Source organism: Gobio gobio (genome assembly GCF_949357685.1).
Source record: "Gobio gobio genome assembly, chromosome: 24".
Taxonomy (NCBI): domain Eukaryota; kingdom Metazoa; phylum Chordata; class Actinopteri; order Cypriniformes; family Gobionidae; genus Gobio; species Gobio gobio.
In genome coordinates, this window is record NC_137120.1 from 8,560,775 (window position 1) to 8,704,953 (window position 144,179).

At 41.8% G+C, this 144,179-nt stretch overlaps 4 protein-coding genes and 3 long non-coding RNA genes across 17 annotated transcripts; 3 read left to right on the top strand and 4 right to left on the bottom strand.

The window, feature by feature from the left end:
- The first annotated feature begins 6,067 nt into the window (after nt 1-6,067).
- On the top strand, nt 6,068-8,283 carry LOC307120325. The gene is made up of 3 exons (XR_013815772.1): nt 6,068-6,173; nt 6,645-6,784; nt 6,881-8,283. It is a non-coding gene; the product is annotated as an uncharacterized lncRNA (long non-coding RNA).
- Nucleotides 8,284-8,660: 377 nt separating this feature from the next.
- Nucleotides 8,661-12,730, top strand: LOC307120326. Its single transcript, XR_013815773.1, has 3 exons — nt 8,661-9,266; nt 9,340-9,878; nt 10,203-12,730. It is a non-coding gene; the product is annotated as an uncharacterized lncRNA (long non-coding RNA).
- On the bottom strand, nt 11,528-45,018 carry LOC307120300 (uncharacterized protein). Its single transcript, XM_079807280.1, has 6 exons — nt 44,823-45,018; nt 41,412-41,747; nt 23,888-24,223; nt 14,431-14,490; nt 14,210-14,285; nt 11,528-14,129 (listed from the first exon to the last, which is right to left on the bottom strand). The coding sequence occupies exons 1-5, from the start codon at nt 44,887-44,889 to the stop codon at nt 14,230-14,232; spliced, it is 855 nt and encodes a 284-aa protein (XP_079663406.1). The 5' UTR covers nt 44,890-45,018; the 3' UTR covers nt 11,528-14,129; nt 14,210-14,229.
- A 1,914-nt stretch (nt 45,019-46,932) lies between these two features.
- On the top strand, nt 46,933-59,856 carry LOC307120291 (natural killer cell receptor 2B4-like). Of its 6 annotated transcripts, none has more exons than XR_013815767.1 (7): nt 46,933-47,319; nt 50,358-50,672; nt 50,854-51,150; nt 51,255-51,389; nt 51,661-51,740; nt 54,557-54,690; nt 59,599-59,856. XR_013815767.1 is itself a non-coding variant. In XM_079807260.1 (6 exons), exons 1-6 carry the CDS (start codon nt 47,271-47,273, stop codon nt 54,605-54,607), a joined length of 927 nt encoding a protein of 308 aa, XP_079663386.1. In that variant the 5' UTR covers nt 46,933-47,270; the 3' UTR covers nt 54,608-57,689. The 6 variants fall into 6 exon arrangements, 4 of the variants coding, with proteins under 4 accessions (XP_079663386.1, XP_079663387.1, XP_079663388.1 ...); XR_013815768.1 differs by having other exon boundaries at nt 46,950-47,319; nt 51,279-51,389; nt 59,599-59,850; XM_079807260.1 differs by lacking the exon at nt 59,599-59,856 and having other exon boundaries at nt 54,557-57,689.
- LOC307120327 lies at nt 50,271-62,699 on the bottom strand. The gene is made up of 3 exons (XR_013815774.1): nt 62,346-62,699; nt 62,118-62,256; nt 50,271-51,357 (listed from the first exon to the last, which is right to left on the bottom strand). It is a non-coding gene; the product is annotated as an uncharacterized lncRNA (long non-coding RNA).
- A 4,515-nt stretch (nt 62,700-67,214) lies between these two features.
- On the bottom strand, nt 67,215-88,044 carry LOC307120231 (uncharacterized protein). The gene is made up of 9 exons (XM_079807121.1): nt 87,932-88,044; nt 87,064-87,378; nt 86,645-86,980; nt 85,785-86,093; nt 85,480-85,599; nt 80,599-80,648; nt 79,816-79,917; nt 77,902-78,098; nt 67,215-67,935 (listed from the first exon to the last, which is right to left on the bottom strand). The coding sequence occupies exons 1-8, from the start codon at nt 87,975-87,977 to the stop codon at nt 77,958-77,960; spliced, it is 1,419 nt and encodes a 472-aa protein (XP_079663247.1). The 5' UTR covers nt 87,978-88,044; the 3' UTR covers nt 67,215-67,935; nt 77,902-77,957.
- Nucleotides 88,045-91,137: 3,093 nt separating this feature from the next.
- On the bottom strand, nt 91,138-100,831 carry LOC307120280 (uncharacterized protein). 6 transcript variants are annotated; one of them, XR_013815765.1, is made up of 9 exons: nt 100,688-100,831; nt 98,401-98,718; nt 97,976-98,317; nt 95,264-95,575; nt 93,400-93,519; nt 93,252-93,271; nt 92,962-93,101; nt 92,290-92,666; nt 91,138-91,935 (listed from the first exon to the last, which is right to left on the bottom strand). XR_013815765.1 is itself a non-coding variant. In XM_079807238.1 (8 exons), exons 1-7 carry the CDS (start codon nt 100,731-100,733, stop codon nt 92,982-92,984), a joined length of 1,278 nt encoding a protein of 425 aa, XP_079663364.1. In that variant the 5' UTR covers nt 100,734-100,831; the 3' UTR covers nt 91,146-91,935; nt 92,962-92,981. The 6 variants fall into 6 exon arrangements, 4 of the variants coding, with proteins under 4 accessions (XP_079663366.1, XP_079663363.1, XP_079663364.1 ...); XM_079807238.1 differs by lacking the exon at nt 92,290-92,666 and having other exon boundaries at nt 91,146-91,935; XM_079807239.1 differs by having other exon boundaries at nt 91,153-92,666.
- Between the last annotated feature and the right edge of the window lie 43,348 nt (nt 100,832-144,179).

Sequence of the window (144,179 nt, forward strand, 5' to 3'; positions counted from 1 at the left end):
AACATTCACATGCCCAACACGTCTGTGGTGTCTCATTGGAATCACTGCAGTACCCTTAACGTTGAAAAATGCCTTTCAAGGGGTACCCTGTACGTAAAAAAGTGACGACGAGGGGTCCTGACCAAGCGTCAATATGTGACGAGTGGGAGTGAGACTGTGTTGCGTCCACACACCGCTGGGAAGAGGGGAATGAGAGTGGCGAGGCTTGTAGCGTCACACACCGCCATTCTCGCCCTCTTGTGGGGAGGGGAATGAGAGCGGCGAGGCTTGTAGCGTCACACGCTGCCATTCCTGAACTCCCGACACACAGAGATATTGGAACTGCTCTTTTTTTTATATATATATATATTTTTTTTTGGGGGGGGTACCACTGGCTGTTTTTAACCCCAGTGGCGGAACAGAATTACTAATGGTTTTCCACCCGGCCCTCCTCCGGGGGAAGAACAGTTCCGAACCAAATCCGGGTCAATGGTGTTTCTGGACCGTTTCAGGGTGGACATCGTCTAGCCAAGGGCCAGCGCAATGCGCAGCTCAACCTCGGCTGAGAACTACCCTCGTGCACTAAACAGGGCGGAGGTCGCCTGCCAGTGGCACTGCCACCCCACCGATGAGGGTAGTGAGAGAGAGGAAGACTTTATACAGATTATGGCCCCATTGGTGTTCCATATTTTGGCACCAATAGTTCCACAATGCAAAAGCCTTTGAAACGCACATCGAGGAAAGGCAAGGGGCAGGCAAGGCGATTTATGCGTTGCACTATGCCTCAGCCACCCGGGAAAGCATGGCTGTCGAGTATGAATCGGATTCAGCACGAGCGCCCACTATTATAGTGGGAATCTCAGCATTATCTTCATTTTCAACACATAACAGCGGTATCCCGATGCAGTGATTGACATCTGTCCTCTGCTAGAGCCCCAAACGGAACGCTAGGTCCCTTTTTTAAGGACCAGCAATCCCATCTGTAAGCTACCAGCAGACATGTGAGACAGTGGGCGTGGCCGTGAGACGGCACACGGCGCGCTGAACACTCAAGCCCTTATGAAAAAGGCAAGACAAACAACGCGCCGACGTGGCTATGCTCTCATTAGAGGGCATAGACCACCCACAAACAATATTTAGATTTTGTCTCAACATGCATAGTCGCCGAGTGACGCGCGCTGAGCTGCCGTGGCAACCCGGGCTGTCACCCGGCAGCTAGACGGCACACGGCGCGCTGAACACTCAAACCCTCACGCGGAAGGCGAGATGACCAGCGCGTCGACGTGATCCCGTTCCCCTGAGAGAACACGGATCACCCACGACACAGTCTCAACATGTTTATGCGAGAGTGATCGTGGCCGTCAGGACAGGAAACAACCGCATTCAGAAACGCACGAGTGGAATGACGTCTTGAAAAAGACGCAGTGTCACACCCGTGTTGCTCTTTTGTGAGGAAACGCTCTTTAAACAGTGCTGAAGCACCCAGGGGAAGACCGCGGCAACACACAGGTGGTAAGTGCAGTCCTGTGTTTGCACTCACTGAAACAAACGCCCTCACCAGACCGACAGTTGCTGTGAGAACAGCAGTTTGTTATGCTGATGCAGCGGTGAACATGCGGTCGCGCTGATTGTGCCTTTTCGCCAACACAGAGCGTCCTTCTCGTTCTCTGGAGCATCTCTCTTGCAGATAGGCTTTCTTTTAGAAAAGCAGTCTTGCTTCATCAATGCCGTTCGGCTCCAAGGTGAATGACGTCAGTGCGATGCTCCCGCTTCCTGTTTATACCCGCGGGGCGGAGCACGAGATGCAAATCTTGCACGCCAATGGCCCATTGGCCTGTTCTCTAAATCTCGAAGCTGATAGGGGCTCTCTAAAGTGATCCCAATTCGTCGGTATTACCGACGTACGTCGCAGTGACCAACTGAAAGGGAACTACATTCCTTTTGAACTTGGGGTAGAGCACTTGGAAATTATAAAAAAGGATTATGCAATAGTTGGTTGTTGAACTGCAGCTACAGCACCACGAGTCTTTAGCTAAAAGAGCATAAGAAAAATGAAAATAAATAATCCATACAAAGATGAACTTTGACTGGACTTCATAACTAAATGACTATGAGTAATGACTTAAGTTGATTTTCAATATTTGATTACATTAACGATTATATTTCTATAATATTTAAGTATTATTATTATTAATATAAAACTAATATTAACTTTAGGGGGAATAAACTGAACTGTTATTGTCATTAATATGTAGTCGAGAAACTTTGCGTTCCCCCGAGAAACTTTGCGTTCCCACCCAAAGATATTTGCGTTCCCTCGCAAAAGTTTTGAGTTCCCTCGCAAAGATATTTGCGTTCCCCCGAGAAACTTTGCGTTCCCACCCAAAGATATTTGCGTTCCCTCGCAAAAGTTTTGCGTTCCCACGCAAAGATATTTGCGTTCCCTCGCAAAAGTTTTGCGTTCCCTCGCAAAGATATTTGCGTTCCCTCGCAAAGATAGATGTCCCACGGACCGTTTCAAACAGCTCAGTACGTTAACAATGGAGCGGTTAGAGTTATTTTTAACTTGGACTAGGCTATAGTGCTTAGTTCAATGAGTTCGGTGAGCTAAACGTTTTTAAAACACAATGTCTCTTTAACGTTGTCCTCAAATGAGCCTTACAATATAAATTGTTCTAAATGAGCAGGCGGCTAAGAGACAAGTCCGAAGGGATTGTCTGCAAATTGCAAAACCCGAAAAGCGGATAACCTACTACAAGTCATTAACTTCAATGTTACACACTGTGTCTCCAAAATCAGTTTACACATCAATGGTCACTTAGTTTGATAAAAACTAGTGCTGTCAAACGATTAAAATATTTAATCGCGATTAATCGCATTAATGCCATAGTTAACTCACAATTAATCACAATTAATCGCACTTTTTTTTTTATTCTAAATGTCCCTTGATTTCTTTTTGTCCCATTATTTTTTCTTATTTTAATGCTCTTATCAACATAGAAAAGTGGATCGGCTTGCTTTGTTCAAATGTTTGTTTTATTGAAAACAACATTGGCATACTGTAGTGTTCGATTTCACACCAACATTCTCACTTGAAGCAGTCATTCACACTTGGAGCAAATAATCGCTCACACAATGTAACACTGTCCATCAATAAAAGGGTGAAAAAAAATACTTTGTTGCACAAACAGCCCCTTCAACAGCCCTTTCTAAGGGATCAAAACAGGGTGATACAAAATAAAATTACAAAGTGCACATGCAAGGTAAACTAGGACTCCGCCTATAGTGCAGTTAAACCAGGGGTCGCCAACTAGCGGACTCCGGTCCAAATCCGGACCGCGAAGCCTTTTGACGTAGGCTAATGAAACAGTTAACGTTGCAATGCTCACTGTTACGTTCAGACCCAGACGCGCGGTCAAGCATGCAGGTGCGTTCACACCGGACGCGAATGACGCGACATGCACGCCGCTTAATTCGCGCCGCAGAATGTCTATTTGCGTCTTTGCATTGACTTAAATCACTCGCGCAAAACGCTTCATTCGCGTCCGGTGTGAATGCACCACCAGAGCAGAAAGCAGCGCTCAAGACAAGCACTTTTAGTTGAAGACCCCTGAGTTAAACCATGGCATAATACGTTTCTCATTTCGGCGTCTCACGCTTGCCATCCACGTCTACTCTTTTAATGGCCCAAAACAAGTGTGGGCAGCCGCAGCGTGCCTGATGTTTTGTTTCCGGTCTAGCTACATCCGGAGTGGTGTTGTAGTTTTTCTAACGTTACTAGTTGCTGCAACAGCATGTGAAAAAACTACAAAGTTTGTTAGACCAAAAAGAACGTTAATCTCGCGATAAAAAAATTGACGCCGTTAAAATAGGTTTGCGTTAACGGCGTTAATAACGCGTTTAACTGACAGCACTAATAAAAACACTTAGTTTGATAAAATTTGCTTTTGCATAATTGTTAGGATTTTTTTATTATGAAAAATATTCAGCTAACTTCACTGAAATGCACTGTAGCCTATACTGTCACCAAATTCAGTTCACACATCACGCTCTCCTGCTGGTTATACTAAAACTCTTAGTTTGGCAAGTAATAGCAATACAAATAATAAAAGTAATTGCACATAGCCATAGGCCTATTCTTTACACAAATTATGTTGGTACCCAGCTAAAATACAGTAGTTGCAACCATAATGCTTTTATATAATAATTGCTTACTGATTTTGATGGCATTACACTGTATACTGTATTAGTATATTGTAGTAGGAGAGCATTGATGTGCAAACGGAATTGTTATTGCCTATTTTTTAGTAACGCCTTTCAGGTTTTACACTTTGCAGACGGTCGCTTTTTACTTGTCTCTCATATTATAAGGCTCGTTTTGAGGGAAATTATATTGCAGCTCGTTGTCTACGTTAAAGAGGTGTCATTTGTGTTTTAACAACGTTTTTAGCTCACGAGTTATTGATCCAGGAAGTTCAAATCTGTGAATACATTGCCAACTACTGAACTCCGAACTAAGCACTGACTATATTTATTTATACTTAAGCCCAAGTTTAAAATAAAACTCTAACCGCTTCATTGTTGACATACTGAGCTGTTTGAAACACTCTGACAGCGGGACATTATTAGCAAATATCGCGAGGGAACGCAAATATCTTTGCGAGGGAACGCAAAAGATTTGTGGGAAAAAAATTCCTCCCATCCTAAATTTTTTCCACCACCACGTCCCTTTAGGGGCTCCGTAGATGATGATGTATATTTTCTTAAGAAAATTGTGGTTCAGTGTTGTATAGAAAATATTGAGAACATTTCACCAATAAAACCAAGAGATAAAGTTTCCTAATTTTTTAAGGAAATGTAAGCAATTTTGAGTCTCCAATCGAAGAACCGATTAAGCTGATGAAATTAAGGAAAATAAGGTTACCTATTTATTTTAAGAGAATTAGCTAAATTATGAAGTTTTATTTAGAGACACCATTGTTAGTTCCCAGCATGCTTTGCATATGGCTGGAAATGGAGATTTAATTTTGAAATTTAGTGTTATTTAATGTGTTTTTGAGTGAAGGGAAACATCTGTTAATGTTTAATGATCAGTTATGTTTGACTTTTGAAAGAGTTTCTGTTATGTTGAAGTTTTGACCGTTGCCATTGTGCAGAAGAGTAGAGCTTATGTTTAGGTTGTGATGTGAATATCTTCAAGTATTATTTTGAAGTATGTTGCTTTGTTCAATGAGCTATAACTTTGCTAATGCTAATACAATAACAAGTTTGTTTCTACTTATGCTGTGCAGCAATCAGTCTATTAATTGTATAATATAACTCAAAGTCAAATATAAACAGGTAATTTCCATTTACTCTAAGTTATACCCTTTTTTTATAAAGTCAACTTAAATTAAAAAAGCACATTCCATTAATAATATTAAATTCATCATGTGTTTTAGACTAAATAATTTAGGAAATTTTACTTAATCTATTCAGGTAGATTCCACAAAAAAAACTAACCGTAAAAACTACTTACATTATGTGTAATATTGTTACCACATATTTTTTAAGTAGCCTATGTAATATTTTTTACGTGTAATGAAATTGTTATTAAATTACTAAATTAATGTAATTGTATTTAGTTGTATTACTGAGGTAAAATGTGTAATTCAATTAGTTACCAATCATATTAAAAGGAAATTGCCTTGCATTGATAAAGTATAATCCAAAACACATTAATAATGGGTAACTTATAACAGTAAGCAATTACATTTCTATTGTAACCTTCCTAACACCGAATGTATGTGAGATTCAACACATTCTCTCTGTTGACTGTGTGGAATTTCTTTGAATCGCCATGAATTTAATTCCACTTCCTGTCATTCCAATTCAAATTCAACTTTCTGTGGGGCGGGTCTATTCAATTCAACCTTCTGCGAGTCAATTCAATTCAATTTCCAATTCATGAATTGAATGGAGGCCAATTCTGAAATTCTGAATTTTGCACAAGCCTGTTATGAATGAGCTTCTGTCATTACTTAATGTTGAGGAGATTCAACCAATCAGCGGCAAAGTTATTGGTGACGTCAAACAGACGCTAGGTGGCGAGCTAGAAACTTCCCGAACAGTCAGCAAGCCGAGTTAAGAGGAGAACACGCATCACGTTTTCCTATATCCTTCCAGTTTACCTCTGTGTGCGTTCATGATAAAATGTAAGTCTATTTACTTAAATGTGTTCTTTAGTATAGTTATTTGCCGTGTTACAGCTTTAATTAATGTAAATTGTCAAATTGTTCCTCTCCTTAGTGGCCTTAGCATTCACGTTGCACTGACTGCCATAAATATAACAGATACAAAGTTATTTAAGTTCTCTACGTTTATTATTTACTCTATATCATGCTAGTGATTACTTAGTGCAATGTTAATACCTCTAATGAGTGTCATGTCAATATTATTGGGCGTATTTTCCGTAATCCTGCCGATATATGATGATGACTAAGCATTACCTCAGATACACGGAGAATCCGCGATCCTTGTTATATGCGCTTCATGTGCCATCTAGCGGTTAAGATCGGTAGTGCAGTCCAAACCAGTATAATTGCATTGATTGTAGAATGACATGTATATCACTTATGTATATTGCAATTATTTATTGTAATATGTTATTCATTTGTTTATTTCAGACCACACTCATACTAATACAAGTAAAGTGAATAATCTGAATCCTGTGATGTGTTTTGATTGACACCCTGGGGCGAGCACAATCTCCTGATCAGCTTAGTAGTACAAACTCCTTTACACTTAATCATGTCTTTCTAAACAGGTTTGATTCTTCTTTTTCTGAGGAGCACAGAATCTTGTTGCAAACCACAATTATGTTTTATAATTGCTCATTTGTTTTTTGTGTTGTTTTTTTCAGAAGTCCACGCCCACTGTTGTGATTCTGCTGAGCCTGTGCTCCGATTGGTCGTCACTGTGCTGATGGGCGTGGCTGCTGCGGCTGCTGCTGTTCTTCTAATCAATGACATTAGAGCTACAAGAGCTAAAACAGAGAAAACAGAACAGATGTCATAAATATATTGTGATATATATTGGAGTTTTAATCAGTTAAGATTAAGAAATATGTGTGGTCCTATTGTTTAGGGGTTCGAAAGAAAGTTTTGCTTACCGGTGCTTTCCTCTGAATTGGATCATAAAAGGTTTATTACCCAAATCTGGTATATTGATGCCATCTGGTGGCCAAAACGATGAATATTCTTTCCATTAAAGCAGGGTTCCTCAAACTCTCCTAGAGGGCCACTGTCCCTCCAACCCTGATCAAACACACCTGAGCAAGCTAATCAAGGTATTCAGGATCACTAGAAAATCACAGGCAGGTGAGTTTGATCAGGGTCGGAGCTAAACTCTGCAGGACAGTGGCCCTCTAGGAGAGTTTGAGGAACCCTGCATTAAAGGGTTAGTTCACCCAAAAATGCAAATTAGCCCATGAATTTACTCACCCTCAAGTCATCCTAGGTGTATATGACATTCTTCTTTCAGATTATATTATATTACAGTTATATTAAAGTCCTGGCTCTTCCAAGCTTTATAATGGCAGTGACTTGTTGTGTCATATTTGAAGTCCATAAAAATGCATCTATCCATCATATAACTGCTCCACACGCCTTCTGAAGCAAAGTGATGCGTTTGTGTAAGAAAAATAACCATATTTAAAACTTTATAGAGTAAATTATCTAGCTTCCAGCAAATCACCTCCCGTATTCAACTTACGGGAAAAAGTGTAGCGCCCACTTTTATGGACTTCAAAAACAGAGCAACAGTCACTGCCATTATAATGCTTGGAAGAGCCACAGTTATATAATACAATCAACAAGAGGTTTGATGTGGGACCAAATTGATTATAAAAATATAAATACTTTTCTATATTACATAGAAAAGCAAACCACACTAGCCTATATGAGGAAAGAAATGTGATTTTCAAAAAAGAGTGGTCAAATGTATTTTTTAAAAAGGTTGAAATACTTTTCTCAATACAGTGTACGTTAGCGCCATCTGGTGGCCAAAATTATGAATATTCTTTAATACATTTTATATTTCTTTGGGAATTATATTTTTGTTAATTCATGTAATGTTGCTTTGGACATCCATTTTGCCCTGATTTGATTGTGAGCTAATGCTTTGGCCATACAGATATATGTGTCATGCCATTTAAAACAACTTAAAATTCAAACTGAAAAATGAGCATCACATACTGAACTGATAGGCTATTTGAATCATATACAAACCATTTTTAATTAAAGAGGTGTCATACTAGCAATACATAATTAATTCAGATGAGTCCCCTCATTTGATCTGCACTGTTGATGAATGAAGATGTTGGAATTGTAGCCTACTATTATTATTATTATTATTATTATTATTATTTGAATCATTATTATTGTCTAACTGCCCCAAATCTGAGGTGGGCATCTTATCCCAAGTGTCTAACTTTAACATTTCATTACTGACATAAAATTGTTATTTTGAGAATTAAAACACGTTTTCAGCATTTAAAGTTTATTTCAAAACTACACAGAGTATACAAGTACACAGTAACAAAAAAGTCTTTATTACTTGTGACAACTCACGGGGTGTAGTATTTTATTTTGTCCAGTAGGGGTCTCTGGGTTAATGTTGTGTGTGTTCTCAGACAAGAGGCTGGGATATGATGTGTTGGGACCAAAGGCTGGGAGCGTGATCTCTGCGTTCCTGGAAGCTTGGATATCCTGTTTGGCTCTCTCATCCTCTCCAGTCCAAGGCTTGATGTTTTTTTGTAACTTTGTCATTTTAATCCTTACATGTAGTTATGTCTGTCTTCTTGATTAAATACTTATTATTTAGCAAATTTGACTACGTGTATGGCCTCTCCATAGTGATGGGCAGACCGAGGCTTCGTGAAGCACAGAAACAGTTGAAGCAAATGTGCCATTTTGTTTTGAAGCTTCGAATCAATCCGACACCCGTCTCTACGGCGACACCTAGTGGTCACTTGCATGTGTTGATCTGAAATAACCTTGACAATGATCCATGTAAAAAAAAGTTTTTTAACATCTGTCTGACAAGATCTTGTTTTTTTAACCTGTAGCCTCCTCATTGTGAATAACTAGGTTTTTTTGGTCATGAAAAATGAAGATGTTGCTGGCATGCACAAATATTTTTTAGCAAGTAACTTGCATACAAATGAGGGAAAATCACTGCTATCACAAAATCTCTCTCCTCTCACAAAAACCCATGAGGTGAAGATGGATTAACTTCACTTTTAAACTGTGGAGAATTATGCCGCGTTCCAGGTAACCTGTGTTTTTCCAACCTTCTACCCGTGAAAGTGCCCTGGAACAGCAGTCAAACCCGTGACCTCGTACTAGATCGACGTACTCCCAGTTACGAGCTCTGACGTCACATAGCTGCCCTTATAGACGTGGTGTTTATGAACTCAAATCAAACGTAAGGTATTGCTCTAACGTTATTTATCCACAAATGTTATGCATTATCAGCAGCTTTTATAGTGTTAGCTAGTTTTCAGGCCATTGAGTGCAAGAATAAAGGAATACTAACACATTTTCAAATATACAAATAACGTAAAATAAAAGGTATAACAGCTTCTCTTGCCTTATAAGCCGTTTTTCTCCTCCGTTTCCCTCAAATAAGCAAGGAGTAAGCACTTTAGCAATAGAAATGATTGTAAATGAGCATAAGCCCCGTACGGTTCGCCATTCTTTGTTTACATCTAGCTACAGCTCCAGGCAGTTTGGCGTGACTTTGCCTGGAACGCTACAAAGTCGTGACTCGTGGTTTGAAGTCGTAACTCATGGGCTCAAAAACCTGCCAGGAACGCAGCATTAGGTTCATACCATAGGCCGTAAAAAAATATGGACGATGCTACTTCATTGACTTCCGCTGACCAGAGTTTAAGCTTTCGTAGGCCGCACACGGCGCTGACATCTTGGGACCGAGCCTGCGCAGTAGCGATCTCGGGACCGGAGTTGCGCAGTAGAGAACAGGAAGTAGAAGCGCGATAATCAAAAGCCCGCCCACACTCTCACAGATGCATAACAATTAATTATGTTGGTGTGAAATAAACAGTTATAGAAATGTAGAAATTAAAGCTAAAGCTCCAATCTCCCCCCCCAAAAAAGTCAGTTAGTGCCTCAGTTCACTCAGAGAAGCCGTCAATGATGATGCCCCCCCCCCCGTTTTTACAGTATCAAATAACTCACTAAAACTAAACTTATTTAAAAAACGAACACTTGAAATGAAATCATCGTGATAAAAACTGCCTACAATGACAGAAACCATCTTTAGGAAACAATTATTTGAAGTGTAATTGAATTGTTTAGTGTGTCTCGCGTCCATTCAAATACATGGAGAGGTGGGGTTTAGAAGCTATACTAGGACCAACCACCGGGGGGCGATCGAGGCGCAGAGGCTTCAGTTTCTGAGAGGAGTGCTACATGCTTGGTTCATACAGATATGTGACTGTGTGGTTTGTTCCCACCCCTTTCAATCAAACGCAGTTTCGACAGGCGCCACCTGATGAAACACTTGAAGCTTCATTTTGCCAAAGTCACGTGATATAGGTGTTTCGAATCACTGTTCGGAGAGGTGTTTCGAAACATCTGTGCTTCGGGATCTCGACAAAGTGCCGAAACGTCAGTTTCGCGTCATCCATTCCAACCTCTCCATTCATGTTGCTTCTCCTCGAGTCAAGGGGTTGTAACATACTCTTTTAGCACAATGATTATGCACTGTAAAATCCAACAGTGATTCTTGGTTTGAGTGCCATTTGGTCAGGCAAAAAAAAAACATCATGGTGATCAGTGTTCACTTTGGTTGAGCACTTCAAACATTCATATTAATATAACTTTTTCTGGATGCAGTGATGCAACACTAAATCACAGTTATTTTGTTTAAAAGGAAGAGAAGTAATAAATAGGTTGCTTTTAAAAGTTGACCTAGCTTTTTTGGTTGTCAGAAATTAAGGTAATCTTTTAAAATTAACCTATGTAATATTTCCCTTTATGTCATATAATGATTGCTTACAATTTTATTGCTAACACTTACGTCATAAACACATGTGAAACGTTCATTTGGGTTGATATAGTCCCTCTAGTTTTGTAACAATATCTTGTAGTTGATCATGCTTGAGTCGCACGCACACACACACACACACACACTCTCTCTCGAGCATTCGGCATGCAAAACACAACAATGGTAACAACAATTTTAGCTATACTAAGTCAAGAGTAAATCTAAAGTAAAAGATCAAGTACTCTCTACAGTTCTTTTTTAGTCACTAGAACTCTTGTGTAAGTGAACTATACTAACTAAGCATTTGTTAGCACAACATACTATTCCTATTTCACTTTACAGTTCTTTTAAGGCAATTAGTTTGCATACTTTTTTAAGTAAGCCTAACTAATTCGATTTTAAAGTGTGGGTAGTGTAAATCGTCATGTGGAATTTATTAAACCAATACATTTTGTTACTTATAGGTCTGATAGGTTGTGTGGTTGTTTAAAGGTATATGAATTGTTAAAAATCTTTATCTTTATCTCAAATTCAGAGACATTATATAATTTCTGCAATACAATAGCGAGTACAGAAGCACAATGAAAGTGAAAGTTCTGAGTGACTTAATCAATTTTCTAGGCTACAATATTTGAAATAACAGTAAAAAAAAAAACAGTGATTATACATGATTATTTACAATTAGACAATTACCTGAGCTTCATAATAAATAATACAGCTTGCTAGTTTCTGGTTCTGGTTCTGGCATTTACAATGTGCCATAGTTGCCTATTTCTGAAACGCAACTTAAAATGACGGTTTAACTGTAGATCATCTTGAAACGCCAATCATTATAGTATTCTTTACGGTTTTTTAAAAATTTATATAATTATTTTTCATGTTAGAGCTTTTCCCACCTCTAATGTAATACTAAAACCAACTGATTGCATAAATGTGCACCATTTTGTAATTGGAATTCACCAATCAAATTCAAACTCTTACTGAAAAGTAATTATAATCCTCCAGTCATCATTTAAAGGGATAGTTCACCCAAAAATGTAAATTGTGTCATCATTTACTCAAGTTGTGCTCTGACTAAACATGTTGTAGTTCTAGACCGGGGGTGTCAAACGGTCCGGTTCTAGACTTAATGTGAGCATGTATTTACTCATCTCACTTGCACAAGATTCAGTATTCCTCAAAATGAATGGTAAATGGACTGCATTTATATAGCGCTTTTAACAGACCCATGGCCATCCAAAGCGCTTTACATATTGCCTCACATTCACCCATTCATACACTGAAAATGCAAGGCGCCATCCAGCTCGTCGGGAGCAGCTGGGGTTAGGTGTCTTGCTCATGGACACCTCAACACTTGATCAGATGGAACTGGGGATTGAACCACCAACCTTCCGGTTTGTAGACAACCTACATGAACCACTGAGCGAAATTCAAGTGAAATTCAAACTCCGTGAAATTCAAGCTCAGAATATTACGCAAACCTGCAATAAATAAATGTATTAAATAATACAAATTTACTATATGTATTTAATCTGACTTTATTAACCAATTTTTTTGCTGCTGACCTTCGATGATCCAATTCAACCAGCAAAAACGACTTTAGTTAAACATCACATTTGTTAAAAAATTTTTATTGCTGCACCCTCTACTGTAAATTTGCATTTCTTTCAGCCTGAGGCTTTTTCATTTCACTTTTAGTGTGAAAGGGCCTTTACATACAACTTTTTTGTTGTAAAAAAACAAACAAACAATGGCAGCCCAAGTTGTAAAAAGTAATGCAAAAGTAACAATGCATTACTTTCCATAAAAAGTAACTTGGTAACGCAATTACTTTCTTTTTTTAAACGCAATTACTCAATATTGTAATGTATTACTTTTAAAATTAACTTTCCCCAACATTGAGGCAATGGTTAGCACGTAGCCGAATATATTTCTGCCTCATATTGTGATCAGAATCCACATCTAATTAGCCTGACAAGCCAGACCCACATCAAGATATTGGGTCTGGAAAATCACCATTGGCAGGGATCAATCCGAGGGGCGGGATAAACGGTTGTCTTTCAGATTCCCGCTGCACGCAATTGGATAGCGCCATGAGCGCCACAACCAACCAGAGCAAAGAAGAAGGTGAAGCCAAGCTAACGTTATTTGATAGACTTTCGCCGTATCCGGTCGGCAAAACTTCGAACACATCTTCTTTTCTTAAGAATGACTTCAGTGCCGTTCTTTGTTCTTTTCTCAAAGAAAAGCTTAACTCCAAGTCTTCCAGAGTCACGGCCAAAGCCGATTCAAAAGACCGCTGTTTGCCAGCTTTGTTTATGAGTAGCACGCAGAACCTCTGCAACTCTGCCGTGACGTGCTGTCATTATGTTAAGCCCGCCCACCGACTCTACACACGCTGTGATTGGCCTGACTAGAGTTTGGTTTTTCCAGCTCTCAGGTCTACCGAGGTTTGCTAGACTACACTCGCAGCAAAATACATTTTCTGCCGCTAGGGTGCGTCTAGATTCCTAGACTAACATCTAATCGCAATCAGAGGCTTTTTCAAACACTCTCTGGTGTCTGAAAGTGAGTTTTGAGCTTATTTATTTATACTTTATTTTTCCATGAAGGTCCCATTGAGAATAAATTAAATCTCTGACCATCGCTGACTCAAAACTCCGCCTCTGTTCATGACCACTCCTTAAGTCCCAGTTGGCCCGCTTTGGACCAAGGTATTCGGTGGGAGAAACCCCCCCGGCCGTTAGTCCCAAGGAACCCCTGATGAGGCCTGATCAAGCCCTGGAAGTGACTGGCTTTTGGCCCAACAGTGGAAATTAGGCTAATCTGAATCCTCTTTTGGAAGGAATAGTGGGAAAAATTTGAAAAATTCATGGACATTTTCAAAAAGGCTGGCTGCTTGTGTTTCCAGTGTTAGTTGAGTGTGTGGCACACTTGTGTAACCAGGTATTTTAAGTAACATGAATTGTGTTGGTTTTAATTTCACATTTAAGGTGGAAAAGTATCCTTTTTTACCCATTATTCCAGTCCAGAAGAAGCTGAATTGCATTTTTGCTGATTCATGTCAAGTAGAGAATCTTGCTGGGATCTTTTTCTAAAGCCTAAAAAAAAAAAACACACACAATTAAATGTAATTTTTTCCCCCTCTCAATATAGTACACTGCATGTTGGTAATACTTGCCTTTCTGTAGCTCCTGTTTTTCACACCAGCAGCTGCAGCAACAGCAACAGCAACAGATCGATTGATCGACCAGTTTCTTCAATTACATTATTAATGACAATTAAACAATCATCAATTAATCATTAGCATCCCTCTCAAGTCATCAAGATACTAAAGAAAGAGATTTCCACTGTAAGGGTGTTTACACTGCCAAATGCATTGAATGACTAAACGAAACTCACCAGATTCTCCCTCGTTCACAGTCTTTCTCTTCATTTCATCTCGTTCAGCAGCATACAAACCTGAAACACAAACCAACAGATGCTGGAGGATCTTTTGGGAGAAAGAAACTCCATAACAAAAAAAAGGACTATAGAAATACTTGGCATTTTAAACAGATTTTTTTTTTACAGTTTATTGCATGTAATTTTGTGAAAATGTTTTTTACTGTAATTTGATGGAATCCGTCTAGAAACTCTGCTGCCAGAGATTTACCGTTTTTTTACGGGTTTTTTTTTTACAGTGGTGTAGATATTTTTTGCATATTCTAAATTATATACTAAGCTTGTATTTCCTATAATTCAAGTAACTTGAAATATAATATGTTATGTAAAATGACTAATACTATAAATGTGCAGGTTCCTTTGATCAAATGTATTCTGTACTATAAATTTAACAGAAATTGGCTGTAAAGGTTGCTATTTTTTATGTATAAGTAGGCCTTAATTTAGAGGTTGAAGTTGTGAGTGGTTCTGTAAAAATGTAAATATGAAAACATTTGTTTTTGAATTTATGTGCTTACTGCCTTTTTATAAATTAGTTATTGTACATAGAAAAACTATATTTTAAAAGTAATTTACTGTAGATGGACAGAGCAGGTTTATAAAATAACTTTTTTTGACGGAATCCGTCTGGAAACTCTACTGCCTTTTTTACGGGATTTTTTTTTTTTTACAGTGTACATATTGTGTAAGTTTTACTAATAAAATAAATGTGTGAAAGGATTATAGGCTAAATGACGTGTCACGTTTTGATGAAGATTAGAGGAAAAGCGGATCTTTGTAAGCTCAAAGCTGCTTACATTTATTAAATCAAACAAAAGAACAAAATACAAAACTATAAAGCAAACGAAGGTGAACCAAAACAGTGTGGTAAGCCACAAACAACACAAGACAGTCAACTGAGTGGACTAAAGGACTTAACTTATTGTGATGAGTTAAAGAAATGTAAAAACATATGTTGTCATAACTTATTGATCATATACATTTTTACAGTGCTGCTGCTCACCCTCCTATTGCAGTCTTTGATCTTGAAATTAGCTGATGATAAATAAAATGAAGATCATATCTGTTGCTTTCGTTGACGTGAAATTTGCATATTGCAGGAATTGAAGATCAGATTTAAATTCGTTTTGCGAAGACGGCAAAACAAATACAAATCGAATACACTTTTTCATTTATGTGACCAAGTGTAAATGGAAGAGTTAAAATAAAATAAAATAAAATAAAATAAAAACCAGTGACCAGATGTAAGCAGGCCTTTAGACTCTTAGATCTATCAGGTCATTACTTTCAATTCAATTCACATTTATTTGTGTAGCGCTTTTCACAATACATATCTTTTCAAAGCAGCTTTACATGCATGTGTCTACATTACAATTTAGAGTTGTGTAAATTATGTATTTCAGAAATGTACGCAGTTAGCTAACAAAGCATTTGAAAACATAACCATGAACACCTGATCAGATTTTGTTTTGTTTTTCTTGCCATTACAAATTAGTTTTATAAACACACAGCAGCCTGAGAAAAAAGTTCTGTCTACTTCGAATGTTCAGTTTAACTTAAGAAAAACAAATGAGAGCAATTTATTATTTTGAGTAATCATTCTTTAACAGATTCAATGCTATTTTATGTACAATTGTGGCCTGCCACCACTCGTTTCTATACTCTGAGGAGCAAACCGTATCCCACAAAGAAGTCAGAACTCAATGGATAGCTTCAAAACAGTTATTTTTATTAAATTATTAAAAGTCTTAAGGTGGGAGTCTTAATTACTCCCATGAGGACTATAGCCATAGGAGGCTAGTCAATGCCAGCCCACACTGTAAAAAATAATTCCGCATCTTAGTTATTTCAACGTAATTTTGTAAGTTAATACAACTTGCAGTTTCTGGATTTGTTAGTTCAACTTAACATGTTACGTTTTCACGGTCTCAACTAGTCTGTAAGTTGACTTAACTAGAGTATGTGTCACCTCAACTTAAGAACATAAGTAAGTATGCTAAGTAAGTTAGTATATAAGTTCTCATTATTTATCGCGAGATCACGTGAAGCGGGAAACAGGTCTCGTTCATCCATGCAGGATCGAGTTTATCAGCAGATGATATAATCCTCCCATCATCATCATCAAATCTGGTAAGTAAATATTCGTTCATATTGGTGTAATAACTTGTAAAATGACATATATGAAGTAACCATCCATGTATTGTTTACATATCAACGTTTCTATATTAAGAAGCTATATAAGCTTAACTATTAACTATCACTTTGGACCGTTTCTAACCCAGTTTGGCCATTTATGTAGTTGATAGTTAGCAAACTATTGTTAAAATCTATAAAACTAGTCAATTATTACTTGTTTTCCTTTTATTTATCATGCAACATTATTTCATTTAGATGCCAAATAGGCACGTGGCTAGACGTTAAAATTTAATTCGGAGGATATTTCGATCCCCCAAATTTTTTATTTAACGTTATTCAAATGACACCGAATTCAGTTTTTTTTTTTTTTTTTTGAGAAATACGTGATAGGGATGAATGGCACAACGCGCGTTCATAATCACTGTCGTGTTCAAGTTCTTTCCGCCAAATCAGCGAGTCTAACATAAATCACCATACAGGCAAAGCAGCTTCGACGCGTGAGTATGATATCAACGAGCTGACAAATATAATGTAATTTAATGTGAAACTGAGTGGTGCGGCAGGATTATCACGAATCCTCCGGTGTTCAAACCGGAATGCTCCATAACTGAACAGTTGTTCAGCTGTCTAGTTTCACCGTGTTTTCCCAAAAACTATGGTGAAATGCTTACGTGTCCGTGTTTCGCCAAACTACACTGTTCCCTAAAATCATGTACTCTTATGAACGCTTCTGTGTACAAGTAGTCAAGCTTTGAGATATACGTTATAACTGCATCTTTAATGGACAATGTTGTTTAGATCCATCTGGTCCATCCTGTCACCGTTTAAACTGGCCTGTCAATCATATTAACAAATAAAATGTCTCTTACCGTGAAATAAGGTTTTGGTCATATTCACCTCAACAATTTAGGATGGATAGAAAAGTATAGCTTTTATTAATAAATTCTAATGTTGATCTATCTTAGTGCAAGTGTCTCAGACAGCCACCAAGCTAACAGTAAAAAAACTAACATTCCTCACACTCAAATGTAGTTTAATATGATCGTTTAGAGGAAATAAAACAGCTCTGTAACATTACATTTTTGATTTTATAAATACATGTCAATAAATATATATCAAGAAATTTTGTGAGACACTATTACTGTAGTTCTATTACTCTAATCTTGATTTGTGTACTCTGTTTATTAAATGTTGGTTGACATAATTTTTCTTTTCTTCATAGAATTACTTAAGGCAGTGCAGCAAGCTCGACCAATGAAGTGGAGCTGCAAGTTATGCCATTTCACAACAACCAATCAACGCATTTTCATAAGGCACTACAAGGTGAAGCACTGCCATCACGCAAGTAATTGTCCACTTCCCTGCATCTATAAAGACTGTGTGTGTTCATTTAGAACTGAGTTTGCTCTAGAAAAAACATTTGGCCAGGAACCATAAACAATCTGTCCGACTCTGTGCTGCGGCATTCACGTTGAACTGTATAATTTGTCCAGCATAATTTTTGTTGCAAATATTGAAGTTAATTTGTTAATGCAGAAGTATTCAAAGGATTAGTTCACCCAAAAATGAATATTGCCCCATGATTTTCCCCCATTTACTCACCCTCAAGTCATCCTAGGTGTATATGACAATCTTCTTTCAGACGAACACAATCAGAGTTGTATTAAAAAACACCCTGATGCTTCCGGACTTTATAATGGCAGTTAATTACAACCATCAGTTATAAGCTTAAAAAAGTAAATACATCCATCAACTGCTCCACACGGCTCTGGTGGGTTAATAAAGGCCTTCAGAAGCAAAGCGATGAGTTTTGTATAAGAAAAATATCCATATTTAATAACTAGCTTCCGGCCAAACAAACATATGGATTTGACTTAAGTCTAAAGCGCAACTTATGCGAGTAATGCGACATACTGCTGATATTTAGTCTACGCCATAACGCACTACGCTACTTCCGACGTCACAAATTGCATAAGTTTTATGTGCAAGTAGAATTAATTATGGATATTTTTCTTACACAAACGCATCGCTTTGCTTTAGAAGGCCTTTATTAACCCCCGAGCCGTGTGGAGCACTTTTATGAGCTTATAACTGTTGGTTGCAGTTCACTGCCATTATAAAGCTTGTAAGCATCAGAGTGTTTATTAATATAACTCTGATTGTGTTCGTCTGAAAGAAAAATGTCATATACCCCTAGGATGACTTATTTATTTATTTATTTATAGTTTATTTAATAGGGACAGATACAGTAAACATAGATTATCTTCATGACTTGAGTAAATCATGAGGTCATCTTCATTTTAAAGTGATCTAATCATTTAAAATATTGTAGCTTGATTGTAACTTTTTATACCCTTGCTTCATTTAGTGTACAGTACTATGAATATGCAAAATTCCTCCATTTATTCACAGTGTATAGTATTTGACTTAATTCTATCAGTTTAAAGGAATAGTTTATCCAAAAATTAATGTTCTGCCAATAATTACTCACTCTCATGTCGTTCCAAACCTGCAAGACCTTTTTCGGAACACAAATTAAGATATTTGGATTGAAATCCACAACCTTTCAGACCCTTCATAGACAGCAATGTAATTAGCAAGTTTCAAGGCCCAGAAAGGTATTATGGACATCTATAAAATAGTCTGTGTGGCATCAGTGGTTCAACCTTAACTTAATGAAGCTACAAGAATACTGTATGTGTGAAAATAAAACAAAAATATTGACTTTATTCAACCATTTCTTCTTTTCCGTGTCAGACGACGTGCGCTCACAAGAGTACCACAAAATGAAGTAGAACCCAGATGTGCTGCACCTTGTTTACAAGCAGAGGAATGTACACACATGCGTTGTGGCACTCTTGTATCTGTGTGTCAAAGACTGATATGGAAGAGCAAACATTTTTGAACAGAGTCATTATTTTTGTTTTCTTTGCGCTCAAAAATTATTCTTGTGGCTTCACAACATTACACTTGAACTACTGGTGTCACATGGACTCAATTAACGATGTCCTTAGTACCTTTATGGGCCTTGAATGTAGTAGTTCGTAGTTGGGTCAGAAAGCTCTCTGCTTTCATCAAAAATATCTTAATTTGTGTCCTGAAGAAGAACGAAGGAAAAACACTAAAACTAAATAAACACTGAAACTGGCTTCAATGAAACAGGCCTCAGATCAGTAAATCAACTTCTAACAACAGTTATAAGTAAACATTTTTTTCTTTAGGGGGAGGCATCAAATCAACGAAAGAGGGTTGCAGTACTGCAGGGGCTGCCATGGTTCATGCGTGAAAATCCATCACAATTCATAAAGATCTGTGAGGTATGTGGAAAGTAAGGAGGCACGCTGGAGGCAGTTGAGTAGTTGAAGTTAATGTATTATTTCTAAGTATGTGGATGGAGAATGTGTGAAAAATATACAAAAATATATGATTTGTTGACTTATGGTAATTAAGATTTGGTGTAATAATGTTGTGTTTAAGTCTTTGATTGTGAAAGCACATTTTGAAGTTTGTAATTTTTTTAATACAGCACACAGATTCTGAGGAACATGATCAGGGGCATGACTCTTGGAATCATCACAGTGGTGGAAGATGTGACGGATCCCATTCCCTGCAACCCCAGTGATGTGTCCCTTGTCATCGAGGAAGCAGTTGTTCTGCGAGGACTTGGTGACGTACCAAATGCGTATATGAACATAAACTACCCAAAAAACCTCAGATACACTTTTGAGGTGATTCAGAGGCTGTTGATGGACATTGGAGCCGATACCTGCAGTGGAAGAGTGCACTCCCTTAAAAATACACTGTTGAATTGAAGATGTTGTGGAGGTAAGGTGTTATGTTTTTCTACCAAGAGCCTGTGTTTGCATTTTACAGTTCTCTGCATCAATGGCCTGACATCCATTTTCATTGTTTTTTCAAGATGTTAAAGGGGTATTATTAATGTGAAAAGTGTTAGTTTACCGAAAAAAAAAGTTGAATTGAATTATAAAGGAAGATATTTTTAATGAAATCTGTGAGCTTTCTGTCCCTTCTTTGACAGTCTATGGAACTAGCACATTCAAGGTCTGCAAAGATAGTAAAAAAATATCTTAAAGTAATCCAAGTGACTCCAGTGGTTTATATATTTACATGCAACAGTGTCTGCATTCGCGTACACACAAGAAGCATGTGCTGTTATGCTCTTGTTAACATGCAATGAAACACTCACAATGCTTAATAAAACTGAGGTTAAACCACTGAAATCACTTAGATTACTTTAAGTATGTCTTTTCAGTACCTTGAATGTGCTAGTTGCGTAGGCTGTTAAAGAAGGGACAGAAAGCTCACAGATTTCATTAAACATATTTAAATTTTTCTTCCAACAAAAGAAAACCTTAAAGGGTTAGTTCACCCAAAAATGAAAATTCTGTCATTAATTACTCACCCTCATTTCGTTCGAGATCCGTAAGACCTCCGTTCATATTCGGAACACAAATGAAGATATTTTAGTGTAAAGCTGATGGCTGAGAAAGGCTTCAGATAGGCCTCCATTGGCATTCAGTACACTTATACTCCCAAGACCGATAAAAGGCACTTAAAACATCGTTACAAAGTCCATCTCACCACAGTGACTCTACAATAATCTTACGATGCGACGACAATAGTTTTTGTGCGCAAAAAAAATCAAAATAACACCTTTTATCCAACTTGTTACTGCCTTCCGTGTGTGCCTCCACGACGCATGCGAGAGAATATGACGTAGATCTGGCGTTCGGACACATGACCCAGAAGCGATTTATTTACAAGCAGAGGAAGACGCGCGTGTCTAAGCTGTTGGATTCTACATTGATCGTGCTTTAGGTCTCGGCGTAGTTCTCAAAATGGGGCTTAAGTGTGCATTTCATGGATTCCCGAACGCTGGCGCTACGTCATATTCTCGCGCATGCGTCGTGGAGGCACACACGGAAGACAGTAACAAGCTGGATAAAGGTGTTATGTTGATTTTTTTTTTTGCGCACAAAAACTATTGTCGTCGCATCGTAAGATTATTGTAGAGTCACTGTGGTGAGATGGACTTTGTAACGACATTTTAAGTGCCTTTTATCGGTCTTGGGAGTATAAGTGTACTGAATGTCAATGGAGGCCTATCTGAAGCCTTTCTCAGCCATCAGCTTTAAGGCCTGTACACACCGGGACGAATATCGCGCGCGCTTATCGCCGGCGTTTTTCGTGCCGTTTTTCGGCGCGTCTTGAGTGTTCACACCCAAGCGATTTTCACTGGCGCTGCGCCGAGTGAACGTGCACATTCAGTCGATGCGCTCCCGGTACACAAGATGGTGCTGCGGCACTTTAAGCCTCTGACACTCGCTTGTCACACAGAAGGAGAAGAGAGACAGTATTTACGTGCTTGCCAAAACCATAGACATATTATGTATATGGACAAAACCATTCACACACTTTTTGCTAACTGGCAAGCAGCATTAGCAGTTCATCTTCTTCTTTGTCTACTTACTACTTCTTCGTCGTATCAATGTGTGCTCGGCAAGACCGTTTTGTGCTCGAGCGCCACCAAGTCGTGTTTTACTGTCACTTCAGCAGCTCCAGGCACGTGAACAAAAGCGCCGATCTCATTGGTCGGACAGTTTTTTACGCGCCGCGTCAAAATAAAAAACGAACCCGAGGCGTTTTTTTAAAAATGACGCTTTTACGCCTGGCGTTTTGCGCGTCGGTGTGAACACTCACATTGGCGCCCATTGTTTAGTCCCGAGGCGTTAAACGTCGGCGATAAACGCGTGCGAAAATCGTCCCGGTGTGAACAGGCCTTTACACTAAAATATCTTCATTTGTGTTCCGAATATGAACGGAGGTCTTACGGGTGTCGAACGACATAAGGGTGAGTAATTAATGAACCCTTTAAAGGGTTATTTCACGTAAAAATGAAAATTCTGTCATTAATGACTCACCCTAATGTCGTTCCAAACCCGTAAGACCTCCGTTCATATTCGGAACACAGTTTAAGATATTTTCGATTTAGTCCGAGAGCTTTCTGTCCTTCCATTGAAAGTGTATGCACACTCTACAGTCCGTGTCCAGAAAGGTAAGAAGAAAGGTATGAAAAACATCATCAAAGTAGTCCATGTGACATCAGTGGGTTAGTTAGACTCTTTTGAAGCATCGGCAATACATTTTAGTCCAAAAATAACAAAACTACGACTTTATCCAGCATTGTCTTCTCTTCCGCGTTTGTTTGAATCCGCGTTCACGAGTCCACAGCGTCTTACGTCAGCAGCGGGATTCAATATGTCAAAATGTATTGCCGATGCTTCAAAAGAGTCTAACTAACCCACTGATGTCACATGGACTACTTTGATGATGTTTTTCATACCTTTCTTCTTACCTTTCTGGACACGGACTGTAGAGTGTGCATACACTTTCAATGGAAGGACAGAAAGCTCTCGAAAATATCTTAAACTGTGTTCTGGAGATGAACGGAGGTCTTATGGGTTTGGAACGACATTAGGGTGAGTCATTAATGACAGAATTTTAATTTTTGGGCGAACTAACCCTTTAAGCCAGTTTTTGGATGACATAAGGGTGAATAATGGTATTTGAATTTTTGTGTGAACTGACACTTAATGTTTTTTTTCACATGAATAACCTACGCATTCCATGCATTCAAATAAATGTTCACCTTTAAAACGCAATTGCAATATTATTGAATTTTATTTGACAGATTCATTATTTGTTTTATTTGAGAAAAAAAATGTCTGTAATTTATTTCTCTCATTTCTATATTCTAGTTTTTAGTTTGTATTTACAAATATTCAGAAAATTCATTTTTCTGTTTCATTCTGTTTTTTTTATTTTATTCTAATCCTTTGAATATGTTAATGTTGTCCATGTATTGATTTGTAAGGGACAATAAAATATAAAATATGTTTATATGGAAAATGTGTTTGTTTATTTATTTGGTTGAATGAGCTATTACAAGTTGAGAAAATATACCAAATTAAGTTCAATGAACAAAAAGTTTAGTACAGATAACTTGAAAATGTAAGTTTTCATATTTCAACTAAACTTTGCAAGTACAAGTTACTTGAAATAAGTTGTTGGGTCAACTATTTTACCTATATCAACTAAACTTTTTAAGTTGAAAATACTTTGTAGATTAAGTTAATAAAACTTAACTGAGTCAAAGCAAAAAGATAACTAAAAAATGTAAGTTGAGTGAACAAATTTTTTTTTACAGTGCAGCAGTTCCTCATTTAACCTGCTTTTAAACATTCATTAAATGACTCACCAGTGAGAGAAACACTGAAGATCTTTTCACTGTTGCCGCTTCTGCTGAAGATCTTTAGTTGATATTTTCCAGAGTCTGTGGTTCTGGTGTTTGTGATGGTCAGAGATCCAGTCTGATGATCCAGCTTCAGTCTGTCTCTGAATCTCTCATTACCTTCATTACACTGAACATCTGTACAGGTTTTACTCTGATTTCCATTTATTTGAGCTACGAGTATGTCATTAAAATACCATCTAATTCTGTCCTGTTTGTTTCTTTGAACACCAGTGTGTAGAGTGACTGAATGTCCCTCCATCACAAACACTAACACTTCATCTGCAGCATCACCAGACACACCTGAAGAAGAAAAGGACAGTTAATCTTTTCACTTTTGGGATAATGGGAAAATATACAACAGAAAAAAGTGCTGTGAATGTTTTTCTTCAGATCAAAAAGATTATGAAGAAAATTCTAAATATAATACATGACACATGCAAACAACCAGCATAAGAACATCACTGATTTACACAATCACATATCAGACAAACACACAACTCACATCCTGATTCTTAATGCCCCCTTTCCCTATGCATATATTTGTGCATTCATACAGCAATGTATTTTCAGAGATTTACAATGAATGCTCATTGTGAACATTAGGGCACAACAAGACTGAAGGCACACCAGAGTAAAAGGAGCTTTCCATTTTCTTCTCCTTTAAGCCTTAAACACATAACTCGGGTCTGTAGTGACCTGCGATGTCATTCACTACCCTCCTCCTCGTTCTATTTTGAAAGTTAAACATCAACCTTCTCAATATTCCTAGAAAAATAATAAAATGATAAAAGAAGGCAGCAGCTATTTACACTCAGTGAAAACAGCATATTTCCGCAGTGATAATTGCTATTTACACTAAGTGCATATAGAGATAGATGCTATTTACACCAAGTGAAAATAAAATGTTCTTAGTGATAGATGATATTGTAAAGTCGGGTTCGTTAACTTTGCGTGACACACACTCGAAAGGATAAAATAAATTACCGGAGAGACGCAGTTCATGAACAATCGTCCATTTACTCACTCTCGTGCTCATCGCTGAGAAAAACAACACCAACTTACAGTTCAGCCCATATATATAATAGTTACATAGATGCCCTATTGGCCGCTGGATCGTACGTCAACGGCTCCGCCATATTGCGGAGGGCAACTTTCCCATGACTCTCATAACATTGAGAAAAATGCCTGATTGTGCATGTGCTGCTTGGGGCTGTACAAATCGCTGCACAATTGGAAGCAGGTCTTGCACAGAGAAAAAGGGCGTCAAAATTGTACCTTTAGGGGTACAACAGCTTGTCGCTGGGGCAGTACCCTTAAAAGGACCCATTTGTACCTTTTTTACCACAAAAAGGTTCATAGTAGGACCTTAAGGTACGTATTTGTACTCTAAGGTACTAATATGCACCTTTTAGGAGTAAAACCGGTACAAATATGTCCTTTTAAGGGTACTGCCCCAGCGACAAGCTGTTGTACCCCTAAAGGTACAATTTTGACGCCCTTTTTCTCTGTGTGTGGGGAATTACCTTTCAGAAGTAAGACTGAACATTTTTGATCATTATATAATTATTATATAATTAGTAATAGTGACGTTAGTTGGCCACCGGAGTCAGTCATACTAAAATAGCTAGAGATGTCGCTTGTTAACTTAGCTGTTGAGTTGAGACATGAGTTGACATGATTTATATTTAAGCTTTATATTATATATTATAAAGTACATTTCCTGAAATCTAAATATTCATCAAAATTGTCTTAAAAACGACTTTTATGACAAGTACTCGCATCGGGTAGGCGACTGACATTGTGACTCTTAACGTTAGTTAACTAGTTGGCTAGCTAACTTTTCTCACACACTGAAGGTTTCCCAAAGACAAAGAGTTGAGGAGAGTGGGAAGTTGATGATTCCTGAACAGCTACGATTTCAGCGGTACATCTGCACTTGCCGATTTAGCCAGGATTTAGTCACTTGGAGCTCCTCTTCAATTCAATTCGAGCATTAGGTAGGGATTTCAGAAATGTAGAAATAATAAATAAAAAAATAATCTTAAAAGGGACAATATCTGTATTAAAGGAAGAGCTGCATGATTAATCATTAAAGGGATAGTTCACCCAAAAACGAAAATGTTATGTTTTTCTGCTTACCCCTAAGGCATCCAAGATGTAGGTGTCTTCGTTTCTTTAACACAAATGAAGATTTTTAACTCCAACCGTTGCTGTGTGTCACTCATATAATGCTTGTCAATGGAGACTAATTCTGTTAAGAGTAAAAAAAACATGGACAGACAACTTCAAATTAAACACCGTTGCTCGTGACGACACATTGATGTCTTAAGACACGAAACGATCGGTTTCTGAGAGAAACCGAACTGTATTTATGCAAATATATCACCTCATATCAGACGTATGTCTTCAGCTCTCCAGACTGCCATCACTTCCTGTGAGTGAGGTCAAAATTCCGGCCGGGTCATAGACATGTATACGTAGATTCCTCATTCGAGCGATCCACGTAGGCACTAATGAGGTATCTATGTATATATCTATGACCCGGCCGGAATTTTTACCTCACTCACGGGAAGTGATGGCAGTCTGGAGAGCTAAAGCGTTCGTCTGATATGATATGAGATATATATATAATTGCATAAATACCGTTCGGTTTCTCTCAGAAACCGATCGTTTCGTGTCTTAAGACATCTTAAGCCGCAGAATTTAATTTGAAGTTGTCTGTCCATGTTTTTTTACTCTAATATAATTAGACTCCATTGACAAGCATTATACAACTGGCACACAGCAACGGTTGGAGTTAAAAATCTTTATTTGTGTTCTACTGAAGAAACAAAGACACCTACATCTTGGATGCCTTAGGGGTGAGCAGATAAACATCAAATTTTCGTTTTTGGGTGAACTATCCCTTTAAAAAGAATATTAATTCAAACACCTACACTATCTTACTCTTAAATGACAATTATTCGGTTATGTCTATTAAACCTTTGACAAGTAGGATTACAGCAAAAAAATCGTGATTCCAGAATCACAAATTTCCAGAATTGGGCAGCTCTAGTTCACCCAAATATGAAACGTTGCTGGTAGTCACCATCAGGCCAAGATGTGTATATGGCCTTATTAGGGTGAATACATTAGTTACATTTACATTTATGCATTTGGCAGACGCTTTTATCCAAAGCGACTTACAGTGCCCTTATTACAGGGACAATCCCCCTGGAGCAACATGGAGTAAAGTGCCTTGCTCAAGGACACACTGGTGGTGACCGCTGGGATCGAACCAGCAACCTTCAGCATATCAGTTCCATGGTTTAACCCACTGGACCACCATCTCACATACATTAGTTAAGTGAAAGTGAAGTGACGTGTGGCCAAGTATGGTGACCCTTACTTGGAATTTGTGCTCTGCATTTAACCCATCCAAGTGCACACACACACACCGTGAACACACACCGTGAACACACACCCGGAGCAGTGGGCAGTCATATTGCTGCGGCGCCCGGGGAGCAGTTGGGGGTTCGGTGCCTTGCTCAAGGGTCACCTCAGTCGTGGTATTGAGGGTGGAGAAGAGCGCTGGTTATTCACCCCCCCCACCGACAATTCCTGCCGGACCTGAGACTCGAACACGCAACCTTCAGGTTACAAGTCCGACTCTCTAACCATTAGGCCACAACGATTATAAGCAAATTATTTTTTGGGTAAACTATTCCTTAAGAGTGGGTGTGTGTGTGTGTGTGTTTGGTTTTTAGGGAATGTGGAACCACAGGATGAGACTGTGTCGCTATCAGGGGTCCATTCTTCATACGTCGCTAACTCTAACCGGATTTGATTGTTGATGATTTGGCATGATCTTGGATTGTTTGATTCTTCGATGCTCATCCTGGACTTGCTGTCATAGCAACAGGTCCGTAAGCTTAAACCTGCTCGGGAGCAGCTTATTTCATGTGAACAGGATTAGATTGCATCTTGATACTTAAAATCTGTCCCAGCCACTGCTACTTTATTACAAGAGTTCCTTACTGAACCTAATATTTTAAAATAATAATAATCATATAAAAATGTATTTGAAAATAATGTTGTGTATAATACTAGACACAGCCACTTGATTGAGATATTTATTTGTGATGGAATAATTACTTCATAATTTTATTGGAGGTTTACACACATTGTACAATTAATCTGAGCCGTGCATTCATTTAAGTGATCACGGATATTATGGGATGGCTTGATGCAGCGCAAGAGATGCAGATCATTTGATCTTGACCCTTAAGAAACTTTAATGCTGTCATGTAACAAATCTGCTTCAAATTGAATTAAAAACTAAATGAATTGGTAATTAGCACATTGAAATAAAACTGTAAAGGGTGTACAGATACAATAAAATCGTGAATACAAATAATTGGGAATCATGTTAAAAAAAAAACAATGCACAATTAATGTATCTATTATAACTTTTATGTTGGTGTAACATTTATCCACTGAAGGCAAGTTTGCTGAACCCAAGTGAAAAAACTTAAAGGCTGGTCTGGGGCTGGAGCCCTCACTGGAGGCTGGTCTGGGGCCCGGAGCCCTCACTGGACGCTGGTCTGGGGCCCGGAGCCCTCACTGGACGCTGGTCTGGGGCCCGGAGCCCTCACTGGATGGTGGTCTGTGTCTTTGATCAATCAATTTGTCAGAGCTGAGATTGGTTCAGAAGATGTGCACATTCAGGAAACACAGTTTGGAATTGACAACCATCATTTTTCAGTCTTGTCATTAGTTGTGTCTGTCTTTCACAAACTGAGGATGCACATTGCCAAACGTGACACTACAGAGTGGCAACACAAGAAAAAAGCTCTGCAAAACAGTTCTTTTCAAAGAGTTTTAACTCTAACCCCTGGTGACCCTACAAAGAATGACTGTTTAGAGATGATTGATGGATAATATAGCCTTTTGTTATTATTATTATTATTATAATACCAATACTATAATATTATTATTGTACCAGTAACTATTTAATTTACTATTTTTATTATTGTGTGTATATTCAGCAATTGATATTGCATTGTATGTGCTATTGTTATTGTTGTTGTTATTATATTATACCACTTGCGATAGTTACGCTGTTAAATTATTGTACTATTCTCTAGTCACTATTTAACTTATTATTTTATATTATTGTCTATATTCTGTAATTGATATTTAATATTCTATTGCTATTATTATAGTATTATACAAATTATTTGCTATTATCAATATATTATTGTATTTTTTATATTATATAATTATACTATTATGTTAATAATGTATTAACATAATAGTATAATTTGTGATGAGTTAAAGAAATGTAAAAGCATTTCTTTTAAAAACACCCCCCCCACACACACACACACACACACACACACACATGGACATTTGGCTGATCTTTGATGTGATTACAGACAGCAATGCAAAGTTGATTCTACGCTAATTTGATCTAAGATATATATATTTTAAGTTATGGATTCATGTAGCAAATGAGAAACAGCAAAATCCCCTGTGTCAAATCAACACCGCCGCTCTGTGTTGGGGTAGTTACTCAAAAAAGTAATTCTATCTATCTATCTATCTATCTATCTATCTATCTATCTATCTATCTATCTATCTATCTATCTATCTATCTATCTATCTATCTATCTATCTATCTATCTATCTATCTATCTATCTTACTCTAGTAAACTATGGTAAATCATGTTAAACTATGGTAAATCATGGTAATTCATGTTAAACTATGGTAAATCATGTTAAACTATGGTAATTCATGTTAAACTATTGTAATTCATGTTAAACTATGGTAAATCATGCTAGAACATAGTAAATCATGTTAAACTATGGTAAATCATGTTAAACTATGGTAAATCATGTTAGAACATAGTAAATCATGTTAAACTATGGTAAATCATGTTGGTAAATCATGTTAGAACATAGTAAATCATGGTAAATCATATGGTAAATCATGTTAAACTATGGTTAACCATGCTAGAACAGTAAATCATGTTGAACTATGGTAAATCATGGTAAATCATGTTAAACTATGGTAAATCATGTTAGAACATAGTAAATCATGTTAAACTATGGTAAATCATGGTAAATCATGTTGGTAAATCATGTTAGAACATGGTAAATCGTATGGTAAATCATGTTAAACTATGGTAAATCATGTTAAACTATGGTTAATCATGCTAGAACATAGTAAATCATGTTAAACTATGGTAAATCATGTTAAACTATGGTAAATCATCCTAGAACATAGTAAACCATGTTAAACTATGGTTAATCATGCTAGAACATAGTAAATCATGTTAAACTATGGTTAATCATCCTAGAACATAGTAAATCATGTTAAAATCAAGCGCCAGCGTTAGTTCTGGCAGGCCACGTAGTCAAGCTCCGCTATCAGCTGATTGGGAAATTCTAACTCCGCCCCTCTTTCAGCTGATCTGTTTCAGCTGATCCTATGCTCTTAATTGGCTTCTCTCAAACAGGGCGCCTTAAGCACAGCTTCACTTCAATCTGCCTGCTTGGACGCTTCTGCTGCACGCTGCTTTGCAACCCACCTCTTCCCCAGCTCCTCCTTAAATTGCTAACTTAATCATGTCATTCTGTTGTCATTGATGCATGCTCTGTTCTAAATGGGGGATTTGCTTTGCCCTCCCAGTTAAATGGGAGGTCGTCCCCAGAATCTGCTGCTGTTCCCTGTCTTGGCTTTTCATGGAGCTCATGAAAGGATGTGGAATTTAGAACAGAGCCATACCGCCAAATCTAAATCTTTGCAAAATATGCAATTAAAAGTTTTTTACTAAATGTTTGTCTATTGTGTTTTTTGACTTTAGTGGACCTGACAGAACTATGGTTAATCATGCTAGAACATAGTAAATCATGTTAAACTATGGTAAATCATCCTAGAACATAGTAAATCATGTTAAACTATGGTAAATCATGTTAAACTATGGTAAATCATGCTAGAACGTAGTAAATCATGTTAAACTATGGTAAATCATGCTAGAACATAGTAAATCATGTTAAACTATGGTAAATCATGGTAAACTATGGTAAATCATGCTAGAACATAGTAAATCATGTTAAACTATGGTAAATCATGGTAAACTATGGTAAATCATGGTAAACTATGGTAAATCATGTTAAACTATGGTAAATCATGTTAAACTATGGTAAATCATGGTAAACTATGGTAAATCATGTTAAACTATGGTAAATCATGGTAAACTATGGTAAATCATGGTAAACTATGGTAAATCATGTTAAACTATGGTAAATCATGCTAGAACATAGTAAATCATGTTAAACTATGGTAAATCATGTTAAACTATGGTAAATCATGGTAAACTATGGTAAATCATGTTAAACTATGGTAAATCATGGTAAACTATGCTAAATCATGTAAACTATGGTAAATCATGTTAAACTATGGTAAATCATGCTAGAATATAGTAAATCATGTTAAACTATGGTAAATCATAATAAATCATGTTAAACTATGGTAAATCATGTTAGAACATAGTAAATCATGTTAAACTATGGTAAATCATGTTAGAACATAGTAAATCATGTTAAACTATGGTAAATCATGGTAAACTATGGTAAATCATGATAAATCATGTTAAACTATGGTAAATCATGTTAGAACATAGTAAATCATGTTAAACTATGGTAAATCATGGTAAACTATGGTAAATCATGTTAAACTATGGTAAATCATGGTAAACTATGCTAAATCATGTAAACTATGGTAAATCATGTTAAACTATGGTAAATCATGCTAGAATATAGTAAATCATGTTAAACTATGGTAAATCATGATAAATCATGTTAAACTATGGTAAATCATGTTAGAACATAGTAAATCATGTTAAACTATGGTAAATCATGGTAAACTATGGTAAATCATGTTAAACTATGGTAAATCATGCTAGAACATAGTAAATCATGTTAAACTATGGTAAATCATGGTAAACTATGGTAAATCATGTTAAACTATGGTAAATCATGGTAAACTATGGTAAATCATGTAAACTATGGTAAATCATGTTAAACTATGGTAAGTCATGCTAGAATATAGTAAATCATGTTAAACTATGGTAAATCATGATAAATCATGTTAAACTATGGTAAATCATGTTAGAACATAGTAAATCATGTTAAACTATGGTAAATCATGTTAGAACATAGTAAATCATGTTAAACTATGGTAAATCATGTTAGAACATAGTAAATCATGTTAAACTATGGTAAATCATGTTAAACTATGGTAAATCATGGTAAATCATGTTGGTAAATCATGTTAGAACATAGTAAATCATGGTAAATCATATGGTAAATCATGTTAAAATATGGTTAATCATGCTAGAACATAGTAAATCATGTTAAACTATGGTAAATCATGGTAAATCATGGTAAATCATGTTAAACTATGGTAAATCATGGTAAATCATGTACACGGACTAAGTATTTCAGGCACTTGTTGCGTTCACTCGACTCTTCATGACCAATCGCTTATTGTACCCCCAAGTTGTAAGTCGCTTTGGATAAAAGCGTCTGCTAAATGCATAAATGTAAATGTAAATCAAGGTAAATCATGTTAAACTATGGTAAATCATGTTATACTATGGTAAATCATACTAGAACGTGATAAATCTATCGGACTATTTATATCTATCTATCTATCTATCTATCTATCTATCTATCTATCTATCTATCTATCTATCTATCTATCTATCTATCTATCTATCTATCTATCTATCTATCTATCTATCTATCTATCTATCTATTTTCTGATAGACTGTATTGACCTCAAACACGTCAGACTTTAAACTACTTTAAACTGAAAATCTTCAAACTTTAAGCTTTTAAAACTTCTTCAAACTTTCTGGTCCGGCTTTCTCAAGCCAACTTTTTTGTCTAGTTTACTATAGTGTTTCTTCATACTGGCTGTTGCATAGGCTATTTCTTGCCAATATAAAGAGCACACTTCTCTTGTCCGCACTTCTCTTGTTTATAACTTAAAATATTTAATCAGTCGTTTTGGTCAAGCCTACAGATAAGGTATATTTTTCAAAACTGTAAAGAGTCTTTTATTTGTATACACTCATAATAGCGAAAAAACAAACAAACATTAATATAGAGAACAAATTATGTGCGCTTTCTGCCGAAACTCAGCGAAAAACTTGCCTCACAGACATAGACAAAACATGTCTATAGAAAGCTTGAAATGTGTAGATAATTTTCTGATTATGTAGGCTAATACATATGAAACCAGAGGTAGCTTTATTCGTTCCCGTCTGAGCTCATTATCATATGCGAAGCGTGGGCTGGTAATTGTCCAAGTGAACATCACGATAGTCTCCATCACCTCCATAAAACAATCGAGCAATATCTTCATCAGGTTATATTTTGCATAACTTCAGTTCATAATTCCAAAGTACAGCCTATGGGCCTTAAGATACAAAAGTAGACTATTACGATAAAAACTTGAGCAACATTTTTTTACATATAGCCTGTATTAGTTATTTTAATGGGGTTGGCTTTTTCCATGAAATAGAAATTATGTTATTATTAAATCAATTCTGATCAATTCTGCTTGTAATAGCAACTGAACACGTTGCATCTGATATTTTTCTTATTAGGTCTTTTGAGAATAAAATAAATAAAAATGAATACAATTTTCCTCAATGTTGTTTTAGATCACATAAAGCTAAAAGTAACGTTTCAAGGCCGCCCACACAGTCGAAACAAATAATGGGCCTACAAAGCATACAAATGTTTTACTCATGAACCAAAAATAGATGAGCCCCAGCTGCTTCCCTTCAGGTCTTTTGTTTTCAGACCACTCTGTGTTGGTGTGCATCAAAAACTCTCTCTACCTTTCAAAACTCTTTGGTAGGAGTTAGTTTTCAACTGCAGTGTGCAGATTTCTCTCTTTCTCATCTCTGTTACAAACATCAGTGAAAAGAGTTCAAGTTCAAATAAATCTAATCAGTTGAAAATGAGTCAGCAGTCTAAGCGTTGTGTTCCTCCATGTTCTTGCGCGATGGCAGACGTGGATACACACGATTACTGCTTTGTGTGTTTGGAGGAGGAGCATGCGGTTGCTGGATTGGAGTCAGACGAGTGTGGGCATTGCGAGCTGTTCACAGTCAAAATGCTTTGTGCTCGTCTTGGCTACTTTCAGTCCGCACCCGCACTTGAATCGTGGGGTTCCCGTATGGATTTGGGACGTTCCATACGTTTCCTCACGTGCTCCGGTGCTTCTTCAGCTCACGTGGGGGACGATTATGATCTATCACTTGGGTCTGCGAATTTCGAGCAGCCACTCTCTAAGCGTTCCTCGCACTATAGCTAATCCGTCGAGGAATTATTATAGGTGGTTACTCACACGGTGGCCAGGTTGCAGCTTGATTGGCCTTGTGAATCAGAGATCCCCAAACACAGTACGCTTGTGGATAGGTTTCTGTCCGGTGGCAGGGGGGAGAGACCACAACATCACAGTCTCTCCCTTTCTTTGAGGACCTCCATGACGAACTATCTAAGTCATGGAGTAAACCATATACTTCGCGGATTTTTGTGCCCTCAACTTTTTCGACTATCATGGGTGCGAAATCACGTGGCTATGCGGAGATACCTCAGTTTGAGGAGACGCTTGCAAGCTATCTCTCGCCTGGGTCTGCATCTTCTGCCGTTTGCAACGCCGGATCAGGAGAAACTTCATAGACTGTGTCCAGTTTGTGCTCTTCTGAGCAAGGCGGGGTGGGTATTCCCGTTATACGGGTTACTTGACTGTAGCCCTGTTCCCTGATAAAGCAGAACGTGATGGGGCTCATCTATTTATAGCCTTGTGTAGCAGGTGCGCTCCGGTGACATCACCAAGTGAGGCTATAATATCTCCGGGTCAATTACATTGACGTGTTTACACATTACAGTTGCAAGAAAAAGTATGTGAACCATGCAGAATCTGTGAAAATGTGAATAATTTTAACTAAATAAGAGAGTGTGGCGGAGGGGGCGTGGTTTTGCGAGGTCTGTAGCGGGAGAGAGAGAGCGGAGCCGAGCGGTCGGTAAGTCGGTCAAGTGCAAATGACGAACACCTGTCTCTGATTGCAGTAATTGGCATGGAGAGACCGCAAATAAGCCGCTGCCGGGAGAGAGATGAGAGAGAGAGTAGGACTGGGACTGTGCGCACGCTGCCTCCCTGAGAGAAACCGTTTGGAACCTGAGTGATCAACGTTACAAGTTTAGAGTGAATGTTTATGTGTTGATGCGCCCACGTGCGCTGCTTATGTTTGTATCTGAGAAGCTTTGCATAATGAAAGTCGCAAGTCCCAGTCACGCCGACCCCGCCTTCTTCCTTCCTGCCCAAGAGAACATCGAACCTCATTACACTGGTGCCGAAGGAAGGGGCTCGCCGACCCCGTGGCCCGCCACCATCTGGCCGTCCTCCGCCAACTGGATGGCCTGGTTCAGCGACATCGGGTGGTGGCACTGGACCCACTGCGCGGTCTTCCTTGGAAGCCGCGTGACAAATTGCTCCAGCACCACACGGTCGATGATTCCCTCGATGTCGTTTCCGTCGGCCATCAGCCACTTGCTGAAGGATGGCGCACTTCAGGTCGTCGTAGACCAGGAGATTCTGGACTGGCAGTTGGTGTGCGGCTACCTGCGCCTCTCCGGATAACAGCCGCAGGAGCCGCATTGACCAGTCCGTCTGGGGCCATCCCCGGACCTCGGCGAACCTCTCGAACAGGTCAATAAATGCCTCTGGGTCATCCTGAGGACCCATTTTGGTGAGAGGCACGGCGGCGGTCGAGTCTGTGGCGGGGGTGGGGACGGCCCGAATCTCCCGGTCCATCCAGCTCCGGAACAGCTCACGGTCTTCATGCTGGGCGCGAAGGAGAGCCTCGAAGCGTTTCTGCTGCTCCTCCCTCACGGCCAGCAGGTCTTGGTGGTGCTCCTGGTGAAGACCGGCGAGCGATTGGACGATGTCCGCAAGTGCCGTTCTTTGTGGAGTCTGCATGGCGGCGGCGATCTTCTTCCCTCCCAGGTTTCGGCACCAGTGTAATGAGGTTCGATGTTCTCTTGGGAAGGAAGGAAGAAGGCGGGGTCGGCGTGACTGGGACTTGCGACTTTTATTATGCAAAGCTTCTCAGATACAAACATAAGCAGCACACAAGGGCGCATCAACACATAAACATTCACTCTAAACTTGTAACGTTGATCACTCAGGTTCCAAATGGTTTCTCTCAGGCAGGCAGCGTGCGCACAGTCCCAGTCCTACTCTCTCTCTCTCATCTCTCTCCCGGCAGCGGCTTATATGCGGTCTCATTAAGACGGTCACCTGCCGCCACCTACTGGTGGTTAAGTTTCATGTTTAAACATTCTTTCCAACTTTTCTTATTTGTATATTCAAAAATCTTTAAAACAATCTCATAACATTATTTAATGCAGTTGTAATTTTTCAGTGTAATTTGTTTTATTTGATTGTTAACAGCTATAGTGTCTTATTATTCTAATTTTTTAAAATTTATAGATCAAATTTAAGAATATAACCTGAAAGCTGAAGTATAGTCTATATTTAATAAGATTATGGAAAAAATACCCTTTATAAAAGGTAAAAATATCAAAGATATGCAGATTTAAATATGTCAAAGCTGATTGAACATTGTTGAGAACATTGCTTCAGAATAAATTATATTTACAACACACACACACACACACACAAACACAAAAAGCAAATGTTTTAATCGGACAAGTAAATGACAGATTTACTTGTCCGAAACGACACGTGAAAAGGCTTCATGTCGAGCCCTGTGAGGCAACAAAAAAACTGGCTGGTGGTCACTGTGGCTGGTGGGTTTCTATTTTAATATACTGTAAAATATAATTTATTTCTGTGATGCAAAGCTGAATTTTCAACAGCCATTACTTAATTTATTCATCTAAGAATCCTGAAAAAAGTATCACAGGTTATAAAAAATATTGAGAAGCACAGCAGTTTCCAACATTGATAGTAAATCAGCATATAAGAATGATTTCTGAAGGATAATGTGACACTGAAGACTGGAGTAATTCAGTTTTACATCACCAAAATAAATTAGATTTTAAAGTATATTTAAATAGAAAACAATTATTTTAAATTGTAATAATATTTCACAATATTAATGTTGTGAAACAATTTACTAATTTATTACCTCCCTCTCAGTCACATACCTGACTCAAAAGCTAATTTGTTATGCAGCTCATTATGCGTACTTTTGTTTTCTCAGATGTGAATCACAGCATTATTCATGATCGTTCACGCCTCTTCGCATATGGCCTTTGTAAAGAAAAAGTGTCTTACTAAATGTAAATCAATATATTGTTTTATGTGAATGAGTAGGCTCAGTGATTCTCAGGCAACAACACCCATTAGTCAAAAGTCTTGTGGACACATATCTATTGTTTCACGAGTTCGCACTTACATATACTTTTTTAGAGAGTAATTCAATGCGTATTTGCCGTGCTGTCCGAGTAGAGGGCTTCGAGTTCGGAATTAGGCCCGAACCCAGAGTATATGTAAGTGGTTTTAGAGTTAAAAGGTGTGGCGAAGGGGTGGTGGAAGGGTTGCTGATAACTGTCAACAAACGGAGGTAGGACTGCTGCGTGTATATATACCTCTATTTGTTGATTAGCTGAGTGCTCTCCACCTATGTCAATTATCTGAACGTGCTTCTCCCGAACCTTGTTAATAAAACATCATGTGTTTTGTGGCCTTAATTCAGTGACTTGTTTTGTTTTTTCAAAAACCACGCATAAACGTTGTTCTCTCAGAAATACAAGCATGTACATACATGTTGCTCACATATTATGGTAGCTCATTTTGTGCTGAATACAGTGTAATTACACTTTTGCCATTCATATGTTTATAAGCAACTGAAAAATGCACAAATGTCAGAGCATGTCAAAACTTCTAAAAGGCCCCAAAACTGTGGCCCTTTAAAAACTTTAAAACACTGCTTCATGAAGCTTCAAAGTTTTACAATAATTCTGTTTCGCAGCATGTAACAAACTGCCAAAGTCACGTGATTTTAGTAAACGCTTTGGTTCACTGGACACTGGTGACTGTGTTTTGCATGTGTGGAGCGTCGTGGCAGGCGAGGGGGTGGCGGAGACTGAGTTTCCGGATGCTTCCATGGCCGGGGTTGGCGTTTCGTGGCGTGTTCCTGTGGGGATGTCGGCGTCTGGGGTGAGCCTGGGTTCCTGTACGGTGAGCATGGTTGATGCGGAGTTGCTACCAGGTTCGTGCATTGCGACATCCTTGGGGAATGAAGGGAATTCTGCAATTCTAGTTCTTTGAACTGTGGTTTAGGTACTTCTTATGTACCTGAAAAGTCTATGCAAAAAGTAAAAAAAATCATTTGTATCTTAAACAATAAGAAATGGGCGATCTTTCAGACAGTAAATCAATCAAGAACAATTTGGGATCCTAAAGTTAAGCCAAAGAGTCTCTTAGATGGTCATTTGAACATACAAAGTATTATATCAAAAAGTGATCAAATTCATCATCTTTTCTTGGATTCTAATTTAGATTTTCTTTGCTTATCTGAGACACGGTTTCATGTAAACTCCCCTTAGAAGTACCTGGTTTTAAACTGTATAGGAAAGATAGAGTTGGTTCTAAGGGGGTGGAGTTATGACCTTTGTGAAAACTGGTATCCAGTGTAATGAAATTGTTTGGTCAAATTGTATGGATTTGGAATGTATTGGTCTGAATCTTATTCTATCACCAAAAATGTCCTTTATATTAATTGTAATATATCGCCCTCCCTCTTCTAATAGTATTTTTTTAAATAATTTTAAACAATTATTAAAACAGTGTGATTTTAACAAAGAAATTATTTTTATGGGAGATTTTAACATTAATTGGGATGACAAAATGGCTAGAAAGAATCTTAAACAGGTACTGATCATTTTGATCTGAAGTAATTGATTATTAGTTATTTTGCTATGCATCCCATGCAATTTGGTTTCAGAACAAACTACTCAACTGGCTAACTGATGGCTAACTGTTACTTCACTGAAACAGTTAAGTCTCTCTTAGACAAAGGTGGGGTTGTTGGGGGAGTGTTTGTTGATCTCACAAAAGCTTTTGACACTGTAAACCACAAAATTCTTATGTCTAAATTATCAGGTTTTAATTTTTCTTCAGAGACTTTAAGGTGGATAGAATCATATTTGTCCAGTCGCACACAGTATGTCAGAATTCAGAATTATAAATCAGCCCCCTTAAGTACATCCACAGGTGTTCCCCAAGGATCTAATTTGGGTCCATTGCAATTTACATTGTATATTAATGATCTTCCATCCGTTTGTCCTGACACAAACATCCAAATGTATGCGGATGATACCGTTATTTATATACATGGGAGCAGTGTGTCACAAGTTGCAAATGAACTTACAAAATCATTGGTTAATGTCACCGCTTGGCTTGGTCACAAGCGAGTACAACTACTCTAACACCATTGGAGCCTCTGTATAAACAATCACTAAAATTTCTTGATTAAAAAAATCAATGAATTTTCATCATTGCTCAATACTTAAAAAGTATAATTTGCTAAGTTGGGAACCTGATCAAATATGTAGATATTTGTCTTATGTTTAAGACTATACATAGCCTGTCTTCCCTGTTAAAACAGTAAGTAAACATTAGAACAACTGCATATCGGTCCACAAGGGGTAGAGAAAGAGGGGACTGCATTATTCCTCTCAGAAAAAGTAAATTTAGTCAGTCTGTATTTTCAGTCAGAGCAGCAAGGGAATGGAACTCCATCCCATCAACAATTAGAGGTCTGGATACATATGGTTCTTTTAAATTTAATCTAAAAAAATGGTTAGTTACTAATCAGCACTGTCAACATTAGTATCTTAATATTTTGCTCCTGTCGCTATCTCTTTTTTTTAACCTCCTTTTTAACCTCTTAGTCTTTTGCACAAAATATGTTAAGACAAAAATTCCCTGATAATGTATTTTTTTCACGTGGGATCATGTATCTGTGCTTTTATTTGATATTTTTGTTTCTATTTTTGCTGTTTCTTTTTTATCTCTCTTTCATTTTTCTCTTTTGTGTGTGTTATGATGCTCTGTTCTTGTTTTTAGCTTGACTTTTTAACATTTCTGTCAAGGGCCTGCAGATGAAAAATAGTTTTTTCTGGCACATTTACATTCATGTTTATTAACTCTTTCCCCACCAAACACAGAATCTTCCATTATTTATGAGAAAACAGAATTTTCCGTGTTTCCACTGTTATACGGTAGGGGGCTCTATTACACATCTTCTGAATGAGTACAGAATCTTCTGATCAAAACACAGGCGAGGAAGACGCAAAAAAACAAGTGATCGTATGTAAGCAGATGCATATGTAAAATAACGTGATCATCAACATTAAACATCAAATAAATCAAAACTGCCTAATGTTACTGAATTAAATGTTGACCCAGGATGAGCTCTAGGACTATGCAAGCATTAGGGGTGTTGATGTACTCGATCTACTCCATCTGATTATCGCTCTGAATAAATTTTTGTGAAAATGATCAAAAACCCTGGCGGCTTCTTTTTAAAAATGCTGGCAAGGAAGGAGTTAATGTGCACAGCCCCTGTAAACAAAACAAAACAAAACAAAAAACGAGGCTTCATTACGTCATCACTGTTTCGAAACACTTCAAAATGTCAATGGGTCACCGCTAGGGGGCGATGATCTCTGTGAACCCTAAATCATGAACAGTCACTGAGAACCACTGAAGTGTCTGTGGGTTTTACCTGTGGGAGGACCTGAGTGAGGAAACAAGGAAGCACCGTATGCACTATAATGGCCTACAGCTTAAAGCCTGTGCACACCATGATGATTATCGCACGTACTTATCGCCAGAATTTTTCTAGACTTTTTTTCGGTGCCAAAACCATTCACACACATTTTGCTAACTGGCAAGCAGCATTAGCAGCTCATCGTTTTCTACTTACTTCTTCTTCGTCATTTCAATGTGTGCTTGGCACTTGAGCACTTTTGTGCTTGAGCGCCACCAAGTCGTGTTTTACTGTAACTTCAGCAGCTCCAGGCACGTGAACAAAAATGCTGATCTTATTGGTCGAACAGTTTTTAATGCTCCGCATCAAAACAGAAAAAAAAAAAACCCAAGGCGTTTTTTTTTTTAAATGACGTTTTGCGTGTCGGTGTGCACTGTCACATTGGCACCCTTTGTTTAGTCACGAGGCGTTAAACATCAGCGATAAACGTGTGCGAAAATCGTTGCGGTGTGAACAGGCCTTTAATCGACCATTGATCGACCAGTTTTTTCGATTACATTATTAATGACAATTAAACAATTATCAATTAATCATTAGCATCCCTAAGTCATCAAGATGCTTAAATAAAGACATGTAACAATACATTTTTTACACTGACAAATGCACTGAATGACACTCACCAGTGACAGAAACACTGAAGATCTTTTCACTGTTGCCGCTGCTGCTGAAGATCTTTAGTTGATATTCTCCAGAGTCTGTGGTTCTGGTGTTTGTGATGGTCAGAGATCCAGTCTGATGATCCAGCTTCAGTCTGTCTCTGAATCTCTCATTACCTTCATTACACTGAACATCTGTACAGGTTTTACTCTGATTTCCATTTATTTGAGCTACGAGTATGTCATTAAAATACCATCTAATTCTGTCCTGTTTGTTTCTTTGAACACCAGTGTGTAGAGTGACTGAATCTCCCTCCATCACAAACACTGACACTTCATCTGCAGCATCACCAGACACACCTGAAGAAGAAAAGGACAGTTAATCTTTTCACTTTTGGGATAATGGGAAAATATACAACAGAAAAAAGTGCTGTGAATGTTTTTCTACAGATCATAAAGATTATGGAGAAAATTCTAAATATAATACATGACACATGCAAACAATCAGCATAAGAACATCACTGATTTACACAATCACATATCAGACAAACACACAACTCACATCCTGATTCTTAATGCCCCCTTTCCCTATGCATATATTTGTGCATTCATACAGCGATGTATTTTCAGAGATTTACAATGAATGCTCATTGTGAACATTAGGGCACAACAAGACTGAAGGCACACCAGAGTAAAAGGAGCTTTCCATTTTCTTCTCCTTTAAGCCTTAAACACATGTATGTCATTCACATACCCTCCTCCTCGTTCTATTTTTAAAGTTAAACATCAACCTTCTTAGTATTCCTAGAAAATAATAAAATGATAAAATAATGCTTGTTTTCCCATTAATTTTTTGTAAAAATGGTATAGGGTCACTTATTATTTTATTATTCTGTAAGTGTTACTCTAATATCAGGAGAGTTTTATATTATCGCGACAGGGAGAGATCCATACGTGTTAGACCTAGATCCGGGTCACTAAAGACCTGAATATGTAAGAATGACTGGCGAAACATGCATGCATTTAAGGGTTAAACGACTACACTCTAAAAAAATGGTGCTATATGGCACTAAAAGTGGTTATTGGCTCATAATCATAGGGGAACCACTTTAAGTGCTGTATATCACCAATCTTGGTGCTTCAGTGGTTCTTCAAGGGTTCTTCAAGGGTTCGTTGTCTGAGGTGCTATATAGCACCGCTATCATATACAGAACATGTTAAGATATGGTGCTATATAGCACCAAAAGTGGTTCCCCTAGGATTACGACAACTAACCATTTTTAGTGCCATATAGCACCATTTTTTTTAGAGTGTTGATGCAACAAAAACATACTGCAGCACTTTCCTAAACATCCACATGTCACTATTCACATGGACATTTGGCTGATCTTTGATGTGATTGCAGACAGCAATGCAAAGTTGATTCTGTGACACACGTATAAATTCTCCTCCCCCTTCACATCTCGCCACAGTTTATTCATTATTATTATAATTACAACAACTGTAGTAGTGCAGTTGCATAATTCAAAATTAAAATGATCAAAGCACAAAAAATAAAGAAAATTAAACAAACTGTAATACTATACAACAAATAAACAGCAGTTAATAACTGGCAATAAATCATCGTTAATAATAACCGGTAATATAAACAAATGTGGAGGTTTTATTACAACTATTACAATATAAATAATCATCTCTAATGTTCAATAATCCTGATATGCAAGATAAATCCAGCAGTGTAGACCATCATTAATTGACAACGCTTTGAAGTGAGGAGCGAGGATATATCATTTCACTTGATATATTATTCCTCTGTCCTCACTTCTTTTCCTTGCGTCCTTCTATCGCATCCTGAAGGGGTGGAGCTAAGACACGAGAAAAGGAAACGAGGATGTCCAAATAAGAAATGAGAAGCACCCCAAATCTCTGATCAGTTGTATACATTTGTAGACGTTTTAATTAGACATTAGTATAATTAAAAGGAATAAGAGTAGTTAATAGTCTCTTATTGGCCTGTTTATCTGAGCCATCCATGGAACAAACAAAACAAGCCCTGACAATAGATAAAAGAACACTCAATATTTAATGTTATTAGATGATTAGGTAATTGCATTTGTAAGATTTTACTATCAATAAAACATTTTCAATAGATTTGTAAAAAGTGTTTTTATGCATGTTTGGCCTGGGCATTTGTTGCATTTACACTGTTCTGACCAGCAGAGGTCGCCATGGAGACGTGTGTCGGATTATTTTGAAGCTTCGTCAGAATACGGCACATTTGCTTCAACCGTGTCAGTGTTTCACAAAGCCTCGCTCTGCCCATCTCTAGTATCTGTATGCTATGCTTGTATATAAGCTAATTAATATACAGACATTAATGGTCATTATAGTTCAAACGAATCAGTCGCTAACGTGACTACCTATTAAAAGTAATTTGAGCCAATGGGACAGTTTGGGGTCCTAACAGAGATCAGATTTCGAGGAGGACATGATGATTTGTCACCACACCTGTCAATAAACACCAACTAACTACCATTGGTCCGTAGTGATTACGTAATAGATAGGCGTGGCTCTGAGGCTCCGACTTCTTTGTCATGAAAATCTAAGGTTCAGTTCTTCTTCTTCATTTCAGTGAAGAACATAGCCTATTGCGTTAAGCGTTTAGAAACTTAAGTTGTAAAATGCCGATTTTCAACGCTTGTGCAAACATATCCACGTCGTAATAATCAGTTATTTCACCACTGTATTTTTTTCTACTAGTGTATTTTGTTATTGAGATAAAAGTGCGCAGGGAAGTACCTAAGCGCCACACCTAGCAACATGGCTCCGTAAATAAGTATTCACTGCCGCTGAAAAGTTACTTCGAACATCTTACAAACGTAAAAGAACTTCGTACCTTTAGCCTGTTGTAGCCTAGTAACCTAGGCCTACCCATTACAAATACCTCAAATTTATTTATTGCTATTTTCAACCATAGGACTGAAATAAGTTTCATTTTTTTAAAAAAATTCAAAATAGCCTGTTGTTTCTATATTCAGTTTTAAATTTTGAATGTCAGAAAAAAATATCACCAATTCAAGATATGATGGCATAGTTTAAAATTATGTTTTTATACCAAGTCACTTAACTTAAGCATATTACATTTACTTTTATCATATATTTTTGCCATAACTTAGGCCTTTGTCCTTCACGGCCTGACACCGCAATTTTTGGCGTCGACGAATCCTCAGAAACCTTTACAAAATAGGCTAACTAGGTACCCTCAACATTTAAGCAAACACCTTAAGCTTCCATTTATCATAGTCTTAAAACAACAATAATTAAGAAAAAACGAATTTCCGTCGAGTATAAAGATGAGCTAGTACAGATGGAAACTGCGTTCGTCGTTCCGTTTTTATCGACTAGAAGAGAGACTATAACAAATACATGTCTTACCTTGGTCGAGTGAAAAGGACCACAGTGGAAGCAAAATCATGAAAATCTTCATTTTCAACACGTTCATTTTTGAATGCAGATTGCCTGTGAAGTAAGTGCTCGCGCTCTTCCGCGTTATAGCGATTGCTGAAAGTGAAACTAAGCAGTCCTCCTTTCGGCTGTTAGCTCCGTGACGAAGTTACGAAAAAAAACATAAGTAGGTAGGCCTATACTTACAACAACAACATGTAAATATAATGTATTGTAGGCTATTGGTGCATTTGTTGTTTTTATTGTTTTGAAGTCGAGAATGTAAATACATGGAACGCATTATGTTCTAACCATGCCAGCCTATTTAAAAAAAGTTTTTATTACATGAAATAGCTTCAAGCATTGAAGGGGGAGTATTTAAGGAAATTATGGCAACGCTGTACCACAATGGAAAATGGTCAAAAAGTAGTTTTTCTATAAATTGATGCTTTTCTTTTCTATTTAAATGCACATTTCTTTTTAGAAATTGATAGATGAATATACTTGGGACTCATGTAAACCAAGAATAAGTAGATCCCTATCATAATCCCCATAATTTGGCTCATCCTCACTCTCATCACATGCATGGGAGAGCTATAACTCTGCACTCTTCCTATTGCCCTTTCCGTAAACTATTGCTGTATTCATTTTCTGAAAAGAAATAATTTTGTTACTTATACATCAATAAATACTTTAAATAAATAAATAACTGCAATTATTTTGTTGATGCTATATGTAGCCTATAAAAAATCCCAATGAGAAAATACATTACTGCAATTCCACTGTGGAACAGCATTGCCATATGGCAACATTGATACTTTCTAAATTTACAGTAAAACTATGTTAGACAAAGTTGATTTGTGAATAAAATCATCTTATTTGCTAATGACTAAAAAAACCTTGAGAAGAGATGTTTAGAAATTAGGTTATATTTCGGGAGCACTTCAACAGGTGTCATTCATGTGAGGGTGACCGGGGGAACGGGTTTTGGAGGGACATTCAAATGTCATTTGATTTAAGAACAGCACATCATTATACCTTAAGGCCTGTCCTTTAAATTCCCATAGTGCAATTTATTGTATTTTGTTTACTGAATAACAAGGAAATTAGTAGAAATTAATTGTTGCCATATGGCAGCGCTGTACCATAGAGGGATATACATATAGCCTACATATGTATTTATTTATCCTTTAATGTCAGTGGTTCCCAACCCTGACCCTGAAGCACCCCAGCACAACGCATTTTGGATGCATCTCTAATTATGTCATATGGTGCAATATGTGGTGTGCAGAGACAATATCATTTATAATGATATAATTTGTCCTTAAACATTTTCAATTCACAGTGAAAAGAGAATTTTCTTCACAGGTTACAGTTTTCATCATTGTGTTTAAATTATTATTATATTATATATTATATTATTAAATTATGTGCCAGCACATGCTGGCTGCAATGAGCATCTTTCTTTTTGGTGGCTATTCAAAGATATCTGTGTATTCTGATGAAAAAAACCCCAAAACAATTAATAGTAAACATTGTACCATTGATTGATTCTTTTTGGAAGGTCTTATCATCTGCTGCCTTTGATGTCACAGCTCAGCCGGTTTTTCTGATGCAATCCACCAATCAGCTTTGATTTTGTTGTTGTTGTTGTTGTTGTAAAATAGAGGGATCAAATCACACAAAATCATGTGACATTTTTTTTTTTTTTTTTTGGAAAAAATAAGCATGAAGGTCCTCTCCTAACTTCACCCATCAGGGTGTAACCAGATTGTATGGAAATATACAAGTTAAATTGTTGCAGGTTCAATAATCAGGTTGTGAGATGATAACCTGTGTATATGTGTATGTTAATGATGCATTATTGGTTCGCCATGGGTGGGGTGGCATTCAAAATCAAAAAGGTTTCGGTGTATTGCACTTTATTTCCATTGATGTATGTCTTATAATACATGTAACTGCAAATCTTAATGAAAATTTGTTTCAAACATAAGTCTTAATGTACTTTATTTCACTGTGAAGCTGTTCTGTGAGATGAAGTCAGACTGAGGTTAATAAATAGCAGGCACAGAAATAAGCTCTTCACCCAACAGAGCAACCCACATTTCTGTAGAAATCAGACCACAGCAGGTTTCAGTTTGACTCAGATGCTAGTCCGGGTATACTTCAGTAAAACTTGAAATATGAGATGGTAGACATTTTTTATTTATTTTTTGCTAAACACAACAATTGAAAATCAACTCATTACAAAATCAATAAGCTAAATTTTACCATCAAATTTAACATTTATATATATTATACAACTATACATTATGTGGCGTGTTCAGAAAGCGTGTGCACTATAGGAGGGTCAAGCTCTGTCAGGGGAGGATTCACACACCAGATGAACAGTTTGGGTGTTTTGGTGAATAGTGTTGCAAGTTCAGACACTTAAAGAAAATGTTTCACGTGTTTGTTTTGTTCTGTTTGTGCTGCTGCCGTCTGATTGGTAAGTTTTAAAAGCATTTTATGGCTTAATTTCTCTCCATTACAGAGCAATAACCTACTGCTACTATTTTCAGACAATCAGACATGATTGTGCAGTCTACTTTGGATTCAGGTCTCAATTTTGTTGTATGTTTGAATGTACCTACAGAAATCAGGGAATTTTTAAATTGTTAAAAGTCATGGAAATGTATAGAAATGTTCATTAGTAATAGTAACTTCTAAGGTGAATGTAATGGAGGTTCAGAAATCCGGAGTCCCTTTAAAATGTTATTTTTGTGGGTTTAAAATATTTAATTAATGATTGTTAAATAGGACATAAAAGTACAAATCCTCTCCAGCCCTCTCTAAAAATATTTTTTTTAAAACCCTGAGAAATCACTGGGAAGCCATGAGTGAGATTCAGAAGCTTTTTTTATACATTCATATACACACATATATTATACATTATAGATAGATAGATAGATAGATAGATAGATAGATAGATAGATAGATAGGTAGGTAGGTAGGTAGGTAGGTAGGTAGGTAGGTAGGTAGGTAGATAGATAGATAGATAGATAGATAGGTAGATAGATAGATAGATAGATAGATAGATAGATAGATAGATAGATAGATAGATAGATAGATAATTCACTTGTAATTAACTTGTAACTTCACATATTTACTCTAAAGCTAATTAAACACCATAAAGATTACATTTTTATGTCACACGTTTTTTCAGGTCTCTGCTGCTTTTCTTATATTTGCATTTAAATGTAACAAAATACAGCTGATTTCAGGCTTTATAAACAACAGAAAACTTAAAGGATTAGTTCACTTTTAAATAAACTTTTGCCCCCATGTCATCCAAGATGTCCATGTCTTTCTTTCTTCAGTCGAAAAGAAATTAAGGTTTTTGAAGAAAACATTCCAGGATTTTCTCCATATAATGGACTTTAGTGGGACCCAAACGGTTCAAGGTCCAAATGAGTTTCAGTGCAGCTTCTAAGTGCTTTAAACGATACCAGACGATGAATAAGGGTCGTATCTAGCGAAAAGATCAGTCATTTAAAACATTTTTTTTTTTAAAGTTCAAGTTTTATAAGCACAAATGCTCGCCTTGCTCTGTTCTGTGATGCGCGTTCGTGACGTCACGTAATACGCAATTACGTACCGAGTCAGTGTTTACAAGTTGAATGTGCACATAAGTCAAACGCCGTTAACAAAATAAATAAGGGAGTTAAAAGGTAAAACAACGATGTTGGATGATTTTGAACTTCAAGAAGATGAGATGGAGTTTTTCGGCCTGCCATACCTTTTTGAATCGGAATACACAGAGGAAGAAATTAGGCAGATGGAAGAGACTGCTGCGGCGACACACACGGTTTGTTTGACTAGTGTGAGCGCTCCGCTCCGTTCCGTGCCCTGGCTCGGTTCGTTTTGCCGGCCCTGGCCCGCTTGGAAGCGGTGGGCCAGAGTGCGGTTTGGTTGGGCCCCGAGCGGGGTTCACCTGCAGTGTGAGCGCTAACCGTGCCAGAGCACGGAACAGCTGTGTCATTATGACGGCAAACACCAAACTATTATTACTTGGATACACTTTTCGGTTAAATCAAGTATATCTAGGTTTATAACGGTCCTGGTTCTCACCTTATTGATGAGCATGAATTGTAGTTTGTAAATAAAGGCTGCAAATTCCTCCTTAAAAGACAACTGCCTCTGTAATAGCTAATCTTCATAAGTGCAGTACAGTCATGTGAAAATCGCTGCGCGGCATAAATTATAAATCTAAGTCTTTTCTTCCGGTCTTCTTCAAAACAAAAAGTTGCATCATGCATGACGCAAGCGTTCTCCGGCCTGGTACGTTAAGTACAAGCCAACAGTGCCTATGTGAGTAGCCTACATGTGCACATTCAACTTGTAAACATTAGGCTTGTTTGAGATGCGCCTCGCCTCGCCTGCAGTTCAGCCGAGACTAGGCGGCTGCAGTGAGGGGAGGAGTGAAAAAAGTGCAGGCAAGCCGGACAGTTCTCTCTTCTCGTAGTGGATCCGACACCTGCGAGATCAAAGGCGGATATCGCGGGATTCACACTCGTGCGCTTTGTTGCTGATAAACTGGATGTAATTTAAGTTCTGTTACTTTTATATGAAAATAAATATTATGAAAAAGACACCCAAAGTTGTTGTTATTTATTTCCATTCGAAAGACGTGTTTATCAATCATTTTGACTTTAATTAGGCCTACATACATGTTTGTATATATATATTTTTTTATATAAATATGACAACAATCACATAACCCACAGAGAGATCGCCTTTGTTAGAGAGTTTGGGAATATTCACACATAAAAACATGATATCAGAGTTTTAAAATCAAACATTTTGAAAAAGAACCATACATCACGGTTGTTTAAACCAATAAGCATTAAGCTGTGTCGTCAGCAAGTCGTTTCCCATCATGCTTTTGCTCCACGCAGTCTGTGGAGAGCAGCTGCGCTCGACTGCAAAATCCGACACATCCGCCTTTCGCTCGCGAGTTTTTTGACATACGTCGGCATGACATCAGAGCAAGGCGGACCGCCCTCGGACACTTTTCTAACCGGCATGCATCTCGCGCTGATCACCGGTGATCGGTTCTGCGCAGATTTCGCTCATCTCAAACAAGCCTACTGACTCTGTATGTAATTGCGTATTACGTGACGTCACAAACGCGCATCACAGAACAGAGCAAGGCAAGCATTTGTGCTTATAAAACTTAAACTTTTATTTTTTAATGACTGATCGTTTCTCTAGATAAGACCCTTATTAATCGTCTGGTATCATTTAAAGCCCTTTAAAGCTGCACTGAAACTGTCATTTGGACCTTGAACCGTTTTGAGCCCATTGAAGTCCATTATATGGAGAAAAATCCTGGAATGTTTTCATCAAAAACCTTAATTTCTTTTCCACTGAAGAAAGAAAGACATGGACATCTTGGATGACATGGGGGTGAGTAAATTATCAGCAAAAGTTTATTTAAAAGTGAACTAATCCTTTAATCTGTGACAATCTGTTCATGTTCTTCAGGTGTGTTTGGTGATTCAGTGTCAGTGATGGAGGGAGATTCTGTCATTCTAAACTCTAATGTTACTGTACATGATGAAGACACACTGTGGAAATATGGAGCTGAAAACTCTCAGATAGCTGAAATCAGTAGAGCTGCTGGAATCTTCTCCACATATGATGATGTTCCTGATGGGAGATTTAGAGACAGACTGAAGCTGGATCATCAAACTGGATCTCTGACCATCACAAACATCACAACTGAACATGCTGGAGATTATAAACTAGAGATAAATGGAGCGAAACTGACAACAAAAACATTCAGCGTTTCTGTCTATGGTTGGTAGAGACGTAATTTGTCTCATCCTGTCAAATATTACTTTCTAGATACTGAAATGTTAAATCATTGTTAGTGTAAGATGACAGACACACTCACTATGATCACACTAATCACATACATGTTGAATGGAAAATATGATTATCGATTTATCCAGATTTTTTATTCACTCATGTTTTCCAGCTCGTCTGCCTGTTCCTGTCATCAGCAGAAACTCTTCACAATGTTCATCTTCATCATCATCATCATCAAATTGTTCACTGGTGTGTTCAGTGGTGAATGTGAGTCATGTGACTCTCTCCTGGTACAAAGGAAGCAGTTTATTGTCCAGCATCAGTGTGTCTGATATCAGCATCAGTCTCTCTCTACCTCTGGAGGTGGAATATCAGGATAAAAACACCTACAGCTGTGTGCTCAACAATCCCATCAGCAACCAGACTCAACATCTGGACGTCACTCAACTCTGTCACACATGTGCAGGTACGACAGCACGGCTGATATCATGTGTTTATTCACTGAGCGGAGCTCCATCTTCTGTTGTAGATCAGACTGACACATTTACTTACAATAATGTCTCTCTTTAGACTTCACAAAACAGTCTTCTACAGTCTCTTTGACAGTGTTGATCTCGGCTTCTGTTGCTGGATCTCTGTTGATTGTTGCTGCAGTCGTTGGGATCTTCTGCATCTGCAGGAAACACAGAACAATTAATGGGGAAGGCAAGTGTTATCTACTGTTTTTTTTACAAGTATTCTAACAAAAAACTATATTTAAAAAGACACTTAACAAATTAACATATACAATGTTTACTTGTTGAGCTTCATTAATTGGTAATATTCATCACACAAAAAATCCACTTAACTTTAAACATTCCTTTGGTTTGATTTCTTAATTATCTGCAAATAATGTCTTTTCAACGACACCTGATAATGTTCTGCTAGTGATTTTTTAAATGCATTTTTTAACGATTTAATGCATATATTATTATAGATGAAACAGTTCAGTCTCGTGCAGAAGAGGAGATCACTTACGCTGATCCAACATTCTACAAAAGAAATAGACATAAATTGGTAAGATCCTTTATTTATCATTTATGTTGAGCATCTCTGTATTATTTCAGCAGTGAGTCAGATTTAGATGTGTGGTTTTATGGCTAAAATGTTTTAAACATTACTTCATTAAAAAACAAAAAAGCAGAATTTCAGCCATAAGATCAGCATTCAGTGCGAGAAACACTGACTCATATAATAATAATAATAATAGATGAGAAATCTTGTGAAGGTGATTTTATGATTAAAACAAGAACAAATATCTGCCAATGGGTTCATAAAAATCAACTTAATTCAAATGCAAGTAATGTTCATACCCAATGACAGATATTTGTTCTTGGTTTAAGCATAAACTCCCTTGATTTTGTTCAATTAATTTTACATATCAAGTAAATGTATCTTGATTTAAGGATGTTTTGAGTTTGTACTGGAAAACTAAAACTCTTGAGGAAGAACATCATTTTTTGCAGTTCATGCAATTTTGCAATTAAATTTAGGGTCTTATGAAATCTGTTGTATTTATTTATTTTTCTGGACTCTGCGTAAATGGTTGAATTCAATTTTACTGACTTTCATTCATCTTCAGAAAACAAATGAAGATATTTGTAATGTAATCTGAAAGATTTCTGTCTCTCCATTGATAGTCTAAGCAACTTCCACTTTGATGCTTCAAAAAGTTAAAGCAACTAAGAATCTCTGAACTATAGAATTCAACTTTCAAATAACTACTAAACCTCTTTTGTCAGTAATCACACTATTTACAGAGCTCCAGACTACAACCTTTTTTCCTCCTGGTGCAATACATTTTTGTTAGAAGCTACCGATTTGCCTAAAGCCACGTCACACTAGACGTTTTTGTATGGACTGCTATGTGATGTCAACAACTCAACATGCAGTTAAAAAAAAAAAAAAAAACACAATTCAACATATAATACATTAAATTATTATTCAAAACTGAAGACTGCTTGACTATTTCTCATGTGATGTTCTCTGGCTCACAATCAGCTTGGAAAAAACTGTGACTGCCACAAGCTACTAACACACATTGTTTTCAGTTAAATAATGTAGCACTCGATGTGGGAAAGTTCACTTATCTGTTTATCCTAATGCTTTTCCTCATGTGTTTTTTGACCTACCTGAGCTACCGTTTGCACACCATTCTTCAGCATGCGTTCATTTCAATATGGATAGTATCCGATGAAAAATGTATAAATTTAATAAATAGAGTCATATCGCAAAGAGTCTGGATCTGCCAAGAGTCACTCTGGATCTGCCAAACCAATCGCTAACGTTTGGTCATGACGTACGTCACGCACCGTTCGCCTTTGATTCTCACATTAACTGTGCAGACCACCTGATAAAACCTTGTGCATTCGGATAGTGATTTATTCACGGTGGAGAGGAGAGTTTTGTGATCGGAACGCGCTGCTCTCGTGGTGCATATCTCGTGCAATCATAACATGATTGTATATGCTGTAAATAAAATGTCATATGCTTGGTATGATAAGAATAAATGCTGCCGTAAATAACAGCCCAATTCAAATGTTTACGTGCTTTTATTTTATTTTTTGAGCGGTGATGAAATATTTGCTCTTGTAAATACTTGCCAGCATTTAAAGAAATACAAGTCTAGAAATGCATCCAAATTACAGCTCACGCAGCCGTATGGTGCTCTGCAGGGGTCAAAAAGGATATAAACAGTGAATTTTGAAGTAATATATTCTTGAAAACTCAGAGATGTGGATTCGGAGAGCAATTACATTACCACACAACCTTGGTGTTTGTCAAAAAAGTCGGTAATTCCGCCTGGGTTTTTTTCGCGGGTGGTGGGAGACGGACGGCTTCAGCAACTCCTTCACCACTAACGGAGATAGCTGAAAAAGACTTTTCCCAGACCACAACATCATGGCCACCAACAAAACTCAGCAGTGATTGTTCTTGCTCCATGTAACGGAGTTCGTTTGTTCAGGGAAGAAGGAGGCGGGAACCGGCGAACGTTTAACAACTTTTAATCAAATAATAAAACCTAACGGACGACTGCCACGCACATACATAACAAAACGTAAACAAAACACAACTTAAAATCCAGGCCTGGTCCTCTCTCGTCCTTCACCGGTGTCGCTCGTCCTTATATGCCTCCGTGCTCCCTCATGAGAGGACTCGAGACCGGTTCGTCTCATTCTCAATCACGCACACAATCTCGCTCGCTCGTCCACCTCGCCACACTCGGGTTTTAACTTCTGGACATTTGTCAGCGGTGCCACACACTCGCATCTTTCCCCGCCGCCATTACTGAACTATAACTCAAACTAGCGCACAACATCAACGTCATCACTCTCAGCCACTCCCTCGGTTCACTGATTGGACCGGTAAAAAATTGTTCGGGAGAAAACCTAAGCATATACAGCAGTCCCAGACGTAGTACTGAAGGAAAATGAAAATTGAGCGGAAGTACGTAGGAGGGCGGAGCCAGGCTAACAAGATTATTCTACTCAAATCACTGTGATAATACTTTTAGATTACTTTTGACCTAACTTGTTTAAGATTATATTACCTTAAAGGTCCCATGGCTTGAAATTTTAATTTTATGAGGTTTTTTAACATTAATATGAGTTCCCCTAGCCTGTATATGGTCCCCAAGTGGCTAGAAATTTCGATAGGTGTAAACCGAGTTCTGGGTGTTACCGATTACAATTCGTAAGTAATCTACCCAGCTCTGACGGTTATTAGAGAAAATAATAAAATTAAAAATATATAAATATATAATCACATTCACACTGAATCTCAATCAGTCTTCAAGATTAATTTGAAATCTTTGCACTGTGATTTTTATGCAGAACATAAAAGAAGAGAATGACGTGGTGTATGCTGGTATCGCCATGAGATGAGCTTCAGTTACTGCAGATCCAGCTGTGTGATTGGCTGCTTTCACTAGGAGGAACCTTCGGCTACACCCTGCAGTTTTGAGTTTGTGAGAATCACGACATGTAGCAACAGAAATTAGCACTGATTCTGAAAGATAGTTTTCAGTTTTGCTCTAGTTGTACCCTGAGTATTATCAGAAAATCCCAGCAGACCAGACAGACCTTTCTGGGAGGCTTGAAGTGTGATATTCAGAGATAGGCTATTGAAATGCTCTCCAAGTGCTTTGTAATACAAATTTTAAATTAACTTTGGCTAGCATATGAAACAGTGCTACACGCCACTTGGCCGGTAATGTTTTTATGAATGCAATGCATGGTTGTGATAATGCAATATGGCTTAGTGTCTGCAATGTAATATAAAATATACAATCTGATGCACTGTGTTTCTAAGAGTGAAGCGTGGCACTGTGCTCATTTACACACAAGCAGCTCAGGATCCATTATTTTCAGTGTCTCGGTTCACAGAAAATGCCATAGAGACAGTATCTACGGTAAATGTTGCTCCAAAAGAACTTCTTCTCTGTAAGTGTTGTGACTTTGATTATGTACATTTCAAAATGTAACACGCCAACAATCTTTCCAAATGTGTGATGAGAATCAGTTACAAATCTTTTGTCAACAAAAGAGAAGCTGTTAGGTCTCCCAGTGGTTTTCTGACAAAATAAAAGCTGGTTTAACATTTGAAAGCAAAGAAACGAGTTAAACTTCTTTTAGAGGCCCCTGGCAGTTTGAGGCTCTAGCAGCTCAGTTTGTCTGCATGTCAAAAACATCTGCTGTGGTTTGATTTATTTCTATCTGCACAGAGATGTGGTTTGATCTGTTGGGTAGACAAACAGGGTCTGGATGAGCTCGAGTCTATAGCTGGACGTCTGTGGTTAATGTTTGTGCGTGTTTGTCTTTAGGTGTCATTAGCGTGTGGTTTAAGGGTGTTTTTCCACTCCTTCACAATGTTCACAGTTTGACTTCTGCTTTCCATAGAACAGCTTTACCACGAAATGTGTCAAAAAAAACATTACATCAGACAGTGATATTATCGCAAAAATATGAAAATATCATATACTATGAAAGCTGAGACTTTTTCACATCAAAACAAGCTGCTCGGTCTTGTCCGTTTGCATGTTTCCAGTGTTCTCTTTGCTCTATGATGTTATTTCACTGCATGAGACGTTGCGTGAGAACAGTGACCTTAAAAATGAAGTGATATTACCCTGTAGATAAGAAGTGCTAAAATCAGCAGTTATTTCCAGCTCTAGCACGAGAAGCTGAAGTCATTTCTAAAAACAAATTTTCTTGATACCACACATTTATTTTTCTAGACATCATATCCTGTTTCTGACTGTCTCAGTCATTTTAAGAATAAATATAATGTATAATTTACCGTTTTAATATTATCATGCAAATATTCAGTGGCTTATTTTTTCCCCATCACTAAAAACTACAAATTTTTCAGTAAAATACCAGTTCTGCGGTCCAAAACATATTTACTTTTTTTTATTTTTATGTGGATCATTACACATTTTCTCAAAGTAGTATTTTTAAGTCTGTGATCTGTTCTGTGACAGATAAGTTTGGCTCAAATATGCTCATATTCAGAAAAGAATTAAATGAAAAAGTCCCATTTTCAAAGTTTAATGTCATTCTTCTCAGTTGTTACAGCATGTTGTCTTTGTGTGCGTGTAGCGTGACACTTGACTCATAATGCCATGTGACTGATCATCACGAATGAATGTCTGACAATGTATAAAGGTGCTTTCGCCCACATAATGGTGTAGTTTCATCTAACAACAGAGCCTTAACAGACCATATAAACCAGACAAACCAGTTAGCCTAGGATTTCATTTAGGTGGCATTTACACTGCAGGTCTTGATGCCCAATTCTGATTTCTTGACATATCTAATTTTTTTGACGACCAGCTTACAGCTTCTTTTAAAAGTGACCCATATCCGATATCTGCATTTACACTATACACTTGCTTAAAACAACCCGAGGTAGACGTACTGACCGGGAAAAGCTTAGCCAGTAAAATGGTGTGATTTGCAATGAACACAGATAAAATTATATTACACGCTTTTGCTATCTTTAAAGGTCAGCAAAACATTGGGTTGAGCCTTCATCCTTTCTTGCGCTGTTAAAAGAAGTCATGTGATCGACTTGCCTTGACAGGTGACAGGTAATATTCAGTTCCTGTGAAAAACTGTTCCTGTGGGTGGAGTACACATGAATATTCATGAGATCCCCTTGTTGTGGGCGTGGCCTTGAGACAACGCAAACGAATGGAACTGAAAATACTAGTGCACTCCTCAAATCGCAACCTGTTTCATGGATTATTTCGAATAGACAATGAAGTTTCAATGTTAAGCATTAACTGCAACAGTTCACATTTTCAAAGCAATGCACAGTTTGTGTAATATGATCAATCGTCTGAGTTGCTTTGCCTGATTGATTACAGGCATTCAGATAAATAGGCAAGGACACAGAGCAAACAATGAACGAATAACCTATGCTCGTCTAGGTTAATACAGATTATTATTAATTATTTGTGCCCTAATCAAATGTTTAAAAGCTAGCCTGGTGTGAATCATCCTGAATTTCTTGTTTATTATATAGCCAGTGTTTCTGTTAACTACAAACTACATGCCTACTGAGGAAAATGTTTTATTAATCTTGTAGTCATCATAATAAACTGCATTTTGTACTTGATTACATAATACAGTGCATAAAGCGTTAAAGCATTGTTCTGATGGATGGCCCAGTCTTCTTGGACATAGGCCAGAGGTTACCATTTTTAAACTGGAATAGGAAAAAAGTATAGGCTACGCATGTCTTCATCACCAATGTCATAATGGCTTCATTTTACTTTTGTTATCATATATTGATCATCATATAAAGTTACTGTCCGTTTCAGACTGGATGTAAGAGCTGAAGTCACGAGTAGATCTGGCAGTGTGTAATCTGGACATACACGGGGGCTGTTCTCTTGCATTGAGTGCCAAGGCCCTGTTTTAATAATTATTTATTACAAAACTGTAATTCTTATAAAACTGTAAAAATAAAAACAATCCAAATAAAACACAAAAAGAAGACATTTTATTTGTTTACATCATGTCACCATTAACCAACATCAGAGAACTGTGTGAATGCGAAAGTGTGTTGTTAATATTAACTTTATTAATCTCAAGAGGACTTCAAGTAAATATTTGGTTGGGAATCCCTGGCCTACAATGATCAGAAATGGTCATCATATGTGCTTTGAATAATATTAAACATGACTAACACAACGTTATGGATTGTTAAATTTTAAATGATTTCCCACACCATATAAAACACATGATATAAAGGAAGTTATTTTTCAGTGCAACATATGGTCAAAGAACAGACATGAGATATGCTTTATTATAGCCTGTGTGTGTGTATGTGTGTGTGTGTGTGTGTGTGTGAGAACTATTTATTCATATAATATTTATAATATTTTCTTTATCTTAGATTCTCTAAACTGTATTTGACTGTTAACTAGGCTAAATACAATAGAGAAAAACATGATGTACTCTTTTGAGGGTCCACTTAAAAGGATTGGTTGCTCAAAAATAACAATTCTGATGCCCTCATCTCCTTTAATCGATTTTGGAGTATTTGATTCCCAAATGTGTATGTGGAAAGATTTTGATGTTGTTCTGTTAAAGCCTTAAAATATGTGACAGATACAAGTAAATGTGCATTTACTATTCAAATGAATTTTAAAGCCTCACAAATGAAATAAAAAGAGTAAAAAACTGTAGGCTATTAGCCTGGATGAGCATGTTATTCGTTCATTCTTTGCTCTGTGTCCTTACCTATTTATCTTATTGCCTGTAATCAATCAGGCAAAACAACTCAGACGATTTATCATATTACACAAACTGTGCATTGTTTTGAAAATGTGAACTGTTGCAGTTAATGCTTAACATTAGTCTGGATGCCAGCCGAACTTAGCCCCGCCCACAACATTTTTACTCGGGCAGTTCGGTCTGGACTTGATCGGTAGAGAAGTAATTATGCCCGAACAGAAACTGTTCGGACCAATGAAATTGTCAGGGCGGGCTTTAGACGATGATGGACAGATGATAAACAGTAACGTAATCATCCACGTCATCAAAGGCGCTTGGGTTGAATTTGTTCTAATCCTAAACGGAGAACTTGTTCGTATATGCGTTCACCTTTACTATTTCTCTCAGAAATGATGATCGTGTTGGTAAGTACTCTTGTGTATCCTTAAATTATTTTTTTACAAATGCGTGCAGACAGGGTTGCCAAGTTTTTACAACAAAACCCGCCCAATTGCTAACGTTCCTCAAAACTAGCCTCAAAACTAGGGGGGGGGGGGTAAAATATGTGTTATTTTGGCAGGGCTGGCAGCTAAAATTTGCATTCCTGGGTCTGTATATCACATAATTGGGGTCGCTTCAACCCACGGACTTGGCAACACAGTGCAGTTGAGTTCTGTTGACATTTGACAACTAACGTTATGCGTCGCTCCGTTGCTCTGATTGGTTGTAGGTCTATCCAATTGAGGTCTTTCCTGGTTCGGTTGAAACACGCCCCATAATCACAGCCCAACGGAGCAGTATCAGACTCAAATTCTGACTAGAATTGAGTATGACGACGTCAGGCTAGCTTAACATTGTCTATTCGAAAATAATCCATGAAACGAGTTTCGATGTGAGGAGCGTGCACTAATATTTTCAGTTCCGTTCGTTTGCGTGTTGTCTCAAGGCTACTCCCACAACAAGGGAAATATCATGAATATTCATGTTTACTCCACCCACTGGAACAGTTTTTCACAGGAAATGAAAGCTCTAGCATAAGTTCTGCTGGGAAGACTCAATTACTACGTCACTTATTGCCTTCATTCTAACCCAATTATATTCTCATGCTCACTGTATAAAAGCCCGGTACTTACACATGTTTGAGTTCGCAGATACTGAAGTGACGATTACGCAGCTCTGAAGCGACGATTACGCAGATCTGAAGCGACGATTACCCCCATCCTCCCCACCACCACCAGGATGGTCCTGTCCATACCTCCCGGGGGGTCGGCTGCGCCCCTGCCCTCGTCTTCAGGCAGGAATTGCAGATCCGATACCCTCGGATTATGCCTACGGACGGGGCCTACGCCAAATTGACTTTGTATATTATTAGCTTGCTGAGCTATTAATAAATGCACTATTGTCAATATAATTCTCCCGAGTCTTTCCTGTAGAACTGAATATTACACAACACAGGGGAATATCAGATCTGTTAGCTTACATGGCAGACGCAAATGCACTGTATCCGATTCATATTAGATTTATTTCATATGAATGAGGCCTGAAACCGATATGAGAATATTGGAATGTGCTTTTTTCCCCGCTTACACGTTTGAGGGTCATAATATGCCATTTGTGTCACATGGGAGGAAAAAAAAAAAAACAGAATTGAGTCACACTTAGAAAATTGTGCAATCATTTTCAAAATAAACTTCCTCTCTGGAACATTAACAGCTCTACCTTTGACCGATAACATGCAGTATAAAACAAATATCACAGTAGAGCAGCCAAAGGCCCAAAAATAAACATTTGTAAATTGATGACCCACCATTGACCTTTCACTGGACGCTCTAAACCAGGGGTGCACAATCTTGTTCCTATAGATCCAACTTCCTGCAAAGTTCAGCTCCAACACACCCGTTTGCACAACTATCAAGTGTTGCTGAAGACCTTAAAGGTTCACCCAAAAATAAAAATTCTGTCATCATTTACTCACCCTCAAGTTGTTCCAAACCTGTATGGGTTTCTTTGTTCTGATGAACACAAAATAAGACAATTTGAAGAATGTTTGTAACCAAGCAGAGAGAGCAACCATTGACTACCATAGTTAATTTTTTCCCCCTACTATGGTAGTCAATGGTTGCTCTCTCTGCTTGGTTACAAACATTCTTCAAATTGTCTTATTTTGTGTTCATCAGAACAAAGAAACTCATACAGGTTTGGAACAACTTGAGGGTGAGTAAATGAGGACAGAATTTTTATTTTTGGCTGAACTATCCCTTTAATAAGCCAGTTTAGGTGTGTTTGATTAGAGTTAGAGCTGAACTTGCTGGAACTGGTCCTGGACTTGCTCAATCCTGCTCAACTATTCTTTATCTGCATGAATCATACCGTATTGTTAACCCGTTTGAATTTACAGACTCAAATTAGTGATTCATTCATGAATCAACATCGCTGGTTTTTGATTTTTAAATAGCTAAAAGAAAATATCGAACACATGACATGATTCCCGAAGTACTGTCAACTGTCCCCGTTGCTAAAGCAATCTGCTTTTTATAAAAGCTAACAACGCTACCACTGAGTAAATGGTTTCTCTGAGAGCAGTGAAAGTCCCTCAAGACATTTTTGTTTATGGCTATGTTTTTCCCCTGTGTTTGGTTAGAGAGGGAGTAAGGTCATTTCATTTCTGTTGTAGATTTTGAATTTTATTTAGAAAGGTTAGAAAGTGTTCCTCTCAAAGTCAGAACTTTATGTTGATTCTTTCGGCCTTATCCCCTCCTGAAGCCTTTTGACTCTTCCCTTTTTGTATTTTGAACCTGCCAAATAAATGTCACTTTTAAGTGTTTCAGAAGTCTGTGAAAATTGTATTTTATTTTTTTTGCTGGGACAGGAGAGGAGAGCTCTTGCTTGTCTGTTAATGTTAATTGTCACAAACTTCCTTGTTACACCCTGACCCCTAGACTGATGAGACATTTCAGTCTGCACAGCGCCACATGAAGTCAAACACATGTATTGACAAGGTATGGGTTTTAATTAAACCAGTGGAGACCGGCTGTATTACTCTTACTACAAATAAAGCTCTTTGTTAACTACTTGACAGAATAGTGTTGTCTGATTTACTTTCTGGGTACAAACATGTAAATAAATAAAAAAAAACAAGAGATTCAAAAAAATATTTTTCTGCCGATTAAAGTATTCAAACAGTTGCTCATCTGTTTAATAAAACAACGGAAGTAAAACCAGAAATCGAGGGTAAGGTGGATATGACGTCATTGACAGGCGACGGACTGGTTTAAAATGCTGATTTCTTTGGATGTAAACATTGTTGGAAACATTTGGGATAATGCAAGTGCACAAGTCAACAAAAAAATCAAACACTAGTGGTTTTTAGGATATTTTAATCCAAAAATCGTACATAGCTATTGTGCCTTTAACAAACATGTATTTGTGTAGTATCATACATTCATACTTGAGTAAAGTGTCCCAATGGATTTATTCAAAATCATAATGCCTAAATATATCAGAAAAGGAACAAACTCCACAATTAAAAGGTTTTTCATCTCAGTTAGTTCAGTAATTTTAATAATATTGTTTATGTCATCAACAATCGTTTGGTCAGCAGTTGAACAGCTTTAGTTCTCAAGGGAAGGACAAAGAGGAACCCAACATAGATGTAGACAGAAAATCTCACCTTACCTGATGGTGTCCAGAAACAAACCTGTGAGAGATGATGAAGATCTGCACCTACTCTTCAACATCACCAGGGGGGAAACGAACCATTATCAGGAAACAAAACACTGCTGAACGTGGAGTCTGACGTGTTATTGATCCTTAAATTAATGGGAAAATGACTTTATTTGAGAAATACAGTTAGCAAATATTTGTTTGCAATGAGTTCTGAACGTTTTTAGTAGCCTACCTTGATGTGATAAAGTGCTCTGAGGTGTTTATGTGGTTGTTTAGAAGTTAAAATAGTTCGCCCTCAAGACTATTGTTGTTGCTATTGTGGTCTCCAGATATGGCTCGGGTCCAAATTCACGCGGAAGTGCATAGCAGACGTCACGTGAACATGGCGGCGCCCTGCGAGTTGTTTACAGTCAATGAAAAACATTCGCTTTTAAGGAAATAAAGTGCATCAACTGCGTCAACGTTCTTGTACACGATAAAACAAAACCTTGAAGTAAACTATAGTGGTGGTGAGATGAAGCCTCGCGAAGCATTGCTTTTTAGCCAAATTGTCCACAAAAGAGTTCATTTCTCGAGGTTTTTGTTCACAATACCACCTGGTGCTCAAAGAGTGTATAACAAGCAGACGCATTACAGATGGCCTGATGTTGTCTGTGATACACTGTATTTTGCGTCAGTTAAGGCTTAGATATAACGGTGAAGAAAAATCAATTTCCACATAATTTATGAATATAAATAGGATGTGCATTTTCTGGTGGTATATAATGATTGTATTATAACTGTGTAATAAACGGGGCTATCAAATGTGTGTAAATCAATTCGTTAGTCACAATATTATTAATTATTCTATTATTATTAAATATTATTATAAAACTGGAAAATGGCTGGGTTTAATGCTACCTTCACGTGCTATCTCAAGTTAAAATTTAAATGGGATGAGCTTGAGCTCGTAGTCACGACTTCAAAGTGGGAAGTAGGAATTTTCCGAAAGCGCGTGAAGGCAGCCACTTTATTTTTTTCCTTTACGAAATTGTTTAATGCAGCATTCTATACGTATGTAGGTGTATTTGGGTTGTTTTAAATGTTTTTAAAAAATAATACAAATATCATAGAGTTTGTGGTGGGGTATGCGGTGACGTCACAATCGTGTGTTGCATTGTGGGATATGAAGCCGCTTGAAGTGTACATATCAAGCCTGTAGTCAGAGAATGTCTAATATGTCTAATATCTAATATCCGTAGACGGGCTCTGCTGTAGTGCTTCAGTCAGAAATTGAAGGTTTCGCGCCTCGATCGCCCCCCGGCGGCCGGTCCCAGTATAGCTCCTAAACCCCGCCTCTCCATGTATTAGAATGGGCGCGAGACACACTAAACAATTTAATTACACTTCAAATAATTGTTTCCTAAAGATGGTTTCTGTCATTTTAGGCAGTTTTTATTACAATAATTTCATTTCAAGTGTTCGTTTTTTAAATAAGTTTAGTTTTAGTGAGTTATTTGATGCTATAAAAACGAGGGGTGTGACGTCATGATTGACAGCTGAGATTGACGGCTTCTCTGAGTGAACTTGTCACTGAGGCACTAACGGACTTTTTTCTGGATTTTTGGGAGGAGATTGGAGCTTTAGCTTTAATTTCTACACTTCTATAACTGTTTATTTCACACCAACATAATGAATTGTTCTGCATCTGCGAGAGTGTGGGCGGGCTTTTGATAATCGCGCCTCTACTTCCTGTTCTCTACTGCGCAACTCCGGTCCCGAGATCGCTACTGCGCAGACTCGGTCCCAAGTCAATGAAGTCGCGTCGTCCATATTTTTTTACGGTCTATGGTACATATGAAGTAGACTCGCTCCCTCTGTCAAAATCGAGGGAGCAAGGGTCTGTCCATATAAACTTCCCTCGTCCACTTCACGAAGTGGAACAAGCTTCAAAATAGCGGCGGGGATTCCCCCGAGGGGAAGTGCTTAGGGAAGTTCGCAAGTGCGTGTCGATACGCGCTTCACTGAAAGCTTCCGGGATTTCTCGAAACAAGCAACTGATGTGTTTCCACGTGCCAGTACCATAGGCCAGTACAAATACAACCTCCTGCATTTCGATCTCAAAGATTCTGTCACACATAGTAGCTCAAGTAATTTACACAGAACTCTATATAGCAAGCAGCATATTATATAATGTTATTTTATCCACTTCACTGCCTTCCATGTGCTACAGATGTAAACACCCTCAGTGAAACTATAACAGCATTTGACCACTAGAGGAATGGCTCATATTCCTTTCCTGCAGAATAAATGATTATTGTAATGTTATTTGCAACAGTTAACTATATTAGTAATATTGAAATGTTCAAAAACGTCAGAAAATGACGCACTGATTTAACCACAAAGCAATTTACCATATAATAATAGTTTCACCCCCCAAAAGTTACTGTAACTACAGTTATTGTTCTCACTTTATAATCATTATTTAATATAGCATGTCCAGAGAGTAGGTTTTTTCCTTAGATTGGAAGCAACGTCCCACACAGTTTTCTTTTGTGACTGTCTGGTAACTCACATTTACACAAGGCAAGCAGTGATCATATTATACTACTAGAGCGCCATCTAGTGTCCTAACCAGGAATTCACCTTAGATTAGCACCACCATCCAATAATAATAATGATCCTAAAATTACAGTTGATTAGACTCGGTCTCTTGAGTTATTTCTGATTACAAACTCAATAATTTTATGACAAACTGACAGATTCCAGTCATTATGGGAAAATCAGAGGTTTTTATTGCTATTCATCACACGAAGAACTGCAAAGTATAGTATTTATATTAAAAATATATTGAAATATCAAACTCAAACTTGCCTTACCAGACTTTGACAAGACGCAACAATTACATCACAGCGAAAACATATGTTGAAATGGAGACTTCCCTTATCTCTATAACTCACTTGTGAAGATAATGCAGTGCACAACAGAAAAATATAATTCAAATGAAATAAGCAAATATAAAAAAGAAATATAAAAGAGAGATAAACCGCCTGAATAAAGTAACATAGATGTATGTTTGCTCTCTTGAAGCCACACACACAATATTAAACAATGCTTAGATCAGAAGCCTGAAATACTTCAGTGATAGTTCACAGTACACATGAATTATGATAATAAACTCGCACATCAGTTCACAGCAAACAAATTCACAGCTGTTGTGATTAAATACGATTCGTTTTTCACATGAACATACAAATATCTTCCAAAAACCTACTTGACTTCAAATCACTCTTTTCCTTTGTTGCTAAAGAAAAATGGGATCACATTATTTTGGATATTCACAAAATGACTCAGATTGCATTATGTTTTCATGAGGCTACTATGTTCTAAGATGTACATAAATGTGTGTGGAAATCATACATTCTATTGACAAACAAACTAATAAAACCACAAAGCATCAGTGCTTGAACATTAATATAGACATCAAAACAACAGGGATTTAATTAAAGGAACACTCCACTTTTTTTGAAAATAGGCTCATTTTACAAGTCCCCTAGAGTTAAATAGTTGAGTTTTACCGTTTTTGAATCCATTCAGCCGATCTTTGTAACTGGCGCTAGCATTTTAGCATAGCTTAGCATACATCATTGATTCTGATCAGTCCATTAGGACTGGCTAGGAACTACTTTCTCATTCCTGCGTAATAGTCGCTGATCTTCGCGGCCGTACCATGGCTGCAGCAGCAATGATATTACGCAGCGCCTGAAAGTAGCCCCCAGCTAGGGCACTAAGTTTGTGTAGTTGCAGAGAAAGTTTCAGGCTTGCAGCCGACAAAGTGTGTTGTGGATTTACCTGTGTGATTAGCAATGGTTCTCTGTGTTGTAAATGGCTGTGATAGCAAGTCGACGGTGTATACTACCACCATGTTTCACAGATACCAACGAATCATTGCGCCGCTGCAGCCATAGTACGGCCGCGAAGATCCGCGACTATTACGCAGGAATGAGAAAGTAGTTCCTAGCTATATAGGTGTAGAAAATCACAACTTTTCATTTTCAGTTGGTCTTAGCACACGATGTAACTGTAGAAGAGTCAAGTTTTAAATAGGAAAAATATTGAAAGTGTCTTTGGTCATTTTTTGAATGAGGTGCTAATGGACTGATCAGAATCAATAGCCACGTTTCCACCGAGATCACCCGGAACAATTTGTACCAGGAACTTTTTTTACAGGACCCCCCCCTAAAAATGCCGGTTGAAACAAAATGCTGCGTGAGCTCAACCAATCAGCATGTTCAGCGCCCAAGTCCCACCCCCGAAAGTTCCCGAACTTTGAAAAAGTATTACCCCAGGAGCAGGGCCGTTTGGAGGGGGAAATATTTACCCGGAACTTCATTTAGACCCTGGTTCCTGCGGTCGAAACACACCGAGTACCACCCCAAAGTTCCTAGTTCCTGGGGAAAGTTCCTGCGGTGGAAACGTGGCTAATGATGTATGCTAAGCTATGCTAAAAGTGCTACCGCGAGATACAAAGATCGGCTGAATGGATTCAAAAACGGTAAAACTCAACTATTTAACTCTAGGGGACTTGTAAAATGAGCCTATTTTCAAAAAAAAATGGAGTGTTCCTTTAATGAAATGATTCCTGTTGAAAAACAAAATGGTTGGCTCTTAGTAGCTCTTCACTGTAGACAAGTTGCCGCTCAGGGTCTGACCCACCAATGGCTGTCCGGTTAGAGACGGAACGAAGACTTGCTTGTTTTCTGGGAATAACCCGTTTATTGTGACTCGTTTTCAACTGATTGATCTAGTATCAGATGGTATAGATGGGGTGTTTATGAGTGGTTGTGGTTTTCTATAAAACAGAAATAGTAACAGAAACATGAGTATAAATAATAATAGTGTTAACAATTAAAGTTAGTGACAATATGTCACAATTCACCAGTGTGAGTGCCCGTGATCACCACCAGAGGGCACTCCAACCCGGACTGTCATTCTATAATAGACTACATTACCCATAATGCTTTGCTCAGACTCATTAGCACTCACTGTTTACACCCATGTCTCATTACCTCTCTATATACACACCATGTTCACTCTAATGAACTGCTCCGAGACAGAAGGTAGAGGATCCAAATGTAGCTTTATTTTAAAGGGTAATCCACACTCTAAAACAGGCAAGAGATAACCTTGACGATCCATGTAAAAAAAAAAAAAAGAATTTTTTAACATCTGACTGACAACTACATGATCTTGTTTTTTTTTTAACCGGTAACCTCCTCATTGTGAATAACCATAGTTTTTTTTGGTCATGAAAAATGAAGATTAATAAAAATAAATAAAGCCACAATGTTTCACATTTGTTACATAACATTTTTACTCAAAAATATTATTTGCTCTGCTTTTGAAGGACTTAGTCGACTTCTTTTTTTTACATATTTCTCCAGCCTTTGAAAAAATCCTCTCACAAGGGACACTTGTTGCTGGCATGCACAAATATTTTTTAGCAAGTAACTTACAAATGAGGGGAAATGACTGCTATCACAAAATCTCTCTCCTCTCACAAAAACCCAGGAGGTGAAGACAGATTAACTTCCCTTTTAAACTGTGAGGAATTAGGTTCATACAGACGAGTGACTGTGTGGTTTGTTCCCGCCTCCTTTCAATCAAACGCAGTTTCGACAGGCGCCACCTGATGAAACACTTCGAAGCTTCATTCAGCCGTGGTCACATGACATGGGTGTTCGGAGCAGTGTTTCGAAACATCTGTGCTTCGGGATCTCGGCAAAGCGCTGACACGTCAGTTTCACGTCAGCCATCCCTAGTAATCAGTCCAATCAGGCAAACTAGGCACGAGAGACAAGCAAACAGGTCCAAGACCAAGCGACAAGAAACCAGGGAAAAAGCTCAGAAATGCAGTATTACAACAAACAAGACTTCGCAGTGAATGACAGAGTGAACATGGTATATATAGGCAGAGGTAATGAGATAATGAGACACAGGTGTAAAAAGTTAGTTCTAATGAGTCTGGGCAAAGGATTATGGGTAATGTAGTCTATTTTAGAATGACAGTCCGGGTTGGAGTGTCCTCTGGTGGTGATCACGGGCACTCACACTGGTGAATTGTGACGCAATAATACAGCATACATAAAATAAGATGAATAATTAAACATGAACATTATTAGCAAGTGATTGAAAGCAATTATAAGGCAGGTTGTAAGCTTCATATTATATGCGCTGCACATTTGTAACCTACGTAGCCCCTAAAGGGACATGATGGTGGGAAAAATAATGGATCGTGCAGAAAAAAAAATCTTGCAAAACCTTTTGTGATGTCCCGCTGGCAGTGTTTCAGACAGCTACATACGTTAACAATGGAGTGGTTCATAAAGTTTCATTTTGAACTTACTTAGTTCAATGAGTACAGCAAAGTTGGCAATATTCACTGATTTGAACTTCCCGGATCAATAGCTCTTGTCAGCTTAACGTTGTTAAAACACCTCTTTAACCCTTAATCGTCCCTCAAGTAGGGTTTACGTTTGAGTCCCCTTTTACAGAGCAATTGCATAAGGAAAATACATTTTTTACATGGCAAACTATATATCATTTTTTTTATTTACTTCTCAACTATACATTTATGCTGTGTTTTTGTGGGTATTTGGTAGTTTTTTACCTATTTGCTGCACAAATACTTAACTATGTCATAAATTGGCTCATTAAAAATAATATTTTTATGAAAAATTCACTTAAAGCTACACTGTGTGATAGTTTCCCCCATCTAGCGGTGAAAAGGTATATGACCATCCAGTGAATATTAGTTTCTGTTCCTCTCAATTCCGATTTCGTTTTAACTCCTACGGTGGCCGATTTAGTCCAAGATTAACATGGCTTCCAGTTCGACCTCGTCCACATTCGACACGGTGCCATCGAGTGTTAAAACCAAGCCTGTAGTGCTCCAGTCAGAAATTGAAGCTTTCGCGCCTCGATCGCCCCCCGGTGGCCGGTCCCAGTATAGCTCCTAAACCCCGCCTCTCCATGTATTCGAATGGGCGCGAGACACACTAAACAATTTAATTACACTTCAAATAATTGTTTCCTAAAGATGGTTTCTGTCATTTTAGGCAGTTTTTATTACAATAATTTCATTTCAAGTGTTCGTTTTTTAAATAAGTTTAGTTTTAGTGAGTTATTTGATGCTATAAAAACGGGGGGTAAGACGTCATGATTGACAGCTGAGATTGACGGCTTCTCTGAGTGAAGTTGTCACTGAGGCACTAACAGACTTTTTTCTGGATTTTTGGGAGGAGATTGGAGCTTTAGCTTTAATTTCTACACTTCCATAACTGTTTATTTCACACCAACATAATTAATTGTTCTGCATCTGCGAGAGTGTGGGCGGGCTTTTGATAATCGCGCCTCTACTTCCTGTTCTCTACTGCGCAACTCCGGTCCCGAGATCGCTACTGCGCAGACTCGGTCCCAAGATGTCAGCGCCGTGAGCGGGCCTATGAAAGCTTCAACTTTGGTCAGCGGAAGTCAATGGAGTCGCGTCGTCCATATTTTTTTACGGTCTATGGTTAAAACGCGAAAGGCGAAGCTTGAATTTACGGGTATGTCCCTCTTTTGCTAATGTACTTTCAAGATGGAGGGGCAACATGGCGACCCGCATTCGAACCCCTCACCCGTATGTATTTTCAATGGCATATTATAAACCTATGAGAATATTTTATTACTTGAAAGAAGTAAATATTCATTAATGAGCACATATATTTTTGAAAGAACTAAGTGTTTTTAGCTAAGAATAAACTAAAAAAGTTACACAGTGTAGCTTTAAATGATGATCTCAATTAAATATAAATCGTTTTTGGACATTGCTCTATGTGTTAGGAATACTATATAGAATACTGCTATTTGTAGGTTTGTGGAAAAAATTTAGGAATTATAGTTAAAGAGAGACAGTGTAATGACCACATTTTCCATAGGGACCGCTTGTGGATAATGTCATATCCACCTTTCATCCAGTATGAAATTCAGGGTCTCCTCAAGACTGTACCTTTTTGCCATGGTGCTGCCACAGAATGAGCTGTGTGCAGGACAGCCACTTGTATACCCTAACTGTGGGGTGTTTTCAAAATACTGCTGCAGCTCTTTCATCTAACAGTAAACTTTCTCTGAGTGCAAAAGTTTAGCTGCCTTTCATTTTTCTTTTATTTACCCTTTTCCCTCTCATTCTCTCTCTCTCTCTCTCTCTCTCTCTCTCTCTCTCTCTCTCTCTCTCTCTCTCTCTCTCTCTCTCTCTCTGTCTCTCTCTCTCTCTCTCTCTCTCTCTCTGTGTGTGTGTGTGTGGTGTGTGTTATGTCTACCCCTTCACACTGTTTTTATTTGCCAAAATCTAAAAAATGCCCTAGACACCTGTGTGTGCGTGTGCATGCATGCATGTGTGTGTGTGTGTGTGTGTGTGAGTGAACATGATTGTTCCATGTTGCATTTGTGCTCTAGTATTTGTCCTTCATTTATGTATGAAAAATTTTCAGATTTATGCCAGTTTTGTTGATTTTATTTGCCAATTTCAATAAAAATACTCTCTGTTGCAGTCACACACGTGTGTTTGTGTGCGTACGTGTGTGTGTGTATGAGATAGAAAGTTCGTTCTACTTTGTGTTTATGCTCTAGGACGAGATCTTGATATAAATGTAGACATTTTCAGATTTATACTGGATTTAGATCATTTTTTTGACAAAAAAAAGTGAAAAAATAATAATATTTTTTACACTTTCCCATATTTTTTTACACTTTCATTAATTTTCAATGTGGGGTCAATCTGACCCCGAGGGACTTAAACGGTAAATTTTTTTACACACCTTTAGAACAACCAAATCAAGCCCAGATTTTTTGTGCATGTTTAGATTATTTAGGAAAAGTCACAGAGTCTCATGGCCCTGAGATGAAGGGAACACTTTTTGAATATGGAGGAAAAGTCCAGTGGGGTCAGCTGGCCCAAGGGCCGATCAAGGGTTCCCTTTCGTTCAGTCATTACGACGTAACGTTAGTGACTAACGAATGGGGGTTTCGCTTAGAAGCCTATCATCTTCGAGCTTAGAGAAAACGCCCAATGGCGTGCCAATGCCATGGGGCATGTGGAATTTGCATACGTAACTCCGCCTCACCGCGTGAGTATATAAGGAAGTACGTGGCAATATCGCATTATGTTTCTGCTTTCGGAGCCAAGAGAACCTACCTCTTCACTCCTACAGCCTTCTGAGACTCTGTCAGCTTCTTTGAGATGAGCAGCTTTCCAGTCGGTGTTGGTGTAACGACGCGTTCCAGTGATTGCATACTTCCTGCCTGCTGATCTGCGCAGTGGTCCGTTTGACAGCTGGTGTGTGTTTCCCTGGACGCTTCGGCATCGACTGCGAGGCTTCCTCTCACAAAAAGAGCTTGCACGTGGCACGTCCTTTGGAACAAAGCTCAGATGCTCATGCCTCGGCCCACACCCCCCTCTCATGCACCTGACCCGGTCCGTGTCCAGGCGTCTACATCGGGGCCGGCTCCTGCTGCCCCGACTGTGGCGTTTGGTGCGGCGGAAGATGAGGAGATGTCTATCGCCGCATCACAAGGTGGGCTGGAGTCATCTGAGGATGATGATTCGGCTGTGCTGCCACCTTCGGGTGCGCCAGCATTGCCCGAGTTTGACCCAGAATTGACAGCCATGCTGTCACGGGCGCCGCAGCGCTTGGGTTGGAGTGGAACCCTCCCCCCCGACCTGAGCGTTCGCGGTTGGATGATTGGTTTTTCGTCCTTTCTTCCCCGAGGTGCATGAAGAGATCGCGCGGTCCTGGAAGTCCCCGTTGTCTTCCCGTGACCGTTTGGCGAACTCTTCCGCCTTCACCTACCTCGATGGAGCCTCGGCTCGTTCGGTACACTGGGGTCCCCCCAGTCGAACACTCTGTTGTGATGCAACTGTGTCCGCAGAGTGCTTCGACCTGGCGCGGTGACCCAAAGCACCCCTCCAAAGCCTGTAGGTTTTCGTCATCCCTGGTGGCGAAGTCCTATAGAGCTGTGGGGCAGGCCGCCGCTTCTTTGCACGCCATGGCAACTCTTCAGACTTACCAAGCCAAGTTGCTATGTGACCTGCACGAGGGTGGGGCTGACCCAGGACTCAGCAATGAGTTGTGTGCCGCCACCGACCTTGCTCTCCGGGCGACGAAGGTGACCGCACGCTCCCTGGGTCAGGTGATGTCCACAAATGTGGTCCAGGAGCGACACCTATGGCTCACACTGGCCGATATGCGTGACGGCGAGCGAACCCGTTTCCTCGACGCTCCCATATCCCAGGATGGGCTATTCGGCGGGGCGGTCGAGAGCTTCGCCCAACAGTTCTCGGCCGCTCGGAAGCAGACTGAGGCCATAAAACACATACTGCCCGGCGGTCAGCTGCTGCCTCCACCCCACTGCCCGCGCAGTTGCCTCAGCCTGCTCGCCGCCGAGGGCGCCCTCCTGCTGTTCCCTCAACCTCTGCGCCACCCAAGCAGCAGCCTCCGCCCGGGCCGCGCAGAGGTAACCGCAGGAAGGCGTCCCAGTCCGCTCCAGCCCTGCATCCCGCGAAAAAACGCCAGGCTAAGCGGTGCTCCTGACGTGGACAGCTCAGGGATGGGCAGTTCTTTCCAGGAGACGGCAGCAGGGCCGCTTCTTCCCCCGGTGGAGGGCTGGGGGAGAATCTTTTGTTCAGCTGCTGGCCCCCGGGTCAGCAGCACCCTAATGTGGTTAAAGAAAGAACTGACACCCCCATCCCTGAGCACCCAGAGACCGGTGATGACGGTGCGCGCCACCCTCGGGTCCCGCCACTCGCATCCCTCTCTGTCGCCAGCCTCCTCTCAGAGCAGACCCCAGTGGAAAGTGCATCCTTCCCTAGTCTCCTCTGTCAGGACGCAGCCGTTAACCATGCCCCCACACCGGGACGCCCAACAGCCTCCCATGTCCGGGCCGGTAATGCTGCCTCGCTGCCCCACCCTGGGTACGTCTGTCGTCCGTATGACCCCGCTGGTGCAGTTTCTGGGAGCCTGGCTTCAGCTTCCGGGGCTGTCCCGCTGGGTCGCGCGTCTGCTAGACCGTGATCGGGGCCAACTCCCCCGTCATGCGTGCGGAGATTGCCACCCTGCTGAATTGAAGTCGGGGTTCTACAGCCCCTACTTCATTGTACCCAAGAAAACCGGTGGGTTACGACCAATCCTGGACCTTCGCATCTTGAACCGATCACTTCACCGGCTTCCGTTCAAGATGTTGACTGCGAAAGTCTTTTCGCATGTCTCCATCCTTCCTCGACACAGACCGTTCCTACGGTTTGCTTTCGAGGGGCGGGCATATCATTACGCAGTCCTCCCATTCGGGCTATCTCTGTCCCCTCGCGTCTTTACGAAGATTGCAGAGGCAGCCCTTGCGCCCCTTCGGCAGCACGGGGTTCGCATCCTGAACTACCTCGACGACTGGCTCATACTGGGCCACTCTCGAGAGCAGGTTTGCGGACACAGAGATCGGGTGCTCCAACACCTAGCCCGTCTGGGCCTTTGGGTCAACTGGGAGAAGAGCAAACTCTGCCCAGCGCAGAGGATCTCTTTTCTCGGTATGGACATCGACTCGGTCGCCTTGTGCGCGCAGCTTTCGAGCGAGCGCGCGCAGTCTCTGCTGGCTTGCCTCCGTCAAATCGAGAGCAAGAGTGCGGTTCCACTGAGACTATTTCAGAGAATCCTGGGGCATATGGCATCTGCAGCCGCGGTGACGCCGCTCGGATTGCTTCCCGAGTCCCGAGATGGGCATGGCAGTCTGGCACGCTCCGGGTCCAAGTGACTCGGGCCTGCTTACAGATGCTCACGCCATGGTCGAACCCCGGTGTGCCCTTAGAACGAGTTTCCAGGCATGTTGTCGTATCGACGGATGCCTCTGCCGCGGGCTGGGGTGCCATGTGCAATGGACAAGCAGGACCCCAGCGCCTTCTGCATGTCAATTGCCTCGAGTTGCTGGCAGTACGGTTCGCCCTGCACCGCTTCCGAGCGTTGCTGAAGGGTCAACATGTGCTTGTCCGGACAGACAACATGGCCGTAGTAGCGTACATCAACCACCAGGGCGGTCTACGCTCCCGCCGTATGTCTCAACTCGCCCGCCATCTCGTTCTATGGAGTCAGAAGCGCCTGAGGTCCCTTCGTGCTGTCCATATTCCGGGAGTCCTGAAGCTCGCAGCCGACGAGTTCTCGCGGTTTCAGCCTCTCCCGGGAGAATGGAGACTCCATCCCCAGTCGGTCCAGCTGATTTGGGAACAGTTCGGGGATGCGCAGGTAGATCTGTTTGCCTCCCACGACTCTTCCCACTGCAGCCTGTTCTATTCCCTGACCGAGGGCACGCTCAGCACGGATGCACTGGCGCACAGCTGGCCGCAGGGCCAACGCAAATATGCATTTCCCCCAGTGAGCCTACTCGCACAACTCTTGTGCAAGATCAGGGAGGACAAGGAGCAGGTCCTTTTGGTCGCCCCGTACTGGCACGGCCGGACCTGGTTCCCCGAACTCATACTCCTTGCGACAGCCCCTCCCTGGCCTATTCCTCTGAGACCGGACCTCCTCACTCAGAGACGGGGCACCCTATGGCACCCGCTTCCCGATCTGTGGAACCTCCACGTGTGGCTCCTGGATGGGACGCGGCAGGTTTGAGTGGCCTGCCACCTACGGTGGTCGCCACCATCACTTCTGCTAGGGCAGAGTCCACTGGGCATGCCTATGCGTTGAAGTGGAACCTCTTCGTCACCTGGTGCTCTTCCCGCCAAGAAGACCCCTGGAAATGCCCGATCAGGTCCGTGCTCTCGTTTCTCCAGGAGGGGTTGGAGCGAAGGCTGTCTCCCTCCACCCTCAAAGTTTATGTGGCCGCAATATCTGCCCACCACGATCTCTTGGAGAACAAAAAGTTAAGTCAGCACGACCTGATCATCAGGTTCCTGAGGGGGGCGAGAAGACTGAATCCTCCTCGCTCTCCTCTCGTACCCTCTTGGGACCTCTCAGTAGTTCTAAGTGCTCTGCAGAGGCCTCCCTTTGAGCCTTTGTGGTCGGTCGATATTAAGTTCCTGTCGATGAAGACGGCTCTGCTGACCGCATTGGCCTCCGTTAAGAGGGTCGGGGACCTGCAGGCATTTTCGGTTGACGAAGCGTACCTGGAGTTCGGGCCGGCTAACTCTCACGTGATCCTGAGACCCCGGCCTGGATATGTGCCCAAGGTTCCCACCACTCCGTTCAAAGACCAGGTGGTGAACCTGCAAGCGCTGCCCGTGGAGGGGGCAGACCCAGGCTTGGCACTGCTCTGTCCAGTAGGCGCTCTCCGCGCCTACGCAGACATGACGCAGTGTTTCAGGACCTCAGACCAGCTCTTTGTCTGTTATGGTGGAGAGCGGAAGGGAAGTGCTCTCTCAAAGCAAAGGCTATCTCACTGGATAGTGGACACCATTGTTTTGGCTTACCAGCAGCAAGGTCGACCATGTCCCCTTGGGGTTCGGGCTCAGTCCACTCGGAGCGTCGCCTCCTCTTGGGCTTTAGCGCATGGCGCCTCGCTAACAGACATCTGCAGAGCTGCAGGCTGGGCGACACCTAACACATTCGCCAGATTCTACAATCTCCGAGTGGAGCCAGTGTCCGACTATATACTCGCCCCCCCGAGGGGCCGGTAATGGGCCAGGCTCAGGTGTCTTCGCTTGCTCGCCATTACACTCCTCGGACTGGATACGTGCGATATTTCCTCAGGCGAGCTCCCCGAGAGCCCTGAGTCCCTCCAGCACTGCTTACGCCGATACCTGTGTGTTTGCCCTCTAGCGAGCCCAGACCCTCGTGTCCGGCCAGGTGCCCCGAGTGCATGGTTCCCCTCCGGCGACCCCCACACGTGTATTTCACCGTAAGCCTCCGCAGTGAGCGGGTTTCTTCCCTTGGCATGTCCCTGCCACCCCTAGGGTAAAAAATCCACCTTCGGCTGGTACCCTAGAGTTTTCCCATATGTAGCCCTTAGCGGGTCATATGTTTACTCTTAAGTCCTCCCCACGGGTAGGCATCTTGGCATTCCCTCTCTGGGATATGCTTCCCAGTGTACCTTGGTATTCCTGTGTTAAGTGGGAGTCCTTTGTCCGTACTAGTCTTACGACAGGGTACTCACACTTACGCAGGGCACTGGAAGACAGCTGAGTGGCGTGATTATATTGGGACCCCCATTCGTTAGTCACTAACGTTACGTCGTAGTGACTGAACGAAAGGGAACGTCTCGGTTGCGGATGTAACCCTCGTTCCCTGAGGAGGGGACGGAGACGTAACGTCCCGTTGCCACATCAGCTTTGCTACCTGGAACGCAGGAGTTCAGTCTTGGCTCCTCATGCAGGTTACATAATGCGATATTGCCACGTACTTCCTTATATACTCACGCGGTGAAGCGGAGTTACGTATGCAAATTCCGCATGCCCCATGGCATTGGCACGCCATTGGGCGTTTTCTCTAAGCTCGAAGATGATAGGCTTCTAAGCGAAACCCCAGTCGTTAGTCACTAACGTTACGTCTCCGTTCCCTCCTCAGGGAGCGAGGGTTACATCCGTAACCGAGACGTTAACGTAGACAACGAGCTACAAACTAATTTTCCTCAAAACGAGCCTTATAATATAAATTGATCTCAATGAGCAGGCACTGAGAGACAAGTCCGAAGGGACTGCCTGTAAAGTGCAAAACCTGAAAAGCGTTACTACAAAAATATTTATTAACTTCAATGTTACACACTGTAGTGTCTCCAAATTCAGTTTACACATCAATGGTCTCCTACTGGTCATACTACAACACTTAGTTTGATAAAATGCTTTTTTGCATAATTTTTAAGATGAATTATTATGAAATAAAATCAATAACTTCACTGTTATTAGAAAAAAATATTCAATAACTTCACTGTTATACACCGATCAGGCATAACATTATGACCACTGTCAAATGAAATGACTAACACTGATCTCTTCAATATCTCTTCATCACGGCACCTGTTAGTGGGTGGGATATATTAGGCAACAAGTGAACATTTTGTCCTCAAAGTTGATGTGTTAGAAGCAGGAAAAATGGGCAAGCGTAAGGATTTGAGCGAGTTTGACAAGGGCCAAATTGTGATGGCTAGACTGGGTCAGAGCATCTCCAAAACTACAGCTCTTGTGGGGTGTTCCCGGTCTGCAGTGGTCAGTGTCTATCAAAAGTGGTCCAAGGAAGGAACAGTGGTGAACCGGTGACAGGGTCATGGGCGGCCAAAGCTCTTTGATGCACGTGGGGAGCGAAGGCTGCCCGTGTGGTCCGATCAAACAGACAAGCTACTGTAGCTCAAATTGCTCAAGCAGTTAATGCTGGTTCTGATAGAAAGAAAAATATTTTCCCATATTTTCTCCACAACCATGTCCCTTTAGGGACTCCATAGTAACCTGACACCTTGTTAGCACTGTGCTGCGAGCTTGTGTACTGTCACAAAGGCGCATGAGCTGAAGTTGTTTACAACATTTTTCCCTGAATTAAAAAATGTGTGACTAAAAATGTGACTAAAGATATGTATATAAACATACAAAATACAGGGATACAGGCACGCTTATTGAATACACGTACATATATTTAGATGAAGATGATAACTATTTTCGCTCGAGTATATAATTAAAGATAGCAAACTTACTTTTGCATTTACGCAAAGTGAAATATAAACAATTATTGATTATGCCGTTATAACTTTATGGGTGCTGCAGCAAAATGTGGCTGGTGTGTGCGTTCAATACTCACTGCACTTGGATGGGTGAAATGCAGAGCAAGTATGGGACACCATACTTGGCTACATGTCATTCCACTTTCTTTAGCATCTGTCTCCATGACCCGCTACGAAATACCAATTCTGGGAGATCGGGGGAGATCACGTTGTCAAAGTTTGCGGACGTCCTTTGCATCCTGAAAGGTAAGGATTGAAGTTCCAGAATACTGCTCTAAAGTACAGAAGGAAAGATTTCATTGATTGGGTGACAGCAAACAATAGCCTCTTTTAGAAGCTCCTACAGTAACAGTAATACAAATTATACTGTTAAATATATGTACAGTGCATCTGGAAAGTATTAACTTTTGCCACATTTTGTTATGTTACAGCCTTATTCCAAAATGGATTAAACTCATTATTTTCCTCAATTATACATACAATACCCCATAATGACAATGTGAAAGAATTTTGTTTGAAATCTTTGCAAATGTAATAAAAAAAAATAATTTGTACATAAGTATTCACAGCCTTGCCATGACACTCAAAATTGAGTTAATCTGCATCCCGTTTCCACTGATCAGCCATGAGATGTTTCTACAACTTGATTGGAGTCCACCTGTGGTAAACTCAGTTGATTGGACATGATTTGGAAAGGCACACACCTGTCTATATAAGGTCCCACTGTTAACAGTGCATGTCAGAGAACAAACCAAGCCATGAAGCCCAAGGAATTGTCTGTAGACCTCCGAGACAGGATTGTATCGAGGAACAGATCTGGGGAAGGGTACAGAAAAAAATCTGCAGCATTGATGGTCCCAATGAGCACAGTGGTCTCCATAATCCGTAAATGGAAGAAGATTGGAACCTCTAGGACTCTTCCTAGAGCTGGCTGCCCGACCAAACTGAGTGATCAGGGATAAGGGTGTTAGTCAGAGAGGTGACCAAGAGCCAGATGGTCACTCTGACAGAGCTCCAGCGTTTCTCTGTGGAGAGAGGAGAACCTTCCAGAAGAACAACCATCTCTGCAGCTCTCCACCAATCAGGCCTGTGTGGTAGAGTGGCCAGACGGAAGCCACACCTCAGTAAAAGGCACATGACAGCCCTCCTGGAGTTTGCCAAAAGGCACCTGAAGGACTCTCAGACCTTTAGAAACTAAATTATCTGGTCTGATGAAACAAGAATTTAACACTTTGGCCAGAATGTCAAGGGTCATGTCTGGAGGAAACCAGGCACCGCTCATCACCTGGCCAATACCATCCCTAGAGTGAAGCATGGTGGTGGCAGCATCATGCTGTGGGGATGTTTTTCAACGACAGGAACTGGGAGACTTGTCAAGATTGAGGGAAAGATGAATGCAGAAATCCTTGATGAAAACCTGCTCCAGAGCGCTCTGGACCTCAGACTGGGGTGAAGGTTCATCTTACAACAGGACAACGACCCTAAGCACACAGCCAAGATAACAAAGGAGTGTCTAAGGGACAACTCTGTGAATGTCCTTGATTGGCCCAGCCAGAGCCCAGACTTGAACCCAATTGAACATCTCTGGTGAGATCTGGACCTGATGGAGCGTGAGAGGTCCTGCAAAGAAGAATGGGAAAAACTTCCCAAAGATAGGTGTGCCAAGCTTGTAGCATCAAACTAAAAAAGACTTGAGGCTGTAATTGGTGCCAAAGGTGCTTCAACAAAGTATTAAGCAAAGGCTGTGTGAATACTTATCTACATGTGATTATTTCAGTTTTTATTTTTAAGATTTCAAACAAACTTCTTTCTCGTTGTCATTATGGGGTATTGTTTGTAGAATTTTGAGGAAAATAATGAATTTAATCCATTTTGGAATAAAGCTGTAACATAACAAAATGTAGAAAAAGTGAAGTGCTGTGAATACTTTCCTGATGAACTGTATCATTAATTAGAATTTACACAACATTTTCAGATACATTTTCATATACCTGATACTGCCCGAATAAAACTGTGCTATCCCCTTTAAATGTTGTGATACGAGTCAACCTATCTTCCTGTTCTGTCTCCCCCTCTTCCGTTCTGTATTGTACCTGAATGGGAGAGAGAATGTTAAGGTTATTTCACTCAAAGAGGCTGCTTATGTGTTCTTTATATCATGAGAGGAATAAAAGATCCAGCAAAACTGACGTCTGCAGTCCCATGTCTAACTCAACAAAACACACAATGCAGACAACAAGCAGTTACACTAGTACAAAATGTTCCTTCTAATGTAGCTGTCTGAGGCTTTCTGAATATTTCTTTGGCTGGATTTCATTTCCACCTTCATTCCAGTTCTTCAACTCCAGTGTGATTTGACTGAAATCTGATCATGCCACGCAACAATGCAAAACATCACTCTCATATTATCAGAGATGTAACACCCATACAAGAGATAAGCTAAGAGTCTTTCATGGTTAAAACTGAAAAGGTTTTTATCAAACTTAATTCCATGTTGTTTAACTATTCATCCAGCCAGAAAAACAAAATTAGACTGCTTTTAAAAAAATAAACATTGTAAATTCAATAAATATTGTAAATAAGACAGCTATTTGGATGGCAAGACTGGTATTATCTGTCCCAAAAGTTTCCCGTTACATTTTGCAGATGATGGCACCAGTTCAGACAATAAAAAAGCCACAAAATAAAGTTGAATACCTGGAAAAACAAAGCCTGCACAAACACAATATATTTTGTTAGCAATTTTATCATATGTGCTGCAAACAGTGTCTTACCAAATTGTAAGGTTCCTCCCAGGTCTCTGCCAGGTCTCCCTTCCAGGCCCCTTCCAGGTTTAAAAACAGAAAATACAGATTCAAAATATTTTGATGATAAAAAACACATTGGTGTATGGTTACTCTCCATAGGCATAATGGTTTTTCTAATGTACAAACTGTATAATTTATCCCGTACACTAACCCTACCCCTAAACCTACCAATCACAGAAAACATTTGGCATGTGTTCATATCATATGTTTTAGTATGAGGACACAGATGTCGTCATAAACCATGTTTACATTGTACTACCCATGCCATTATACACATTTGTGTCCTCATAAACCATATACATGAACATACACACACTAAAAGCAGGCCCTGACAAGAGGAGGACAGAGTAAAGGTACACAGGACCTACAATTTCCACACTTTTATTAGCCCCGGGTCCAGTGGACCCGAACATCCTGTGTGTAATATAAATGTGTAGGGGGGTGTACAGTGTGTGGTCATTGAAAATGTGTTGTTATATATATTCCTCACAGAAAATGAGCCAAGGCCAATGAGTCTCAGTTTGAAAAAATTATTAATCGTATAATTTTTCTTTTGATAAAAAATGAAAATGGGTCCAACAGACCCGAACACCATACAAGGGTCTTTTACACATTCAATCTACTATATGCTTCTCTTGTTATATCAGCTGTTTGTAATACTTACCAATATTCAGAGGTGGGTAGTAACAAAGTACATTTACTCCGTTACATTTAGTACTTGAGTATTATTTTTGAAAATGTGTACTTTTAAGAGTAGATTTAAATGGGAGTACATTTACTTTAACTTGAGTAAATTTCTAATAAAAAACTGTGCTTTTACTACTGTTACGTTGGGCAATGTTCCTCGTTACTTTATTTTAATACAATAAATGCCCTATTCACAAATGAACCACTTTTGAGTTGATTCTGTTCAAAAACTTCAAATAAATTGGCAAAACTGTGGCTAAATACAAAATCGCCCACTAAATCCTCAATCACTATTCCCTACATTAGTCCACTAATACAGTTCACCTGAAGGAGTGAGTGAATTCGGACAGCCGTTGTGTGTACATCGGCTGTACACTCGTTATTGCGGTGCAATGTATGGGGGCGATTCCGGATTCAGCCAGTCTGAATTGTTTCACGTTGGATGAAGTGGCAGTGGACCTACAATCAATTACGCAAATATGCGTTTCCCCCAGTGAGCCTTCTCACACAGACTCTGTGCAAGGTAGTCCAGTTGAGTAGTGCACATATTACATAATACCGTTACCGAGGTGATAAAAGCATCAAATTTTACATGAAGCTTCTTTAGGACCTCCTGAATGATTTCAGCCTAGGAGCGCAGCTGAAATATTGAAATTTAGTGTCAAATCACTTAAAAAACAATATTCATTATTTTATTTTTTTTCTCAAGTAAAACTTTCAAGGTTATGGCCTTTTAAGATAACTGAAAAGCTTCCTTTTGTCAATTTGTGCTCAGGCCAGTAGATCTTCCAAATTATAAGTGTAAAATAGAGTGCCAAGACACCTTATACCTCAAAAAACCTCAAAAAGCCCTGTATAATATAGGCGGAATTATTAAAAAAGGCAGCAAAAATGCTTCAATGTTAAGAGATCCTGGTTTTCTCATTTATTTTTCAATTCAACTAGGTCATTAATATAGCTATCTACTTAGATCTACTTTGGTCATTAGTTTTATTTTAGGCTGCATCACATCACATTAAATCCCATTTGTGTGTGACAGTACATGACAAAGAAAGGAGGTCCTTCCTCAGAGGAATCGACCAAGGAGGGTCCAAGAGTACAAGTACAAGACTGAGTGTACAAGTTTGGAGAACCAGGTCTGGCCGGGCCAATATAGGGTGACCAAAAGGACCTGCTCGTCCTCCCTGTTCTTGCACAGGACCTGTGCGAGAAGCCTCACTGGGTGAAACGCATATTTGCGTAGGCCCCGCGGCCAGCTGTGCGCTAGTGCATCCGTGCCAGTCAGGGAGTAAAACTAGCTGCAATGGGAAGTGGGCCTCTTATGCTTCTGACTCCATAAGAGGAGATGGCGGGCGAGTTGCAACATCCGGCGGGACCGTAGATCACCTTGTCGGTTGATGTACGCCACTGTCGCATTGTTGTCTGAACATTAGAAAGTTGTGCAGGGCTAGACGTACGGCCAGCAACTCGAGGCAATTGACATACCATAGGCGCTGGGGCCCTATCCAGGAGCCCGCGGCAGCATGACCATTGCACATGGCACCCCAGCCCATGGCAGAGGCATCTGTTAATACAAAAACATGCCTGGAAACTCATTCTAAGGGCACTCCGGCCCGTAGAAAAGTGAGGTTCGACCACGGGGTGAAGGTCTGAAGGCAGGCCTGAGTGACTGGGACCCGAAATATGCCTGGTTGCCATACCCATCTCGGGACTCAATCGCAAAGCCAGTGCTGAAGTGGTCTCATTTGAAGCAATCCGAAGCTGCCGAGGGGTGCCTTCGGCAGCAGACAGGCTGAGGCGGCTGAGCAGGTGGCGGTGTAGATGCAGCAGCAAGCCACCTGTTTAGCACTAGTTTGAGCGCCACAGACTGCTCGTGGGCGGCAAAGTCCTTGACCGTGACGCCCAAGAGGCTGGCCTAGGAGATCAGGGGAATGGAGGGAACAGGTTCGCTCAGACTCCCTCCTATCTGCCAGATTCAGCCATAGGCGACACTCCTGGACCACCAAAGTGGACATCACCTGCAGTGCGCACTTCCTGCATCAGTTTCTGGGAGCCTGGGTCAGTAGCACTACCCTTGTGCATTTTTTTTTTAACCATGCCAGATGGAGGTGCTGTGAGGATGCAGCTGCGCTCTGTCGAGGGTAGTGAAGGCCGAGGTAGCACTAGAATAACTAGAGTAACTTCATCATGCACCTCTGGGAAGAATGGCCCTGGCGATTCGCGTGCCTCGTGCCCAGGAACCAATCATCCAGGCTTGAATGCTTGAGCTGAGGTGGAGGGCCCTTCCAATCCGGCCCAACACTCACAGCTGCAGGGAAAGCATGGCAGTGAGCTCTGGATCAGACTCGGGCAACGCTGGCGCTCCCAAAGGAGGCAGCACAGCCAAACCTTCATTTCCAGAGGACTCAAGCCGTAACTCGTAGTGGACTGACTGAAAGGGAACTTGAAAATCGCTGTGTTTATAAGCATATTTCATTGATAATTATATACTTCTAATATGCCATGTTACAAAGTTTTCAGAGGGGCTCCTAGGCCAAAATTACATTATAGACCTTAAGGAAACACCATGCAAAATTTGGTGCTTTTATCACCTCTGTAACTGTATTTTCACTACGCCACCAGACTATCAGGGAGGACGAGGAGCAGGTCTTGCTAGTTGCGCCCTACTGGCCCAACCGGACCTGGTTCTCCGAACTCACACTCCTCACGACAGCCCCTCCCTGGCCGATCCCCCTGAGGAAGGACCTGCTTTCTCAGGGGCGGTGCACTCTATAGCACCCGCGTTCAGACCTCTGGAGACTCCATGTCTGGTCCCTACGTGCGTCTATTGTCTCCAGTTGTGTTCCCCGGAAATGGCTAACCCTGTTGAGCTCCTCCGTCACCCCTCTGGTGCCAGACGCTGTGGCCGTCTGACGCCAGGCCTGCACCTGTATGCTTATGGAACGTGTGTGTAGGCTGGGTTCCATATGTAGCGGTTCCCTAACGGCAACCCCATATGTGTATACGTCCACGGTACCAGCTACCCTACTCGGCTAGCCATGTCTTTCCCTTGACATAGCCGCTCTGTTGTCTCTGGGGGTGTTCTTTCCCCCCTGCTACCAGGTTGGATCCATCCCAGAGACTGTCCTGTTAGGTTAGTCCTTATGTGTATTCCGCCACCTCTCCTTCCCTTGAAGGATTTGGCTCTGCAGCGTACCATCTCCCGAGACAGGCACGCTTTCCCAGCGTTATCCAATAGTCACACTGAGTGGGTCTTGCAGGAACAGCAGTGACTGGCCTTCCCTGCTGAGAGCCCTGAGTCCCACTCCAACATAGGAGTGGTCCAGCGAGCTCAGGTAGGACGCTAGAAGGGCCAGCATCCTGGCGTTATGGATAGGAATCCCAATTCGTCTGTCAGTTCCGACGTACATCAAATGGACCGACTGAAAGGGAACGTCTCGGTTACGTATGTAACCCTCGTCCCCTGAAGAAGGGAAAGGAGACGTATGTCCCGTCTCCAGGTACTGTGCTTCCGCTGAAGGTCCGAGCCACTAGTTCAGCTCCTCAGCAGAAAAGCGATATGCGGTACTTCCACTTCCGTATTTATACCCGCGCTGCGGGCAGATCGTGGAATGCGTGAACCGCATGCCAATGTCCATTGGCTCGTTTCTAAACACTCAAAGTAGATTGGTCTCTGAAAACAGATCCCAATTCGTCTGTCAGTTCTGACATACGAGTCAATATGCATTTGATCATTGTTTGTGTTCAGTAGTGGTTATGAGCGTGAGCACATGTGAAGAGTTTTCTCTCTTATTTCAAATGTAGCTGTGTACATTATTATTATTATACAAAGCAACATGCAATGATATTCAGGCAACAGATGCCAGAAATAATGGCTGTCTTTTCTGTGTTTGTTGCAAAGATATCTAATTATGATAATACTCATTTAAATTAAATAACTCTAATAATAACATTCTATTGTATAAATATATAATGTCCTAATATATGCCAATTTTTTTTATTTATTTAAAGTAACTAGTAACTAACTACTTGAGTAGTTTTTTCATTGAATACTTTTTACTCATACTTAAGTAACTATTAAGATTGTTACTTTCACATTTACTTTGAGTAAATATTTCTATAAGTACTTATAGTACTACAGTTTTTGGTTACTCTACCCACCAATATTTGGTTGACGCGAGGCCCTGTTTCGGCAGCATATCACAACAATAGCTACAGCCATGACCAGCAGCAGAACAGCAACACCAATTACTGCTATAACACATGGAGACCAATCCTGTGCTGTAATGATAAAGAGATCAACAAATCAGCAATTTAACCATTTCTGACTGACGTTTGTACCTTTTTATTTGGTTGTCAGTTACACTATAATATTAATAGTTTGCTCAATTAACCTCAGTTAATTTCAAAACATGCCAATCGTAATATGGTTATTTTTGTTACATTAAAAGACTTGAAATACTCACAACAGACAGAAAGATTAAATCTCTTGAATGTGGTGTTCATGCCGATGATATCGAGGTGATAAAGTCCAGCATGTTTAGTTCTGATGTTCCTGATGGTCAGAGATCCAGTCATGTGGTCCAGCTCCAGAGTGCCTCTGAATCTCCCATCAGTGCCTTCAAATATAGCGAAGATCCCATAGCTGCTTTTTGCTATGACAGTGTCTTCATGTTCACACCTCCACATGATCACATCATCTCTGTGTGTTTTAGAAACACCAGATTCTAGAGTGACAGAAGTTCCCTCCATCACCGACAGCTTATTCCCTCCATCTGTGTCAACATACAGTAAAAAAACAGGAGAACTTTCAGAGACAGAGATTAAGCATTCAGTAAAACATTTAAGCATTAAGCATATGCTTTTTTGCAAAGTTCATCAATTTCTTGGAAATGGAAGTCACAATAGAAGCTACTATGATGTCTATGAAAACAAAGCATCTATGATTCAAACAAACTCAAACTCATAATAATCACATTGAAACACTGATGACTGCTTTAATGAATACTTAGACTTGAATATGCCTCTTCTGTGTTGTTGATATGTTTTTAATTGCTGAATTCATTTTTTTTTTTTTAATTCTGAGGCATTAAGTCATTAATTTTAGAGTGGTACACCTGTTCTCAGATCATGACACATTTTTTAAAAAGAACAGTGCAGTATTCTCTCCTGAAAACAATGAAAAATGGTATAGTTTCTTTGTAGATATTTAAAACCATAGTATACAAATATAACATTTCTGCGAATTTGGCACATGCATTTACATCTAGATTTTTAAATGATTTGCCAATGATGCTAAGCTCATTTCAATATTAAAATGACTCACCAATGATACTAACTCTGAATGTCTTGTGTGTGGTGTAGTTGCAGCTGCTCTTGGTGATATCTACTTTATAAAGTCCAGAGGTGTTGGGTCTGATGTTAGTAATGATGAGCGATCCAGTCTGTTGGTTCAGCCGCAGTCTGTCTACAAATCTCCTATCAAGAACATCAGCAAAGATTTCAGCTGTTTGATTTTTTAGTTGACCTAACAGTGTGCCTTCAAACTTCCAGGTTATCTGATCATCTCTCTGTATCTCAGTAAGACCAGAGGGTAGAACGACAGAGTCTCTCTCCAGCACCGGCACGAGCTTCACTCCATCTGACGTCAAATTATCCACACCTAATGAACAGAAACATTTCTGTTAGTCAGCAAACACTTTCACATTGAGTCTCAAACCTCACCAAAATACCTCACACACTCACCACTGACATTAAATGTCCTTGTTGAAACCCCCCTGATGCCGTTGATCTCAAGTTTATAAAGTCCAAAGTCTGTGATTCTGATATTCCTGATCTTGAGATCTCCAGTCTGATTGTCTTGCTTCACTCTGTCTCTGAATTTCTCATTATCATTAACACGTGCTAAGTTATCATTGATTCTACCAATGAGATGTCCTCCAAACCTCCACTCAATCACACTATCTTTCTGTATTTGAGTAACATCTGTATGGAGAGTGAAAGAATCTCCCACAATCACGGATACAGACTCCACAACATCTGTCTCAACACCAGACACACCTGCAGAACACACAGAAACAGTTATTTACATTAAAACTCACATTAAATATAAAAGCAGAAATAAAATCACCCATCGCCTAAACAATATTTATGACAGATTTACTCCAATGAATGATGAGATGCACCAGAAATAATGAAAAAAATTGTTTTCAACATTGATAATAATAAAATGTTTCTTGTGCAGCAAATCAGCATATTAGAATAATGGATCACGTGACGCTTAAGACTGGAGTAATGATGCTGAAAATTCAGCTTTTAATAAAATACATTTTACAATATAGTCAAATAGAAAAGTTATTTTAAATTGTAAAAATATTTCACAATATTATGATTTTTGCTGTATTTTGGTACAAATAAATTCTGCGAGCATAAGAGACTTCTTTAAAAAACATTAAACAATCTGACTGATCTAAAACTTTGAATGGTAATGTGTATAAAATAGGGGTTTAAGGCCCGGGAGCCTCTAATCTTTCTAAAACATGGTGTCCAGTAAATTAAACCGAAGCATTGGAGTGTTGCCAAAACCCCAAACAAACAAAAACCCAACACTTACCGTTCACAACTAATGAGAAAATAAAGATGAATACAAGGCTCTTCATACTGATGCCAAGTTGATTCTGATGACACAGAGGCTCCACTGCAACTTTGAATGAAGAGACTCACACTGTTTTCAAAAAGTCACGCAAGGAACGTAAAAGGAAGCTGACGCAATTTAGCATGTCAAAACTTGACCCGAAAAACTGGTACAGTCAAGCATAGAAGCATACTATGAATGCTGTCTAGGTGTAACGTGCAGGAGAAAGCAGGCGAAGGCGAGGATCTAAACACAGGGTTTATGGAACAAAGAACTCCAGGAATAAAGACACAAAGGAACAAAGACCACTAGGAGACAAGGACTAAAAGCAACCATTACATGTACAACAACCCACAGACATCAGGGGCACATTTCAGAAAGGAGTTAAGGTGAAAACTCTGAGTATGTTAACCCTGAAATGAGGGGAACTCTGGGTTTTCCGTTTCAGAATGGGAGGTGTGTTACACCTGAGAAACAGGGTAAGTCAAGCCCGTTTCAAAAAGAGAGGTAACTTCTACTCAGAGTCAGTTACAAGGATAACTTACTCTGTGAACCTAACCTGGTCTGGAGCCTGGTTTCTTTCAGTCTCCTCTTCCTTTTTAAAGTGTTTAAATACCTAATTCACTCATTTATCCTGCACAACTGAGTATTTTTTCTTATCCTATTGGCAGATTTAACAAATTAGCCAGAATTAGCAAAATTAGAAAAAAATTTTTTTTGAAAAAATTCACTTTTTTTTTGGTCCCCCAGGAAACAAGACTAAATACTTATGTAATTGGTTATTGTGTAGAAAATGCATATTGATTTAAGAATCTTTTAGATATTCTAAATTTTTACAATTACAAGACAAAAGAAAAGAAAAGCATTTTTGCAGTGCAGGTACATTCATTCACTGCGAATATTTTCATCAAGAGGACACGGTGAAAGTGACAAAAATGGAGATGAGGAGGCTTTTTGCTTGCTATATCCACATGCATATTTATCTGAGCAGTACCATGTTTTAATGAAAGTTTTCTATATAATATCAGGGACGCAGAGCATATTAGTTAGGCCGCTGTATGCAGAGAGGTAAGGAAAGGACACTCTTTCTGAATATGTTTGTGTTGTTTCCTGCACAAACCCATGAGACCACAAAGAGGAGTTTAACAGGATTGCAGGTCAGTGGTGTAGAAATCAGGTTAAATGACGGTCACTTGATATCTTGGTGCAACCTCTGGAAGTAACCTAATAATTAGAATGTCCTTTAGGGTTTCCAATGTGGTTGGATGCATGATACACATATTCCCATCATCGCACCTTCCGGAAATGAAACGGTTTACTGAACGGAATGGAAGAATATCAGATGGAAGGGTAGTCTGAAATACATGCCATACACCACAGGTGTTAAATAAACACTTATTTACAATTTATTTGGTCATCTTTATAAATACAAAAACAACAGGTCTTTTTTTCCTGTTGGATTTTAATATTCTTCCTCCATCTCCTCTTCTTCTGTCAGTGGTGCTTGTGAAGGTGCTCCCATCCTTTTGTGAGCCTCTGCCTTCTTGCTGTTGGCTGAGTAGAAGTCAAATGTTAATTTCATTATCCTAATTCAGAAATGTAACAGGTTGGATTAGAGAACATTATATGAAAGGGACTACGGATAAAAATTAGCCAGTGTTGGCTAAACCTGGCGCATTTTTTTTTTACATATTTTATGTATTATTAATGTGTATTGTCCCTGATTAAAGAATAAATTAAATGAAAAGACGATGTGGAAAAAGCTGCTGCACATTGGACGCTGAATGATTTTTATTTAATATGTCAAATGTTTGTTAAGTCATTAGACCTAAACCCATGAATCTTTTATGCTTAAAGCATCCCTGATTTAATTATATTTTTTTTATACTTCATTTTTAGCTGCTGCGACATTCTTTTTTCTTCTTTTTTTGCCCGTGGGATGCATGAAAAGGAATATTAGTTCAATAGCTTATACTGTTTTCCAGTTTTCACCTATTATATATTATAATAATGATTAATAATTAATAATTACATTTATGTAGCGCTTTTCTGGGTAGGCTATCAAAGCGCTTTACATGGAAGTGGGGAATCTCCTCAACCACCACCAATGTTTAGCATCCACCTGGATGATGCGACGGCAGCCATATTGCGCCAGAACGCCCACCACACACCAGCTGATTGGTGGAGAGGAGACAGAGTGAAGAAGCCGTGAAGAAGAATTAAACTTACGTTTTACCCGGAAGTATGCGAAGGTCTTTTTGTTGGGTGCTGTTGCCATGGTGAATCGTAATACACCATTTATACCCCATTTCCACCAGAATGAACCGGGTGCTAGTTCAGAGCTAGAGCTAGTGCCGGTTCTGAGTTGGTTCGACTGATGAGCGCTCTAAGAACCGGTTTGCCTTTCCACATGCTAGAGAACCACCACAGAGCCAGGTCTTACGTCACTGTATACGTCTCATCTTTCTCAGCAACTCTAGGCAGCGGGAAACACAAACACTTAAACACACCAGGCTTGTTCGAGATGCATGATATCAAAGTACCGCATGAGCCATTCAAAAGCATAAGAAGTCCAAAAGCACAAAGCAAAAAGCAAAAGCTCGCTGTACTTTGATGTCATATGGCGATTGGGTCTGCACAGCACAGATGCATCTCAAACAAGCCTTCCATCAACAATGGCGAACGTTGCGTTATTGATGCACATGGCTTTACGATCCTACTTCGTCATCCAAACACAGCGAATCCAGTGCATTCGTGCAGCTCGCCATGATTTGTATAGACGGAGATTACAATCGAGCAACTATTAGCTCCATTAGCTGCAATTTCAAAAATGGCGGATCTCAAATTTGTTTTCATCTTGTTGGTCACCGAAAACCCGCCCCCAGCCCCTGATACAAGCGGTTTCTACTTCTAGACCAGCAATGTTTTGGTGCTACTTAATTAATACATTTCCTGGTGATTTGGGTGTGGAAAGACAAAGAACCGATTTGATATTAGGCTCTGGCTCCAAACCAGCACCAGCACTGCCTTGGTAGAAAAGGGGTCCTAGTGTCCTAACCAGGAACTCACCTGAGATTAGCACCACCATCCAATAATAATAAATGAAAATTACAGTTGATTACACTCAGAAACTCCAGTTATTTCCAGTTTATGATTACAAACTCAATCATTTCATGACAAACTGTCAGATTCCAGTCATTATGAGAAAATATTTTATTGCCATTTATCACAAATCTGCTTTTTATACATATGCATATTTTCAACGACATTAATGCAACAAGTATTATATTAAATCACAGCAAAAGCACCTTGAAATTTATACTTTCCCTGATCTCTAACATACATGTTAAAAAGACACCACACAACAACACGATTCAACAGTAACAGAAAAATATAAAATCATGAAAATTGAAATGAGCAAATATAAAAAGCAGTATGAAAGAGATAAACATCACAGATGCACGTTTGTTCTCTTGAAATGACACACACGCTCTTTATCATTCGGTCTAAAGAAGCCTTCAAATGTTAATATGGTGAAGGTCTTAAATTATTCAGTGATAGTTCAGTACTTCCAATAATAAACTCACACATCATTTCACAAATACACAGCTGTTGTGATGAAATACATTTTGTTTTTATGACACTGATTCAATTTCAGTACGCTATTTGCTAAAAAAAAAAAAACGTTTTAGCAGCGTATTTTAGATAAGACACAAAATTACTTGGATTGCATAATATTTACATTCATGAGGCTAGCACTATGTTCTAATAATGTATAAATGTGTGTAGAAATTATACAATATGGATATCAAAATAACAGTATTTTAATTAATGAAATGAATCCTGTTGAAAAGCCCATAGTAAAAAAAAAAAAAAATGTTCCCGAAGCCTGCTGAATATTTTTTTTAGCTGGATTTAATGTCCACCTTCATTCCAATGCAAAAAAGTAAAACATTGCCCTCATATTAAACCAAAGTCATTAACTGAAACACAAAAACAAGAGAAATTAGAAAAACACATTAGATACGATCAGCAATGCTCAGTAATCTATTCAACTTTTACACTATTCCATCATGTTTAACTATCAATCGATAAAACTTATCTTAGCAAAATTCGTCCTGTTAACCAAATTAGGCTGCTATCAAAACACAAAACAAAAAAATGCAAACATACATCCAAAACTAACATTTGCAAGAAGTGATTTGGATGATAAGACTGGTACACGCTAAAAAAATCCACGTTAATCTATCTACTAGCTCCGTATGACTAGAAAGATAGAACTTGTTGGCCTTAATTCTAAGCGGTATGTGTGGAGAAAACCAGGCACTGCTCATCACCTGTTCAATACAGTCCAAACAGTGAAGCATGGTGGTGGCAGCATCATGCTGTGGGGGTGTTTTTCAGCTGCAGGGTTAGAACGACTGGTTGCAATCAAGGGAAAGATGAATCCGGCCAAGTACAGGGATATCCTGGACGAAAACCTTCTGCAGAGTGCTCAAGACCTCAGACTGGGCCGAAAGTTCATCTTCCAACAAGACAATGACCCTAAGCACGCAGCTAAAATAATGAAGGAGTGGCTTCACAATAACTCAGTGACTGTTCTTGAATGGCCCAGCCAGAGCCCTGATTTAAATCCAATTGAGAATCTCTGGAGAGACCTGAAAATGGCTGTCCACCAACGTTTATCATCCAACCTGACAGAACTGGATAGGATCTGCCAGGAGGAATGGAAAAACTTGTTGCATCTTTCCCAAAAAGACTCATGGCTGTAGTAGATCAAAAGGGTGCTTCTACTAAATACTGAGCAAAGGGTCTGAATACTTAGGACCATGAGATATTTCAGTTTTTCTTTTTTAATAAATCTGCAAAAATGTCAACAAGTGTTTTTCTGTCAATATGGGGTGCTGTGTGTACATTAATGAGAAAAAAATGAACTTAAATTATTTTATCAAATGGCTGCAACATAACAAAGAGTGTAACATTTAAGGGGGTCTGAATACTTTCCGTACCCACTGTATGTCATCTCAAACTAGCGCACAACATCAACGTCATCGTTCTCAGCCACTCCCTCTGTTCGCTGATTGGACTGGTTAAAATTTGACCGGAGAAAACCAGAGAATATACCCCAATCCAAGACTGAAGGAAAGTACTGAAGGAAAATGAAAATTGAGCGGAAGTACGTAAGGAGGGCGGAGCCAGGCTAGACGGCAACAGTCATCATGTCACAAACCATGGTCAAGTCCCAAAATAAAGTTAAATACCACAAATAATGCAAATAATAGTGGAAACATTATCTTACCTGATGTTCGGCATGCTTCCCTGTTTTAAAAACAGTAAACTCAGTTAAAAACTGATTCAATTTGACAATGAAAACACCCTTTTACGTCTTTAAAGTCTGTAAATCTCAAATGCTTCACTTGTTATATTAACTATTTGTTGATACCTACCAATTTTTGCTTGACACGAGACCCTGATTTGGCAGCACATCACAACAATAGCTACAGCCACGACCAGAAGCAGGACAGCAACACCAATTACTGCTACAACAAATGGAGACCAATCCTGTGCTGTAATGATAGAGAACAACAAATCAACAATTTAACCATCTGATTGATGTTTGTACCTTTCTGTTTTGGTTGTCGGTTATATTATAATATTAATAGTTTGTTCAATTAATGATGTTTTATAAACAAGGTTCGGGAGAAGCACGTTCAGATAATTGACACAGGTGGAGAACACTCAGCTAATCAACAATAGATGTATATATACACGCAGCAGTCCTAGTTCTCAGCATGGACGGCATTTCCGGCAGCTGGTCCCGGCCGCCCACTCACGCTGTCTGCATGGCTGCACACGCCGCTCGAGGCAATTGTACTATACAGAGTCTTTACTTACAAATGTATAAGCTACCTTAAAAAAACCCTTTCGGCCGCTTCCATCAGCATTCACGGTAAAATAATTTTTGCTTTTCCCGAGATTTAATTGTGTCTTTGACACAGTGTGCGACCATATTCGCTTTTGCGACTATAAATAGATGTGCAAACCGTACAACGGATTTTGGAACAACCGTTTTCTTGAATGTAACATCAATACCTTACAGTATATAAGGCTATATTGCATAACAAGTATATCAATGATCATTGTAAGCAACCTTATATTTTGGGGATGAGAGAACATATCATGAGACTGCAAAACTTCAAAGGCTATGATTTCATTAAATAAATGTGAGCTCTAATGCTTCAAAATCTGAATTTGGATGCTGATGTGCATTCTATGGGCTTGCAAACAATGCTTCAAAATGCTTCAGTTCAGAGCAGATTCGAAGTCAATGAATAGTGCACATTCATGCCTCGCAAATTCTTATGAACATGACAACGTTTTCTTTACGGTGAATATATCGTTATATGTTGTATACAGTTGTAAGCCTGTATATTTTATCTCCTCAAATGAATTGAATGAGCATCATGAAATAAGTCATAGCAATTTCAAAATAGAGTCCTATTTGGTTGCTCAATGCGTTTCTTTTTTTTATTTGTCTGTCTAACCTTTTCTCCACCACAGCAGTGACGTTCCCTCTGCTCCCACATGAGATCCATATTTCTTTTTCCCATTTTTTCTTCCAGGCGGTCTCCCACGTACAAGACCACACCCTGCTCCCATCAAGAACCGTGCGATTCGTGAACTAACAGGGGCTGCCCTCTGGCAACACAAGCCGCTCACGGGCCCTCCCGTTCAAACAATCAGGCCCCCTCTCTAATGCCAGCCACCAAGCTCGACACTTCTTGGAGGGTATTTAGCAGGCGGCTGTCCTATGCTCTTTAGCTTTTGGGGGGTACTCTGGGTTCGGGCCTAAATCCGAGCTCGAAGCTCTCCCCCCAGACAGCACGCCAAATACGTATTGAATTACTCTATATAAATTATATGTAAGTGTGAACTCGTGAAATTATGTTTTATAAACAAGGTTCGGGAGAAGCACGTTCAGATAATTGACACAGGTGGAGAGCACTCAGCTAATCAACAATAGAGGTATACTTTATATACACGCAGCAGTCCTACCTCCGTTTGTTGACAGTTCTCAGCAACCCTTCCACCACCCCTTCGCCACACCTTTTAACTCTAAAACCACTTACATATACGGGGGGTACTCTGGGTTCGGGCCTAATTTTGGGCTCGAAGCCCTCCCCCCGGACATCACGCCAAATACGCATTGAATTACTCTCTATAAATTATATGTAAGTGCGAACTTGTGAAACCTCAGTTAATTACACAACATGCTTATCTTAATACGGTTGTTGTAAAAGAAATACTCACGACAGACAGAAAGATTGATTCTCTTGAATATGGTGCGCTGGTTGCCAGTAATATCGAGATGATAAAGTCCAGCGTGTTTAGTTCTGATGTTCCTGATGGTCAGACATCCGGTCTTTTTGTCCAGCTTCAGAGTGCCTCTGAAACTCCCATCAGTGCCTTCAAATGTAGTGAAGTTCCCATTGCTGATTTTTGCTATGACAGTGTCTCCATGTTCACACCTCCACATGATCACATCATCTCTGTATATTTCAGAAACACCAGATTCTAGAGTGACAGAAGTTCCCTCCATCACCGACAACTTATTCCCTCCATCTGTGTCAACATACAGTAAAACACAGGAGAACTTTCACAGACAGAGATTAAACATTTAAAAGAGATCAAGCATTAATTAATCTCAGAGATTAAGCATTAAAAACATTTAAGTATTTTTGCGTAGTGCATAAAACCAGTGAGACCGTCTCTCTGGAATTGGCTTGGGCAGTCAATTTAAAAATGCACGAGCGTACAGAACACAGCGGCGAAGCATTGAGGGCATCTGTTATTAACCCAAAGGGTGCCGCTAGTAGTGCTGGGTGGCATGACCAAAAATGTATATCACGGTATTTTTCTAAATTATATTGGTTTCACGGTATATAACAGTATTTTTTCCCCTATGCATGATCGAGTGTTAACCACATTTTCTACTGACTGAGAGAAGAAATACTGCAGTAGATTGACTAGAATGCCCTATTTTACTGTCATGACTGATGAATATTGTAGAAAACAATCCACACTAGAGTTAATACAGGTTTGCAAAGCCCCACAAAATTATGCTGTGCGGAGACAACAACCAATAAAACACAGACTACACACTCATTACAGACACATGAATATTAAAATATGACCACAGAGAGAGAAAAAAACAGAGTTGAGGGCACCTTATGCATTTAAAAAATCTTATCTTGTTGTTAAAAAAATCCTATATAACAAACTGCCAAAACTAGGGAGAAAAGCGGATATTTTCAATACATTTAAGAGCACTCTCTGAACAAATGACACGCATCAGTTTAACACATAAAGAATAAAGCAGTTACTTTTTTGCCCATTCTTCTTTGAATTGTCAGTTTATTATTAACTTATATCATTCATTGTCAACTTATATCATCCATTGTGTCATCGCAGTCATGATCAGACGTATGGTTCAGTGTAGCCAAATCAGTGCATATTTCATTTGAAGAAGACGTGATGAAATATGTGCGCATACACGCTTCGGGTTCATGTTTAGAGCACTATAGTATATGAAATATGTCTAGGGATGGGCGATATTGTCACGGTTCATGAATTCACTGGTTCATTCTGTCTGTGTGTGTGTGTGTGTGTGTGTGGAGTGTGAGTGGGAGGCGTGGTTTCTGATTACCAGTTCATCAGATCATCACCACCACCTGCTGCACTTGATTACCCGGTCTACAAATTGGCTTGCTAACTACCCTGTGTTTGTCAGATAGTTTGGTGGGGTTCCGTGGGCCTGTCCTGTTCTCAATCCGTTTCAGCCAGTGTTTGCTGTTTGTGTGGATCCTGTTCGTGTCTGTGGATGTTCTCACCGTGGTGGATCAGCTCCCGGATCTGGTTGCCCATTGAGTCCCTGCGTCACCCGGATCAAAGCCTGCCTACACATCTGACCTCCTTTGTATCTACTAACTGTGTTCTGAGAAATAAATATCTATTTTCACTCGTGCTTGAATCCGCTTTTGTTTTATGACAGAACGATCTGACCCTCCATGGATTCAGCGAGTGCGTCTAACCTCCAGGAATTTCTATCAAACAGCAATGCGTGCCTCGACCATCAGGAGGAACAGATGGCGATCACAGGTCACGTGGTGCAGGCTTTGGTGGCGCAGGTGTCCGAGCTCACCCAGAGGATTCAACAACTTCCTGGTCCCACTGCGCCAACCCCACCGACCGTTTCCCCCACCATCAGCCACCCAAGTCCGGGTCAGGAGCCGCGGTTGCCGCCACCGGAACGTTATTCGGGTGAGCCCAACCTTTGTAGAGCATTTTTAACGAAATGTTCCGTGTTCTTTTCTCTCCAGCACATTCGCTACAGAACGGTCTAAGGTAGCGCTGGTGATCACACTGCTCTCCGGACGCGCGGCTCAATGGGGAATGGTGGTGTGGGAGAGCCAACACCAATGCTGCTCCTCGTTCCAGGCCCTGACGAAAAGAAATGAAACGGATGTTTGACCGGAAGGTCGCTGGGCGCGAGGCGGCGCGGCAGTTGTCGGATCTTCACCAGGTCCGTCTCCGACTAGCCATAGGCCATAGGCCCGAATTTCAGGGACCGGAACCGGTTAAAATGTGGATTCTATCAGTCACTATAAGTGTGCATTTTGAATGATGACAAAATGCGAGACATAAGCGCGAACCCGCCCATAAGCTCTTCTGATTGGCTGTGATTTGTGATTTGGTTGTGCATGGTACAAATATGCTTGACGCTGAAATCTCACCACATCACATAATGATGCACATTTTAAATAAAAAGAGAAAACCTTCAAGTAGTTTGCCATTCTCAGTTGAATGCAATGAAAAATCCAAACTTTTGTATAAACATTTTTAAAACCAAGAAGAATACAAATATAACATTTCTGAAAACTTGGCATGTGTGTTTAAATCTATTTTTCTATTTGTTATTGACCCTAAGATTTTAATTTAAATTTTAATATTGAAGCGACTTACCAATGGTAGTAACTCTTAAAGTTTTGTGTGTGGTGTATCTACTGCTGCTCTTGGTAATATCTACTTTATAAAGTCCAGAGGTGTTTGGTCTGACATTAGTAATGATGAGCGATCCAGTCTGTTTGTTTAGTTGCAGTCTGTCTACGAATCTCCCATCAAGAACGTCATCATATTTAGAAAAGGATCCAGCTGTTTGATTTATTTGAGCTACAAGTGTGCCTTCAAACTTCCAGGTTATCTGATCATCTCTCTGTATCTCAGTAAGACCAGAGGGTAGAATGACAGAGTCTCTCTCCAGCACCGGCATGAGCTTCACTCTATCTGACACCGGATTATTCACACCTAATGAACAGAAACATTTCTGTTAGTCTGCAAACACTTTCACATTGAGTCTCAAACCTCACTGAAATACCTCACACACTCACCACTGACATTAAATGTCCTTGTTGAAATCCCCCTGACGCCATTGATCATAAGTTTATAAAGTCCAAAGTCTGTCATTTTAACTTTCCTGATTATAAGATCTCCAGTCTGATCGTCCAGCTGCAGTGTTTCTCTATTGGGGTCATCAGGTACTGTGTTCTTATTGGACTCACTATTGATTCTACCAATGAGATCTCCTTCAAACCTCCACTCAATCACACCATCTTTCTGTATTTCAGTAACATCTGTATGGAGAGTGAAAGAATCTCCCACAATCACCAATACAGACTCCGCAACATCTGTCTCAACACCAGACACACCTGCAGAACACACAGAAACAGTTATTTACATTAAATATGAAAGCAGAAATAAAATCACCCATTGCAATATTTATGACAGATTTACTCCAATTAATGTCTTGAAGACGATCCAGAGAAATGAGATGCACTAGAAATGAGATGAAATAGAAAGCTTTTGTAACATTATAAACTCCGCTTCAAAAGTGTGGGGTCAAGTCTTTTTTTTATTTACAAGAAATTAACACTTTTATTCAGCATTTCATATTGACAATAAAGACATTTATGTTACAAAAGCGTTCTATTTCAGAACTTTATATTCATCAAAGAATCCTGAAACAAACATTGATAATAATAAAATGTTTCTTGAGGAGCAAATCAGCATATTAGAATAAAGGATTATGTGACACTTAAAGGGTTAGTTCACCCAAAAATGAAAATTCTGTCATTAATTACTCACCCTTATGTCGTTCGAGACCCGTAAGACCTCCGTTCATATTCGGAACACAAATGAAGATATTTTTGTTGAAAGCTGATGGCTGAGAAAGGCTTCAGATAGGCCTCCATTGGCATTCAGTACACTTATACTCCCGAGACCGATAAAAGGCACTTAAAATGTCGTTACAAAGTCCATCTCACCACAGTGACTCTACAATAATCTTACGATGCGACGACAATAGTTTTTGTGCGCAAAAAAAAAATCAAAATAACACCTTTATCCAGCTTGTTATTGCCTTCCGCGTGTGCCTCCACGACGCATGCGCGAGAATATGACGTAGCGCCGGGGTTCGGGATTCCATGAAATGCACACTCTAACCCCATTTTGAGCACTACGCCGAGACCTAAAGCACGATCAATGTAGAATCCAACAGCTGAGATACGCGCGTCTTCCTCTGATTGTAAACAAATCACTTCTGGGTCATCTGTCCGAATGCCGGATCTGCGTCATATTCTCGCGCATGCGTCGTGGGGGCACACACGGAAGGCAGTAACAAGTTGGAAAAAGGTGTTATTTTGATTTTTTTTGCGCACAAAAACTATTGTCGTCGCATCGTAAGATTATTGTAGAGTCACTGTGGTGAGATGGACTTTGTAACGATGTTTTGAGTGCCTTTTATCCGTCTTGGGAGTATAAGTGTACTGAATGCCAATGGAGGCCTATCTGAAGCCTTTCTCAGCCATCAGCTTTCAACAAAAATATCTTCATTTGTGTTCCGAATATGAACGGAGGTCTTATGGGTCTCGAAGGACGTGAGGGTGAGTAATTAATGACAGAATTTTCATTTTTGGGTGAACTAACCCTTTAAGACTGGATAAATCTTTCTTTAAATTCAGGAATAAATTACATTTTAAAATATTTTACAGCTCTTTTGAATTGCAAAAATAATTCACAAACAATATTACTGTTTTTGCTGTATTTTGGTACAAATAAATGCAGCCTTGGTGAGCAGAAGAGTATTCTTTTAAAAACATAACACATTGTACTGACCTAAAAGCTTTCCTGTAGCTCAAACAGTAGAGCAAGGCGCTAGCAACGCTAAGGTCGTGGGTTCGATTCCCAGGGAAAGCAAGAAATGACTAAATGTAAAAAATGTGTACCTTGAATGCAATGTAAGTCGCTTTGGATAAAAGCGTCTGCCAAATGCATAAATGTAAAATGTAAATGTAAAACTCTGAATGGTAGCGTGTATGCAAAATAAGAAAGGGAGAAAAACACATTAGCCCCTGGATTCACAGACAAGGCTTAAGCTTAAAGTCCTGGACTAAAATGCATGTTTGAGCTGTTTTAACTGAAAGTAGATTGCACTGATAAAATATGCTGTTGGCCTGTTGCCATTTTTTCTAAGAACTTAAAAGTGTTGATTTAACTAAAGCCTACTCCTGGCTGTGAAACCAGACCTAAGAGGTTAAGACACGGAAGCCTCTAAGCTTCCTAAAACAAGTTTCCACAAATAAAGCATTGAAGCGTTGCAAACAAAAACCCAACACTTACCGTTCACAACTAATGAGAAAATAAAAATGAATTCAAGGCTCTTCATACTGATGGCCTGTTGAGTCTGATGACAGCATGTATCCAGCAGCACAATTTTCAACGCTGCGCCACGTCGAGGTTTTTAGAAAGGCACATAATAGGTGTATTGCGTGTCGAAACTTGCCAAAAGAACTGGTACAGTCGAGTGTAGTTTCTCTATACATTTCAGGTTATTCCTACTTTTTGTCTTTTTTTTTTTTTTGGTTTGGTGTTCAGTGAAGGGTCAATAAAGCAAAAGTTTACATTCCTATGCAAGACATGACATCTGATATAAAACAATCCTCCGTTTAGAAACATTTTCAGCTGAAAATAGGGGAGAGCAGGGCACAACCTAACACTTTTTGACTTTCTCAGTTTGTGTAAATTCACTTGGGTTTTAGAGTATTCATTTTTCCCATATTAAATTCACACATGTCTAGTACAATTATGTGGTTTTGTTTCATTAAAGGTCCCGTTCTTCGTGTTTTTTTGAAGCTTTGATTGTGTTTACAGTGTGCAATATAACATGTGTTCATGTTTCGCGTGTAAAAAAAAATGTATTTTTAACACAATTTACTTATCTGTACACCGCTGTTTTCACTGTCCTACAAACGACTGAAGACTTCCTTTATTCTATGAAGTCCCTCCTTCAGAAACACGTAACGAGTTCTGATTGTGTCAGCGGTTCCCGTGTTGCGATTTGACAGCAGCTTAGCGAACGTAGCACGGTCCTGTGTTGTGATTCGACAGCAGCTTAGCGCACGTGGAAAGGTCACGCCTCTTAACGGGAGATATATACGCGCTTAATAATCTCTACAGCGTCCCTGGGAAAGCCAAACAAAGGTGATTTGACTCCGGGATGAAAATAACAGCGTCTCGACGACATGGCGACAAACACACTGAAACGCAGCACTTCCTTTTCTCCACGCGACGTCCTCTTCTTCTCCACGTGGGACAGCAACAAGACCACGCCCCCTTTTTTTGGCGTTTTCTTGTGGGCGGAGGTTAGTCTGTTCTACTGCTCTACTGACGTAATTAAAGCAGGAAATACCAGGATGTAGTCCTAACCAGCCGTTCGCTGTAGGCTTTGAAAGGGAACTTCTATTAAATAAAATTTCTCGCTTGGCATTGAACTTTGAGCTTTATCATTTTACAGGTATTATTTATGCTCTAGCAGCAACATTACACACTAACTAAAGTTTGAACAATGGGATCACGAAGAACAGGACCTTTAATACAGTGTATACATTTTTCTTGATTTACCCCGAAAGAATGGAAGTGAAATGTGACAACATGCCCCATAGGTGGGGTACATTGTACAGCTTAAAGGGACAGTTCACCCAAAAACCCCAAAATGTTTATGTTTATCTGCTTACCCCCAGGGCATCCAAGATGTAGGTGTCTTTGTTTCTTCAGTAGAACACAAATGAAGATTTTTAACTCCAACCATTGCAGTGTGATTGTCATATAATGCATGTCAATGGGGATATTTTAGAGTATGAGAGCAATGCGAGTAAAAACTAGCCTGACAAGCCAGACCCACATCAAGATGTTGGGTCTGGAAACTCACCATTGGCAGGGCTCAATCCGAGGGGCGGGATAAACGGTTGTCTTTCAAATTCCCTCCGCACGCAATTGGATAGCGCCATGAGCTCCACAACCAACCAGAGCAAAGAAGAAGGTGAAGCCGAGCTAACGTTAGTTGATAGACTTTCGCCGTATCCGGTCGGCAAAACTTTGAACTCATCTTTTTTTCTTAAAGGTCCCATGGCATGAAATTTTCATTTTATGAGGTATTTCAACATTAATATGAGTTCCCCTAGCCTGAATATTGTCCTCAAGTGGATAGAAATGTTGATCGGTGTAAAACCGAGTTCTGGCTGTCTTTCTCTGCCTTTGAGAAAATGACAGGCCCGACTAGCCAATCCTGAAGTCTCCTGGTTTGACGTCCAAGCAGGAACGGTTTCCTCCCTTTCCTCCACCCAGAGAATCTGGCACGCCCATGCAAACACTCGAGATCATTAACGTTACTTGTGAACGAGTGAACGCTGGCAGTTTCTCAGTGTTTGGATGTACAAATGAAAACAGAAGTCTTTCTTCAGTTCCTTCTGATCTGTGATCATTGATTTCTTATGTGTAGCTTATTATTTATTATTTGTGGACACGCAGCAGCTTCTCTCTCTCCCGACAGAACGGTGTTTTCGTGTTTTCTATCTTGTGAGTCAGTGTTTTTGTACGTCCTTGTCGCGTCTATCTGTTCTAAAATGTGCATACAGTCTTTTCTGTTTAACATCAGCAGTCACATCTTTAGAAATAAACTTCACGCACGCTGAAGCTCGGTCTCCAACATCCCCGACCCCCAGTACTGCATCTGGCCCACAGCGGAGGCACCAAACACGGCGTGAGATTAAGCAGAAGGGGGGTAAGCGTGAGGGTATCTGGCTAGGCTAGCCATCTAACCCCACAATAAACTGGATTACATTCGATTACTGCTGTTGTGTCTTTGTTTGCGCTGTGTAACGTTACTCAATGTGCGTCAATGACGCTATTCATATGATTGGAACATATCTAGAAATAATGCTATACTCAACACTTACTAACTCGTTCATCTCGCTGTAATGGTACATTGCATGTGTTACAAAGTTGGTAGAATAATGATGAAGAGGACTCGGTGTGACTGGGACTCGTGTTTATTCAGAACTCTCAGATACAAACACAATAAACTCGCGCTGACTGACAGCGCTCTCATAACTCAGTAGTTACTATAAATAACTTTGTTAGCAATCGCTTCGTCTCCGTGATGTCCGGTTCGTGAACGAATCATTCTTTTGAATCGGTTCTTTTTAGTGAACCGAACCAGTTCACCAAATCGGACTTAATCGTTCTAAACGGTTCGCGTCTCGAGTCAGCGCTGATCCATAATTTACTAAAGTTACTAACTTTCTGACATGAGTGACAGCCCCTCCGACTAGAAATAAACTAATAACCTGAAGTATTTGCTAGTAACTACAACAGTTCACCCTGAACTGAGACATGCTGAGAGAACTGATGAGAAGTGAACACAGGTCCATCCGTCTCTCTGGCAGACCCGTGCCTGCTCGTGCCTCGTTAAACCACGCCCCCTCCGCTCATTTAAAATGCAAAGATGTCAGCCAATCACAACAGTGGGCGTTTTTACTGAAGTCTCACAGCAGACACGCCTCTTGTAACAGGGCATTCAGCCACAGGGCAAACAGCAGTATAGAAAAAATGCCTTTTATTTCTAAATTATGACATTTTATGATGTAAAAATCATACTAATAATATAAGTACACCTCAGGAAACACTATAAAATTATAGAAAAATGCCATGCCATGGGACCTTTAAGAATGATTTCAGTGCCGTTCTTTGTTCTTTTCTCAAAGAAAAGCTCTTCCAGAGTCGTGGCCAAAGTCGATTCGAAAGGCCGCTGCTCGTCACCTTCTTTGTTTACAAGTAGCACGCAGAACCTCCGCAACTCTGCTGTGACATGCCGTCATTATGTTAAGCCCGCCCACCGACTCTACACACGCTGTGATTGGCCTGACCAGAGTTTGGTTTTTCCAGCTCTCAGGTCTACCGAGAGTTGCTAGACTACACTCGCGGCAAAATAAAGGTTCTGCCGCTAGGGTGCATCTAGATTTCTAGGCTAAGTAAAAACACATAGACATACGAATCCTTATTAAACCATGCGGCTCGTGGCGACACATTGATGCTTAAGACACAAAACGATCGGTTTCTGTGAGAAACCGAACAGTATTTATGTAATTTTTTTACCTCTTATCAGACGAATGTCATCTAGTATTCCCAGCGCCATAACGTTTGGCGAATAAGGCGCGGGGACAGCTGATGCAGAGCCATAGAAAAAAATTTAAACAAATTTTTAAATATGGATATTTTTCTTACACAAACGCATCGATTCGCTTCAGAAGGCCTTTATTAATATACCACAGAGCCGCGTGGAGCAGTTATTTGACGGACAGATGCATTTTTTATGGACTTCAAAAACAGAGCAAATATTACTGCAGTTATAATGCTTGGATTAGCCAGAACAGTTTTAATATAACTCAGATTTTATTCGTCTGAAAGAAGAATGTAAATCATGGGCTAATTTTCATTTTTGGGTGAACTATCCCTTTAACATGTTATCTGATATAATCAGTGTTGGGTGTAACGCATTACAAGTAACTTGAGTTACGCAATCAGATTACTTTTTCAAGTAACTAGTAAAGTAATGCATCTGAGTCACCTTTTCATACTTGTTTCTTCAGTAGAACACAAATGAAGATTTTTAACTCCAACCGTTGCAGTGTGATAGTCGTTTAATGCATGTCAATGGGGATATTTTAGAGTATGAGAGCAATGAGAGTAAAAACTAGCCTGACAAGCCAGACCCATGATTTACATTCTTCTTTCAGACGAATAAAATCTGAGTTATATTAAAACTGTTCTGGCTAATCCAAGCATTATAACTGCAGTAATATTTGCTCCATTTAAATTTCCCTCGTTCACTTCACTAAGTGGAACGCACTTCAAAATGGCGTTGGCGGTGGCGGTGGCGGTGCCGGTGCCCCCCCCCCCATCACTAGTTGAGTGAATTACGTTGAAATTTTGCTAAACCTTGTAGCCTATACATGCTAAAACACATCTCTGTTAAAACAAGATTTACTGAGATTTAGTTTACATTTGAGTGCGCAGTAAGAGGTCTGAATATTATTAATATTAGTGATTATATGAAGGAAAACATTCAAATGTTTATATGCAGAATGCAACGCATTCATTATATATTTTTTCCTTTAATGTGGCAAATACAGTTTTTAATTCAGCCTAAATTAAGTTGATACAAGCTGACTGGAATAATTTGAAGGTTGTAACTTGTCAACACCTGTGTTCTTCTACATTTGTTTATATCCATATTTTTGTATGTTTTTATGTGTATAAATAACTGAAGAGAAGCACAAAATTCCATTGCACAGTTACAATACGATAAAGTATTCTATTCTACTCTAACACAAAAAAAACATGTTTATGTAAATTCTGAAAACATACTTCTTGATTTTATTGATGCATTTTGTAAAGCCAAATATAACATCTTTGTGTTTTTGAAAAGATTTAATTTATTTAATTTGCCATTTGATAAAAAAACTGTAAAATATTGTAAATGTAAATAATACGTTTTTTATTATTTATAAAATAACACTTATATTTAACCCAAACGGTTAACACCCCAGACCAGCAGGCGGCCAACAACTGTATTTCAATTATTATTATTTATTTGTATTTATTAATCAGGGGAGCCTTTTTAAGTGCTGTATAGCACCAAAAGTGGTTCCTCTATGATTACAATGAAGAACGACTGTTAGTGCCATATAGAACCTTTTTTTTTTAGAGTGTAGATCATTCAAATGGTTGAAAGCTAAAATGTTAATGGTGAGAATTTAAATGATTCAGTGCTAACTTAGTACGCTGTTATTTCTGTTATCACAAACATAAACACAAAAACTCACAGATTCCAGTCATTGTGAGTGAATAAGATCTGTTTTTATGGCACCGATTCCAACTTATATAATCATTCAAAGATCTACCAAAGACTGACTTGACTTTAATGCACTTTCCCCCCTTCATTTTTGATTTGACACTAAATGACATATTGCAAGCACCATGTTCTAATGCTGTATATAAATGTGTGTAAATTGAACTGTAATATTGCTTACAATATCAGCATCAGTGCATGAACATTGATCATTATGGATGTTAAAACAGAATTTTAATTAATTAAATGATTCCTGTTAAAAGCTCATAGTAAAAAATCCTTCTGATGAAGCTGTCTGCGGTTTCATTTCCACCTTCCAGTACTACATTCATCAGCAGTGTGGTTGAACATCTGATCACGTCACACAATATTGCAAAACATTGCTCTCATTATACAACCTTATCTGAAACACAAATAAAAGAGAAACACATGAAACATGATTAGAAATTCTCAGTAATTGCATTTTTTGGATGACAAGGGTAGTATCACTTCTCCCAAAAGTCCCCTGCTAAATTTTAGGAATTAAAGTTGTTTTTAGGCTCAAACTGACAAGCTGAGCACAGAGCACAGTTTGGACAATAATGTCTCAAAGCACAAGAAACAAAGTTAAATACTGTGGCAAGCAGGGCGCGCCCGAGACCGTGGGAATGGAGCGGTGCGCCACACTGGTCTCGAGTCTCACGAAGGAGCTCCAGAAGCATAAACGCAGAAGTGACGACAGTGCAAGACGTGAGAAAACTTTATGTTGTGTTTTTGTTGTAGTTTAAAGGATTAGTTCGCTTCAAAATGAAAATTTCCCCCATCTCATCCAAGATATTCATGTCTTTCTTTCTTTAGTCGAAAAGAAATCAAGTGTTTTGAGGAAAACATTCCAGGATTTTTCTCCACATAATGGACTTCCATGGCAACCAACAGGTTGAAGGTCCAAATCAATGCAGTTTCAAAGGGCCAGCCAAGGAATAGGGTCTTATCTAGCGAAACCATCGGTAATTTACCCCCCCAAAAATTTAACATTTATATACTTTTTAACCTCAAATGCACAACTTCTGTGTTGTTCTTCTTCACGGCGCATGACGCCATCACATCAGAAAGGTCACACACGTGATGTATGTGGAAGTATCGACCCAGTGCCGAGAAACTCCATCTCATGTTCTCCTCCAACTTCAAAATCGTCCGACATCATTGTTGGATGACATGGGGGTGAGTAAAATATCAGGACATTTTCATTTTGAAGTGAACTAATCCTTTAAGCGGCAGTCATCCATGAGTGGCTGCTGCTTTACTTTTGTTTTGTTGTTTGTTTATTTTATGATTAAAACTGTTTTAACTCTTTCCGCAACATTTTTTAATTTTTTTTATTGCCAGCCACCGCCAGGGTTTTTTTTTTTATCATTTTGACAAAAGTTTAATGGCCCATAGAATATTTTGTTTTATGAATATCTGAGCATGCAATATATCAAACGAAAGAGCATTCTCTGCTTTTAAACAAAAAAAACCTTGTATTCTAGCTTCATGCATTCCTTTTTTATCAACACTTAAATATGGGTAAGTTTCATAAGAAAAGCAACAATTTGAAAAAAAAGCTGAGAAAATCCGTGTTTGTCAAAGACTTCATTCAGATCATATTCAGAGCGATGATCAAACACAGATGGAGTAGATCAAGTCCATCAACACCCCTAATGCTTGCACAGTCCTATAGCTCGTCCTGGGTTCACATTTCATTCAGTAACATTAGGCAGTTTTGATTTATATGATGTTTAAAGGTGTCATGAACTGGCTTTTTTGTTTTTTTATACTGTTGTCTGAGGTCAACTTATGACGTTTGTGCGGTTTTTACATTCAGAAACATCATAATGAATGAGTAATAGGCTATTTTCTGCCTTGGATTCGAGGCTCTCTGAAAAACACTCAGATTTGATGGGCGTGCCGCACTGAAGACTTGGAAGTAAACGCCCGCGGCTAGGATTGGATAAGATTTGCATATTTAATGAGCTTCAGCTACCATCAGTCCCAGGAATCGTCTGGGGGAAATGCTCAAAGGACTCGCAAAATATCAACAAACATAATGGTTAAATCACACACACACACACACACACACACACACACACACACACACACACACACACACACACACACACACACACACACACACACACTCACTCACTCGCGTGGACACACACACACTCACGCACGCACGCACGCACGCACGCACCCTCGCTCACTCACTCACTCACTCACTCACTCACGTGGGTGGACACACACACACTCACTCACTCGCGTCGCGCGGACACACACGCGCGCGCCTGGCCCATAACGTTACAAGTCCGATCACAAGTGAACCGATTCAATAACACCTTCTCCACCCTGTGACAGCGTGCTAATGTATGTAATCAATAGATTTCACACGATCTGTAATGTTATGCAAAACTAACATATAAAAAAACATGTTTTAGCCTACTCAGATGTGTGTTCAGAAGGAAGCTTATTTAGGGACGATCCTTAGCTCATGAGTTGGTGGGCGGGGCTACAGAAGCATATTTATCTGTAGAGGCGGCGTCTAGGTCCAATATTATGTAAGAGATCCGCATATTCTGAGATCTCTCGTTTTCTGGGCCTGGTGTCAATAAAAGCTTTTCTTTGACTAACAAGGAAGTTATCAGCTCTGAAACTTACAGGATATTCTTATATTACCATGACCTTTTATACATCAAAAGCTCAAGGGAAAGTTTATTTCTCAGTTCATCACCCCTTTAATGTTGATGATCACGTTATTTTACTTATGAATCTGCTTACATACGATCGCATGTTTTTCTGCGTCTTCCTCGCCTGTGTTTTGATCAGGAGATTCTGTACTCATTCAGAAGATGTGTAATAGAGCCCCCTAGCGCATAACATTGAAAACACGGAAACACAAAATTCAGTGTTTGGCGGGGAAGCGTTTTCTCACAAATAATGGACAATTCTGTGTTTGGCGGGGAAAGAGTTAACGTTCGCCATTCTTCCCATAGCCTTTAACTTTGCTACACTAGTGCCAAAACCTGGGAGGAATGTGCTGACAAAGAGCCCTCACCACTGTGGGGAATCCGCGGAGTCATTGAGCGGAACAGACTCTACCGTCATGGATGCAGGAGGCAGTGGGCTGGAGCGACTCGCCGGGAGGACGGATGAACTTGCTGCCGGCCGCCTGGGTGGCAGCTGTCATCCGAGATGGAGTAAAGGAGTCGCATCCATTCAACGTAGGCCGGATCCTGCCGTCCGCCATTATGGGGAAGAGCAGGGAACGGAGGATTCTCTCACTGGCTGCCCGAAACCTAAGGAGCCGTTGTCATCCACCAGGCGTCTGGGGGGAGGGGACATCCAACCCGGCCCACATCCAAATGTGACGTCAGAAACCATGCCAAATGTCCAAATACATTACTTTCTCATTCGTGCGAGAATGAGAAACTAATGAGAAATCAGTTCAGCGGAAACTCCGCCCTGCAGCTGATTCTTAAGATTTTATTGGTCATGTTCAATCACAGGATTGGATCTCCACCGCAGGATGCAGCGAGGGTACCTACTTGAGGATACCCCCGGCCTGCGAGGGACGATGGGGTTATGTGGGAAGTAGGGTGGGGTCGAGAGCCGTGGGAACGGAGTGGGGTTGGCGTGGGTGTTAAAGTGCATCACCTGCGTGCCACAGCGTTCTCGAGTCTCACGGAGGAGCTCCAGAAGGTTAAAAGGAGGAGTCATGACAGTGTTAGATAAGAGAGGACCATGCCTGGACTTTACGTTGTGTTTTGTTTATGTTTGTGCGGCAGTCATCCGTGAGGGATGACTTTCGCTTTGTTGTTTATTTTATAATTAAAGCTATGTTCGCCAGTTCCCGCCTCCTTCTTCCCTGAGCCTTTAACTTTGCTACAAATACCTCAAAAACAAAATCAGCACAAACACAATATATTTGTTAGCAATTTTATTATCAGTGTTGGGTGTTGCTTTATGCATTATAAGAATGCATGCTCACATTTAGTCTTGAACAATAATAACTATCATGTTTCCACACAACGCCTCTGCACTTGTGATTTTTCTCCACATTGGGACGAGAGAGCTGTCAGTCAATAAATGGGAAAACAAAGTAACTTGCATTACTTAACTTAAAAAGATATTTTGTTGTAAATTTTAAAAGTAATGCATTACTTTACAAGTTACCTGAAAAAGTCATCTGATTAAGTAACTCAAGTTACTTGTAATGCGTTACACCCAATACTGTTTATTATACAGTATGTGTTGCAAATAATAGTGCAAACAGTATCTTACCTGATGTTCGGGATGCTTTCTGACGTCTGTTTTAAAAACAATAACCTCAATTAAACAGATTCCAAATGTTTTAATGATGAAAACAACTTTTTATGTCTTTAAAGTCTCTTTTACCGAGTAAACCTCAAATGCTTGTTATATCAGCTATTTGTAATACTTGCCTGATGGTTATCAGATGGTGGATAATGTGAATCACAATATCAGCTCCAACCACAACAGGCAAACACATTGCTAGTAAAACCCATGGAGACCAACACCGTGCTGTAATGATAAAGAGATCAACCAATCAGCAATTTTGCCATCATTTCTGACTGATGTTTGTACCTTTCTGTTTTGGTTGTCAGATACACTATAATATTAAAGGTGCAATGTGTAGTATTTATGAGGATCTATTGATATATAGATATATAAAAACCTTACATAATGTACTGTTATGTTTTTATTACCTTAGAATGAGCCATTTCTATCTACACACACCGTGGGTCCCCTTACAGTGAAGTTGCCATTTTGCGCCGCCATGTTTCTACAGTACAAACTTCTCTACAGAGCGCTAGCTACTCTCTGTTCTCTCTGACGACGACATCTTTGTCCTTTTGTCGGCCACCGTAGCTTCTCTATTGTGTGTGAGCGTTGGGTGGTTTCAATTTGTAACCTCACCACTAGATGCCGCTAAAATTTACACAGTGCACCTTTAATAGTTTTTTCAATTAATTTCAGAACATGTGACTTGTTCTCAATGCGCTGATCTTAATTATGATATCTTATTATGTTATTAGTACTTATTAGTTATTAGGCTGTGTGTCCACCAAAGCGTTTTTTACCCCCGCAGCTGGCTGGCGTATTCAATTGTTTTCAATGGGAGCGCTGCGTTTTTAGAATGCCATGAGTGTAACGAGGCGCTGAGCGAGTATTTCACGCTCAAGCGCTGAGCGTTTTTTTACTGGTCGCCTAGAGTTAAAGAATGTTCAACTTTGAGCAAAACGCAGTGCTCATCACTGACACTTTTCACCCAGCAATCCAATCACAGTGGAGGAGGGGCAGGACAAATACAACACACTGACCAATCACCACATTCTGCTTGTACAACGTCAACAGATGACATCAAGCAGTATAATAACGGAACAAAATACTTTACATTGTATCAGCATTTTTTTATAGAATCAATACAGAAACAAATTATCTGTGAATGAGATACTAGTAAGACTTCAGCAGATATTCTGTATCATAACAAGCAAAGAGTCTCAACTGAAAAAAACGCTGCGCAGCCAAAACGCTCTCAAGCGCCCACAGGGAGGCGTTTTCAGCAGAGCGCCTAGCGCTTTCAGCTGGATAAAAACGCTTTGGTGGACACGTGGCCTTAGACTTAAAATACTCACGACAGACAGAAATATTGAATCTCTTGAATATGGTGCGCCGGTTGCCGTTAATATCGAGATGATAAAGTCCAGCGTGTTTAGTTCTGATGTTCCTGATGGTCAGAGATCCGGTCTTGTTGTCCAGCTCCAGAGTGCCTCTGAATCTCCCATCAGTGCCTTCAGATGGAGTGAAGTTCCCATTGCTGATTTTTGCTATGACCGAATCTCCATGTTCACACCTCCACATGATCATATCATCTCTGTATATTTTCAGAAACACCAGATTCTAGAGTGACAGAAGTTCCCTCCATCACCGATAACTTATTCCCACCATCTGTGTCAACATACAGTAAAAAACAGGAGAACTTTCAGAGACAGAGATTAAGCATACAGTAAAACATTCACGCATGTGGCATATGCTTTTCCCCCCTAAAGTACATACATTCCCTGAGAATAGAACCCATGACCTTTGTGCAGTAGCGCCTTTGTTTTACCCAAGCCTGCCGCATTTGTGTAAAAAACTGAAGCCGACACGTCTCGCTTGGTCCCAGTATAGCTCATAACCCCCGCCCCTCCATGTATTCTAATGGACACGAGACAATCTAAACCAGGGGTGTCCAACCCTACTCCTAGAGGGCTACCGTCCTGCAGATTTCAGTTCCAACCCTGCTCCAACACACCTGTCTGTAATTATCAAGCAGCCCTGAACACCATGATTAGCTGGTTCAGGTGTGTTTGATTTGGGTTGGAGCTAAAATCTGCAGGGTGGTAGCCCTCCAGGAACAGGGTTGGACACCCCTGATCTAAACAATAAAATTACTTACTTCATTTTTCCCCCAAAGATGGCTTCTATCATTTTAGGCAGTTTTTATCGAGATGATTTCATTTCAAGAGTTCGTTTTTTAAACAAGTTTGGTTTTAGTTAGTTATTTGATGCTATAAAAACGGGGGGTGTGACGTCATGATTGACATCTGCGATTGACGGCTTCTCTGAGTGAAGTTGTCACTGAGGCACTAAGTCAAGTGTGTTCACACTTGTCATGTTTGGTTCGATTAAAACGAATCCTGGTGCGATTGCTTGGTTAGTGCGGTTCATTTGAACATATTTGAACGCTGTCATCCGAACCCTGGTGCGCACCAAACAAGCGGACCGAGACCGCTAAAAAGATGGGTCTCGGTCCAAAACGAAATCTGGTGCGGTTCGATTGATATATGAACGCAACACGGACCAAAGACATGTAAACGAACCAAAAACAGGACGTGATGTCACAAGATGCGACGCTACAAGTCAGCTGATTTGACGACGAGGTAAAGATTGAATGCTGTTTTTGTCTTCCGTTTTTCCCTCTTTGTGGTTGGGTGGCCACGACTGTTTCTTTGAAACGGCCCTCCGAATCGCTCTGCCTTGATGTTGCGAGTGGCCATGTCCTAACCAGATGATATGCAATGAAATTTTGAAAGCCATTGCAATAGCCTCATTTTTTCCTAACCCATGGCGGTACACAACGAGACAGGGAAATTCTATTTATGGGATGGTTTCCATTTCTACAAAGTTGTGGTTGATATTTTTGCTTGGCTTTAATATCTATAATATAAACGACAATGGATAGTTTACCTCAGGAATAAAGAACGTTCAAACTGTGAACAAACAAGTGTACACCATGACAAATATTGTGTCAGTCACTAAGTATGTATTTTGAATAATGTCAAAATCGTTTACTTTTTATTTATTTGAAAGTGAAAGTAAAAGTGACCAGTCAGAGACCAGTCAGTCCCTACCTTTAAAGGGATAGTTCACCCAAAAATGAAAATTATCCCATAATTTACCCACCCTCAAGTCAGCCTAGTTGTATATGACATTCTTCTTTCAGACGAATACAATCGTAGTTATTTAAAAAAATATTCTGGCTCTTCCAAGCTTTATAATGGCAGTTTCTGACTCGCTAACCATACGCACAACCGGCGCAACGTCATAGAATGTCTCTGAACAGATTCACGCCCACTTTTAAGCGAAAATAAACTAGACGCCCATAGACTTCAATACAAAATAGCGGCAAAAAACAACGTCCGTACACAGCCGGCAGGCTTGAATAACTTAAGAAATCACCAATATTAAACATGTCAAGTAATTATATGTCCAGCCTGCCTGCCATAGAGTGTGAAAGATACATCCACACACTTAATTTGGTCAATTTAAAAAACATGTCCCTTCATTCTCCCACCATCAAATTGGTGTAACAACCCCACCCAGTGGCCAGAGATGTCACATTTACACGTACCTCATCGAGTCACCAGGTAAGCCAGTGAATGATTTAACTTAGTTTTTGAATCATGAAGTATGGATGATGCTATTGGAAGCTATGTCAGGCTAGTTAACTATGGCTGGACAGAAAAGTGCTCTCAGTACTCTAAATATAGACATAATATATACATTTAAAGATGCTTACTAGCAAAAACTAAATAAAATCATTCATTTGTTACTCCAATTTGACGCTGGGAGAATGAAGGGACACGTTTTTAAATTGACCAAATTAAGTTTGTGGATGTAACTTTCACACTCTTGGCAGGCAGGCTGGACATATAACTACTTGACATGTTTAATCTGAGAGATTTCTTAAGTTATTCACGCCTGCCGGCTGTGTACGGACGTTGTTTTGTGTGCCGCTATTTTGTATGGAAGTCTATGGGAAGTCTAGTTTATTTTCCCCTAAAAAGGGACATTGACGAAATTAACAGTTAAGTTCCCGGATGTGCCGGTAGTCCGTATAAGGCGACGACTATTTAGTAGCCTACTTATCCAATTTGTTGCAACGCATCGTTAGAACACAATGTTAATCAAAAGCTATGCAAACTTAGCTAATGAAAAAATACATATATATATTATAACTAATAAGAATACAAATATAAAATGCCTGAGAACTTGGCACGTGTTTAAAACTACTTTTTTAAATGATTTCATGGACATTTATTTGTTACTGACCCTGAGATCCTTAAAGCATTTCAATATTAAAGTGACTCACCAATGGAAGTCACACTAAATATCTTCTGTGTGGTGTATCTACTGCCGCTCTTGGTGATATCTACTTTATAAAGTCCAGAGGTGTTGGTTCTGACGTTAGTAATGATGAGCGATCCAGTCTGTTGGTTCAGCTGCAGTCTGTCTACAAATCTCCCATCAAGAACATCAAATATTTCAGCTGTTTGATTTTTTAGTTGACCTAACAGTGTGCCTTCAAACTTCCAGGTTATCTGATCATCTCTCTGTATCTCAGTAAGACCAGAGGGTAGAACGACAGTGTCTCTCTCCAGCACCGGCACAAGCTTCACTTCATCTGACACCGGATTATTCACTAATGAACAGAAACATTTCTGTTAGTCAGCAAATGTCACAGGTCGGGGCGGGCCAAACCAGACTGCACCCACCCCTGGAAACCCGGGAACCACCCCGAGGAACGTGTCAAGGACCAGACAGACAAGGGAATAAAATAATACCGTTTATTTATTATAGTTAAAAGGTCAATGAATTGGATAAGTCCTAATTAAAATCTTCTTCTTGCCACCAGGACAGTTCAAGAGTCTACCAACCTCCCGGGACGGGAGGGGAGGGACGTTCGTGGCGGACCGGAGGCTCGTCGGAGGGGAATCGGGGGGGAATCAAACACTTTCACATTGAGTCTCAAACCTCACCGAAATACCTCACACACTCACCACTGACATTAAATGTCCTTGTTGAAATCCCGCCGTTGATCTCAAATTCATAAAGTCCAAAGTCTGTCATTTTAACTTTCCTGATTTTAAGATCTCCAGTCTGATCGTCCAGCTGCAGTGTTTCTCTATTGGGGTTAACAAGTACTGTGTTCTTATTGGACACACTATTGATTCTACCAATGAGGTCTTCTCCAAACCTCCACTCAATCACACCATCTTTCTGTATTTCAGTAACATCTGTATGGAGAGTGAAAGAATCTCCCACAATCACTGATACAGACTCCACAACATCTGTCTCAACACCAGACACACCTGCAGAGCACACAGAAACAGTTATTTACATTAAAACTCACATTAAATATGAAAGCAGAAAGTAACCCATCGCATGAACAATATTGACAAGATATTTACTCTGATTAAAGTGTAGAAATGTCTCAAAGTTGATTCAGAGAAATGAGATGCACCTGAGCTCAATTTTAATTGTAGCACAGCAGTCTGAATGTGATATTTCATTTTTTTCTTTTCTTTCAAATAGGTTTACAAAGCTATCACATATCTGTTTTAGCTTTGTCATTATGGGGTTTGAAGTGTAGACTAATGTGGGGGCAAACAATGTAATATAATTCAACTTATCAAAATGTCAAAAAATTAAGGGGTCTGAAAACTTAAAGGCACGGTAGGTGATTTGTTCCAGAAATTTTTTTTGTTATGCTGGTTGAAAGTTTCTTCACATCCAGATTGTTCAGAGCACACTCTCACTCACTGGAATCTGCACTCAAAGCAGAGATGAACGTCCGATGTACGCAGGAGATTCATTCATCATAGAGTGGTTGACTGTTCTTGTTCTATTTCAGCAGCGAAAATAGTTTCAAACAAACACAGCATAACCGCAGCGCATCTGATATGATTGGCATAAAGTTGGCTTGACGTCCGATAGTCGCAAATTTAGGGACCGTCTCTAAAGTTACATACATTGGTATACACTTTTCTAACTTCAATAGCATTTGAAGAGAATGACTTACAGTCATAAAACTGACTGTAAAGTGTTCATCTAGGTGTCAGGTATGATGCACACCTTTTGGAATTTTGATATTTAATCAAATAAACTGTCAAATCATATGAAAATGTGGACACTAGGATACTGTTTGGGCACATACACGAAATATGCTAGATTTAAATGTGTCATCTGATAGAACACTGATGAGAAAATTGCTTGAGAATATATTTACAGATATAATATTAGAGATTATATTTACACCAAATTATTATTATGTGTTATGTGCTGCTATTGACGACTGCCATTTTAAGGAAGGAAATCCCACAGAATAGAATCTAGCTTAAAAAAGTGCATAGAGCTGCTTGATTTATTTGTTGTTTGTTGATTTTCAAATGTAAAACTTGTTGAAATGTTTTAAGTGTGTCATCTGTTCTTTTTGAACACTTTCATCTCATTTGAACAAAACTGATAATATTGATAACCGTCATAATTTGGGTCACTATAATCGTGATGTGAAATTTCCATACCGTTTCATCCCTACTTTCAGCATATGTATTTCCATCCCTAGGCGCACCTGCTCGCGCAGACATCACACTTCATCAGCGTGTTTCATGCTGTGCCGAGTTAGACAAGATGACAAGCCTTGTTTATACTTCCGCCTGGCTCCGTACCACGACCCTCCGTTGACTGCAAGCACACCTCCCCAAAAGGACGAGGCATTTAAAAAGTATGGCTGTGGCGAGGTTGCTGAGCGAGAGATGGGGGAGGAGCGAGAGAGACAGGTGCGTGATTGAGAATGAGCACGGGTTTCGAGTCCTCTCATAAGGGAGCGCGGAGGCATAGGGACGAGCGACACTAGTGAAGGACGAGAGAGGACCAGGCCTTGACTTTATGTTGTTTTGTTTACGTTTTGTTATGTGTGTGCATGGCAGTCGTCCGTAAGGGGCTGCCGCTTTTACTTCATTAAACATTAGCAAAATATTAGCGATACTCATCTTTCATCTCCTGTCGTTCAGATCAGATCGGACGAATCCAATAAACACCCGCATACATCTCTGTGTAAGAGTCCACTCTTCAAAATGCATCCCACTTTTTAATCCAAAACAACGAAAAAATAGGGAAAAAACTAAAAATCCTCCGTTGTTTGCAAGAGAGTTTTGAGTTAGCGTAATCAATCATGTCCATTTTCAATTAAATATCGATTCTAATCCGTGTCTGGCAAACTCCCCCTGCTAGAATAGTTTCTCCCACGTGCAATGGTTCAACCCTCGTCTCTCTCCTTCAATCAGAGTCTCTTCTGGGATGCATCATATAGAGGAAGTGCCTTACAGGCTTGGTGAGCTGTCAATCATTGCGCCCATGGTTTTCGTTGGATAAAGGCACTCGGTGCCCAGCCAATGCCTTTCCAACAAAGGTTTGATTGACGGACTTAGTAACCAATCAAAAGGCATTATCTTGCGCAGTTTACGTAAGTAGGCTTTGGTGAATACTGTAGCTGTGTCCCAATTCAAGGGCTGCATCCTTTGAAGGCCGTGTCCTTTGAAGTGCGCGGCCGACGCAGCCTTCAAAGGACGCACCGAGACTCGTTTACAATGGAAGGTATAGCGGATTGCGTCACCGCAGCGCGACGAAGGCCGTCCCAATTCGTAGGTCCTTCGAAGGCTCCTTCAAAATATGGCCTGCAAATGCGTCCTTCTTTTCCCATGAAGTGAAGGATAGTTGGATGGATGCTTCGCAGCCTTGCCTAACCCAGAATTCATTGCGCGCCGCGACGTCAGATTTTTGAAGAGAAATTGCCAGATTACACTTTTAAATGCAAGTATTGGGTTTCAATTTACTCCAGTAATGTAATGTATCTACTGATAAAAATAAAACGTTGACTAATATGTTACCAACATATGATTTTATATAGTTTATACTCTTTATTATGCACATAAATGGGCCGAGGTAAACATCTTTAGCTGTTTTGTTTTTAGGCAGTTGAATATAACTTTAAAGTCCAGTATAAATGTTCATTTCAGTTCTCTTCAACGGCAGCTGTCAACAGTTGCTAAATATTACAAATAATGTAATGAAATACATTTACTCTGTATTTGAGTATAATTGTGAAGTACCTCAGATTTTTATTCAACTTCATCTCAGAGGCAAATATTGTGGTTTTATGAAAAACTGACTTTTAACACATGGATATTACATTTTGATATAAGTTATCGTTTAAAAAAGAATCTAAAAATAAAATACACTAGAAATATGTGTTATAGATCAGGGATAGGCACTGTTGGTCTTGGAGGACCACTGTCCTGCAGAATTCAGCTCATAGAACAGTTATGCATGTTAAAATATTTTGTTGTTTGCTTTGAGGATGTGAGTTAATTTAATTTATTCTTCCCTCTTTCTGAAAACATCTTAGCGACATGGCAGCCGTCGAATAAGTCAGCACTGCAAACCTGTTGGTAGACAGTGGAAATATGCCCTGATCCAGATGATGTCCCGCTGACAGAGGCTTCACCAGGGTCAATAAAGCCCAGCTCAATAAAAGACTACATAAAAACATTTTCTTCCATCTGTTATGTACAGTTAATTTTAAAATGTATTTAGTTTTTCTAATCTTAAACATAACTTATGTAAATAGTTGTAAAAAGTACTGTAAATAAAAATGTATAGAACAATTTATTTTTTCATTTACAAATTAATTGACATGACAAAAATAAATGTACAGAATTATTTATTTTATTAACAAATTATAACTTGCATAACAAAAATAATGTGTAGAACGGTAATATTTCATTTACACATTTTAATTTACAAAACCAAAATTTTAGTTCTCAACAATCTCTCAAGAAGAGAAAACAATCAATCCATTCTCTCCCTGCTCTCCTCTGTCTCTCGCTGAAACTTCCTGTCCTCCCTCAGTATCTCCATCAGCTCATCCTCTCGGTCTCGTCTCCTCTTGGTCATCCACTGCTGAACTTGGCCCTGGTGTGTCCTCAGGGATGGAGGCAATGAGGACAGTGGGGTTGTCCCAACACCTCAATCATGAAGACAAACCATGGCCAAGTTTCCCACTCCCTCACCTGTCCCAGGACACTTTCAATCCTAAGGCAGAGAAAACAAACATGTCTGTCAACAACAAACAAAACAGCACAATACATTTCAGTAAAGATGTGTCTATTAACTTGCATACTTTTTATTTATTTTTTAAGTTGTAATAAGTTTACTTTTTTTACCTGCAAGGCAGGGGCGCAATCTTAAGAAAAATTTAAAATATGATGCATCAGTAGCCTACAAACATACAAAATACTCCAGAAATCATATTTATAGATACTCAAATTCTATATTCTCGATTTTTCCGGCCTGGTAAATAAATACTAATTTGCTGCCTCATTTTAATAAAGCTGCTAAAAGTAACTTGATCCATAACAAAACGAAATATTACATCAGATCACCTAACGAATAAAGCTGTGCCGTGGTAACACAGAAATAAAGACCACCGGCTTTTAAAACGTTTCGTTGGTTATTTTAGTAAATTAAAACACAACAGGCTACTTACATGTATAAGTGTTCCTCGGCCGCGGGATGGGCAGAGGAATACACTGCACAGGATCCACTTGTTCTGGTTGGTTCTATCCTTCGCGGCCGGGGAGAAAGACGGTGGGTAGGGTTGCCAGGTCTCTGCAACAAAAGTAGTCCAAAACTCCCAATGCGATTTTCTCCATCGAGCGGCCGAATTCTCCACTGCAGTTGTACGTTTGGGGGTGTTGGAGCGGCGAAATCGTACTTAAGGGGTAGAACCAAACCCGCGGAAATAATTTTTCACCCGCGGCAACAACTTAAAAGTGGTCTAATTCGGCTGAAAAAGCGGGGACTTGGCAACAGGGACGGCAGGCTGCATTTGAAGGCTCCTTCGAATTGAGACAGCCTTCGTCGCGCTGCGGTGACGCAATCGGCCTTCAAATGCGGCCTTTGAAGGATGCAGCCCCCGAATTGGGACACAGCTTGTTTGTGCGCTGGCTGCGCGCTCTCCATGGCGCAACTGCAATGGAGCGCGCAGACTCTTACTGACACTTATTATCAGCTAAATTAGCTTTTTACACTTTGTAATCTCTGTAAATAGTTGCTTTAGTTTTTCAGTAACTGTTTATCCATTATAATTAGTAGTTTATTGCAGTTTATTGCCGATTTATTTGAATGAAAAACTACTCTTTACAATAGCAAATGTTCTGAAATAAATGGCCTTTTTGAAATGACGCCTAGACTTTTCTTGACATAAAAGCTCACAGAAGCCACATTACTGAGAGAATCATCCTCATATTTGAATCATGACATGATTAGACATTCAGTTTTATATTTAAGTTATTTTCAGGCTCTTAACATTAAATTATAATATTTTTTTCCCTAAGTGAAATAAAAATAAAAAAAACGTGAGTCACTTACATGTATATTTACATGTATATTACTCTGTTCCCATATTACTTTGAGTTATTATGACTCGTGGGTAGCAATATTTCAAGTGTCTAGTTTAAAATAAGACCAGGTTTATGAATATAGACCATAGGGTTTAAGAGCTGCAGACATTTTCATTTGGGTATATCGTTTTCAAAGAATTCTCAAAAATGGGGCGCTTGTTAAGAGGTTAAAGTCTTTTGACGTTTGCCAGTTCCTGCCTCCTTCTTCCCATATCAATGAATGTCATTAAATTGGTGCCAAAACCCAGTAGGAAGGAGAGACATGCTGTTGGAGAGCCCTCGCTGCTGAGGGGGATCGCTGTGCTGAGGAGTTCGGGCAGCGCGGAAGAGAGAAGACCGCGAGTGGCTGCCCGAGGCGGTGCTGCTGGAGCAAGTGAAGAAAGATCCGGTGGGACGGACAGCTCGCTGCCGTGCCCCTGGGTTGAGGTGGGATGGCTGCCGTCCTAGAGGGAGTTGCTGGCGTTCACTGTGGGCCGGAGCCTGCTGCCGTCCGCTATGTTGGGGAGGAGCAGGGAGCGCAGGATTCACTGCCAGCTGCCCTCAACAGGAGGATCGACCGCCGGCCACCAGGGGGCGGAGGAGGATCGAGCTGTCCACCGAGCGTCCAGTACCATCGCATGGCACCACAAGGAAGAGCCTCTCGGCGGGCTGAAGACTGAGCGGCAGTGTGCCAGGGAACCGGACCAAGTTTTTTTTTTTCTCTCTCCACTCTCTCATCCTGTTGCTGTCTGTCTCCGTCTCCCGTTTCTCTCGTCTCATCTGTCCATACCCCCAGACGCGGGAGACGCGGAGATTGGCCCCCCCGTGTAGGTGCCGTCTCGGGTGTACCCCCGGCCTGCGATAGGGGTATGTGGCGAGGTTGATGAGTGAGGGATGTGGAAGGAGCGAGCGAGACCGGTGTGTGATTGAGTGTCACCTGCGAGGCACACCGGTCTCGAGTCCTCTCATGAGGGAGCCCGGAGGCATATAAGGACGAGCGACACTAGTGAAGGACGAGAGAGGACCAGGCCTGGACTTTGTTGTTTTGTTTATGTTTTGTTATGTGTGTGCGCGGCAGTCGTCCGTGAGGGGCTGCCGCTTTTACTTTCATTTTGTGTTTATTATTTGATTTAAGTCTTTTAACGTTCGCCGGTGCCTGCCTCCTTCTTACCATTACAACGAATGTGTGCCGAATTGGTGCCGAAACCCAATAGGAAGGAGAAACTTGCTGATGGAGAGCCCTCGCTGCTGAGGGGGATTGCGGTGCTGAGGAGTTCGGACAGCGCGGAAGAGAGAAGACCGCGAGTGGCTGCCCGAGGCGGTGCTGCTGGAGCAAGTGAAGAAAGATCCGGTGGGACGGAGAGCTCACTGCCGTGCCCCTGGGTCGAGGTGGGGTGGCTGCCGTCCTAGAGGGAGCGGAGGAGTCGCTGGCGTTCACTGTGGGCCGGAGCCTGCTGCCGTCCGCTATGTTGGGGAGGAGCAGGGAGCGTGGGACTCACTGCCAGCTGCCCTCAACAGGAGGATCCACCGCCGGCCACCAGGGGCTGGAGGAGGATCGAGCCGTCCACTGAACGTTCAGTACCATCGCATGGCACCACAAGGAAGCTGGCACCACAAGGACTGAGCGGCAGTGTGCCAGGGAACCGGACCGGCGGCCGGCGATAGGGGTATGTGACGAGGTTGACGAGCGAGAGACGTGGGAGGAGCGAGCGAGACTAGTGAAGGACGAGAGAGGACCAGGCTTAAGTTCGCCCTTATGTTTCCCGTAAACCTAAGGGTGTTGCAGAAAAAAACCCTTAAGTGTTACTTAAGGGTTTCTTTAAGTGAAACGTCATAAACACTTAGAATTCCCCTTGAATGCTTTTTTTTCACTTAAGTAATCCCTTAAAAAGTGTTAAGTGTTGCATAAAACTCCTTAACGGTCATTTCCCTAAGTATAACTTAAGGTTTGGAAATCTTAACCTTAAGAGTAACGTGGACATAAATAAGACGACATGGCTGAATTTATGGAACCAGCTGAAGATCATTAAGTGCCAAGAATAATTTTTAGGGATGGGAGAACCCTTTGGACCATCTTAGCGATGAAAAATTGTTGCAAGAATACCGATTTGACAGTCACACATCAAAACCACTGTGACACTGAACACTTCATACGGACATTTCTGAATGAGATGAAGAAAAAAATCACATGATTAAAGAAGTCGTTTGACGTTATAACAAGTCATTAATGTCTTTTAACTTATATGTTTAATGTAATAGAATGTCTCGGTTACGTTTGTAACCCTCGTTCCCTGAAGGAGGGACAAAGACGTATGTTGTAACTGACCGACGAAATGGGATCTGTTTCCAGAGACAAGAGCCAATAAACATTGTCATGCGGTTCACGCATTCCACGCCCCGCCCCGCGCCGCGGGTATAAACAGGAAGCGAGAGCGAATGCACGCTGTCATTCACTTCGGAGCCACACAGGCATATGAAGACGACTCACTCATCTGTTAAGAAGAGTATTTTCGCTGCTACAGCAAGAGAACTAGACCGGAGAGGACCAGAGGAGGACGCGTGTTGGAGAAACGGCACCTTTCAGCGGGACCGCGCTGACTCATCCAGCTGCTGAGAGAGCAGAGAAAACAGCTGTTTTCACAGCAACAAATTTCTTTTGGTCTGGTTGGGCGTTTTCCCTGTTTGAGTACAGGCACGGGCTGCACACAATCCCGTGCGCTGTCGCGTTTCCCCCTGAGTGCTTCAGCACAGAGCGTTTCCTCACAAAAAGAGTTCACGGGTGACGTGCCGTCCTTTTCAGGATGTCTTACCACCCGTGCGTTTCTGGATGCGGTCGTTCCCTGTCCCCTGCTGACGGTCACAATCGCTGTCTCACGTGTTTGGGCATACAGCACGCTGAGGCGGCGTTTGTGGATGGTTCATGTTCCCACTGCGGGAACATGACCATCTCGGAGTTAAGATCGAGACTCTCCTACCTCCGGGCTGGGGGAGTCCCCTTACCCATCCCACGAACCAGGGCTGCCCCTAACCCGGGCGGACCTGCTTCTTTGGATGGCCAGGGTGATCTGAGGATCACGTTTAGGGCAAACCCGCCGAGTGAATCTCCGCAGGCCCCTATTCCCTCTGCTCCGCAGCCGGTAGAGCCTCCAGGAGAACCCGCTGGACCCTCCCACGGGAGACCAGTGGTGACTTTTGGAGCTCCAGCAGACGAACAGATGTCAATCGCTGCATCGGAGGGGGAGTTTCAGTCCTCGGGGGATGAAGGGTCAGTTGTACTGCCTCCCTCTGGGAGAGTGGCAACGGCTGCCCCGGACCCTGAGATGGCTGCTATGCTTTCCCGGGCCGCCGAAAGGGTTGGGCTCGAGTGGAACCCTCCACCGTGTCCCGAACCCTCTAGGTTGGACGATTGGTTCCTCGGGGTGGGTCGCGCTGGTTCTCAGCGTCCCGCCCCGACACCTTTCTTCCCGGAGGTGCATGAGGAGCTCACGAGGTCGTGGACGGCACCTTTTTCTGCCAGAAACCGGCCGAGTGACTCCTCCCCTCTCACTACCCTCGACGGCGGGCCAGCCAAGGGTTACGTGGGGATCCCGCCAGTGGAGCGCGCCGTCGCGATGCAACTGTGTCCGGCGACCGCCTCTAACTGCCGTGGTGACCCACGTCTCCCGTCCCGGGCCTGTAAGTTCTCTTCCAGTCTGACTGGGAAGGCTTACAAGGCCTGCGGGCAGGCTGCGTCCGCTTTGCATGGCATGGCGCTGCTTCAGGTCCACCAGGCCCAGGCACTCCTTGACATGCACGAGGGTAGGCCTGACCCAGAGCTCCTCCGGGAGCTCCGGACGGCGACGGACCTCGCCCTCCGGGCGACGAAAGTCACCGACCGTGCCATCGGTCAGGCGATGTCCACGCTTGTGGTCCAGGAGCGTCATCTCTGGCTAAACCTGGCTGACATGAGGGAGACCGATAAATATCGGTTCCTGGACTCCCCCATCTCGTCAGCTGGGTTATTCGGTGACGCGGTCGAGAGCTTTGCCCAGCAGTTCTCGGCCGCCCAGAAGCAGACGGAGGCGATTAAACACATCCTGCCCCGGCGGCCCGCTGCTGCCTCCACCCCGCCGCCGGCCGCAGCGCCTCCGACTACTCGTCGCCGAGGACGTCCACCCGCCGCCGCCTCCGCCCCCGCCAAGGCACCGCAGCAGCCTTCCACCAGCCGTCGGCGTGGGGCCGGCCGTGGGAAGGACGTCCAGCCCGCTCAGGCCGCCGCCAAGCCAGGTGGCAAGCGTCGTCGCAAGCGGCCCTGAGACGGGCCACCCGGAGATGGAGGAAACTGCTCTGAGGGAGATGGCTGCAGCACCACTCCTTCCCCCGGAGGAGGGCCGGGGGAGAATCTTTTGTTTGTCTGTTCCGCCGCTGGCCCCAGTGCCAGCGGCACCCAAAACTTCAATAAAAGAGCAGTTTGCAATATCTCTGGGTGCCAAGAGAGCGCGCTTGGCGGTGGTCGACGCTCCCATGCCTCGCCACCCTCAAGTACCTCTCCCTTCGCCAGCAGGGGACGCCGGCTGTCGGGACGCACACAGGCGGCCTCCCCACACTCGCACGTCCCCTCCGCGGATGCAGGTAAGTGTTGCACAGCACACTCAGATCCCGCTGCGGGCCGCTCCCATGCCGTCCGAGCCGGATCCCTGCGTTCCGCCTCGCTGCCCCGCTGCGGGTACGTCTGTGGTACCGATGGTCCCCCTTGCTCGGAGTCTGGGAGCCTGGCTAGCGCTTCCCAGCCCATCTCGGTGGCTCATCCGTACCATCAGACTCGGCTATGCGATTCAGTTCGCCCGGCGTCCCCCCAAGTTCAGGGGCGTTCACTTCACGACTGTAGTGGAGGCGAACGCCCCCGTGCTCAGGGCGGAGATCGCTGTCCTACTGGCGAAGGACGCGATAGAGCCGGTCCCTCAAGCCGATATGAGGTCCGGGTTCTACAGCCCGTACTTCATTGTACCCAAGAAAGGCGGCGGGTTACGACCGATCTTGGACCTGCGATTCCTGAACCGGTCCCTTCACAGGCTGCCGTTCACGATGTTAACGCAGAAGCGCATCTTCAGGTGCATCCGTCCCCAAGATTGGTTTGCAGCGATCGACCTGAAGGACGCGTACTTTCATGTCTCGATTCTCCCTCGACACCGGCCCTTTCTGCGCTTCGCGTTCGAGGGACGGGCATATCAGTACCGCGTCTTACCCTTCGGCCTGTCCCTGTCGCCCCGCGTCTTTACGAAGGTTGCGGAGGCGGCCATTGCTCCCATGAGAGAGCATGGTGTTCGCATCCTCAACTACCTCGACGACTGGCTGATTCTTGCCCAGTCACGAGAGCAGTTGTGCGAACACAGGGACAAGGTGCTCAGCACCTCAGCCAGTTGGGACTTCGGGTCAACTGGGAGAAGAGCAAACTCTGCCCCACGCAGAGGATCTCTTTTCTCGGTATGGAGATGGACTCGGTCGCCATGACTGCGCGCCTCACCGAGGAGCGCGTCCAGTCGGTGTTGAACTGCCTGAATTCATTCAAAGGCAGGACAGCGGTTCCACTGAAACATTTTCAGAGGCTCCTGGGGCATATGGCATCCGCAGCCGCAGTAACGCCGCTCGGATTGCTTCATATGAGACCGCTTCAACGCTGGCTACACGATCGAGTCCCGAGATGGGCGTGGCACAGCGGTTCCCTCCGCGTCCAAGTGACTCCGAGGTGCCGCCAAACCTTCGGCCCGTGGTCGGACCCTTTGTTTCTCCGGGCGGGAGTCCCCCTAGAACAAGTGTCCAGGCACTCCGTTGTCTCCACGGATGCCTCATCCACGGGTTGGGGTGCCACGTACAACGGGCTTGCAGCTTTGGGCCTGTGGACGGGGCCTCAGCTGCAATGGCATATCAATTGCCTCGAGTTGTTAGCAGTTCGTCTTGCACTCAGCCGCTTCAAAGTGCCGCTCAGAGGCAAGCACGTTCTGGTCCGGACGGACAACACTGCGGCCGTAGCGTACATCAACAAACAGGGTGGTCTACGCTCCCGTCGCATGTCGCAACTCGCCCGCCATCTCCTCTTATGGAGTCAGAAGCATCTGAGGTCGCTTCGTGCTGTTCACATTCCGGGCCTGCTCAATTGTGCGGCCGACGAGCTGTCACGTCAGCAGGAACTTCCGGGAGAATGGCGACTCCATCCCCAGGCGGTCCAGCTAATCTGGAGTCGTTTCGGGGCCGCACAGGTAGACCTGTTTGCCTCCCCAGAGACGACCCACTGTCAGTGGTTTTATTCCTTGACCGAGGGGACCCTCGGGTCGGATGCCCTGGCCCACAGCTGGCCCCGGGAAGAACGCAAGTATGCGTTTCCCCCAGTGAGCCTTCTTGCGCAGACACTGTGCAAAGTCAGGGAGGACGAGGAGCAGGTCCTGTTGGTTGCTCCGTATTGGCCCAACCGGACCTGGTTCCCGGAACTAGTGCTCCTTGCGACAGCACCTCCCTGGTCCATTCCTCTGAGACAGGACCTCCTGACTCAGAGACGGGGCACCCTATGGCACCCGCGTCCAGACCTCTGGAAACTCCATGTCTGGTCCCTGGACGGGACGCGGAGGTTCTAGGTGACCTACCACAAGCGGTAGTTGACACCATCACTTCCGCTAGAGCCCCCTCTACGAGGCGCCTCTATGCGTTGAAGTGGAACCTGTTCGTCGATTGGTGCTCTTCCCGCCAAGAAGACCCCCGAAGATGCTCGATCGTTTCTGTGCTTACCTTTCTACAGGATGGGTTGGAGCGAAGGCTGTCTCCCTCCACCCTCAAGGTCTATGTCGCCGCTATCGCCGCTAATCATGAGTTCGTAGATGGAAAATCTCTAGGTAAGCACGATCTGATCGTCAGGTTCCTTAGGGGAGCGAGGAGATTAAATCCTCCTCGTCCTCCCTCTATACCCTCTTGGGACTTAGCTCTGGTGCTTACTGCACTACAGAGAGAACCCTTTGAGCCTCTGCAGTCAGCCGAGTTGAAAATCCTGTCGTTAAAGACTATACTCCTGATTGCGTTGGCCTCCATCAAGAGGGTAGGGGACCTGCAGGCATTTTCGGTCGACGAATCGTGCCTGGTATTCGGGCCCGGTAACTCTCATGTGATCATGAGACCCCGGCCTGGATACGTGCCCAAGGTTCCCACTACTCCCTTCCGGGACCAAGTGGTGAGCCTGCAAGCGCTGCCTTCGGAGGAGGCAGACCCAGCCCTAGCTTTTCTCTGTCCCGTCCGTGCTCTCCGGACTTACGTGGACAGAACGCAAAGCTTCAGGACCTCAGAGCAGCTCTTCGTCTGTTACGGAGGACAGCAGAAGGGAAAGGCTGTCTCCAAGCAGAGGATGGCCCACTGGATAGTGGACGCCATCGTCTTGGCTTATCAGTCCCAAGACGTGCCCTGCCCGCTCGGGTTAAGAGCCCACTCCACTAGGGGTGTTGCTTCTTCCTGGGCGCTGGCTCGTGGCGCCTCGCTGACAGATATTTGTAGAGCTGCGGGCTGGGCGACACCTAACACGTTCGCTAGATTCTATAGCCTCCGTGTAGAGCCGGTCTCTTCCTGTGTGCTCACTTCCCATAGTCAGTAACACCGAAGTACCCGTTCTAGTGTCGGCTTGCTGCGCCATTCCCTCCCCTATGGTAGACGGATGCGTGCGCTTATTCTACTCCAGTCGAGTTCCCCGGAACGGCGAACCCTGTTGAGTCCTCCGCAACCCGCGGCAGTCGGACGTGGCGGAGCGTTCGACGCCAGGTCTAACACTCGTATGCATTGGTGGAACTTGTGTTAGGCTGGGTTCCGTATGTAGTGACCCCCACGGCGGTCCCATATGTGTATTCTTCCACGGTACGGCTCCCTACGGCGAGCCCGTGTCTTTCCCTCGGCAGAGCTCCTCTGTCGTCTCAGGTACGTGTTGTCTCCCTCCTAATTGGCCGGGGCCACTCCTGAGACTTCCGTATGTTGTGCTGCCCACGGCCAGCCCATACGTTTATTCTCCACATGTTAACTCCCTCTGGGCATGATGTGGCTTCCGCAGCTGCCTTCACAGGCACGCTTTCCCAGCGTTATCCAATACAGTCAGCTGAGTGGGTCTTGCGGAACAGCAGCTTTGACTCTCCCTGCGTGAACCTACCCGCCCGCATCAGATCGGGGTCTGTGGGGCTCATCGCTGGGCGCTGGAAGTGGTAGTAACTATGGCGTTTTCCATAGGGGATCCCAATTCGTCGGTACGTCCGACGTACGTCGAACGTGACCGACTGAATGGGAACGTCTCGGTTACGTATGGTAACCCTCGTTCCCTGAAGGAGGGAACGGAGACGTACGTCTCGTCGCCACAGTTGCTGTACCATCACTGCAGGTCGAGCCACTACGTGTGGCTCCTCAGTGAAAAACAGCGTGCATTCGCTCTCGCTTCCTGTTTATACCCGCGGCGCGGGGCGGGGCGCGAGATGCAAATCTCGCACGCCAATTGTCCATTGGCCGGTTCTAGATAGCTCGAAGCTGATAGGGGCTCCCAGAAGTGATCCCAATTCGTCGGTACGTCCGACGTACGTCTCCGTTCCCTCCTTCAGGGAACGAGGGTTACCATACGTAACCGAGACGTTTTCAACTGAGGAGCCGAGATAAGTGACTCGGGCCTTCAGCTGAAGCACAGCACCTGGCGATGGGACGTACGTCTCCGTTCCCTCCTTCAGGGAATGAGGGTTACATATGTAACCGAGACGTTCTCTTTCAGTCGGTCACGTTCGACGTACGTTGGAACTGACCGACGAAATGGGATCCCTACCAACACGCCAGGGATGCTGGCCCTTCCAGCGCCCTGCCTGAGCTCGCTGGACCACTCCTATGTTAGAGTGGGAGTCAGGGCTCCCGGCAGGGAAGGACAGTCACTGCTGTTCCTGCAAGACCCACTCAGCGTGACTATTGGATAACGCTGGGAAAGCGTGCCCGTCTCGGAAGATGGTACGCTGCGGAGCCACGTCCTTCAATGGAAGGAGAGGTGGAATACACATAAGGACTAACCAAACAGGGTAGTGCAACATATGGCAGTCTCTGGGGTGGACCCAACCTGGTTCCAAGGGGGGAAGAACACACCCAGAGACGACAGAGCGAGCTCTGTCGAGGGAAAGACGCGGGGCTAGCCGAGTAGGGTAGCTGGTAGCGTGGAAAATACACATATGGGGTAGCCGAAGGGGTGACGGAGGAACTCACAGGGATAGCTGTTTCCGGGGAACACAACTGGAGCAGAATAGACGCATGTATCCGGTCCAGAGGCCGGGAGTGGCGTATGCAAGCCGACACTAGAACGGGCACTTAGTGCTACTGGCCACTAGGGGCAAGAATGCGGGCAGATACCGGCTCTACACGGAGGCTATAGAATCTAGCGAACGCGTTAGGTGTCACCCAGCCGGCAGCTCTACATATATCTGTCAGCGAGGCGCCTTGAGCCAACGCCAAGGAAGAAGCAACACTCCTTGTTGAGTGTGCTCGCAACCCGAACGGGCAAGGTACGTCTTGGGACTGGTAAGCCAAGACAATGGCATCCACTATCCAGTGGGCCAACCTCTGCTTGGAGACAGCCATTCCCTTCTGCTGGCCTCCGTAACAGATGAAGAGCTGCTGTGAGGATCTGAAGCTCTGAGTCCGGTCAACGTAAGCGCGAAGAGCGCGGACGGGACATAACAAAGCTAGGGTTGGTTCTGCCTCCTCCGAAGGCAGTGCTTGCAGGTTCACCACCTGGTCCCGAAAGGGAGTGGTAGGAACCTTGGGTACGTATCCAGGCCGGGGTCTCAGGACAATGTGAGAGTTGGCCTTCCCGAATTCTAGGCACGATTCGTCGACCGAAAGTGCATGCAGGTCCCCTACCCTCTTGATTGAGGCCAATGCAATTAGGAGAACTGTCTTCATGGACAGGATTTTTAGCTCAACAGACTGCAAAGGTTCAAATGGAGGACCCTGCAGTGCTCTGAGCACCAGCTAAGTCCCAAGAGGGTACCGAGGTAGAACAAGGAGGATTTAGTCTCCTCGCACCTCTGAGGAACCTGACGATTAAGTCGTGCTTACCTAAGGATTTACTGTCTACTGCATCGTGATACGCCGCTATTGCCGTGACGTACACTTTGAGGGTGGAGGGAGACAGCCTTCGCTCCAGCCCATACTGCAGGATGGAAAGCACAGCGTTAATCGAACACTTCCGGGGGTCTTCCCGGCGGGAAGAACACCACTCAACGAACAGGTTCCACTTCAGCACGTAGAGGCGCCTCGTAGAGGGGGCTCTAGCCGAAGTGATGGTGTCTACCACTGCTTGTGGCAGGCCACCTAGAACCTCCGCGTCCCATCCAGGGACCAGACATGGAGATTCCAGAGGTCTGGATGCGGGTGCCATAGAGTGCCCCGCCCCTGAGGAAGCAGGTCCTTCCTTAGGGGGATCGGGCAGGGAGGGGCTGTCGCGAGGAGTGTGAGTTCGGGGAACCAGGTCCGGTTGGGCCAGTAGGGCGCAACTAACAAGACCTGCTCCTCATCCTCCCTGAGAAGGCTCGCTGGGGGAAACACATACTTGCGTAGGTCCCGGGGCCAGCTGTGCGCCAGTGCATCTGTGCCTAAGGTACCCCCGGTCAGGGAATGGTACCACTGGCAATGGGTCGACTCCGGAGAGGCGAACAGGTCTACCTGCGCGGCTCCGAAGTTGTCCCATATCAGCTGGACGGTCCGGGGGTGGAGTCGCCATTCGCCCGGAGGTGCCGGCTGACGAGAGAGCTCGTTGGCTGTCTGGTTCAGCACACCTGGGATGTGAATGGCCCGAAGTGACTTCACAAACTTCTGACTCCACAGGAGGAGATGGCGGGCGAGCCGGAGCATGCAACGGAAGTGTAGACCAGCCTGTTGGATGGTGTACACAACGGCCTCAGTGCTGACCGAATGGACCAGTACGTGTTTACCCCGAAGCGGCTTCTTGAACCGGGCCAGGGCAAGACGTACCGCCAGTAACTCTAGGCAATTGGTATGCCAACGCAGTTGGGGCCCCGTCCACAGACCCGAAACTGCGTGCCCGTTGTACGTGGCCCCCCAGCCTGTGGATGAGGCATCCATGGAGACCACAGCATGCCTGGACACCTGTTCTAAGAACACTCTGGCACGGAGAAACGAGGGGTCCGCCCACGGGTTGAAGGTTTGGCGACAGTAAGGAGTAACTGAGACCCGGTACTGCCACTCTGCCACGCCCATCTCGGGACTCGGTCGTGTAACCAGCGTTGAAGCGGTCTCATATGAAGCAATCTGAGCAGCGTTAGCGCAGCTGCAGATGCCATACGCCCCAGCAGCCTCTGAAAGAATTTCAGTGGGACCCCTGTCCTGCCCTTGAACGTATTCAAGCAGTTCAACACTGACCGGACTCGCTCTGGTGTGAGGCGCAGAGTCCGGTTGACTGAATCCAGCTCCATACCGAGATAAGAGATCCTCTACGCGGGGCAGAGTTTGCTCTTCTCTCGGTTGACCTGAAGGCCCAACTGGCTGAGGTGACGGAGCACCATGTCCCTGTGTTCTATTATTTATAGTCTACTATTATAGTGGGAAACTCAGCATCATCATCTCCAGCGCATAACAGCCCTCTCTCTCCGATGCAGCAATTGACATCTGTCCTCTGCCAGAGCCACAAATAAAAACGCTAGGTCCCCCCTTTTTTCAAAAAAGGACCAGTAATCCCATCTGGGCTACCAGCAGGTATGAGAGACAGTGGGCGTGGCCGCCAGACTCGACGGCACATGGCGCGCTGAACGCTCAAGCCCCTATGAAAAGGGCAGGACGAACAACGCGCCGATGTGGCCATGTTCTCATGAGAGAACATGAACCACCCACGAACAAAGTCTCAGCATGCTCATGATGCGATAGAGGAGTGGGGGCCCGAAGAGATGTACCCGGTGGGGATGCCCCACTGTAATCCTCAGGTCACTAAGGCTTATTAGCCAAAGTAGCCCTTTTCTGGCGCAGCAGAAAAGAAACTAGATCAGGGAATAAGCAAAGGGACTCAACCCCATTTGAGGTTTCATAGTCTGGACCGCGCATCTAGAGAGTGTCGAGTGACGCGCTGGGTTGCCGTGGCAACCCCCGCTGTCAGCCGGCGCTCGACGGCACACGGCGCACTGAACGCTCAAGCCCTTACGAGAAAGGTGAGATGAACAACGTGCCGACGTGATCATGCTCTCCTGAGAGAGCATGGACCACCCACGAAAGCAATCTCACACGTTTATATGTGAGAGAGATCGTGGCCGTCAAATGAGGACAGGAAAACAACCGCATCCAGAAACACACGGTTTGAATGACATCTTGAAAAAGACGCAGGGTCAAACCGTGTTGCTCTTTTAGAAGAGGAAAACCGCTCAGATCAGTGCTGAAGCACACAGGGGAAATGCAAAAACACTCTTCGTAGGAACATACAAAAACGTAATGCTCGGCTCCGAAGTTGAAAGCAATATGCGGTTCTTCCACTTCCGTATTTATACCCGCAATGCGGGACGGTGCGTGGAATGCGTGAACCGCATGCCAATGTTTATTGGCTCTTTTTTATACACTCGACGTACGTCGAACGTGACCGACTGAAAGGGAACCGAAGCTATAGATTGTGAATTAAAAAATTTCTCGTTTACCAGCGGCAAAAGTCTGGAGGACTAGCCAAGGTAAGGCTGTTCCAGGCGGGTTACATGAGCGCAAGCTCCCGGTGGTCGCCGAGATCTCACAACATTTTTAAATAGGCGCTATCTTTACAAATAAACCACAGATTTGAGCTTTAAACAACTACATTCTCGACTGAACAACTCTTAAAACTACATTTCGTGACATAATAACAGTAGTATTTTTCCATTTCGCAGCCGCACGCAACCACTATGAAAAGCGAAAAAGGATGCGTGTCAATTTTGCTTCAAACACTTGCTTTTTATGCGTGTCCACCTCGCTTTGGACGCGCGAATGCATTCAAAGTTCAAGCGTCAAACTAGACGCAAATTTGACGCTCTATTCACGTTTGGTGTGAACGCAGCATTAGTGTTAGTGTTTTGAGTATCTATGGCAACAAGACTTTTATAACGTGAATCCAGGATCGCTGTCGTGAAACACTTAAATGTTTCCCTTACCTAAGAGAACAGTTTAAGAGATTATATGCAACACCCTTAAGTTATTCTAGCTTTCCTGTAGCTCAAACTACAGGAAAGCTAGAATAACTGTAGCTCCTGTAGCTAGAATAACTGTAGCTCCTGTAGCTCCTGTAGCTCCTGTAGCTTTCCTGTAGCTCAAACAGTAGAGCGTGGCGCTAGCAACGCCAAGGTCATGGGTTCGATTCCCAGGGAAAGCAAGAACTGACAAAATGTAAAATGTGTACCTTGAATGCAATGAAAGTCGCTTTGGATAAAAGCGTCTGCCAAATGCATAAATGTAAATGTAAATGTATTCTTTTAGGTAAGGGGAAATCGCCACTTATATATCATACTTGAGGGAAAAACTTAAGGTGCACTGCTCTTTGGTTCTCTCTCTCTCTCTATTTCTCTCTCTCTCTCTCTCTCTCAGGTAACATTCTATACATGCTGAATACAATTTAGGGTTTAAGTTTATCATCACATACATCAATTTGAAACTATTTTAAGTGTAACCATAACCAGAATTTGTGTTTCTGTCTATTATGTAATTGGCATTATACATTTACCTGATTGTTAATAAATTGTTACATTTGATTTATTCTGACTTACTCTATAATTCTCTAGTAGATTATGGCAACGAAGGGTTAAGCAGAATGATTAAATGTGTGACTAACTATTAAATATAAATGACTAAACAATCAATTGGCATTCTATCCTAAATTCGAGATTATAGTAACATGGAGTCAGATTAAAGATAAATTAGAATTAAATCCATTCTGCCCAGCTGAAAACATCAAACGCGCAGCGACCTTCAACAGCAGATCGTTAGCCTCCATTGGAACGATTTCAGTGGTCTTACACTTCAAATGGTAATGTATATATAAAATAGGGGTTTAAGGTCCGGAAGCCTAAAACATGGTGTCCACTAGTAAATCAAACCAAAGCATTGGAGCATTGCAAAAACCCCAAACAAACAAAAACCAACACTTACCGTTCACAACTAATGAGAAAATAAAGGTGAATTCAAGGCTCTTCATACTGATGCCAAGTTGAGTCTGATGACACAGAGGCTCCACTGCAACCTCCAATGAAGAGGAGGCTCGCACTGTTTTCAGAAAGTCACGCAAGGAACGTAAAAGGAATCTGACACAATTTAGCATGTCAAAACTTTACCCGAAAAACTGGTATAGTCAAGCATAGAATACTATGAATGCTGTCTACACTGTAAAAAATCCAACTCACAAAAATTTTGGCTAAAGATTATGTTTTAGTTAAATGGACAATTAAATGCCAAAAAGTTGTCTTAACCACTGAAAATAAGTTGGTTCAACAATTGTTGGACTGTAAACTTCCATCCATTTAGCCCAAAAACCGGATGCTAATGGCTTGGTCAAAAGAAATTCTGAGTGTAAGCCTTTTCAGCATTTTGGTGAAGTTCTCTTAATTTATTGATATCTCATTTTAAATCTGACTCCATAAATAATTTTATCTGACTCCAATTTTATGTGACTCCATACAGGGGGATACGTTTAGAGTTTTCTCAGCTGATTTCAAGATTAGTTGCGATTTAATTTAGATCGTTGATTTTTCTTAGTATCACTTATTTTCAAATATTCGTTCCATCATGGGACCCGGAGTCACACAAAGGCTAAGCATCTGGTTTCGCTTGCTCTAAAGAACACATATTAGTCAGTCCTGATAATACAGAGGATTGCAGGGTGAACTATCTTACCTCTAAGTGAGTCACACATGTTTGCTCATAACAAAACGGGTAATTTTAGTGATAGTCACGAAAACTGCAACTTATAATAACAGTGGCAGTCAGAAATCAGGTTTTCCCTCATGCTTGGCTCCATGCTCCCGTCATGGGGTCCCCATTATGATCTGCCCTGGCAGAAAGATCTGCGGTAACTCCTACTTACTCCTCATGTGACTCTACTAGAATAATGATTTCAGAAAGATACAGAATAAATCAAGATTGACATTTATTTTGGCCAGACAGGAAAAGTAAATAAGTAAACAAGAATCCATGGTACACAACTGATCAGCGTAAAAACATAAAACAAAATTGCAAAGCAATATGAAAATAATTTAAAAGAGTAATCGTGTCTGGCTCATAGTCTACATCTCGTGTATGTGTGCGCCCCAAAGACACTGACACAGCACCACATGGGGGTTCTGGCTACAGAATTTTCTCCCCCTGAAAGCTTGGTTACCCTGCCTTAAATACTCCAACTAGAACAAAAGGGTTGTAAATATTTGCAACACAACCACCTGGTTTTGGGGGGAGTGAATCAGATATCTTTGAAGAGACTCCTCAAAAGGAGAACAGAATTCTCATTAGTTTTCAATCTTTCTAATCCTACTAGTGACTGCAGTGAAACTGAGACCATTTTACCATTCGCACCAAGACCTTTAAAAAGACATCAAACATAAAAGGGATAAAACAATAGATTTACAAGATACATCATCACTGGTATATCTGGATTTGGTGAATTGAACACAGGGCAAGGAAAGGGCAAGGAAAGGGCAAAATGGGGAGGGGGGAGAAATGTTTCATCAGGGTGGTGTCCCACAGTTTCTGTGAGATCTTCTCTCAAGATTAGTGACTTTTATTGTTCTTTTGCTGGGGTTTGTATCTCAGCTTTTGTCTTTGCACCAAAACCGATCCTTACAGGACCAACCTAGTATTAATTGTAAATTCGATTTGTAATTGCAAGTTAACAAGCATACAAGTTGCAACGTGTTAACAATGCATTCTGGGTGCATCATGCAAAACTCATCCATGGCATCCCAACATGCATTGCGGTATGAAGCATGTCATAAAACACTGATGATTGTGACATAAAATCATTAACAATTTTCATCACAAAATAAAAAAAAATAGATAAAAACTCAATCAGCTGAACAAAAGATCTTAAATTGGGAGACATGTGACCTTACTCAGTTAATTCAGTTGAGTGAACTACTTTATGTAAAAGTTGAGTAACCTCAAAAACGCTGTGCAGCAAGTTGCCTTACAATTTTAAGTTATGTCAGCTTTTCTTTTTTTTACAGTGTAACGCGAAGGAGAAAGCAGGCGAAGGCGAGGATCTAAACACAGGGTTTATTGAACAAAGAACTCCAGCAATAAAGACACAAAGGAACAAAGACCACTAAGATACAAGGACTAGAAGCAACCATTGCATGTACAACAAACCACAAACATCAGGGGCCCATTTCAGAAAGGAGGTTAGGTGAAAACTCTGAGTATGTTAACCCTGAAATGAGGGGAACTCTGGGTTTTTCGTTTCAGAATGGGAGGTGTGTTAAACCTGAGAAAGCAGGGTAAGTCAAGCCCGTTTCAAAAAGAGAGGTAACTTCTACTCAGAGTCAGATATCCACATGCATATTTATTTGAGCAGTACCATGCTTTAATGATAGTTTTCTATATAATATAAGGGACGCAGAGCATATTAGTAAGGCCGCTGTATGCAGAGAGGTAAGGAAAGGACGCTATAAAGAGGAGTTTCACAGGATTGCAGGTCAGTGGTGTAGAAATCAGGTTAAATGACGGTCACTTGATATCTTGTTGCAACCTCTGGAAGTAACCTAATAATTAGAATTTCCTTTAGGATTTCCAATGTGGTTGCATGCATTGATATTACCATCATCGCACCTTCCGAAAAAGAAATGGATTACTGAACGGAATGGAAGAATATCAGATGGAAGGGTAGTCTGAAATACATGCCATACACCACAGGTGTTAAATAAACGTCTCGGTTACGTATGGTAACCCTCGTTCCCTGAAAGAGGGAACGGAGACGTACGTCGGTAATACCGACGAATTGGGGATCACTTCAGAGAGCCCCTATCAGCTTCGAGAACTTAAGAACAGGCCAATGAACAATTGGCGTGCGAGATTTGCATCTCGCGCTCCGCCCCGTGCCTCAGGTATAAACAGGAAGCGAGAGCATCGCACTGACGTTTTTCACTGAGGAGCCGAACCAGTGACTCGGCCATGCAGTGATGGAAGGAACTGTGGCGACGGGACGTACGTCTCCGTTCCCTCCTTCAGGGAACGAGGGTTACCATACGTAACCGAGACGTTCCCTTTCAGTCGGTCACTACGACGTACGTCGGTAATACCGACGAATTGGGATCCCTATGGAAAGCGCCACAGTTACTACCACTACCAGCGCCCAGCGAGAGCCCCTCAGACCCCGTTCTGAAGCGAGCGGGGAGATTCACGCCAGGAGAGTCACACTGCTGTTCCGCAAGACCCATTCAGCAGACTGATTGGATAACGCTGGGAAAGCGTGCCCGAAGGACGCTGCGGGAGCCACATCATGCCCAGAGGGAGTTACCATGTGGAAAGAAACGTATGGGCTGGCCGTGGGCAGCTCAACATACGAAAGTCCCAGGGGTGGCCCCGGCCTAATGCAGGCGGGGGAAGACACCGTACTGAGACGGCAGAGGAACTCTGCCAAGGGAAAGACACGAGCTCGCCGTAGGGAGCTGTACCGTTGAGAATACACGTATGGGACCGCGTAGGGGTCACGACATACGGAACCCAGTCTGACACAAGTTCCACCAATGCATACGAGTGCCAGACCTGGCGTCGGACGCTCCGCAACATCCGACTGCCGAGGGGTGCGGAGGACTCAACAGGGTTCGCCAATCCTGGGGAACTCGACTGGCGAAAATAAGCGCACGTATCCGTTCCAGGGGAAGGGAATGGCGCAGCAAGCCGACACTAGAACGGGCACTTCAGTGAAGCTGACTATGGGAAGCGAGCACACGAGAAGCCACCGGCTCTACACGTAGGCTATAAAACCTAGCGAACGTGTTAGGTGTCGCCCAGCCCGCAGCTCTACAAATGTCTGTCAGCGAGGCGCCACGAGCAAGCGCCCAGGAAGAAGCTACACCCCTGGTGGAGTGAGCTCTAACCCCGAGCGGGCAGGGCACGTCTTGGGATTCATACGCCAAGACGATGGCATCCACTATCCAGTGGGCCATCCTCTGCTTGGAGACAGCCTTTCCCTTCTGCTGTCCTCCGTAACAGACAAAGAGCTGCTCTGAGGTCCTAAAGCTTTGCGTTCTGTCAACATAGACGCGCAGAGCGCGAACTGGACAGAGAAAAGCCAGGGCTGGGTCTGCCTCCTCCGAAGGCAGCGCTTGCAGGCTCACCACTTGGTCCCGGAAGGGAGTAGTGGGAACCTTGAGCACGTATCCAGGCCGGGGTCTCAGGGTCACCTGAGAGTCACCCGGCCCGAATTCCAGGCACGATTCGTCGACCGAAAATGCCTGCAGGTCCCCTACCCTCTTAACTGAGGCCAATGCAATCAGGAGGATTGTCTTTAGAGACAAGATCTTAAGCTCTACTGACTGTAAAGGCTCGAAGGGCGCCCTCTGCAGTGCGGTCAGCACCAGAGTCAAGTCCCAAGAGGGTATAGAGGAGGGGCGAGGAGGATTTAGTCTCCTCGCTCCCCTTAGGAACCTGACGATCAGATCGTGCTTGCCTAAGGACTCACCGTTAACGAGGTCATGGCTTGCGGCGATTGCGGCAACATATACCTTGAGGGTGAAGGGAGACAGCCTTCGCTCCAACCCATCTTGAAGGAAAGATAGCACAGATCCGACCGAACACTTCCGGGGGTCTTCTCGGCGAGAAGAACACCAATCGACGAACAGGTTCCACTTCAACGCATATAGCCGTCTCGTAGAGGGGGCTCTGGCGGAAGCGATGGTGTCGACTACCGCTTGCGGTAGGTCACCTAGAACCTCCGCGTCCCGTCCAGGGACCAGACATGGAGTTTCCAGAGGTCTGGACGCGGGTGCCATAGGGTGCCCCGTCTCTGAGTTAGGAGGTCCTGCCTCAGAGGAATGGGCCAAGGAGGTGCTGTCGCGAGGAGCACTAGTTCCGGGAACCACATCCTGTTGGGCCAGTACGGAGCTACCAAGAGGAGATGCTCCTCGTCCTCCCTGACCTTGCACAGTGTCTGTGCAAGAAGGCTCACTGGGGGAAACGCATACTTGCGCAGAGCCCGGGTGTGTGCCAGTGCATCCGTGCCGAGGGTCCCCTCGGTCAGGGAATAAAACAACTGGCAGTGGGTTGTGTCGTGGGCGGCAAACAGATCGATCTGTGCGGCCCCAAAGCGACTCCAAATCAGCTGGACCACCTGGGGGTGGAGTCGCCACTCTCCGGGGAGCACTGGCAACCGTGACAGCTCGTCGGCCGCACGATTGAGCAGGCCCGGAATGTGAATAGCACGAAGGGACCTCAGATGCTTCTGACTCCACAGGAGGAGATGGCGGGCGAGTTGGGACAAACGGCGGGAGCGTAGACCACCTTGTTTGTTGATGTACGCAACGGCCGTCGTGCTGTCTGTCCGGACCAGAACGTGCTTGTCTTTGAGCGACCCTTTGAGGCGGCTGAGAGCAAGACGAATTGCCAGCAACTCTAGGCAATTGATATGCCATTGCAGTTGGGGCCCCGTCCACAGACCCGATACTGCAAGCCCGTTGTACGTGGCACCCCAACCCGTGGGTGAGGCATCCGTGGAGACAACATGATGCCTGGACACTTGTTTTAGAGGCACTCCTGGCCGTAGAAATGAAGGGTCCGACCACGGAGTGAGGGTTTGGCGGCATCTCGGCGTCACTTGGACACGGAGGGACCCGCTGTGCCACGCCCATCTCCGGACTCGGCCGTGTAGCCAGTGCTGAAGCGGTCTCATATGGAGCAGCCCTAGCGGCGTTACTGCGGCTGCTGCTACCATATGCCCCAGGAGCCTCTAAAAATGTTTCAGTGGAACCGCTGTACTGCGTTTGAGCGTACTCAAGCAGCTCAGCACCGACTGGACGCGCTCCTCTGTGAGGCGCGCTGTCATGGCGACCGAGTCGATCTCCATCCCGAGAAAAGAGATCCTCTGTACGGGACAGAGTTTGCTCTTCTCCCAGTTGCCCCGAAGACCCAACCGGCTGAGGTACCGAAGCACCATGTCCCTGTGTTCGCACAACTGCTCCCGCGACTGGGCAAGAATCAGTGGTGCTGCAGCCATCTCCCGAAGAGCAGTTTCCTCCATCTCTGGGCGGCCCGTCTCAGGGTCTCTTCCGACGGCGCTTGCCACCTGGCTTGGCAGCGGCCTGAGCGGGCTGGACGTTCTTCCCGCGACCGGCTCCACGCCCACGGCCGGTGGAAGGCTGCTGCTGGGCTGGGGCGGGAGCGGGGGCCGCCGGAGGAGGACGTCCTCGGTGACGGGCAGGCGGAGGTGCTGCGGCCGGCGGCTGGGTGGAGGCAGCAGTGGGCCGCCGGTGCAGGATATGTTTAATGGCCTCCGTCTGCTTCTGGGCGGCCGAGAATTGCTGGGCAAAATTCTCGACCGCGTCGTCGAACAACCCGGCCGACGATATGGGGGAGTCCAGGAACCATTCAGTCTCCCTCATGCCGGCCAGGTTGAGCCAGAGATGCCGTTCCTGGACCACTAAGGTGGACATCGCCTGACCCACGGAACGGGCGGTAACTTTCGTCGCCCGGAGGGCGAGGTCCGTCACCGCCCGGAGCTCCCGGAGGAGCTCTGGGTCAGACCTACCCTCGTGCATGACCATGAGTGCCTGGGCTTGGTGCACCTGAATGGCATGCAAGGCAGACGCGGCCTGTCCGCAGGACCTGTAGGCCTTCGCAGTCAGACTGGACGAAAACCTACAGGCTTTGGACGGGAGACGAGGATCACCACGCCACTCGGAGGCGGTCGTCGGACGCAGCTGCATCGCGACGGCGCGTTCGACTGGCGGGATCCTCTCGTAACCCTTGGCCTGTCCACCGTCAAGGGTAGTGAGGAGGGAGGAGCCTCCAGGTCTGTTTCTGGCACTAAAGGGTGTCGTCCACGACCTGGAAAGCTCCTCATGCACCTCCGGGAAGAATGGCACTGGGGCGGGATGCTGAGAACCAGCGCGACCCCCCCCCAGGAACCAATCATCCAACCTAGAAGGTTCGGGACGTGGTGGAGGGTTCCACACAAGCCCGACCTTTTCGGCGGCCCGGGAAAGCATAGCCGTCAACTCGGGGTCCGACTCAACCGTTGCCACTCTCCCAGAGGGAGGCAGTACAGCCGAGTCTTCATCCTCCGAGGACTGGAACTCCCCCTCCGATGCTGCAATCGACATCTGCTCGTCAGCGGGCGCTCCAAAAGAGATGACTGGGCGCCCGTGGGCGGGACCAGCGATCTCTTCCGGTGGCGCCACCGGCAGCGGTGCTTGAGAGGGTTCAGGGACCTGCATAGGGACACTAGGCGGGTTTGTCCTGAACGTAATCCTCAGATCACCCCGGCCATCCGTTGAAGTAGGTCTATCCTGGTTAGGGATAGCTCTAGATCGAGGTATGGGGAGGGGGACTCCGCCTTCCCGGAGGTAGGTGAGCCTAGACCTAAGCACCGCAATAGTCATGTTCCCGCAGTGAGAACACGAGCTATTCACAAACGCTGCCTCAGCGTGCTGTAAGCCCAGGCACGTGATGCAGTGAGTGTGGCCGTCAGCGGGCGAGAGGGAACGACCGCATCCAGAAACGCACGGGTGGAATGACATCTTGAGAAAGACGCAGTCACACCCGTGTTGCTCTTTTTGTGAGGAAACGCTCTTTTAGAGAGTGCTGAAGCACCCAGGGAAACCGCGGCAACACACAGGGGATAGTGCAGCCTGTGTTTGCACTCAAAAATGGAAACGCCCACCAAAACCAACAGGTTTGCTGTGATAACAGCAGTTGTTTCTCTGCAGCTGAGTTTGCGGTCCCGCTGGAGAGTGCCGTCCCACCAGCACAACGTTCCTCTTCCTCTTCTCTGGTTCTCTGTAATCGCTGAAATAAATCAGGAAAGCAGTCTGTAGACTTCAATGCCGTTCGGCTCCGAAGTGAATGACGTCAGTGCGATGCTCTCGCTTCCTTTTTATACCCGCGGTGCGGGGCGGAGCGCGAGATGCAAATCTTGCACGCCAATTGTTCATTGGCCTGTTCTTAAGTTCTCGAAGCTGATAGGGGCTCTCTGAAGTGATCCCAATTCGTCGGTATTACCGACGTACGTCGTAGTGACCGACTGAAAGGGAACACATATTATTCACAATTGATTTAGTCATTTTTATTTGCTAAATAGAAAAACAAAAGTTCTTTTTTTTCATGTTGGATTTTAATATTCTACCTCCATCTCCTCTTCTTCTGTCAGTGGTGCTGGTGAAGGTGCTCCCATCATTTTGTGAGCACCTGCCTTCTTGCTGTTGGCTGAGTAGAAGTCAAATGTTAATTTCATTATCCTAATTCAGAAATGTAATTTAAAGGTTATTTAGAGAACATTGTGTGAAAAGAGCATTAGACTATGAGGAAAAAGCTGCTGCACATTGAAAAAGACACTGAATGATTTTTATGTCAAATGTTTGTAAAGTCATGAAACCTACACCCATGAACCTTTTATGCTTAAAGCGTTCCCTGATTTAATTATATTTGTATACTTAATTTTTAGCTGCTTCCACATTATTTTTTCTTATTTTTTTGCCCTTGGGATACCATGACAATGAATATTAGTTCAATAACTTACTGTTCTGCCAATTTTCACCTCTGATATTATAACAATGATTAAGAATTAAACGTACATTTTACCCGGAAGTATGCGGACGTCTTTTTGTTGGGTGCTGTTGCCATGGTGAATCGGAATTTCGGAACTCGACTTTTCATAGTCGTGGTGCACGCGCTTAACTCAGAGTCAGTCTACTCTCTGTTGATTGAACTACCTCAATTGTAAACTGTATTGTAAACATATAACCTGCATGTCCATCTCAAGGTCAGCCTACATAGCTCAGATAAAACAGAACTCTACAATGCTATATCTACCACAGACGTAAACACCCTCAGAAATGAATCTATAACAGCATTTGACCACTAGAGGGATGGGTCATATGTTCCTACAGAATAAATTATGCTTGTAATGTGGTATTTATTGTGGTATTGCTTA

Excerpts from the sequence above, each read along its gene's own strand:
- LOC307120231 (XM_079807121.1), bottom strand. The coding sequence starts at position 87,977 with ATGAAGAGCCTTGTATTCATCTTTATTTTCTCATTAGTTGTGAACG. Across the intron at positions 86,981-87,063 it reads AAGGACATTTAATGTCAGTG|GTGTGGATAATTTGACGTCA; the intron begins GTGAGTGTGTGA and ends TCTGTTCATTAG. Across the intron at positions 86,094-86,644 it reads ATTCAGAGTTAGTATCATTG|ATGGAGGGAATAAGCTGTCG; the intron begins GTGAGTCATTTT and ends ATGTTGACACAG.
- LOC307120280 (XM_079807237.1), bottom strand. The coding sequence starts at position 100,733 with ATGAAGAGCCTTGAATTCATTTTTATTTTCTCATTAGTTGTGAACG. Across the intron at positions 93,272-93,399 it reads CTCGTGTCAAGCAAAAATTG|GGAAGCATGCCGAACATCAG; the intron begins GTAGGTATCAAC and ends TTTTTAAAACAG. Across the intron at positions 93,102-93,251 it reads GGAAGCATGCCGAACATCAG|TACTTTCCTTCAGTCTTGGA; the intron begins GTAAGATAATGT and ends ATTTTCCTTCAG.
- LOC307120300 (XM_079807280.1), bottom strand. The coding sequence starts at position 44,889 with ATGAACGTGTTGAAAATGAAGATTTTCATGATTTTGCTTCCACTGTGG. Across the intron at positions 24,224-41,411 it reads CTTCAGTGTTTCTGTCACTG|GTGTGTCTGGTGATGCTGCA; the intron begins GTGAGTGTCATT and ends TTTCTTCTTCAG. Across the intron at positions 14,491-23,887 it reads CTTCAGTGTTTCTCTCACTG|GTTTGTATGCTGCTGAACGA; the intron begins GTGAGTCATTTA and ends TTTGTGTTTCAG.
- LOC307120291 (XM_079807260.1), top strand. The coding sequence starts at position 47,271 with ATGTTTCACGTGTTTGTTTTGTTCTGTTTGTGCTGCTGCCGTCTGATT. Across the intron at positions 47,320-50,357 it reads GTGCTGCTGCCGTCTGATTG|GTGTGTTTGGTGATTCAGTG; the intron begins GTAAGTTTTAAA and ends CATGTTCTTCAG. Across the intron at positions 50,673-50,853 it reads ATTCAGCGTTTCTGTCTATG|CTCGTCTGCCTGTTCCTGTC; the intron begins GTTGGTAGAGAC and ends CATGTTTTCCAG.